General features: G+C 59.5%; 6 protein-coding genes across 10 annotated transcripts in view; 3 read left to right on the top strand and 3 right to left on the bottom strand.

Annotated features, from left to right (window-relative positions):
• Positions 1-21,124, top strand: part of SNED1 (sushi, nidogen and EGF like domains 1) — a 77,777-nt gene extending 56,653 nt beyond the window's left edge. Inside the window, exons 21-31 of the mRNA XM_040232022.1 lie at positions 1-14; positions 1,618-1,801; positions 3,758-3,870; positions 4,639-4,920; positions 5,919-6,063; positions 6,134-6,216; positions 6,986-7,141; positions 10,828-10,944; positions 11,469-11,556; positions 16,353-16,433; positions 19,348-21,124. The exon at positions 1-14 is cut by the window's left edge and continues 283 nt beyond it. Coding sequence (XP_040087956.1) covers positions 1-14; positions 1,618-1,801; positions 3,758-3,870; positions 4,639-4,920; positions 5,919-6,063; positions 6,134-6,216; positions 6,986-7,141; positions 10,828-10,944; positions 11,469-11,556; positions 16,353-16,433; positions 19,348-19,459 — 1,375 coding nt within the window. The 3' untranslated portion in view covers positions 19,460-21,124. The remainder of the gene's footprint in view (positions 15-1,617; positions 1,802-3,757; positions 3,871-4,638; positions 4,921-5,918; positions 6,064-6,133; positions 6,217-6,985; positions 7,142-10,827; positions 10,945-11,468; positions 11,557-16,352; positions 16,434-19,347) is intronic.
• Positions 21,125-22,741: 1,617 nt separating this feature from the next.
• Positions 22,742-28,291, bottom strand: MTERF4 (mitochondrial transcription termination factor 4). Its single transcript, XM_040232023.1, has 4 exons — positions 28,226-28,291; positions 26,648-27,116; positions 24,265-24,449; positions 22,742-23,600 (listed from the first exon to the last, which is right to left on the bottom strand). Exons 1-4 carry the CDS (start codon positions 28,244-28,246, stop codon positions 23,268-23,270), a joined length of 1,008 nt encoding a protein of 335 aa, XP_040087957.1. The 5' UTR covers positions 28,247-28,291; the 3' UTR covers positions 22,742-23,267.
• Positions 28,292-31,018: 2,727 nt separating this feature from the next.
• PASK (PAS domain containing serine/threonine kinase) lies at positions 31,019-57,244 on the bottom strand. The gene is made up of 18 exons (XM_040231965.1): positions 55,995-57,244; positions 55,292-55,524; positions 54,560-54,730; positions 53,760-53,900; positions 53,041-53,175; positions 50,786-51,046; positions 49,606-49,759; positions 47,048-47,156; positions 45,907-46,091; positions 44,105-45,415; positions 42,860-43,017; positions 42,325-42,492; positions 40,319-40,444; positions 40,096-40,230; positions 35,887-36,086; positions 33,765-33,898; positions 32,091-32,237; positions 31,019-31,582 (listed from the first exon to the last, which is right to left on the bottom strand). The coding sequence occupies exons 1-18, from the start codon at positions 56,188-56,190 to the stop codon at positions 31,428-31,430; spliced, it is 4,119 nt and encodes a 1,372-aa protein (XP_040087899.1). The 5' UTR covers positions 56,191-57,244; the 3' UTR covers positions 31,019-31,427.
• Positions 57,245-64,412: 7,168 nt separating this feature from the next.
• Positions 64,413-91,394, top strand: PPP1R7 (protein phosphatase 1 regulatory subunit 7). 2 transcript variants are annotated; one of them, XM_040232025.1, is made up of 12 exons: positions 64,992-65,072; positions 67,534-67,595; positions 68,011-68,139; positions 70,977-71,032; positions 71,577-71,642; positions 72,261-72,391; positions 72,752-72,914; positions 73,980-74,096; positions 74,898-75,002; positions 77,491-77,577; positions 82,200-82,398; positions 91,383-91,394. In XM_040232025.1, exons 3-11 carry the CDS (start codon positions 68,073-68,075, stop codon positions 82,374-82,376), a joined length of 969 nt encoding a protein of 322 aa, XP_040087959.1. In that variant the 5' UTR covers positions 64,992-65,072; positions 67,534-67,595; positions 68,011-68,072; the 3' UTR covers positions 82,377-82,398; positions 91,383-91,394. The 2 variants fall into 2 exon arrangements, with proteins under 2 accessions (XP_040087958.1, XP_040087959.1); XM_040232024.1 differs by lacking the exon at positions 67,534-67,595 and having other exon boundaries at positions 64,413-65,072.
• Positions 91,395-97,403: 6,009 nt separating this feature from the next.
• Positions 97,404-112,224, top strand: ANO7 (anoctamin 7). Its single transcript, XM_040231966.1, is given in 24 exon segments — positions 97,404-97,493; positions 98,105-98,306; positions 99,387-99,549; positions 101,283-101,349; positions 101,352-101,445; positions 102,670-102,760; positions 103,205-103,236; positions 103,239-103,267; positions 104,475-104,615; positions 104,678-104,823; positions 105,396-105,483; positions 105,566-105,672; positions 106,275-106,349; positions 106,351-106,377; positions 106,782-106,836; positions 108,831-108,941; positions 109,902-110,008; positions 111,164-111,357; positions 111,360-111,392; positions 111,446-111,544; positions 111,547-111,589; positions 111,788-111,909; positions 112,107-112,172; positions 112,175-112,224. Coding segments are annotated over 24 exon segments (2,232 nt in total).
• Positions 112,225-114,354: 2,130 nt separating this feature from the next.
• Positions 114,355-136,564, bottom strand: part of LOC120856672 (high density lipoprotein binding protein) — a 59,489-nt gene continuing 37,279 nt past the window's right edge. For 2 of the 4 annotated variants that reach the window (XM_040232026.1, XM_040232027.1), the window contains exons 6-28: positions 132,968-133,174; positions 132,510-132,725; positions 131,884-132,090; positions 131,647-131,754; positions 130,821-130,925; positions 130,469-130,547; positions 129,065-129,204; positions 128,329-128,433; positions 128,094-128,207; positions 127,260-127,346; positions 127,004-127,135; positions 124,756-124,974; positions 121,647-121,868; positions 121,341-121,559; positions 120,884-121,022; positions 119,858-120,012; positions 119,054-119,158; positions 118,754-118,888; positions 117,739-117,882; positions 116,996-117,181; positions 116,586-116,702; positions 116,356-116,484; positions 114,355-116,266 (exon numbers count right to left, since the gene is read on the bottom strand). In XM_040232026.1, the coding sequence (XP_040087960.1) occupies positions 116,180-116,266; positions 116,356-116,484; positions 116,586-116,702; positions 116,996-117,181; positions 117,739-117,882; positions 118,754-118,888; positions 119,054-119,158; positions 119,858-120,012; positions 120,884-121,022; positions 121,341-121,559; positions 121,647-121,868; positions 124,756-124,974; positions 127,004-127,135; positions 127,260-127,346; positions 128,094-128,207; positions 128,329-128,433; positions 129,065-129,204; positions 130,469-130,547; positions 130,821-130,925; positions 131,647-131,754; positions 131,884-132,090; positions 132,510-132,725; positions 132,968-133,174 (3,357 nt within the window). In that variant the 3' untranslated portion in view covers positions 114,355-116,179. Of the gene's footprint in view, positions 116,267-116,355; positions 116,485-116,585; positions 116,703-116,995; positions 117,883-118,753; positions 118,889-119,053; positions 119,159-119,857; positions 120,013-120,883; positions 121,023-121,340; positions 121,560-121,646; positions 121,869-124,755; positions 124,975-127,003; positions 127,136-127,259; positions 127,347-128,093; positions 128,208-128,328; positions 128,434-129,064; positions 129,205-130,468; positions 130,548-130,820; positions 130,926-131,646; positions 131,755-131,883; positions 132,091-132,509; positions 132,726-132,967; positions 133,175-136,564 lie in introns of all 4 variants that reach the window. The other 2 variants (XR_005719459.1, XR_005719460.1) reach the window with 1 other exon arrangement.

The following is a 136,564-nucleotide window of genomic DNA, read 5'->3' on the forward strand; positions in this document are numbered from 1 at the left end:
GCTCACCCGCACGCGTGAGTGACTCGGGCTAACCGCCCGCATGCGTGAGTGACTCTGCCTGCACGCGTGAGTGACTTGGCTGCTCCCCGCACGCGCGAGTGACTCAGGCTAACCACCCGCACGCGTGAGTGACTCTGCCTGCACGCGTGAGTGACCTGGCTGCTCCCTGCACGCGTGAGTGACTTGGCTGCTCCCCGCACGCGTGAGTGACTCGGGCTGCCCGCCCCCCAAGGGCCCCACCACAGCGTGCCTCCAGCAGGGTGGGTGCCAGCCAAGCCACCCCCGGTGCCCGAGCCAGCCGAGGGCCCCTCCTCTGGAGGAGAGGGGCGGTAACAGGGTGAGGGAGGGGGCTGGGGAATGCAGGGGGGCCCCCTGAGAAGGTGCTGGGACTGCCATGGGGTAAGGACAGAGCCTCCCCGCAGGCTGGAGCAGAGGCAGCCGTGGGGCAGCAGGGAGGCCATTTGGGCATCCTGCCCTGAAGGGAGTTGTGCGGAGAGGCGGGGCTCGGCTGGCTTGTCTGCTCCTGGGGCTGTGCGGGAGGGGGATCCCCGTAACACTCCCATGATGGTGAGTTGCTGGGGGCTGGCCCTAGGAATCAAGAGATGGGGAGGGGAGGCTGGAGGATGGAATGAGAGCTGGGCAGTGGCATGACCACTGGGCATGTTGGGAGCCCCTTGAGGGTGGCTGGCAGGGCGGGGCAGGTGGGCACAGGTGGGAACAGGCTGGTGCATAGACACAGGTGGGCATATATGGACAAGTGAGCATGGGCGGGCAGGTGGGCAGGGCCAGTCTTAGGAGCAAGGCAAGCGAGGCAGGCATGGCCTGCCGGCCAGGTGAGCAGGAAGACAAGGGTCCTGGGGGACAGAAGGGAGCGCCTTCTCGGGTCCCTTGGAAGGAATGCGGCAGGCACCCTGCAGCCTGCCGGGATGCCCACAGCCAGGACGGTGACGGCCAAGTGTGAGGAGGGACGAGGCCTCGGGACGGGGTGTCCTGGGGAGGAACAGCACAGGGGGCCAGGAGGGTGGCCCCAGCATGAGACAGAAGAGCCTTGGGGGCTGGGGGCGGGCAGGGCCACCCTGCTTCAGAGCTCAGCTTGAGCGAGAAGCACTTTTGAGGCTGCTCAAGGTGGGCTCTGGAAGGAAGACAGCCTCCCCCATGCCACAGACCAGGGCTCGGCACTCCGGGAGCTGGGACACCCTTCTCAGCTGCCTCGGCCTGGGGTTCGCCCCCTTCCCTGGCGTCAGCGAGGCCTCTCCTGGCTTCTCCCTGGCAGGCCCCAGGAGCCCCCAGATGGTGCAGTCACTGTCACTGCCCCCAGCCAGCCAGGGAGCCACGAAGGTCCCACCCTGCCCCCTGGCAGGCCAAGACCACGCAGGGCAGCGCCTACAGCAGCCCCTCTGCAACGCCCCCGCCTTGAGGCAGGGGTCCGGGGCATGTCCACCCGCCCCCGGTCCCCACTGGACTGAGGAGCGCCTTCAGCAAGCCCAGGCTGGACAGGCGTCTCTGCAGAGGCCACTCTGCAGGTCCCCAGGGCCCCTCCCGAGCCCCCTCTCCAGCCCCGGCCCCGCCCCCCAGGGTGAGGAGGGGCCAAACAGGCTGCTCGCCCACTGTCCCCAGGACCCCGCCCCATCGAGGGCCTTGAGGTTGCCAACGTGACGGCCAGCGCCATTTCCGTGCGGTGGGCTCTGCACAGGATCCGCCACGCCACCGTCAGCAGCGTCCGCCTGTCTATCCGCCACCCTGAGGCCCAGGAGGAGCAGTCCACTGACGTGGACAGGAGTGTGGACAGGTTCACATTCAGGTAAGAGCAAGGGCGCCCTCTCCCCCGACACCACCGGGCTCCTGCCGCCCTCTCCCCCGACACCACCGGGCTCCTGCTGCCCTCTCCCCCCGAGCCCCTGGAGGAGCAGGGCTGTGTGATCAGTTCCGGGCCGCACCGCGGCCTCGCCTCCCGCGGGCGCAGGGACGCTCTGACTCTGCAGATGGCACCCCTGCAGGCAGAAGAAAGAGGCCACCGGAGGCCAGCCCAGAGCCCCTCCAGCCCAAGTCACCGGACTCCTTGGAAAGGGAGAAGGCAACCACCCCTGGGCTGCCTGACATTTTTACTTTGTTCAAATATGTTCAAACCTTAAACTGGTGAAGGACAGGTCAGCCTGGCGTGCTGCAGTCCACGGGGTCACAGAGTCAGATACAACTTGAGCAGTTGAACTGAGCTGAACTGAAATTTTTTATGCGTATTACATATTGTATACCAACAAAACTACAAAATAAAACTCAAATGAACATCAGTCATTCAAAATGACTGATGACTGAAATAAACATTTCAGCAGCACCCCAGGGAAGCCTCAGATCCTCGGCCTAGGCCCCCAGCTCAGGGACACTCCCAGACAGCAGCCCACGATGGACCCATGAGCCACCTTCTGAGCCAGGCAGGGAGGGTGGGCCGTGCTGGAGGGCAGGGTGAGGAGGGAAGGCGGCAGCTGTGACGTTCCCACCAAGTTCCTGAGCCTGGGACCGCAGCTGTGGAGGTGGGCTCGGGCACAGCTCTGCAGCGCCCAGCCTAGAGCAGCCGTGGGCCCCGGCTCTGGAAGGCGGGACGGGCAGGCCACTGCGCCGCTGTACCAGCACACTTCCGGTTTGCAGTCTTCCCTCCACCATGTCTCCTGTGCCCTTCTGTCCAGCCAGATGGCCATCTGTGCTGGATGCCACGACCCCTCCCCTTGCCTGTGGCTCCTTCTGCCCACTCCCTAGGAACAGCGGGGCAGAGACACAAATGGGTTCCCAGGTGGGCACTCCTGTGTTGGGGTCCCCAAGGCCATCCCCACATTCCTGAGGGGGTTCCCCAAGACTTAAGCAATTCAGGACAGAGAAGGGATACAAAGCAACATCAATGAAAGGCCGAGGCGGGCAGGGACAAGTCACAGACCACGTGGGAGCTTCCACAGCCCCTCCCCACACAAGACAAGCTCCCCACCACACCCCCAACATACCCCATCCCTGCCACCAGCCAGCAGGTACTTTCCTGGGGAGCCACGCAGACATACAGCATCCAGGGCTTTTACTGGGCAGGAAGGCGGGGAGAGTCACGGGCACCTGAGGCTGGAGAAGGGTCCAGAACCCCAGAGGAAGGGATGCTCAGCTGGCAGGAGCCTGTCTGTACACAGACATTTAGGGGCAGGGAGACCCTCTCCCCCAGAGGGCACTGGGGACCCTCAGAAGTCCCACCCCAGGGCCAGCCTCGTGGGCAGCCCTCCCCAGGGGGTGGGCGGGCCGGCCGGCCTGTTAACCCTTTTCCTTCAGTCGCCCTGAGCTGGCCTCTGCTGTCTGAGCACCAGCTTCCGGCCACACTGCAGCCACCCCGGGCCTGCATCCTGCCCAGCACTGGACAGACAGGCCACGGAGGAGCTCAGCCCAGCTCTCAGGACACAGTCTGGCCTCTGTGGAGGCTGCCTGGCCACCAGCCCTGGGATGACTCCCACCCAGGTCACACCGGCCAGGGGACGACCCCCACCATCCTCAGGACGCCCCCTGCCCAGGTTACACCGGCCCTGGGACGCCCCCTGCCCGGGTCACACTGGCGCCGGGAAGATGCCTCCCTGGGTCACACTGGCCAGGGGACGACCCCCACCAGCCCCAGAATACCCCCTGCCCGGCTCACGCCGGCCCCAGGACGCCCCCCCACCTGGGTCACACTGGCGGAGCGGTGGTCTGCGAGCAGAGCCATCCTGTTCCTCTCCCTGGCCTCCGTTCCCCACAGGGCCTTGCTGCCAGGAAGGAAATACGCCATCTGGGTGACGGCCCTCAGTGGGCTCGGGGGGCAGGAGCACCCCACGGAGAGCCTGGCCTCGGCCCCGGTGCACGTGTGGACCCGTGAGTAGAGGGGTGAGGGCTCAGCTCCCTTCCAGAAGCTGCCCTAGCCCTGCCCTCGGTCTCTGAGTGGCCACAGCCCCAGAAAGCTGCTCTGGCCACCTGCACATGTGCCCAGAGGTGCCTGGGAAGGCGACCGCAGGGGGCTGGGCAGGGCCCCTGCCAGGATGTCCCCCCTAGGCCGCCCTCACTGTGGGTGCTCCCGGGCCCCCACCAGAGCAGGGTCACTGAACAAGGGCCGGAGGAGAAGACAGCGAGGATGGGCAGGCTGTCCACCCGGGCAAGGACACCCGGCCCTCACCGCCCCCCGCTCCCCAGCACACGGGCTATCCAGGCATAGGAGGGGCAGTGAGCGGGGGTGGGGAGGGCAGGGCCTCACCCAATGGGACAGGCAGACAGCAAGGGGTCAAGTCGTCACTCTGACCCTGGGGGTGGGGTCCCTGGCCCACCCTCTGCCCATCTCGCCCACTCCCCTACCTACATCCCGGGAGAAGGTGTGCGTGGCCAAGCTCAGGGGGAGGGAAAAGGCCATGCGGGAGGGCAACCTGATGGGGTGAGCTTGGGGGGTGCCTCACGGGGTACCTACTGTTGCCGGCCCTGAGCAGCTGCCAATGCCCCTCCACCCGTCCTCAAGGACACAGTGAGGTCTGTGACAACGCGGTCTGGCTTCCAGGGAGGCTTCAGCACTCCGCGTCAGATCTTTAGAGTGTGCCCTGGGCAGAAGACCCCACCAGCCCCCTTCACTGCCCTCCCTGCTCCGTGCTCACCCAGGGCCTCTGCCGCCAGCCAACCTGACCGCTGCCCGAGTCACGGCCACCTCTGCCCACGTGGTCTGGGACGCCCCCAGTCCGAGCACCTCTCTGGAGGCCTACGTCATCAACGTGACCACCAGCCAGAGCACCAAGAGCCGCTACGTCCCCAGCGGGAGGCTGGCGTCCTACACGGTGCGGGACCTGGCACCCGGGCGGCGGTACCAGCTCTCGGTGACAGCCGTGCAGGGCACCGGGGCCGGCCAGGTGCACAGCGAGCCCGCCCGCCTGCACATCATTACCTGTGAGTGCGCCCGCCCCCCTGCCCCCCGGCCCAGCCGCGCTGCTCCAGGCACGGACAGGCCGCCCGAGGATAGGCTGTGCTGGCACGGCGCTGCAAGGCTGAGCTGCGTCAGCTGGCCAGCGCCCCGCCTCCCCTCATGCTGCCCGCCCCGGTGGGCCCCGGACGGTGGGCAGTAAATACAGGCCTCGCCTGAAAACAGGCGCCCACAGGAGGCAGTGGCAAGACCCAGCAGGCTGGCGGCATGGAGGCGGGCCCGGGGAGCCAGCACCCCAGGGAAGAGGGCAGGACAGCGGGGGGGGGGGGGGGGGGCGGGCAGGGGGGCTGGGACAGGCAGGAAGGGAGCGCATGTAGACGGATGGAGGCAGGAGCAGCTGGGGAGAGAGGCCCAGGGCCACAGTGAGGACGCGGGTCTGCTCTCGGGCGCCCGGGAGGCCCGCCTGCCCCACGGGGGTCTGCACAACCCCCTTACCTGTTCCAGCTCACGAAACAGTCTGTCTGGATGGTGAGGAGCTGCAGGGAGGTGGGCAGCAGGCTGGGCTCCCTCGTCTCCCGACCCAGCAGCCCGCCCGCGGGACACGAAACACACTTGCCCTGAGACACTGAGGCCAGCTCAGCCCCGACCCACTGCCAGGCGGACAGGGGGAGGTGGGGCCCTCTGTGAGCTGGTGGGGAAGGGCGTGCAGGCGAGAAGGACAGCAGCCCGGGGTTGCGGCGGGCGGCACCCACCCACAGAGGAGCTGCCCCCTCTCTCGGGGTGTGAGGGCTGTGGGCCTCAGCCCAGGTGAGTCTGGACGGGGCCCCAGGGCCTTGCCTTACCCTCAGGTGAAGAGCCTGGGCCAGGGTGAGGGCTGGAACCAGCGCCCGCACAAAACTCAGGCAGCAACCACAGCTCCTCCATGGGCAGAGGTGGGGCTGGGCTGGGGCACCCCCTCTTCAGCCATGCACAGGGGAGCCCCAGACCAGCCCACACGGCCACCCCTTCCTCTGCCCGCCCGCAGCCCCAAGGGACAACGCCGACAGACGATGGCACCGTGACGGCCTCCCCCAGAGGGCACTGAGAACCCGCCCGGCCCCCGCACGCCTGCCCGAGCTGCGCCTGCTCAATGACCCCGGTGCCCCCACGACGCCGACCCAGGCCCCCAGGTGCCTGCCTCAGCTGCTGCCCCCGAGACCCCGGCCCAGAGCCCCTGCTGACCCGTGCTGACTCTCACAGGTTCTCAGAGCTCGTGGACGGCAGAGGACGAGTGAGGGCCAGGTTCACCAGCTCACCCAGCAAGCGGGTCACTGTGAGATCACGTGAGTGGCCAGGCTGACCCGGGTGGCCTCCTGTCCCCAGCTGGACAAGGGGCGAGGCCCCTAAAAGCTGGGCTTTGAGACCACCCCCAGTGCCCAAAGTGTCCCCAGCAGGGGGACCCAAAGGGGTCAGAAGCCCAGGACTCCAGGGCCTGTGTGAAGAGCCCATGCCGCCTTCAGGCTCCCAGGGAGCCTGCCCAACACAGCTGTCCACGCCGAAGGGACAGGCTGCCCGCAGGACAGGCTGCCCGCAAGAATCCTGTTAGGAGCGCGTCCGCATGAGGACAGCCCCCAAACGAGCACTGTTGCGGGCAAGCAGGGTCCTTCGACCACCGCACCAGCCTCACAGGCTCTAGCAGGGCCGAGCAAGTGGCCTGGCTCGGGGCAGAGAAGATGGGGAGGCGGCGCTGTGGCCCCTGGGGAGCGAGAGGCGCAGGGAGAGGAGAGCAGGACGAGACTGCGAGGGGAGGCGGCGCCTCAGCCCGCGGCTCAGGGTGAGGCAGCACGCTCAGCTCTCTTGGGCCACAAGTGACCCTCACCCAGCAGCGCGTGCTGAGGACTGGCAGGACGGGCTGGGCTCCGCCCGGAGAAAAGCTGATCCTACCCGCGGCGGTGCTGAGAGCCACTCGGACCCGGCCACACCAGGCCCTGCGGACACCCCTGTGCCCTGAGGGAGAGAAGCCCCTTTCCGGAAGGAAGGCAGCCCCCGGACAGGCCTGGCCGCCAGGCAGCGGCCTCGTGGTCAGCACTGTGGTGTCCTGATTTCTCCTAGAGCCCACAGCTCTGGTGCAGCTGGAGAACACAGACGTGGTCCCCACGCCGGCCAGCCTGGCCCTCCAGCTCCCTGAACATGGCGGTGACAAGGACGTGGAGAGCAAGTCAGCAGGAGCGGACTACAGGGCTGACCACCCTCAGGGGCCTGAGGACGGTAGGTGAGGAGGGGGCTGCCCACAGCGAGGAAATGGCCGAGCACCCCACCTGCCAGGGGACCCAACACAACACGCAGGCGGACGGGGCCGGGCCTGGGGACTGCAGCCGCTTGGACGCTGGGTGCTCCCTGCAGAGACGCCCGCTTCCAGCAGAGGTGTGTGTGGGGCAGACGGCAGGAGGCCAGCTGCGGGGCGGGCTCTAGCTGGAGCGTCACCAGGAGGCGGCCTCTACCCACGCTTGGCGAGCAGGGCCCATCCCCCTGGGCATGCCTGCTCATAGGGCACCTCCCCACTGGGCAGCGCCAATAGGCTGCACTGCTTCCTCAAACCCAGAGCCACGCTCCGCCTGTCCTCCGGCCCTGAGCGTCGGGGCTGGGTCCCTCTGAGGACAGCTTGGGGCACAGCCCTTTCTCCTGGCTACAGCACAGGCCCAGAAGGGGCTCGCCCATCGGCCAGCGCTCTGAGAAGGCGGAGCGCCAGGTGCCCAGGGTGCAGCCTCACCTGTGAGCCCCAGGGTACCACGGACACCTGGGCACACCCAGGCACCTGCGCCAGACGGTGTCTGCCAGTGGAGGCTCCCGGCCCCACAGTCCAGCACTCACCCGATGAGGCCTGGGTGAGCCGCTGAGAGGCGGTCTGTGGCTCAGATGCAGAGGGAAGACACTCGTGTGGCTGGTGTTTTGTAAGTGAAAAACATTTTGCCCAAGGGTTTCTGTTGTGTCAGCCCTTTTAAATATTAGATGCTTCATTTCACAAAACTCAGAAAGCAGAGGGGCATGGAGTGGCCTCTCCTGGGTCCCCTGGAGGAGAGATGAGGGGCGCTCCAGGCTGGCCCCAGACGCCGCTGCTGCCTGCAGTGTTTGCTGGTGTGGAGGACGGAGCCTTCAGGGTGTGAGATGCTTCCAGGCGACAACAGCGCAGAAGCTCACCAGTGGCCTCCAGGGGACAGAACTAGTCCCGGTCTCTGGCTCCCCAGTGGCTCAGACAGTGAAGAACCTGCCTGCAATGCAGCAGGCCTGGGGTTGATCCCTGGGTCGGGAAGGTCCCCCTGGAGACGGGCATGGCAACCCCCTCCAGGACTCTTGCCTGGGAAATTCCACGGACAGAGGAGCCTGGGGGGCTGCCGTCCACGGGGTCGCGCAGAGATAGACAGGACTGAGTGACTGGCACTTTGGCTCCCGTCAGGCTCACGATCAGACAAGGCCGGCCCCGTCTCAGTGAGTCTGGTTGGTTAGCTTTTGCTAAAATAACGGCCGTCAGCCCAGGGACCCACCTATGACCCAGAGCCCAAGCAGCGAGCAGCCTCCTGCTGCCGTCCTCCTGGGGACCCGCGAGCCCTGTTCCGTGCCGCTGTCCTCTGCTCTGCTAGAAGCCAGGTGGCAGGGAAGGGTGGGCTCTCTGCCCGCATGGTGCCTGAGCACAGCGGGCTCTCCTCAGCGGTGGCATCTCGCCCGCCTCCCACGTGCGTGCCCTCTCCACCCAGCACCTGGCCCCCAGGAGCTCACTCCAAGGGCTCCAGGCCGGCCTGCTGCTGCCAGCAGCTGCTCTGGGCCCTGCCCATGGCTCCTGCCTTGGGGTGTGGAGGCGCCCACGTGGAGAGCCTGCGTTGTCTTCTGAGGGGGCCACTGGGCTGGCTTCCGTCCAGCAGCGGGCAGCATGCAGGGTTGGCTGGGTTTTGGGATCCTGTCGGCAGGCCGGCTTTGAGTGCACACTGGGCCCTGGTGGGTCTCCCCAGGGCCGGCGCGGTCAGCGGTTCACCGTGGCCCCTCCTGTGTCCCACTGCCTGTCTGCCCTGGGCCTCTTTATAAAAGACTTGCTGTCCCGTGGGGCCGTCTGGGCACTGCCTGTCAGAGCCTGGGCTGTTCCTGGCGCTCTCAGCCTGCCAAGGTCCACGTGGAGTTACTTTATGTGGAACTCTACAAGCTCCCGAGCACTCGGGGCCTGGAACACATATGAAGGCCGGCTTCCCTGGGTGCAGGACTCGGGGCTCACAGTCCCCTCTCGGCTCTTCAGCCATCAGTCCACAGTCGTCTGCGCTGTCCCTGGTATTAGCTGTGCTCTTGCTTCCTTCCAGAATCATCTGCCCGTTCTCTCTGGAAGCTGTCAGACTTCTTTTTCTCAAGGAAAGGATGCCCAAGGGCGCAGCTCAAGCCCATTTGGCATCTGCTCACCAAGCAGATCTCCGGGTCAGGCTCCCTCCTGGAGGAGTCCCAAGATGGCAACCTGGCGTTCTGGGAATGTGGACAGAATGTGGGGCTGGTTGGTCTTCCTGTTTCCCGCTTCTCACCCAGGACAGCTTCTGGACTGTGCGGGTCACATCCCACGGGAGCCACCTCTGTCCCACACACTGGTGGTCTGCGGGCAGGACCCGAGCCTCCCGACTCCTTGATCTGTCCCTGTACAGGAGCCCACTGCCCCACCACAGGGCACAGCCACGTCCTCGTCCCTAGCCTCTGTTCAAAACAGCCTTCACTTTATTTAGTGTGTGAGAGATGAACTCAGGAGTCAGTAGACTGAGGCCACAGAAGGCGGGGCTCTGGTGAAAGCCCCTCTGCTGCACACAAGCCCGGGCCCAGGGTCCCAGGCACGGCACAAGCGTCGGCCAGCCTCTCAGAAGCAGGCAGGTGGCGAATCTGCCACCTGGACTTGAGAGGGAGGAACGGCCGCTGTGATCCTATAGCAGCAGCACTGTGCTTATGCGAGAAGCCGGAGTCTTTCTGCACTAGATGCTTGCTGACGCATTTACAGGCGAAATGGCTTCTGGGAACTGCCTTGAAATTCTCCAACTAAAGGCAGCAGATGGAAAGCGGCAGTAGATGAAGCCAGCCTGGCAGATGCTCCTAGCTGAAACCGAGGAGCAGTCCACAGGGTCCTCCGCGCCCTCAACTGTTAAGCTTTGCCTTTTCCAGGGTAAAAGGCATCTCAAGCCCGTAGCTCCCCTTAGTGCACCAGGAAAGACGAAAGAACGTGGAAAGCTGGAGGGCAGAAAGGGGCGAAGGAAAGTGAAGTAGACCGAGGGGGAAGGGGAAGCAGCCGACAGAACCCAGGAGGCCACGGCGGGGGGAAGTGGGGGTTGGTGGGGTCTGCCTAGGCAGCACCTCACGGGGAGGCTGCCGAGGGGACGGCAGGGGAGCGGCTGGATCGGACGGTAGACGCTGAGGGGGCAAGGCCAGCTCTGCCCCTCCCTGGCAGCACCACTGACCGGCCTGCCTGCAGCTCCCGCCATGCCATGCCGTTAGGAGGCAGACAGCGGCCGCGACACAGAGGCTGCCTGGTCGGGGCTTGGGGACAGGCACTGGAGAATGAGGAGGGCTCTCAAGGGTTGGCCTTTGCATTCCAAGCAGAAGAGTCCCAGGCACGGGGCAAAGTCGGCGGAAACGTGGGGCGCAGGGCACAGACCAGCGGGGGGCAGAAGCCTCTCTGGAAGCGAGCAGAGCCCAGCCGTGATGGGAGCCGCGGGCCCAGGCTCCTCCGCCGTGCGACGGCTCGGCACTGAGGCCAGAGGAACCGCTCCGCCCTGCCTCCTCCGCTCCCCGGGCTAAGGGGCTCAGGGCAGGCTCCCCTCAGCGCTCTGACCGCCCCTTGGGCCCACTGCTGTCGGGGACAGCAGGAGGCAGCAACGGTGGGTGATTCTTCCTGGCCCTCCTGTGGGGCCTGAGGCTAACAGCTCATGACCCATTTGCAGACGCCCCTGGGAACTGCTCAGAAAACCCCTGTCAGAACGGAGGCACCTGCGTGCCCGGTGAGGATGCCCACAGCTGTGACTGCAGCCCAGGGTTCAAAGGCAGACACTGTGAGCTCGGTGAGTTCGGAACCGCTCCCCCTTGCCTGTGGGCCACTAGGGCCTGGCCTTGAGATGCCTGTCACAGTAGGTTCAGACAGAGGCCCGGTCACAGCACCCAGACGTCCAAGTGCACGGGCAGGGAGGCTGGCGGGCAGTGAGCCTCCAGGCCTCCCACTGCCCAGATAGCAGGGGGCTCCAGGGACAGTTACTCTGAGGGGACAGGAGGTAGGGGCGGGGAAGAGGGCCCTGCTGCTGCCCTAAGACTTCCGGGACCAGGACGAGAGGCGGATGGACAGAAGTTCCCACACCAGACACACAGACCTGAGGCCCATCAGGCTGAGACTCTGGCGAGCCCAGAGGGAAAGCAGCCTGCAGGCTCCCAGGACCCCAACCCAGAGCAGCACCTGCAGTTGCTAAGCAGTCGGGACAAGGACCCAGCCCAGGGAGCCACAGGGCAGAAGCCGGGACCACAGTGGCTGCAGGACGAGGGGACGCGGCTTGGGCTCCTGGTGAGCAGCGGCCCTCCTCCTCTGTGCCAGCAGCCTGCACGAAGGTGCCCCAGCCCTGCACACGGCTGTTCTCAGAGACCAAGTCCATGCCGGTCTGGGAAGGAGGCGCCTGTCGCCACGTGTAAGTCCCTGCCCCCCGCCTTCGCCGCGCCTGCAGTGTGCTCCTGGCCCTGGTGCTTCTGCCCAGTCCTCACAGCACCCTGAGCTCTAACACGTTTGACACGCCCCTTGCCGGTCGTATCATTTGTGAATACTTCCCCCTATTCCACAGGCTGTCCTTTGGCTTTGTCGATCGTTCCTTAGCTGTGCAAAAGCTTTTAGGTTTGACTAGGGCCCATCTGTCTGTTTGCTTTTATTTCTTTTGTCCTGGGAGACTAAGAAAATATTGTTTCGATTCATGTCAAAGACTCTTTTGCCTGTGTTCTGTTTTAGGGGTTTTATAGTGTCGTCTCCTACATTCAAGGCTTTCAGCCTGTTTGTTGTTGTATGTGGTGTAAGGAACTGCTCTGTGATTTAAATGAAGCTCTCCAGCTTCACCAACACTGCTGGCTGAAGAGCCCCTTTGCCACCATATGCTCCTGCTTCCTTTTTCATACGTTAACGAACCACAGGTGGTGGTGGTGTTCACTACTTAAGTTGTGTCCGACTCTGTGAGCCCTGTGGACTGCAGCACGCCAGGCTTCCCTGTCCTCCACTATCCCCCCGAGTTTGCTCAAACTCACGTCCATTGAGTCAGTGACGCCATCCAACCATCTCATCCTCTGTCCCCCAGTTCTCCTCCTGCCTTCAATCTTTCCCAGCATCAGGGTCTTTTCCAACGAGTCAGCTCTTCACATCAGGTGACTAAAGTATCAGAGTTCAGCTTCAGCATCAGTCCTTACAATGAATATTCAGAACTGATTTCCTTTAGGATGGACTGGCTGGATCTCCTTGCAGTCCAAGGGACTCTCAAAGAGTCTTCTCCAACACCACAGTTCAAAAGCATTAATTCTTCTGCACTCAGCTTTCTTTATGGTCCAACTCTCACATCCGTACATGACTACTGGAAAAACCATAGCCTTGACTAGATGGACCTTTGCTGTCAAAGTGATGTCTCTGCTTTTTAATACTCTGTGTCTAGGTTTGTCATAGCTTTTCTTCCAAGGAGCGAGCATCTTTGAAGTTTCATGGCTGCAGTCACTATCCACAATGATTTTGGAGCCCAAGAAAATAAAGTATCTCACTGTTTCCACTTTTTCCCCATCTATTTGGTTGAAGTGATGGAACCAGATGCTTGAATGTTGAGTTTTAACCCAGCTTTTTCACTCTCCTCTTTCACCCTCATCGAGAGGCTCTTGAACTCTTCTGTTCCTGCCATTAGGGTGGCGTCATCTGCGTATCTGAGGTTGTTGATATTTCTCCTGGCAATCTTGACTCCAGCCTGTGAGTCATCCAGCTCGGCATTTTACATGATGTACTCTGCACAGAAGTTAAACAAACCGGGTGACAATATGCAGCCTTGACGTACTCCTTTCCCAATCTGAGAACACTCCATTGTTGTTGCTTCTTAACCTGCATACAGGTTTCTCGGGAAGTAGGTAAGGTGGGCCTGGTATTCCCATCTCTCAAAGAATTTTCCAGTTTGTTGTGATCCACAGTCAAAGGCTTTAGCGTAGTCAATGAAGCAGATATTTTTCTGGAACTCTCTTGCTTTTTCTATGATCCAGCAGATGCTGGCAATTTGGTCTCTGGTTCCTCTGGCTTTTCTAAATCCAGCTTGTACATCTGGAAGTTCTTGGTTCATGTACTACTGAAGCCTAGCTTGAAGGATTTGAGCATTACCTTGCTAGCATGTGAAACGAGTACAGCTGTACAGTAGTTTGAGCATTTTTTGGCACTGCCTTTCTTTGAGACTAAAATGAAAACTGACCTTTTCAGTCCTGTGGCCATTGCTGAATTTTCCAAAATTTGCTGGCATATTGAGTACAGCCCTTTCACACCATCTTTTAGGATTTTAAACAGCTCAGCTGAATTCCGTCACCTCCACTAGCTCTGTTTGTAGCGATGCTTCCTAAGGCTCACCTGACTTCGCATTCCAGGCTGTCTGACTCTGGGTGAGTGAGCACACCATCATGGTTATCTGGGTCGTGAAGATCTTTTTTGTACAGTTCTGCTGTGCGTTCTCGTTAGCTTTTCTTAACCTCTCCTGCTTCCGTTAGGGCCACACCGTTTCTGTCCTTTATCAGGCCCATCTTTGCATGAAATATCTCCCTAGGATGCCTGATTTTCTTGAAGAGATCGCTCTCTAGTCTTTCCCATTCTACTGTTTTCCTCTCTCTTGGCATTGTTCCCTCAAGGCGCTCTTCTCTCTCCTTGCTATTCCTGGAACCCTGCGTTCAGCTGGGTTTATCTTCCCCTTTCTTCTTTGCACTACTGTTACCAGCTGTTTGGAAGGCCTCCTCAGACAACCGCGTTGCCTCTTGCATTTCTTTTTCTTGGGGACGGTTCTGGTCACAGCCTTGTGTACAGTCACAAACCGCCGTCCGTAGTTCCTCAGGCGCTCCATCAGGCCTGACCCCTTGCACCTATTCTCGCTCCCACTGTATAAGCAGAAGGGACTTGATTTCGGCCACACCTGAATGGCCTAGCTGTTCTCCCAGCTTCCGTAAGTTCGCAGTGAGTGCGTGTGGGCTTATTTCTAGGTTCTCTATTCCGTTCGACTGATCTGTATGCCTGTTGTTGTGCCAGGGCTACACCGATTTGATCACTGTAGCTTTACAGTATAGGCTGAAGCCTGGGTTATGCTTCCAGCTTTGCTCATCATTCTCGGGATTGCTTGGCGATTCGTGTTTTGTGGTTCTATGTAAAGTTCAGGATTATCTCTTCTAGTACTGTGGAAAATTTCATACATATCTTGAAAAAGATTGCATTAAATCTGTAGATTGTTTGGGGGAGTATAGCCATTTTAACAATATTAATTCTTCCAATCCAAGAGCATGGGATATGTGTCCAATTCTCTGAATCTTTAGTTTCCTCTATCAACATTTTAGTTTTCAGCATATAGGTATTTCATCTCCTCAGCTAAGTTTATTCCTGGGTGGTTGTTGTTTTATGTGATTTTAAGCAGGTTTTTTTTTTTTAACTCTTTCTGATATTACTAGTGTAAAGAAACACAAAAGACATCTGTATATTAATCTTATGTTCTGCTGCCCTGCTGAGCTCATTTACTAGTTCTAATAGCTTTTGTGTGGAGACTTTACCCTACAGAGTGTAATCTCATCTACAGACAGGGGCATTCCCCCTCTCTTCTTCCAGCCTGAACACCTATTTCATTTTCTTGTCTGAGTACTGTGCCCAGCATTTCCAGCACTGCACTGAACAGGAGCGCTTGGAGTGGACCGTCTTTGGCTCCATTATTTGACTTTTGCAAGGCAACTCAGACAAACGCTTTGAGACCTGTTTTACAGTGGCTTTAGCTCAGCTTTATTCTGGGGTTCATCCTGCCTCACTTTTAAAGCAAGGCCTTTCCGGGGTTTCTGCTGCTCTGCAACAGCCTACTGTTAATCCAGACCTCCCCACTCTGGCTCTGGGACTGTCCAGCTCCTCCGTGTTCCCCACTGCCCACCTCTGTCCACCCTGTGCACGCACAGCTTCATCTCCAAGGGGAGCCCTCTCCAGAACTCTGGAGCTCTTCCTCTGCACAGCCCCCTCCTTGCTGGACTCTGACTCATAAATTCTTGCCACCTCTGCTTCCCCAATTCCAATCTCTTGTTTCACCAACTCAGTGTAACCACTGCTTGGATTTCCCCTCAACCCACCACAGCCCAAACAGTGCCTACAGGCGGAGTTCCAGCACAGCCACAGCGCTCGTTTGCTCCCCTTCTCTCCAGGCCGGTCCTGCACCGTTCTCTAACATCTGAGAAGACTTACTTCCTATATCTTGCCCAGTTCTCCAGTTGTTCATATGTGGTTAATTCCAGATCCTGCCACGGCCAGGTGACTGGAAATGGAAGTCTTAGCTAAGGCTTCAGATCCTAAAGGCTCTCCTAGACTGAGCTCATGAGCTGGGGTTTTACCCACTGAATTCCCTGGATCTTTTTCAAACAGCTCCAACATTCCAAAAGCTTTAATGTCTCATTTGTTGTTCTCTATAAACTTGTGACATAGGCAGGATAAGCATCCCGTTTTATCTGAAACAGGCTGAAGTTCCAGAGGCATCTCAGAGTACACTAGTTACTAAGGCAGGGCTGGGGTAAAGTCTCCTGTCCTACATATCACCCACATCTAATGCCTGCATCTCCAAGGTTTCTCCATCAACTTCCCAGAAGAGGACAGTCTTACTGTCTCAAAGCTTTAGGGCCAAGTAGCCGGTCTCATGGAGAAGGAAATGGCAACCCACTCCAGTATTCCTGCCTGGGAAATCCCATGGACAGAGGAGCCTGGAGGGCTATAGCCCATGGGGTCGCAAAGAGTAGAACACAGCTCAGTGACCAAACGCCACCGCCGCCGCCGCCTATCTCAAGAAGACATGCCTCTGGGGCAGCAGGCTCCATTGCTTACATGCCCCTGCCAGCACTCCTCAGGGCGCATGCTTGAAATGGGCACGTCTTATTGTATGAAGAGTACACCTCGATAAAGTGGCTTTATAATTACATAATTGTTATGCTGACATCTCAACACATCTACAGGAGAAAGTTTTATTAGGAATAAACTAACAGCCTTCCTCAGTAACAGCCTTCCTCAGAAACAGCCTTCCTCAGTAACAGCCTTCCTCAGTAACAGCCTTCCTCAGTAACAGCCTTCCTCAGTAACAGCCTTCCTTAGTAACAGCCTTCCTCGGAGGCCTGCCCAGTTCCTGGGGGCTGGTGCAGCCCAGGTGAAGGCGCTGGGCAAAATTCCGCTGAGCCCCCGGCTTCACAGAGCTCTCTGGTGACGCAGGTATAAGAGAGTCTACAAGGTGCATCCGGACACCTGCTTCAAAGAGAGCTGTGAGAGCACCCGCGCCAGGGCCCCAGACAGGTGCGTCCCAGGCAGGGGCCGAGCTGTGCCCACGGCGGTCACTAAGCAACGGGGCCAGGGTGGCCCTGCTGACCGGGGCTGGGGGATGCCACAGGCCATGGCTAAGCCCGGCTGCCAAGGTGTAAAGCCCGGCTATGTGTATAGCAGCACAGAGATGGGTGCCGTGGGCATGGGGCGTGCTGGTGGGTCACAGGGCGGGTGCCGTGGGAGCTTACATGGTGGGTGGGTGGGGTTGGACGATCAGAGGATGATGCTGGGTGGGGGTCACAGGGCGGGTGCCGTGGGAGCTTACATGGTGGGTGGGGGGGGGTGGGGGTCACAGAGCGGGTGCCGTGGGAGCTTACATGGTGGGTGGGGGTGGTGGGGGTCACAGAGCGGGTGCCGTGGGAGCTTACATGGTGGGTTGGGGTTGGGAAGATCACAGGGCGGGTGCTAGAGGGAGGTGCTGGGGGAAGTCACGGGGTGGGTGCTGAGGCATCACTCTGGTTATGGAAGTTCACACAGTATCTGGCACTAGTATTAAGAAGTGTTACTGACAAGCCCAATTATATAAATACGATAAATCTCTATTTACTTTTTATTCACTCTCACCCAGGTCTTTCCCCAAAGGGGTCAAGGTAGCCACAGAATTATTATACAGTGCACTGCCTGAGCACAGACAGCAGAGTCTGAACCTCAGTCACATTCTCCACAGACCAACCAGGCGCCACAGGCCCTGGGTCTCGCGTTCTTGAGTCTAGGCGAAGCCCCGCTGCTGCCTGACCCGAGCGCATCGCCTGCCTCCCAAGACCCCGTCCCCCACACCCCCATTCACTGAGGCCCAGCAGGCACCCGCCTGCCTTCTCTCCATGACACCCATGCCAAGCCAGGTGGGCGCAGAGAGTTAGACGCTAACCTGTGTCCTCGTCTCACTGACCGCACTCCCAAACTGCAAAGCGGGTGAGCTAAAGACAAGACAGTCTCAGGACCGAGAGCCGGGGCTGAGGCGGCTGCCAGGTCACAGGGACACGCTCTTTTTCATAAACCACATTTCTCCAATTATTTCAGGAAACAAAGTAACAGTCCTACACTGAAGAAATCCTAAGGTACGTTCCCTGGGCCCACAGAGCTGCTGGGAAGTCCGAGGCGCGTCCCCAGCACTGGGTCCTCGGGCGGGCTGCCATCTCCCCATGCAGCGATGTGTCAAAGACTCTGAGACCATAAGGTTTCAGAGCTTCGTAAGGGGGCTAAGATGAGTGAGGAAAATGATCCTTAAGGCCTCCCAACAGACATAAATTTAGCCCCAATACACTGAATCCCTCTGTCTCGATCAGCAGACACACGCCTTCCCCAGTCACCAGCAATGGCAACGGAGGGCTGGCTGAGCTCTCAGAGGCTGAGGACCACCTGCCTCAGGGAGGCGGGGCTGGCAGGCCCGCGGGGAGGACCCTGAGGCGCAGCCTGGAGCCAGAGGTGGAGGGGCTCCAGGAGCACCCAGCCCTGCATGGGGGGGCTACTGGGGGGGACCTGACCTCACAATGGGAGCTCTTGCACTGGGAGCCCAGTGCTCGGGACCCTAAGCATTCGGAGAGCCGGAAACGAAAGGGACCTTCTAACGCCACTGCTATTTATGCCAGCATTTCCCAACCTCTTTTGGCAATTCAGCCCCCTGTGACTCCCGCCTCCCCACACGGAAACTCTGAGCAGGTCTTCTCCACAGTCTAGAAGATGCTGGGCTAACCCAGAGACCCACCCAGCGCCTGACACAACTTCTTGTCAACGTGACGCCACTGGGAATGAAGGAGGCATTCTGGCTGGGCCAGGGCAGCTCGGCACTCGAGAAGCCCGTCTTCCCGGTGGTGCAGGAGAGGCGGGAGGCAGCCGGGGCACACACAGCCGCCTGTTACTCAGAGGCCTTTCTAAACACCAGGAGCAGCAGAGCCCTGCAGGCCCAGGCTGACACTAAAGCAGATCTAGGAAGGAGGAGGCTGGGCCCGCGGGCAGGGCAGCCACATGTGAGCGGGAACACGTGACCTCAGGCAGGTGTCCACGACCCCCTCCGCCACAGACTCAGAAGATGCACTCCAAGGCCTGCACGAAGTTCACCGCCCACAGATACAGCTGGAGTGTGAAATATGGATACTGCAATAAGTCACCTGAAAGAGAATATATTGTATTAGAACTCATCCAATGAATCCATTTCTATAAAAACAAATCAGAAATCCTCAACTATTAACTTATCAGATACTAGCTTTTAGAATACCTATTTTTAATAGCTATTCTTAGGGGCTTCCCTATAGCTCAGACGGTAAAGAATCTGCTTGCAGTGCAAGTGACCTTGGTTTGATCCCAGGGCAAAAGGAATGAGAATCCACTCCAGTCTTCTTGCCTGGAGAAGTCCATGGGCAGAGGAGCCTGGTGGGCTGCAGCCCAGGGGTCACAGAGCGTCGGACACGACCCCTGCTGTTCTTAGCACGACAGGCAGCACAGCGAAGCAGGGACGTTTACTCCTCTGTCACAGCCCGCTGGGCTGCAGTCCAGGGGGTCGCAGGGCAGGACATGACTCAGAGACTCAACAACACAACAATTCACACACAACAATTCATCCAAGACCCAAGTGCAAGCACTCATTTCAACAGAGAGACCAGGGACAGCCCATCTTCAGAGGGGATCACGGCATCACCAGATGAAGGGAGAAGCCTGCAGACCTCGGAGCCGAGCTGTCCCGCACACCAGGGCGCAGCTGGTCCTGCACAAGCCTGTCCCACCCCCACCCCCCACCCCACCCCCCGTCAGAGGGGACGAACCCCACAGCTCGAGGCAGGGAGGGGCGAGCTCTTTAGGTCCTCTGGGGGCAACAGCCCAGAGCCTCTGTGTGAAGAGGAATGCTCACAAGTACCTTCCTCCTCACACCCAGTCTGTTTTCTCTTCTAAGGACTCAGGATGTTCCTGCTGCATTCCATCAACCTCACGCATTTCTAAAGCCCAAGAAGATGAGGTCTAAAATCGGATTGAAAACAGCGTCCTGGCTGGAGTCAGTGGCGTGAGCAGCTTCTCTCCTCTGGCCTCTGGAATACAGTGGGCCAGGCCAGGCAGGCATCAGCCACAGGCAGGGAGACCTCCAGGACAGACCCTCACCAGATAGAGCCCAGGCTGCTCTAAGCGAGCACTGCACACACGTCCGCCCCGGGGGAGCAAGGCTGCCCGCCAGGAATGCTTCTGCAACCTTCAGAAACCAGCTTTCAGATTCCAACATCAGAAAAGGATTCTCCCCTTAGGAACCAACCACCAAACTGAGGAGGAACTGCTATCTACAGCTTCCAAAGCAAAGACCACGGTGCTGGGAGGAGGCACACAGGTGAGGCACACTGGAAGCCCTTTGGCCGGCTCTCCCCCGCCAGCAGTCTGTGCTGACCGTTTGCAAGTAGTGACCCACCGTATGGACCAGCTGATTTTGAAAGAGAAAATGATAGCAAACACTAAGGTGGAGTTTAAACACTTTTTCTCTACACCTTTTTCCATTAAAGTCAGACAGTATTTTGGGTCTGCAAACCAGACGGCCACTGCGGCAATGACTCAGCTCTGCAGCTGCAGCACAAAAGCAGCCACAGGCATGTGACTGATGAGGGATGGCCGGGTTCCAATAAAACTTTATTTACAAACACAGGCAGAGCCAAGTTGGCCCACGGGCCATGCTAAGCTCAGCCCTGGTCTTTGAGGCCATAGGCTTCAGCCTATCCCTAGGATGACAAGTCCCACCCAGGCACCAAAGACCTCAAGGGTTTCAGGGAAACCTCAATGTTTCAACCCCACTTGGAAAGCCACAGCGGCATGCCCACCAAGCACAGTGGGGCTCCTCCCACAAGCCAGGCGATGTGGAGAGGCGTGGCTGGGGAGGCTAGACGAGATGCTGAGAAAGGGCCCCCTGAGGCCACAACTCAAGCAATGCTGTTGGGGGCTACCAGGTAGTAGGCACCATGCTCCACGCCCTCCTCCTTCACATGCCGACCACCGCATCACCCTGCCTCCCCGCTCTCCAGCACACTTCTGACCTGCACTCCTCCACCCTGCAGATGAGGTGAAAACCAAAGCTGCAAAGCCCACCTCACATCATGCTAAGCGTTTTAACAGCCAACCCAGACTGGAGCTCAAGCCCCGGGCACCTCCCAGTGACTCGGCTCCGAGGCAGCATTACAGCCCAGAAAGGCCTCCTTCCTTCCAACGTTTATAAAAAGCTTTTCACAGGGCTGTATTTTAGGCTCTTACTCACATTAAAGTTCTGTGTGCACACATCTGCGTATCATGCGTTCTGTCATCGTCAGCAAGGACGGCTCCACTGCACTCCCGAAGGTGCCCCGTCTCCAAGGCCCAGCTGGTGAAGACGGCAGAGAGCAGTCCCAGGGCCCCGGCGCCGGGAGAACCGGGAGGAAAGCGCACACACGCACTGCTGACCTGCTCTGGCGCCGGGCCCTGCCGCTGCGCCCACGGAGGGCGCGGCACCACATGCCAATGGCGAGGTCACTGGCACGTGCATGCAACGCTCCACGACCACGGAACCACCTCAAGCCCCTCAGCCACAAGGCCAGCGTGCCCCTGTTCTGACCTTAGAGGCCTTTGTTCCTACAAGAAACAGTCTACTGAATCCAGAGCGTGGTGCTGTGTTCTTATGATTAACCCATTTTGATGTCTTATGAATTATATCTCTAATAGAAGACTTCCTGATGCTAAAGGAATTATAACTTATCCTTGAAACATTACAAATGAGCCACTGCTCTTTCCCACTTGGCTCCTTCGTCAAACTCTAATGTCATCCTTGGAAATCCTCAGAGTCCACCCGAAGAAATGAGTAAAACGGAATCAGAAACCTGTCAGGGGCACACACAGTTCTGTGTGGACATAAAAGGAGCAGTCATGGGCTGCAAGGCAGTCTTGTGCTCATCAAAATGGGGATCGACTGGCCACACAGTCGAGCTTAAATTTAAGATTCTGTTAGCCCCAAATGGGGAGCACAAGAGCAACACCCCAGGTTCCAGGGACAGTGCCAGCCACCAAAAGGCCATACAGCACAAGAGCACAGGAAACCTCCTTCCCATGGTCAAAGAAGACGGTAAAGATGAAACCTTCCTTTCCTCCTGCACTAGGGCTGACACGCCGCAAACGGGGAGAGCTACGCAGCATCTCGCTGCCCCCACCGGCACCCCAGTAGACAAGGCTCCCACAGCATCAGCCAACCTCCACAACTCTGCTGGGTCAGAACTGCTGCCGCCGATGCTGGACTCCCGTGTGGAGGGACTCGTGAGCCGCAGGCCTTTGCAGAAAGCGTCTCTGTGCAGTCGTGCTCCAGCATGAGCCTGGAGGCACAACCGTCTGCTCCAGGTGCCAGTCTCCAGAGTAAAACATGGCTCCAATCTCCCAACGACACCCCAGCACAGGGCGGAAAGGAACTATCGTAAAAAAAATCTTTTACATAAAAGAGGAACAACACAAGCAGCCCATTTAGAATCTTAAGTTCTCACTTATCAACACAGTTGCGTTTGCTAGAGGCGGCCTCGGAGCAGCACCTGAGCCTTGGCGCTGCTGCCTCTGGGCTGGCTCAGCCTGCTGCGGGCCTGTCCTGAGGCCGCACGCACGCCCTCTGGTCCTAACACCACAACTGACCCCAGATGGTGCCAGGCCCCCCCAGGAGTCAGGATCACCCTGGTGAGGACTGCCGCCCGACAGGACCTACAGTCTCTGCAGGAAAAATGAAGCCAAGTACCATGAGTCTCAGGTTCGGGGCACATCGCCAAAAATGTCTTTTGTAGCATTAATCCTGTGCCAGCCAGCCCGTCCCCGGGGAAGGGCCCCCAGAACATGTAGTGACCCCCCATTAACCCCTCGCCGAGCTTGTGCCCCCAGGGCTGGGCCTCTACCTCAGAGATGAGCCCTGGTGCATACACCCAAGCCCATTCCCCAACCCCAGCTCTTCAAAGTTGCTCCTCAGAACCTCTGGCCTCCCCAAGGGGCCACCTCTGGTGCCATGGAGCTCCCTGCAATGATGCCAAGCCCAGACCCTGGCCCTGGCCCTGGCTCCAGACCCCACCACCCCATGACCCTGGCAGGCGCGCATTCTCCTCTGGCCTCAGAAGCCCCGTCTGCACCATGCTCCGGCATGCTCCAGGCCAGCACTCCATAGCTGCCGGAGACACCAGGACTGGATGTGGCCCCTGGACCGAGCTGGCACAAAAGCAGGTTCCTCCACTGGTCAGAGATGGGCCTGTTATTCAGAAATGCAAAAAGCGCCCCTTCACAGTGCCAGCATCAAGAAACTGTGCAGAACAAACCATATGTCACCAGTCAACTTTCTTTACTCTGCTGTACACTGAACGCGATTACAAAGCAATATTCTTTATTTAAAAACATGAGCATTTTTGTGGAAAATCTGCTACTTGTTGTCATTAAAATAAAAGTGTTGTGATGTACTAAAGCTTCACTGTCTTCTAACTCTTTGTCACTAGAAGGATATAAAATGACTCCTGAACCAGAAGAAACAGCCCCACCCTGTCACAGAATTATCACCAACAGATGACAGAGAAACAGTAAACCCAGACGCTGATGCGCGAGCCCCTGACTTCAGGAGCTCCCAGCCTGTGACTCAGGATGGAGCGGGCCCTCCACACCAAACCCGACCCATCGAGCAAGGCTTCTGCTGCTTAGTTTGGCCTGTCTACCTCTCAGCTGATTGCTAAACATTCTCTCATCAAAAGACCAGTTTAAGAATAAAAGATAACCTGAGAAAAATGAAGTGAAGGTCCCAGGAGCTTTGAGGAAACTGAAACCACCTTCGTCCCTCTGGGCTCCCTTCACTCCAGTCCATCACAGCTCCTCCTCCTCCTCCTCGTCCAGACTCTCCTCGTCAGCTGCGCCGCCCTCAGACTCCTCTTCCTCCCGGGCCAGGAGTTTCTTAAAAACCTCAAACTCCTCAGCAGAAGAAACCGCTGTTCTGGCCAGAAACTCAGCTTCGGAAACTCTGAGGATGTCCTTCAGTAAAGGGTTGGGGACCTGTGTCTGCCCCTTCTTGTCAGGGGTCTGGTACCGGCCCAGTCGCTCCAAGAACATGTGCCTCTGCTTGGTCTTGGCCATGGAGTGCTGCAGCAAGTCTGTCTTCACGATGTCCGCGTGTCTGATCCCCATCCTGAAATAGGCATACTGGAGACACAGACGCAGTCAGCAAGGCAGCTGCCAAAAGCCTGGTAGGCTCCTAAAGCGCAGCCAACTGCAACTGTCCAAAAGCACTCAGAGAAACCTGACTAGTCCACAACGGCAGAGCACTGTGATCCCCAACATCTGCCTGATGGCTGACAGCTTTCAAAGCATTTTCAAATTTATATCGAGAAAAACGCAGCAAAAAATAAAGGGCAGGAAGGAGAAATTAAGTTCCGTTTTTCTTCATGGGGTAAGAAAAACAGGGAGCATGAAAAAAATAGGTAACCACTTCAGAAAACATCTAGGATCTGACCTAAGCCATCAAAATTGTTACCAAAAACTTTAGAACAACCTTCATCCTCACGTTTCTAAGATCAACATGCAAAACAGATCCGAAAGACAGAAAGGCTCTAGCTGATTTTAAATTAGGTATTTCAAGCAGAGGTTTCACATGAACTCTAAGAATGGGCCTGAGTCTTCCATTATTAATGGCAGAAAAGTTGCAAAAGATCTTTTACCTGTAGCAAAGAAGACTCAAAACTGCATTCTCTGGCTGTATGAGCCAAGTGGGTCTAATCTTGACCTTGTCCGCTTGCTCAGGTGAGTCAGCTGACTCTGCCTACACTAGAAACCTGCTGCTACCCATCACACCGCCAGTCAGTCTTACCTGAAATTTGTACTCCAGCTCACCAGGGTCCTCCCGAAGAACATAAGGGCACCTGTGCAAAATCTCAGTGACTTGCTTTACGGTGAAAAGGCACTTCTCCTTAAGGACCCCAACGACGACTTCAATGTCCCGCTGACGCATGGTGAAAATGTCAGGGCAACAGTAAAGCACCCTCTTTAATTTCCCTGAAGATCATTAAAAAGGGCAAGTGCATCATTTTAGGATATTCCAGAAACCCTGGGGGCCAACCACACCTAAATCTAGCCAGAATTTAAAAAACAAACAAGGATCCTCTCCTCCACAGAAGGACTGCCTCCCAGGAGCACTGAGGAAACGGAAGGGGCCAGAATGACTCAACTCCCCAGTGAGGCCCTCTCACTTCTCACTCCCCAGCCCCCTCGAGGAGGCCTCTTTCTGGCCCCAGCTGACAAGCACCTACTTCATATGCTAGGGCCCCTCTTGCTGTCCTCGCCTAGAAAAGACTTTCACAGGGATGCACTGGGAAAGTCAGACAGGAGGGGGAGACAGCAGTTTCTCCCACGCTTTGACATGGGGCTTTGACATGTTTCCTCCTGCAATAAAATAGTCCTTGAAACATTCACAACCAACATCTTTACACCGAGGAGCTGGAACGCAATGAAAAGTGGTTCCACAACAGCGTGATAATAACAGCAAGAATCCTGATGCACAACCACAAAGACTGATCTCCAGGTCAGCAGGGTGATCACAGGTTTTATCCACACTAAGGCACTTCTCAGGGACAGAGGCTCTATTAGTAACTGCATTAGGAAAATCGGAGTAAACTGAGACTATCCCAGGCAAACTAGGGCATGTGACCGTCCTAGAGATAACTGAGTAAAACTCAGTACCTAGAAACTGGAAACCACTTAAATAAACTGTTAAATCTCCCTAACAGTTGAGTCAATGTCTTGAGAAAACATACTCAGGAGTGAATTTCAGGGTTTATCTTTGCAGCTGAAGGCCACGCTGAGCTTGCTAACGTATAATGAAGGCACATAAGGTGTTAGGGTTTCCCAGGTGGTGCTCGGGGTAAAGAACCCACCTGCCAATGCAGGAGACAAGAGATGCGGGTTCGATCCCTGGGTTGGGAAGCTCCCCTGGAGAAGGAAATGGCAGCCCACTCCAGTATTCTTGCTTGGAAAATCCCATGGACAGAGGAGCCTGGGGGGCTACAGTCCCTGAGGTCACAAAGTGTCGGACCTGACTGAAGCAACTGAGCACAGGGACGCTGTTAAGCTGAGCCTTTCAGATTACACTGCAGCAGGTAATGTGAGGAGAAACACACAGCATTGCCTTTTGCTCATCTTCTAGAGAAGACAAGGAGGCCTGTAGAGATCCTCTGAAATCTGGATTCCCAACCTTTTCTCCCCTTTCCCCATCCCCAACAATATTTCACCAACAAGAGACAAGAATGAACGAAACAGTGGAATTCCTCTGATGAAAGTAGGTAGGGGTCCTTGGAGATCCTCATGAGCCCCTACCCTCCTCCTCTAGAAAAGCCCAGAAAGAGACCCAATGGGACTTCCCTGGTGGTGCAATGGATTAAGAATCTGCCTGCCAATGCAGGGGACACAAGTTCAAATTTGGGAAGATTCCACATGCCTCAAAGCTACTAGGCCTGTGCGCCACACCTCCTGAGGCTGTGAGCCGCAGGGACTGCAGCCTGTGCACCCAGAGCAGAGCTTGTGCTCTGAAACAAGAGAAGCTGCTGCAATGAGAGCCTGCGCACTGCAGCCACACAGCAGCCCACGCAGCAACGAAAACCCAGCGCAGCCAAAGGGAAACTCAATCAATTTAGAGAGAGCGAGCGAGCCAGTGAACTTCTAGGATTTGGGGGGAGTGAATCCTGTGGGGGGGGGGCGGATCGTGGCTGGGGAACGGCCACTCCATCTGTGTCCCAAGAATCTGGGAAGATTTCACATTTCCCATTAAATGGAGACACCTGACTGGAATCCAAGCCTTTACGGGGAACTCTAAGTCTCTGGCTTCATATGACAGAGACACAAAGCGCTAAGCCCACCCCGAGTCAATTAAGCATCAAAGGGCACATACACACACATGAGCCAACGCCACACCTTAACGTGTGCTGGGCCCACACCACGCGCCCACCACCGTTCTAGATGCCAGAGCCGCCACAGTGAACGCACCAGACAAGAGTCCAGGCGGGTCACTCAGCTCCCCACTCCCTTCTGCAAGGCCCTCTGCAGAGGTCACTCTGCTGCCTCACCTCTAAGCCAAATCAGACATTCCTCTCAAGGACTTCCCCCCGCCCACAGAAACCTCCTCAGTCCACCTCATCAGGCTATTCGGACTCCAGCTCTGACTCCTCAGCACTACATATAAAATCCCCACCACCTCATACCTTCTCCAAGGCCCAGCTTACGCAGGTAACTGGAGCGCTTCTTCATTTGCATCACAGGCAGTTTCAATAACTGAGGACTTTTCTTCAAGGCCACACACACAGGCTCTGGATTCAAACCCAAAACTATTAATTCTGAAATGATGTCCAGCATCTGTTGAGGGTGCGTACCTGGCTGTATGCTGAGCAGTTCATTAACATGGACATCACTAAAACCCATGTCCAGGAGGGAACTGACAAACTTCTCTTGCAACACAGGAGTTCTCTGCTCAATCAGCCCTGCTCTCTGCTCTGGTTTCTGCGCACATTCTTGGGGTTTGACAAAGGATGACTCCTCAAGGCCCCCTCCATTGGAGACTGTCATTAGTTTACGCAACAAAAAAGCAGTCGTCCTCTTCTGTCCTCCAGGCTGAGGAGTCTGCCTAGTGAGGAGGGCCCAGGTAAGGGGGGTCAGGCGGTGCCAATCAAAGACCTGTAAGACACAAAGGGAATGATTCCTCATCACACTACTGCAACGGGCACCACAGGGTCTCCGGGTCAGGGTCTTTAGCTCCCCGGTCCCATACAAACATAAGTTTTTATAAGCAATCTACAAAGTCGTAACTGAACTTTAAAAACCTGCAGAGAAAGAAGTTCATGTACAGAGAACAGTCTGCAGAAGCACAGATTTGGTTTTGCTGCTCTAACTGAGGGGACAGGGACAAGGAGGGACTAGGAGAAGTCTCAAGGCCACCGGGTAAAGTTTGCCTAGAGGGGTGGGGGGTCCTCCACCTGTTCAGTGCCTTGTGGTGGGGGGTGGGGGGTGGCTACAAATTTAGCTGAGAGATTAACAAGAAAAAAGTTTATTTATATGCGTATGTTGATTCAGCAAAGAGGTAGCTCCGTAAGTGACTACAGCTGGGGGCAAATGGGGGAGGAAGGTTTCTAGGGGAAGAGCAAACGGGAGGGCTCTTCGGGGAAACGAATGGGAGCCCAGAAAGTCTGTGACAGTGTTTATGTCGATACCAGGGGTCGCCCCTCTTTTTTTTCCTGCAAGGCGGTAAACTCCCCAGGAGAAAGGCGTCTACGGCGCCCTCACTCCCGGAAGGCTCTGCTTTTAGTGAGATAAGGGCCGCTCCAAGCAGGCTTCTTTCAGTCTCTCCTGAATCTCAAGCGTCTTTAGTTTAAAATCATTTCTGTGCCAACTCTGGGGTCCGAGTCGGTACCCACACCTGAAAACTCGGTATCTCGTACCAGTCTGCAGATTCACCTAACTGCGTTCATTCCACAAACAATGCCGTTAGCCTGTCAGCAAACTACACAGAACTCCCGTGGACCTCAGAACTCCTCAGGGGTCAGGCCCCAGGCCCCGACGGCCCTCAGGACGCGTCCCCAAGCCCCGCCAGCGCCCTCAGCCAAGCCCGCCCGCTCGCAGCGCCCGCCGCCCCTGCCGCCCTGCCTGCGGCCCAGCGCCGGCGGCCGGCGGGGCGGGGACAATGGGCTAAAACCGCACCCACGCGGCGGAGGCCGGGGTGCCGCCCCAGGTCGGCAGCGCACGCGTGCGCGACCCGCCAGGGGCCCCGGGACGCGGCGGCCGCTCACCTGCCTGCCCAGCGCCGCCATAGCGCGGAAGCGGCGCCCCCCGGAAGCGGCCCCCCGGAAGCGGCGCCCCCCGCGTCCGTGGCGTCCGGCCTCCCCCTGGCAAGCGCGAGCGCGAGGGCGGCAGTTCCGCCCGGGCCTTCTCCGCCTGCGTCCGGCCGGGGGCTCCCGGAGCGCTGCTCCCTGCGCGGTGCCCACTCTGCCTGGATTCCCGCTTCCCGGAGCTCCCGGCTGGCACGCCAAATGAACAGCCCCTTCCCCACACGCTCGCTGTCCATAGAGAAAACGGAAACCTCGGCCCAAACCGGCCGCGCCCCTGGTCCCGCAGTACCCTCCGCGGAGAAAGCAGGCTAACGCAGAGACTGGGCGGTCTGAGCAAAATGGAATCGTCCCAGGCGAAGTCATTCAGATTCGATGTGGAATCTGTATCCAGTAAGAATATTAGTGTCGAGTTGAAACGAGAATGGAGTGGCCACCAGGTTCAAATGGGGTCTGGGGGCCGCGGAGGACCGGGTCTCAGCCCACCTCCGCACTTGTGAGGACTGGGCCAGACCCAGGGCCGCCGCCGCCTTTGCAGAACTGCGCCTGCCAGGACCAGCCTCATGGTCTCTCAGGCGTTCCCCTTACAGCTGCAGCCCGCCTTTGTTGACAAGCACCCTGCCTTCTTGCCAGCTCCAATTATAATTCTTGATAAAAACACACACGTGTTTAAACTGTCCAAAGGAACTCCAGAAGTCTACGGTTTTTCTTTTAAAAAGTTCCTCCCAAGAGAGGTATGGTTTCCTTCCGGGATGAAATTGTTGCAGCCTAATTTGCATTTATTTTTAAATTTTGGATATAGACCTGTAATCGTTCAGGTATAGAAACTGGGCATCTTTCAAAAGGGGACAGTGGTGAAGAAGAACAAAAAGTGTACTTTCTCAGCTGCCTAAATTCCATCAGTTTTAAGTACAAATCTTAATTTGTAAGCATTTCTTGTTTTATCTACTTGTTTCTGAACTGAGGAAAAGGACTTGATTTTTGTATGGATACAGTTTATAGAGTACCTGCTCTGGGCCAGGCACCAGATGGGGTTCTAAAAATATATGTTTTCACAAAAGGGTTATATCAAAGAAGAGCAAGGTTGTGAACCATGTGCAGCTCATGCAATGGTTCTCTTTCTGTTGATCTGCTCTTCTACCCTGATCTTCTCCTTGAAATATGCAGCTGTCAGCACTGCAAAACAAATCATGTTAATGCTTTTACACCCAAAGTCTAAGAACATCCTTGTGTGCTTCTCTGGAGTCACAGAACCTAAATAGGTGTCTAGGTCTAGAAAGAGTAGTGGCTGGCATGCAGAGACCACTCCAGAAGGTTGGCAGCAACGTCACTGCTCTGAGAAAGCCTTGCTCTTTGGAATCTTACCTGTAACATGGGGAGGCAAATTTTTCAGCAGCTGCCTCAAAACTTTTCTGCCTGGATTCTTTCTGCAGAGAACACTCTCAAAGTGTTCAGACATTCCTCTGCCAACAAATCAGGTGAGTTTTAATTATTTTTCTTATACAGAAGTAACAATTCTTGGAGACCTAGAACTTTGCATTTTCAGCCCATTGCACACGTGTCTGAAAAAAGCATCCTGTAACAACTTCTGTATTATAAGCATGATAGAAACGACAAAGGAAAATGTTTGGGGTTTTTTTAACCTTCGAAGAGTTACTTCATCATAAGACTTACTTGATTCTGAAGAGTAAATGTCACTAACTTACTAAAGACTTTAAAAAATACACTTCTAAAAGTCCTGCCTCTACTATCTCTGCTGAACAGAGGAAGGGCCCTCGTCATTCTCTTGAGACGTCAGAGAGACTCAGGCAGCACTTCCTAAAGGGAAGGGATGGTGACATCCTATATCCCAGAAGTTGAGAATAAAATGAACTGTCATCAAGACAGCCGCATACTTCCAACAGAAACACTGGAAAGTGGGCGCAGGATCACACCAGGGGCAGGCTGGCCCTGGGCATCTTCTCGGTCCTCTGGGCAGGAGCCCCGGCCCGGCAGAGAGTGAGGACACGTGGGAAAGGGTGCTGGGGCCTTGCGTTTGGCTTTGTCTTCTTCCTGCTATTTGAGCAGGGGGAAAAATGAAAGGTTTCCTTCTGACCCCAACCACTCCCTCCCCTCCAAAACAGATACAAAATAGAGGCTGAATTTCAGGTTAGGGTGGATTGGAGCCTAGAGGGGAGGAGTTATCTGAGTGAGAGCTGCACTGGGTCCTGATCAGGACTGGGAGAGGGACACTCAGGGCCGGACACCCCTACATAGGCACAGGGGGCTCCCTGGGGCCAGACGCCCCCACATAGTCACGAGTGGGAGGTCCTGGGGCCGGACGCCCCCGCATAGTCACGGGTCGGGGGTCCCCGGGGCCGGACGCCCCCGCATAGTCACGGGTCGGGGGTCCCCGGGGCCGGACGCCCTCGCATAGTCACAGGTCAGGGGTCCCTAGGGCCGGGCACCTCTGCATAGTCATGGGGTGCTGAGGCGCTGGGAGGGGTCGGGGTGGCAGAAGAGCAGAGACAGATGATGGGCCAGCCCTGCTGAGCTCTGCACAGAAGGGGAATGGCTGGCACACCATGCCCTCCAGCCTCCCTAGACTGGCCAAGCTTCAGAGACTTGCTAGGCACACCCACAGGAGGGGCCCCCAAGCTGACCAAGGCGGAACCTCTCTCCAGCTGTGGCACAGGGAGACGCACAGACAGGAAAATAAGGAAATGAAGTGCTTCCCATACCAGCCCTGCAGGAGAATTCACGTGGTCCAAGTCAGGGTGATTGTTTACTAATAAAACTGCTTTAATTTGGAAAACATTCAAGGAAATAAAGAAACAGTTTGGCCATTTGGCGAACAGCTCTCCACACTCCACGCATCAGACCAGCACACGCCAAGTCAGAGGAGACAGAACGCAGGCACGTATACAAAAGTACAGAGAACTGAGAACCTCCCACGTGCCTTTTGCAAATTCACAAGTGAAAAGCCCTTTAATAGTACAAAACTCAAGCACTAGCATGTTTTCTCAAGGCCATGAAAAACAATGAATTCCGTGTCTACTGTGTAACCCTAAAATAGTACAGCATCCCTGGCTTTGGTTCTAACACATGAGTTTTTAGAAAGTGAACCAGGCCTAATTCTTGAGTGCTTACTCTCTGAATGGAAGGGGCCTGAGAATGCCATGCCTCCCTAACCGAGTGCCAGAGAGCAGCAGGGAGCCGGGTCAGCCGGCGCTCTGGGTCCCGCCCTGCTGCACGAGGGCCGGTGGGGCTCCGGGGCCCGAGCCGCGGCTCCAGGGCTCCTGCCGTCCAGCTCCAGACCGACGGTGGGCAGAGCTCTGCTGTCTGAAGGGAGAGAGAGGTAGGCTGCATCACCTGCCCGCGACAGCGTTCTGAAACCCTTGGCTTCCCTGTGGAGGCATTCTGAAGAGCAGAAGGCACCAGAGGAACCCTGCAGAACCCACCCGGCATCATTTGAGGCTTGCTGGACCCCGCCGCTGTGCCGGAGCTGCACGTCCAGAGCCACGGACACGGCCCCTGAGCAGCGGGCCCCAGACACACAGGGCCGCCGCTGCCCCCCGCGGGCCCCAGCTCCCTCGCCCTCTGCTCTCCTCCTCCGCTGCGGCCTGCTCTGGCCATCGGCAGCTGCACTTCACAAGGCCTCTCCCTTGGCCTCCACCTCATCTGTGGGTCTGCCCTTGCCACGGGCACCCACGGGCGTTTGCCCACCTTCTGAGGCCCCGGGGGTGTTCAGGGCCTCTGGAGTCCGGCTCACGGGCAGCAGGCTAGCCCTGGGCCCCACCCCGGTGTCCGGGACCCCCTCGCCCCGCGGTGCACAGGCCGCGCCGCTCACCTGACTTGTTTAGCTGGCACACCTCCTCCCAGGTGTAGTCCGCCAGGTTCACGGGCTGTGTCACCCAGGGGTCTGTCACCAGCTCCTCCAAGGTGGTGCGCTGCTCGGGCACAGGCTGCAGCAACCCAGACATGAGGTTCATGAGGTCTGGGGACAGAAGGGCCTGTGGTCAGAGGGCTGACGGTGGCCCAGGCTGGGGGCGGGTGGCGTGCACTGCGTGAGTGCAGGACCTGGGCCCCCACTTCTGACCAGCACCGCGGGGCTTCTGGAAGGCGGGGTCCCCAGCCATGCTTCCCGAAGTGCTGCGGGAGGTGTGTGTGGCCCCGAAATGAAAGAGCGCTCGAGCTCCCACGCTGCTCACGACACCAGCGGGCGGCAGCCCTAGCGTGGGCTGCCCTCTGGGGCTCTGGAGACACAGAGCCATGGACACAGGCGTCGTGTGGCGGGAGGGGAGGGAGGGGGCCAGCTGCGGAGCCCCGGCCTCTCCCCATGGGAAGCGAGCAGGGGTGCTGAGAAGAGCCCTACACCTGAGTCTGCATCGGGCTCCCACTTTCTTTAACAGTGTGGGTGTCAACGAAACCGGGGCCACCCCAGACCTCAGTGCCCGGGGGAGCGTCCTGAGAGCCCAGGGGGCAGAATTCGGAGCAGCCCACTCCCACCCCGCCACTGGTGGAGCAGGCCCCCAACCCCAGGGTGGACCAGCGCCCCCTAGCCCCAGGGCGGGGCGCCCCGGAAGGTGCAGCAGCAGGCTGCAAGAGCCCTGCTATCACGAGGATCTAGAACATTAGGAAAGCTCTACAATTCTTCAGGCCGCTCTGGACTGCACTGTGCCCCCCCACAGATTCCCTGCATGATGATAACAGGAAGTGGGGCCTTTGGGAGGTGAAGAGGGTCAGATGAGGTTGTGCGCCCCACCACCCCCAGCATCAGTGCCCGTATCAGCAGAGGCACCAGAGGGCCTGCTCTCTCCTGTCTCTGCCCCGTGAGGACACAGGAAGACGCAGCTGTCTACCAGCCGGAATCTGCCAGCACCCTGACCTCGGGAGCTCCGCCTCCAGACTGTGAGAAATAAACGTCGTTGCTGCAGACCCAATGGGAAGGCATGGCAGCCCAAGTGAACTGGGACTTGGGCCTCCAATCTGAGTGAAGAGCCCAGGTTCAGGCCTGACACCTAAGGGCACCCATCACCTCACCACCTGTGACGATGAATGATTACTCTGGGATCACGTGTCGCAACTGGGAGACCTCAGAACCCCATGGTCCGGCTCCCTGGAGCTCCTCCAGGCATGGGTCTGAGGGGCCATCCAGCCCTGCTGGCAGGGGTCGCACTGCAGATACAAGCCGCTCTGGTAGCTCTGCGGGAAGCCAGCTCACAGGAGCTCCAGGAGGGACAGAACCCTGATTCCACACGAGCGGCTGGGGGGCTCAAGTCCATCCTCCCCCTCCCCGCGGCCATGCTCAGAGGCTGCCAGTGTCCCTCAGAAGACAGCCCGTCCAGTCCAAACTTCGCTGAGGACAGTCATGACATCAAAGTCACCTCCAAATCGCCCTTCCATTCAGATCCAAGTCTGAGAGGAATGGAAGAGAGAGTGAGCCGGCTGTGCCTGCGTGGGCGACACCGTGCACTGCTCGGAGACGGGGGCTGGCCCAGGACATCCGCCCGTGTGAGCTCACCTTCCGAGACCAGATACGGGGGGTTTATCGCGGCCTCCACGGTCTCCTCCAGCTCGCAGAAGGGGTTCTCCTCGAAGATCAGTGTGTACAGCGTGACCCCCATGGACCACATCTCCAGCTCCGGCCCCCGGTACCTGTCAGAGGAAGAGGAGGCGCTCGGGGCGCTGGGCCAGCCCCACAAGACAGCTGGGACCCTGCACGTCACCCAAGGGCAACTCCCAGCGAGACGTACCACACTCCTCGGCCACGTCCGCCCTCCGCCAGGCGCCCACCACCCACTGGGGATAAGATGACAAGCAGAGGCCCACTCAGCAGCTGAGACCAAGTCAGCAGGTGGCAAGGGGCCGAGCAGTGTCCCCCGGGGGGCTTCCTGGAGGAGGAGGAGGGGAAAGTTGGGAGTGCGGGCGGTGCCCAGGCCCCCAGGGACCGGGGGGGCCACGGCGGCTTCAGGGCAGGGCGGCCCGCCCTTCAGGGAAGGCCTGCAGGAACCCGAGGTGAGACTGGCCCAGGGGAGCCTCTGTGAGCCCTCAGCAGCGGGAGGGGGGGGTGGTGGGGAGCGGAGCCACAGGCCTCGGGGATGGCGCCCTGGGGCGCTCTTGGCTCTCCTCTGTGCTTACAGATGCCCTCCTCCCAGCTACTGCTCCTGGGCTCTGAGAGGCTGGCGCTCTGCCCGCCGTCTACATGGCTCAACCCTAATGCCCACAGCAGACCAGCAGGGTGAATCCACCTTGGTCCTGCACAGAGGGCCGGGCCCCGTGCTGCCAGCGTGCTTGGTCCCTCAGGTCTGGAGCTGTGGGTGGGGGCGGGGGCAGCCTGGCCCCCAGAGCCCTGGGGAGCAGCTGTGTTCATCAGACAGGAGTGCAGACGCGGCGGCTGAGGGAGCTGGTGAGCAGAGGCCCAGGAAGAGCCCTCTGCCTTCCAGGGGCCACAGAGGGCCGGGGACACCAGGAGGCAGGAGCCAGGGGCAGGGGGGCTGGGAGGCAATCATAATGACAGACCTCAGGGAAGTGAGAGGAGAGAAAATGCCAGAACGAGAGAATCAGACTTCTGTAGAAAGAGATTGCAAGGATTCTGGAGGCCAAGGAGAAACTCCAGTAGAGCAGAGCAGGGGTCAGCACACCTGCTGTAAAGCACCAGTGACTAACGCAGGCTGGGGCCGCGTGGCCTCTGGACACTAACCCTTTCTGCCAGGGCTGCACAAAAGCAGCCACAGACACCCGTGAGCCCACAGGCGTGGCCCTGGGCCAACAGGACTGTCCTTATGACAGCAGTGGGGGCCAGTCTCCCACCCAGGGACGGAAGGGTGTGGAAACAAGAGGGAAGATGCGTGCAGAACCCACGGTGAAAGTCCTGGATGCTCTAACCACGAGCCTGCCTCGGAGACACGTCAGAGCCACGCTTCTCAAGAGGACGTGTTAGAGAGGTACAGTGAAGCACCCGCAGTCAGACCTGCCTGGAGCTCAGCTCACACGGGTAAAGACCAGTTCCATCACATGTGGAAAAGACAGAAATCTACGTATTCGGGGTGCAAACACTGAGCACCGTTCCCATGCTCGGTGTAGCCCTACAACCCCTGAGCTTCGTCTCGTCCTTCCCTCTCCTGAGTTCCCTGAGACCGGGCCCCCAGCACAGAGCTGGACCCGCTTCTCATCTCAGCAAGAGCGGGGGGCGCGCCCCGTGCCCAGCGGGCGCGGAGGCGAGCCGGTGAGCGACAGCGCCGCCCACAGCAGCGGGTGTGCTCCAGCCCAGGCCCCCTGCGTTAGCGCTCCATGCCGCATGCGGCCAGCCCAACCGCACTAAACTGCTAGTGCTGGCATCGAGATAAACAAACCAACTAAAAAATTCTCTTCATTCCTTTGAAGAGTCCCAAATTTGGGGACTCTTATCTTCTCTTAACTTTTGATTATACTGAACTCCAAACACAAAAGGTGAGAAGACAGTCTAATGAACCCCTGGCTTCCCTTTTCCTGAGTTCCTGACTGAGCTTCCTTTTCCTGCCCACTGACCTCCCAAAGCATACTTTGTCACTCAGCACCTTCATCAAAAAGAGCCACAACCTGAAGCCGCTTCCCTCTGCTACCGTGGAAGGTGTGAGCACAGGTTGCCAGCCCGGGACACCTACGGGTTCCCCATGAGGACCTCAGGCGCGCAGTACTCGATCGTCCCGCAGAAGGTGTAGAAGAGCTTGCCCCGCTCCAGGTAGGCGGCCGACCCGAAGTCGATGAGCTTGATGGAGAAGTCCTCGGCAATGACAATGTTCTCGTCCTTGATGTCCCGGTGGAGGATGCCCTTGGAGCGCAGGTACACCACGGCCGACACCAGCTGGAACAGGGGCCACCGTTGGGATAAGGCCACTTAACACGAGGCCTCAGAGAAGGAAACTGAAGCCGACTCCTTGTGACCCCCCAGACTGTAGCCTGCCAGGCTCCTCCATCCCTGGGATTTTCCAAGCAAGGACACTGGAGTGGGTTGCCATGCCCTCCTCCAGGGGATCTTCCCGACCCAGGGGTCAAACCCGGGTCTCCCATGTTGCAGGCACTCTTTACTATCTGAGCCACTAGCCTGCCCCTCGGCAAATCCCCAGGAACGCCAGGCGGCACCGTCAGCCAGAGGGACCGCGTGTATGACAGCTCTGCAGGACCCACTCACCCGTGGCTGTGCCCTTCCAGGGACGCCCCACATAAACACAGCTTCTAAACAGTTTCTAGGTCTCAGCCTGTGTGCCACCAGTGACCTCCCCGGCAGACTTTCACTCACCCCACGACAGGCAGAATGATCGTCTAGGGAGGACAGACAGACGGCAGCAGAAGCCACAGGACGCGTGGTGGACGCCTGAATGAGTGTGGGCTGCGTTGTGTGGGCAGTGGCCCAGGAGAAGGCCCAGAGGGGCAGTGATTTCCCCAGAGCTCATCGGGCAACTCGAGCAGGGCTGGGAGCAGAAGCCCAGCTCCAGGCTGCAACTTCCAGGCTCTGACAGCTTGCTCTGACAGCTTCTCAAACAGCAGTGCAGTGTGGAGCCGTGCTTTCCCCAACACGTGCAGCCTTTCAGCGGTACGGCCTCAAAGGAACTCCCCAGGAAACGGGCCAAGCGCATCAGTGTCCACTGTCTCCACTGCGAGAGGGTAGTTACTAGGATGTGCTGCTGCCTGCCCACACTGCACGTGTGGTGAGGGAGATCAACAGCAGTAGCGTCTCAGTGAAGTCTAAGTAAAATCAGTACGCCTTCTGACGCCACTCATAACGCGGACACCAGCTCTGCCGATCAGCACAGTGATTTCACGGACACAGTCATTCAGATCGTTAGAGACAATTTTACATTTACAAATGAATATCTTTGAGTCAGAAGCAACAATTAATGGCAGACAAACTAAGCTGAATTCAGTTCAGTTCAGTTCAGTTGCTCAGTCGTGTCCGACTCTTTGCGACCCCATGAATCGCAGCACGCCAGGCCTCCCTGTCCATCACCATCTCCCAGAGTTCACTCAGACTCACGTCCATCGAGTCAGTGATGCCATCCAGCCATCTCATCCTCGGTCGTCCCCTTCTCCTCCTGTCCCCAATCCCTCCCAGCATCAGAGTCTTTTCCAATGAGTCAACTCTTCGCATGAGGTGGCCAAAGTACTGGAGATTCAGCTTTAGCATCATTCCTTCCAAAGAAATCCCAGGGCTGATCTCCTTCAGAATGGACTGGTTGGATCTCCTTGCAGTCCAAGGGACTCTCAAGAGTCTTCTCCAACACCACAGTTCAAAAGCATCAATTCTTCAGCGCTCAGCCTTCTTCACAGTCCAACTTTCACATCCATACATGACCACTGGAAAAACCATAGCCTTGACTAGACGGACCTTAGTTGGCAAAGTAATGTCTCTGCTTTTGAATATACTATCTAGGTTGGTCATAACTTTTCTTCCAAGGAGTAACCATCTTTTAATTTCATGGCTGCAGTCACCATCTGCAGTGATTTTGGAGCCCCCCAAAATAAAGTCTGACGCTGTTTCTACTGTTTCCCCTTCTATTTGCCATGAAGTGATGGGACCAGATGCCATGATCTTCGTTTTCTGAATGTTGAGCTTTAAGCCAAGTTTTTCACTCTCCTCTTTCACTTTCATCAAGAGGCTTTTTAGCTCCTGTTCACTTTCTGCGATAATTAGTTAACTTTAAATAAATAAAGAGGGCTTCTCCAATGGCTCACCAGATAAAGAATCTGCCTGCAATGCAGGGGACACAGGAGACACAGGTTCAATCTCTGGGTTGGAAAGATCCCCTGGAGAAGGACATGGCAACCCACTGCAGTATTCCTGCCTTGAAAATCCCAGAGGAGCCTGGTGGGCTACAGTCCAATGGGTCGCGAAGACTCAGCATGAGCAAAAGTAAGAGTTTTATTGGCTTGGCCAGAATAAATGAATGAACGCATGTTTACATACACATACACGCAAACGTGTGCATGCCTGCACATGTGTGTACAGACATGCGTGCATCTGCACGTGCAACACTGCACAGATGTGCGCACGCACACACGGATGTCCATGCTCGTACATTCACATATACACATACACTCACACGTGTATGCACACATATCGACATACACACGTGCACACGCACGTAAGAGGCTCCAGGTGGGAAGCAGAAACCGCACGTTGCACTGAATATGGACGACTTTGAGGGTTATTAACTACAAAGCAGTAACAAGCCCGAATGGGAGGAGAAGCCGCGCACCGCGGAGGAGAGCCGCGCACCAAGGGCGCCGCTCACCACGGAGGAGAGCCGCTCACGGCGGAGGAGAGCCGCGCACCAAGGGCACCGCTCACCACGGAGGAGAGCCGCTCACGGCGGAGGAGAGCCGCGCACCTCGGAGGAGAGCCGCTCACGGCGGAGGAGAGCCGCGCACCAAGGGCACCGCTCACCACGGCGGAGAGCCGCTCACGGCGGAGGAGAGCCGCACACCGCGGAGGAGAGCCGCGCACCAAGGGCGCCGCTCACGGCGGAGGAGAGCCGCGCACCGCGGAGGAGAGCCGCGCACCAAGGGCACCGCTCACCGCGGAGGAAAGCCGCGCACCGAGCAGACGCGACCCGGAGCTGGAGGCGACGCACACGCTTACACGGGACACTGCGGTCCTGTAGAGCCCTGAGTCCGTATTTACACTTGATGCTCACTGTGCACACTGATTTACGAAAGGGCCGTGGAGACTCATTGCAGAAGTTAAACAGTATCGGGCATAGAGTCAGCGGCATCAGCAGCCCTGAACGAAGAGCAGTCGGGCAGCAGCTGTGGGTAAGCAACTCCCCATGTCGCGTCACACGGAAACCTGTTTGCCAAGAAGATTTCAGAAACAAACCTACACCGTCAAGTAAAGGAGATAGATGCCTGTATAACCTTTCAGAGGAGGAAGACGGGGAGAGGTGGCATTCTTTGGGCAGAACTGTGATGACCAAAACTTACAAGCAGGTGCCTCAGAAATTTAATTTCAGAAATCCAGTAATTTCTGGGCATTCATAGCTTTGGGGAAGAAATATCAGTTCATGGAAGCTGTTATTAGGAACCAAGTCAGCTCCAGGAAACCAAGAGCAAACCTGTGGACTGGTCACATCCCTCTACTCCGCACCCCCTGGCATCCCTCCACCTTTTCCAGGGAGCAAGGAACCATCCAGAATGAAACTCCCACATTCCCCAAACCAAAGAACTGTTGTCTCTCCCCGCCCCACCCCAATACCCAATTTCTCTTTCACAGGACACCTTTCTGCGTAGCTGGCTACTCTCCCTTTCCAAAAAATAACAAACAGACTAAGATCACTACACGGATAGACACGAAAGAAACCAAGACAAATACTCAGTGTAAACCGAGATGGCCAGAACCACAATCTCTGCAGGTTAATTAACTGGACAGCTCCATCCACTCAGCACTGCCTGTGCACCTGCCTTGGGCGTGCTGCACAGAGGCCTCTGCACTCTCTGATTTAGTCCCAGCAGTCCTGTGAGACGCTGGCTCGAGTGAGGTCCACATACAAATGAGCAGGGTCTCCCCGTGGTGGACAAGGATTCAGATCAGATGCACACCCTGCAAGCCCAGTCTGAGAGCTGCACTGGTTCCTCTTTGAGGCTGGGTGGGTATCATCTGAATATAAATACACTTTAATCTTCATCCCACATCCTCGGTCACCCCAGGGTGATGTCTGGCCTCACTCTTCCTCCCCAACCCCAACCTCACTCTCTCTACTTCAACAGCAGAATTCTCTTCTCGAAACACATGTCCTACTCAGTAACATCCCCAAACCGGAGGGTCCAGCATCACTGACTCTGGAGTCCTGGGCCCAGGCGGCCAGGCCTGTTCTTACCTGTCGAAAGATGTAGCTTGCCAGGGGCTCGTCGAGGCTGGGATGGCAGTCAATGAATGCAAACAGGTCCAGGCCGGAGCCGTGCTTTTCCATTACCAGCTGAAAGAAGCCTTGGTTCTCAAACACATCCAGCACCTGTTGAGAGAGAGAGATGAGCTGGGTCCGGCCCTGCCGGGACACCTCCAGGGCAGCGTGCTCGGGCACAGACATGAGAGCACCCCACCTTGATGATGTTGGCATGCTCCACCTTGCACAGGATGGCAATCTCTAAAGTGACCTTCCCAAGCTTGGGGTCCTCAATCCAACAGTCCTCCAAAACCTTCTCCTTCTTAATAAACTTCACCACCACCTACGAGAGAGACAAGGGATGTCACTGCAGCCCTTCCCACTGGCCCCCTAGCAGCTGTGGAGCCTTCACCTCCAACCTAACCCCCACCTCCACCCCCACGAGTCCTGGGACGTGAAAGAAGAAACCTAATAACAACCGTCCAACGTGAGGGGGCCAGGAGCAAGTCAGCAGCCAGCCGGAAGTCCCGAGTGGACCTGCACGACCTGCACAGCGGGAGGACGGGGGTAATGGAGGAACCGGGCGGGCTGATGACAAGACCAGCCCCTGCAGGTCCCGGAGCGGGTGTTCCCCAGATACCCCACGTCACCCCTATTTCTCAACCAAGGACTGGATGTCCCGGCCAAGAAAATGGAATAAGAGGCCTGAGAACTGGCAAAAAAATGAACAAAAATGTCAGTCATGTTGGTTTTGAGAACTAACCAGAGAATTCCACAAGATGGGCGGACACAAGACAAATACATGGAGAAAACGGTGTGGTGCAGCCACAGAAAAGAAAAAGGAAGCCCACAGTGCCCACTGGACTGCTGACGAGAATGAGATGACTGCCCTCAGATAAGTGAAGATGGCAACAGAAACTCAACTCGAGTCCGCCAAGAAGCACGCGACACCCAGAGCAGTGTGTTTAAACCTCTAGGAGGGGTGAGCACACTCAGAAAACGCCACACAGCACAGCGCTCAGTATTAAGTCACAGCTTAGAAACACACACTCAATCCAAGAAGCTAGAAAAATAGTAAAGTTTACAGAAAGTACCAGAAAAGCAACATAAAGAAAAGAAACACTTGATGAAAAGCATGAGCAATTCTCTGGCAAGTCCGGCGAAAAGGAGACCGCATGCACACAAGAGTGAGGCGAGCAGAGGCAGCCACTCTGGCCAGGAGCACCTGCAGAAGTGACGCCACGGCACGAGCCGCCACCGGCGTCCCCAGCTCCGCAGGCCCCACAGGACTGCCGTGAACGCACGCATATAAATGAGAAAACCCCAAATAAAAACGTCAGCAAGCCCGGGGGCTCCCCTGGTGTCCTGGGGCTTAGACTCTGCACTCTCAATGCAGGAGGCCCGGGTTTGATCCCTGGTCAGGGAACTAGATACCACAAACTGCGACTAAAAATTGCCCACGCTGCGACTAAGATCCAGAGCCGCCAAACAAACAAATATAAACATTAAAAATATGCATTAGCAAGCCAAGTTCAGGAACGCACTAAAAAAATGTTATAAGGCAGTAAAGGATTGAGTCTACGCATAAAAGTTGACTGTGGTTATTCACATATTAATAAAAGAAACAAAACATGATCATTGCAATAGATGCTGAAAAGTCATTTGGCTTAAGTCAACACTTATTCTTTAAATTTTAAAAAAAGTGAACTGAAAATGAAACAGCCTCAAACAAAAGGTATCCATCAAGAAATGAAAGGAGTCACTGGAGTGGGCAGAGGACCACCAGGAGGCTGGGCGGCATACCTGTTACTCCTCACGGCTCTGCAGGTCCGAGTCAAGGTGACAGCAGGAAGGAAAAGAAGGCGATGAGATGTAAATAAGAGAAAGGGGCACAAGCAGAGGACCAAACAGACCGACTGGAAAATCACTGAAACCAACACGACTTGGACACAGACCCCCCTGCTGTCCAGCCAAGCACGCAGCTGTGACAGATTCCAGCAGTGACGAGAAGCGTGGCGACAGGTCCCACACGGGCTCTCCCAGGAAGCAGCGGGCCAGGCCCGGGGTATCCGGGCAGCCTGGGGCTTTGCAGGGACAGGCAGCATGGTCACCAAACGCCCTGGCAACTACAGGTCTACCCACAGTGGGACTGGGAGGAAGGCTGTGAGGTGCATCAGAGCCACCCCCCAGCGTCCAGAGCCCCACCCCGCAGGAGCCCAGTACCTCCTTATTTGCCTCCTTGTCCACCGCCATCCACACGAAGCCAAAGGCCCCGCTGCCCATCGGGCTGAGCGTGCTGTACTTAAGGGAGTATGGCCCCTCGCAGGCCGCCAGCCCCTCCGGCTCCATGGCCTTGGGGGGCTCCTCAAACCAGGGCTTGGTTCCAAGCACCTGCAACCACAAAGGCAAGTCTGAGGGGCCACATGCCGCACACTGAAGGAGGGACAGCGGAGGCGGCCGTGGCCCCCTGTCCGAGAGCGGCAGCCACTGCCCCGCCCACTCCTCAGGCCCCTGGGGTCCCCAGCCGGAGACTGCTGTCCAGAGGGCACACCCAGGGCCTCGATGTGCCAGTCCAAACTGGCGCTCACCGGCCCCACCGTGCGCATGGAGCACACGCAGAGCTGAAAGCCCACGTGCGGCGCGCGCCTCACCCAGCAGGTCGGGCAGCAGTGTGGGGAGCCACGCAGAGCCTCTGCCGCCCTGGAGGGCACGGGGTGCTGACAGGAGGGGACAGCGGGCAGCATCCGCAGACACCCACCTCCCCCAGGCTGGCCGCAGGCAGCTCGCAGGTGGCGTGGGCAGAGCTAGGCAGGCTGGCCAGCAGCAGGCGGGTGCGCAGCAGGTCCTTCACCAGCCAGCAGCAGAAGAGGGTGGCCGGGCCCTGGAGCTCCACGCGCCGCACCTCGAACTGCACACCTGCGGAGGGCGGCAAGACCGGGCCCCCACTGAGCCCCACAGCCGCGCGGGCAGGGCCCCCTTGCCCACAGAAGGGCATGGCTGAGGCCAGCAGCCACACCTCCCTGGCACAGGGCCCGGGGCCGGCCTGGCCCCCAGGGCAGCCAGAGGCCAAGCGACTCGGGAGACCCGCCCCTAGCCACCAACGCAGATGAGCCTAGAGAAGCTGCCGCAGCACCCTCCACACACACAGCTATGCACACAGGTGCCACCCAGCCCTGTACACTGCGCGCCGCAGCACACCAGCGGGGCACAGGCGCTTGCTGACACAGCCTCCTGGGGACACAGCGAAGTAAGTGGGACTGTTTTCTTCCTGGCAGGGGGTTTCCAGGTCATTTTACTCTCTTCTTTTTAGTCTTTTATTTCTAGTATCTCTACAAATAACATATATTACTCATAAAACTCTTTTAAGGTTAGGAAAAAAGCCCTGTAGTCGACACTAGGAAATTGGCAATGAGGAAAACAACTGGCTGAAATACAGCACCACTGGAAAATTAGGAAAATAAAAAGGGACAAGCTAAAGGGCTGACTGCCAGCCCCAGGTTCCGGGAAGGGCAGCCTCCTGACACACGGAGCACACGCGCACTTGAAATCCCACACCTGGCAAACCTCACCCAGAAAGTCAGAAGACAGTGTGCAGAGCCACACAGAGGCGCTCCCCACCCCGGGGGACACGGCACTGTCGGGAGGGCGGCTCGGTCCTCACCCAGACCTGGCTGCCCCTGAAGCCCAACAGCCTGTGGAGATCCGAGCCCCACCTCCTCGCCCGGCGGGACTGCCGTGGCCAGGGCTCTGGGGCCCCACCCACTGCTGCACCACACAGAGCGGCCGGGACCCCGGGCTCCCCCCAGCACGCGCGCTTGAGGCCCTTTCAGGAGGCAAACTATAACTTCAGGTTCATTTCTTAATATAATTCATCATTTCCACCACACTACTCTGGGGATGAAGCCCTCCAGACACCAGGAGGAGGAGGCCCCCCACCCCCACGGAGCCCACTCTGGGGGCAGCAGGGGAGCAGGCCCGGCCCACCCCGCCCGCCTGCACATACTCAGCTGCGAGCCGTCCCGGTGGTAGCATCTCCCCGCGTAGGTGCCCTCCTGGATCTCCGGCTGCAGGTCGGCTGCCCTGAGGGGTGCAGGGCCGGGGCCCTCGGCTCTCACGGGCGTGGAGGTAACCTGGAGGCTCAGCCCAGGCGCCTCCAGTGGGCACTCATCCTCAGGGCCAGCTGCCAGCACGGGGAGTACACAGCTCGGGCTGTCGCGGCCATTCGCGTCCTGGTGCTCGGAGGACACCAGACAGGTCTGGGACGGCTCTGTCTCCTCCAGGCCCAGGTGGCTCTCACGGAAGCGCCGGCCCCCACGGAGATCAACACAGGTGCCGGTCAGCAGCAGCAGCTCCCGGTTGTCCAGCACGTCTGACCGCTGCCTGTGCACGGCACCCATGTCTGCGTCCGAGCCCACCAGCGAAGGTGAGGGTGTGCCCCCAAGTTCAGACGTGGCGCAGGAACAGTTAGAAGAAGTTCGGTCTGTCCAGTCCCTGAAAACAAGCTCCTTGAGGTTCCAGGAAAACGAATTCTCGCTAGCCTCTGGGACCTCCACAGCCTCCAGGGTGCCGGGCAGGTCAGTGGCCAGGGCGTAGCAGGCCGAGGAGCTGCCCGAGCGGCCGCCCCGTGGCTCTGTGGCTCTCAGGTCCGACAAGGACGCAGGGGCAGAGGGCGGGGGCTGCCCCATCAGGACCACCTTGGCGTAGGAGACGCCCCAAGGCCCCGTGAGGCTCGAGGCGGACAGCTGCTCCTTTATCAGGCATGTATGCAGCTCCTCTCTGTCCTGCCGCGCCTCCAGCCAGGGCTCGTCCAAAGGCGGCGTCGAGAACAAGAGCTGCAGCGTCCCCGGGGGACTGGGGGCCAAGCGCGGGCTTTCTGGCAGCACGCTCTGCTCCCCCTGGGGGCTCTGCCCAGCCAGATGACCCTCGGTGTGGGGCGTGGCCGTGGCAACGTCAGGGCCCCGGTCTGAATCGCTGGCGCTGCCCCGCCCCGCCCGCGCCTCCTGACACGGGCCGTGCGTCTCATCCCCACTACTGTCTGCACCGGGGATGGCAGCTTCTGAGTCTTCCTGGGAAGCAGACAGCTTCGTGTCCCCCAGCTCAGATTGACTCCCCCACTGAAGGCCCCGGCTGAGGTGCTCCGCCGTCGCCGGCTGCTCTTGCTCCGAGACGGAGCGCTGCTGGCCCTCGGGTGACGACGGGCCACTCCAGGCGGATGGGCCTCCCTCGGGCACGTCTTGCGGGCGCTCGGGCAGTGACCGGCTTTCTCCTGGGACGCTGTCCCCCCTGCAGGTTGTGATGCGGGACGACACAGTCACTTAGGAGCCACAGAGATCACATGGATTCCCCCTCCAGCAGAGACCAGCAGAGAGCAATTACCACCACGAACAGGACAGGAGAGAAGGTGAGCTTCTATAACAAAGTGAAGAAACGACACACGAAGGCACCTGTTCTCCAGACAAATTGACTTAGCAGTGGCTCACACAGGCTCAGTCGGAGCGCTAGGGCCCTGTGCGCAAAGCTGCGGTCCCCACGCTCACCGGCCTGAGGGCGGCCAGGCGCCCCGCATGGCGGGAGGCGTGGGGAGAAAGGGGAGGAACCCTGCCAGCCACAAATGCCACCAGCTCCACAGCGCGGAGCGGGAGGGCGAGAGGAGTCGGGGCTGGGAGAGCTGGGCGCGGGGCCCTGGGAGCCAGAGCACAGGGCCCCAGCACACTGGGGACGGGGGACCACAGAGGAAGAGGCCACCGCGGCCCCAGGTGACTGCGGAGCCACGGACAGGGGTCCAGCCCAGCCACTAACACCCACACGGCAGTGCCGGGCGCTGCCCCGGCTCAGCCCAGGCCGGACAGTGGCCCCGAGGGCAACAGAGAGTGGCCGTGCCCGGCATGGCTGGGGTACAGGCATGCAGCGATGGGTAAGCATTGCAGCAGAGGGCCAGGAAGAGGCACCGAGAGGCAGGCCCCGCTCGAGAACCGCCACAGGGGAGGCAGCTGTGAGCGGGATTCCGAGGACCTGCAGGACTCTCCAGGGAAACTGAGGAGCAGGGGCCCTCCCCTCCTAGCCCCGTGCGTGTGAGCGCTCAGCCAGGACTGATGGGGTCACGCTGCTGCAACTGCCGAAGCGGAGCCAGAAGCCAGGGGTGGATGCAAATGGCAGGGGCTGCGTCCGCAAGCTGTGGTGCCACACGAGGGGCAGGCTTGCTCCGGGGATGCACGGTGCCTCCAGCACGTGCACACATGTGGGACGGGCGTGTCCGAGCACACACATCTGTATGGCGAGGGCCCACCCTCAACGGCACGGGGAGGTGGCCTGGCAGGAGCTCGCGGCTGGCAGAGTTGGGGCACTTTTGCTGCTCACCATTATTCTTCGGTACTTAAACACACACATTCTCATAGCACGGCTTTAAAACATCATTTCAAGAAAACCAGAAAACTGTGTGGTGTCCATAAACCCCACACAATGGCTAGCAAAAGAAGCCGGAGACAAGGAAGTGCATCCGGCCGAGCTCAGGACAGGCCCTGCTGCCCCGTGTCCTGACCCCAGGGCAGCGAGGGACGCCAAGCAGAGCGGCAGCAGCCCCTCCCGGGGGAGAGGAGAAAGGCCCGCCAAGGTTGGCGCCTTACTGTACATTCAGTCTCAAAGTGATTTTTCAAAATGAGAAACTGGCTGAAAACACACCAAAATGCTGCACACAACACAAGGGGACTCTCACTTCCACTTTCCTGAGTTTTCCAAACTGAACCCTCCTCCTCTAAATAGAATACTGTGTTATTTAAAAAGGTCAAGTGATTGCTGGGACCAGTTCCCTGGATCCTGCCTAAACACTTCCTTCCCCGGGCAGCAGGCCGGCGGCATGGCCATGCAGGGGCGCCGGTGTCACCTCCGCCGTCGTGTCCAGAGCGCCCTTCCCTCCCACGCGCACCTGCCCCTCCCTCGGAGGGCTTACCTGGGAGCGGGCGGTGCCAGCGGGCAGGCAGGGAGGGAGCCCCTGGGGGCCGTGGGGCACGTGCCCTGGCTCTCCACTGGCTTTGAGGTCTCGGTGTCCACCTTTGAATCTGGCAAAAAAGAGTGTTTCCCACTGGCTTGCGCATGCCACTGAAAACCGCCTCCTGTCCACTGGGCGGGGGCCTGACCTGACCGCAGAAATGCTGCCAGACCCACGCCCACAGTGCAGCCCTGGCTCCCAGCCGGGCCCGGGCCCCTCACTGCTGACAGCCCCCAGGAGCTCCACTCTCTGACTGCGGGGGAGAATCAGAGGCCTGCGGCCTGAGGCTGCTCCTCTCCTCAGGGCCACTGGCCTCCCCGCCATGCCCAGCCTGCTCCCTTGCCCAGGAGGCTGCCCGCTCCTTCCAGCCTGGGGGCCCGAGAAGGCAAGCATCCCCACTCTGCCTCCCTCTGGAGCTCAGGGTCTTCTCCGCCTCATTGCTATACTTGTGCCACCTGGCTCTGCCCAGGCTCCAGAGGCCAGATGGAGTGCCAGCCTACAGCAGGGCCGGGACACCACAGTAACCGGGGCGGCAGGGGCGCGATGTCCGTGCTGCTCAGCGGCCTGCACGGCCGAGGCTCCCAGGAGGAGTCTGGCCCCCGCGGGCAGGAGTGGCGGACGGGCTCCACGAGCAAGCGTGCGATGCCACAGGTCCACTCTAGAGACCATGAGGGCAGAGCTCCTGTGACGCCGCCCACCCATTCCCTACAAAGCACACGAATCACACACACACTGAAAGAACTTAGATGCTGGACAAAGAGAAAAGACTATTAGTGACAGAGAGAAAAAAAACAGAGAAGAAAAAAGGAGTCTTTCCAGCGAGAAAAACCCAGATACAACAAAGGAAATCTCATGTTAAGAAAAGGGGTCACTCAGAGAGAGTCAGTAGCCTGACAAAGCATCTTTTAAAAAACTGAACACCAGGGACATCCCTGCTGTGCAGTGGTGAAGAATCTGCACTTCCAAAGCAGGGGAGGTGGGTTTGATCCCCAGTAAGGGAGCGAGATCCATGTGCCACAAACCAACTAAGGCCACAACCGCAACTACTGAGCTTGCGCACACTGGGGCCGCTGAGGCACGAGAAGGGGGACCGTGCACTACAGAGAGACTGCAGGACACGGGAGACACCCCAACACTGCAGCCAAGGCACGACAAGCACAGCTGACACGGAGAGCTCACGTCCCGCCAGACGCCACCGAGTCGCAGCTGAGGCCGGACACACAGCGTCTGACACGGAGAGCTCACGTCACATCGGACACCACCGAGTCACAGCTGAGGCCGGACACGCAGCGTCTGACAGGGAGACTCACGTCACATCGGACGCCACCGAGTCACAGCTGAGGCCGGACACGCAGCGTCTGACAGGGAGACTCACGTCCCGTCAGACAGCACAGTCACACCTGAGGCCGGACACGCAGCGTCTGACAGGGAGACTCACGTCCCGTCCGACAGCACAGTCATAGTTCCCCTCACTGACTGTATTAAATCCACTGGTGTTTCCTCCAAGTCCAGGTCTTTCCACAGACTTGCCCTCAGGTGACAGCCCCCGTGGGCGCAGACCTGGGAGGCCCCCGAGCCAACACGGGGTTGCCCGGTCAAGCCTCCTGGAGCAGAAGTGAGCTCCCTGGAGGCTGCCGGAGCCTCCGCTGGCCTTTGCTTCCCGGGGCTCCACCTGCAGAGAACAGAGAGGGGTCCACACAGCGGGAGCCCCACACTGCGCCCCAAACACGGTCCTACAGCATCACAGCATGGACTCGAGGCTTTTATCGCGTCATCTTAAATGCTGAGTTAAAAGCACTGCTAGGCCTCCCTCGTGGCCCAGGGTGAGGAATCCGTCTGCCCGTGCCAGAGACGCAGATCCAGTCCCTGATCTGGGGCGAGCCTGCGAGACGAGGGCGGTGAGGCCGGGCGCCACCGCTGCTGAGCCTGTGCTCTAGATCCCATGAGCTGCAGCCAGAGCCACGAGCCTCAGCCACTGGAACCCAGGCACCCAAGAGCCGCTGCTCCCCAACAGAGGCCCCTGCAATGAGAAGCCCTCCACCTTGACTAGAGAGGAGCCTCTGCTCTCCACAGCTAGAGAAAAGACTGCCCGGCAACAAAGACTCTGCACAGCTAAATTAAAAAGAAACACTGGAAATGGACAAAACTAAACAAATCCTACGAGACTGCTGACTCAGGGATGGATCTGACATCAGTCCTGCCTTCAGCTACTTACATAAAGCTACGTCACTTACTCGCACAGAAAGACTGCCAACTAGCCGTGGCGCCAGACGCAGGCACGCGTGACTCACTTGGGCATCTCCCGTCCTGCGCTCTGCACCAACACAGCTGTGAGACCCACACAAGCGTCCCATCCCCTGGGAACGTGGAAGGCCCACAAGAGACACAGAAGACCACCAAATCCACAGAACAGGGTCCCCATGCCACCACCGCGCCCCCATTATGCCCACGCCCACCCCCAGCTCTAGCCTCTCTCCTGTGGATGGGGCGGCCCGGGAGGAGGAGGGGACTGTCCTCACCCTGGGCTGTGCCGGCAGGCTCGTCCCCCATGCTGACCCCAGGCCCACTCTGGCTCCCAGTGTCCAGGCAGCTGGCCAGGTCCCGCAGAGGTAAGGAGCTGTCGTAGGCAAGGTCCATTTGGTGGTAGAAACCGGGAATCAGGAAGGTGATGTTCTAGGAAACAAAGGGTGCTTCAGAACTCGGCGAGGCCCCGCCTGGGCAGAGAGCGCAGAGGACGTGAGCAGGCCTGGACGAGGTCCGGAACAACCCCGGGTCAGGCTCCTCTCAGCAGTTCTGAGCACCCCCGATGCTCATCATGGAAATCGTAACTAGTTCCCCTTTCCCTCAGCAAACCCTAACCAGCCTGCGTTCACATACTCCCTGCAAGGACTTGGTGTCCCCACGTTCCTGCAGGAAGCCCTTGTCCAGAAAATACTCCAACTGTGTGATCGCTGACTTCAATTGAACTATTTCATTTAATTCAAACTGGCATTGCTATTAGAAAACAGGGAAGGATCTCTTTTGAGGCTCTGGTTAAAGTTCTGGCTGGCTGGCATGCAGTGCTGGCCCCAGCGAGGGTGGCGAGAGGGGATGGCTGCCCATAGGCATCGAGGTGCTCAGTGGAAGGTGTGGGGAGCCCAGGCCAGCACCCACCTCAAGAGCCGGGCCAGCCAGGCGTGGGGAAGGGGCAGAGCCAGAGGCTGCTCAGATGTCGAGTGACATGGCACACAGCAGCCTCTCCCTCCAGCGTGAACCACCCCCTCAACCAAGTGGGGGCCCGCGTCCCTCCCCAGAAGCCCTGGAGGACCGCTGAGACCACCAGGGAGGCCCCTCTCAGGTGGCCCGAGAGGCTCGCTTACCCGCCCAGTCCAAGAAGGAGGTTACAGAGGCGCCTCCTCCGAGCCGACCCACAGCTGCCCCCAGATGGTGGGAGGAGGCGTGGAGGCTATGACACCACCCTAAAGGAACTCAGACCAGACCTCGTGTGGGACAGGCTTTCAGGCAGAGCCCCTTCCCTCTCCTGGGGGGCACCTGGCGCACAAGGGCTCTGCCGGAGGTCCAGACAAATGGGCACAGGCGGGGCATGGGACCAAGGCAGAGGTCTCGCTCTCTGGGCCCAAGTCCCCAGGGAAGCCGGCCACTGCAGCAGCAGGCAGGGCGCACAGGCCTGTGGGGGTCACGCCCGGCCCCCCAGCCCACCTTGCCAAGGAGCTCAGCCCTTCCGTAACCAAACAGCATGAGGGCAAAGCTGTGGTTGATGCCGTAGATGGTCCCGTCCGGCAGGAGCGTGATGAGCCCGCTGATGGTAGAGAACACCCAGACGGACGCTGAGTAGCCCCCGCTGGGGGCCGCCTCACCATCTGCAGCCTCCTTGCTGCCGGGCTGGGACTTCAGCTTCAGGCTCACAGGGAAGGTGGCGCCATCCCTGGCTCTTCCGACGGACCTCTGAATCTTGAGGTGCTGGAAGAAAGACATGCCACTGTGCCCACCGCGGCACCTCTGGTAGCCCAAGCTGTGAGGCTTTGCTGCTCGGCGGGCACCCCCGGGACACCTGCCCTCCACCTGCTCTTCCTGCCTCATCTCCGCACCGCCCCCAAACCCTAGGGAAGGCAGAGACCTGAGCAAGAGCCGCGGCTGGGCCGGGACCCAAGCCAGCACGGCCGCTGCCCACTCCAGAACAGCCCAAACATGGTGCACACGGGCTGTCAAGCCATGCTCCAGGATCGGCCTGGCCCCTCTCCCAACCCTGCAGGAAGCGAGTGCCTGCCCGCTCCCCAGCTGGACCACCAGGCCCCTAGCACCTGCCTCTGCAGCCGTGGGGCGGGGGCTCCCCAGACTGCTGGCCTCCGGGTGGCTTGTCCATCTCCACTCTGCCTCCACGGCCCCCATCATCCACACACCAAGTCCTCCATCATGGTTCTCTGCTTTAAATACTCAGAACCTGTCCGCTCTCCCAAGCAAATTGCACAAGTGTCTAACAGGCTTTCCAGGTCAGCTCCTTCCTGCTCTCGAGACGGCCGGTCCCCAGGCCTGTGTCTACCCCTCACCCAGTGCTGCCTGCCTCCTTTTTAAGGGTTCCCCCGCAAGATCTGCAGAGGCCCGAGGCCCGAACATGGGGGAGCTCCCTGCACCAGCCCTGCACCCTGACCGGGGGTGGAATCAAGACCCCAGGCTTCCCCTAGTAAGACCCCGGGCCCCAGTGAGCCCTGAGGAAAGAGGGGCACAGCCTCTTTTGCAGCAGAGATGACAGGTGGATCCAGCATGGAGCTGCTGGGAGTGTGCCTGCACATGCCTTTGGCGCACACACACGTGCGCGTGCGTGTCTCCTGGCACGCACAAACACATGCCTCCTGGCATGCACACCTCCTCTGGATGCGTGCCTGGGGTGGGGCAGAAGTGTGCTTATGTTCAGAGTTAAGCAAGGGCTTCCCAGGCGGCGCTAGTGGTAAAGAACCCACCTGCCAACGCAGGAGCCAGAAGAGACGTGGGTGCGATCCCTGGGTCGGAAAGACCCCCTGGAGGAGGGCATGGCAACCCACTCCAGCACTGCTGCCTGGAGAACCCCATGGACAGAGGAGCCTGGAGGCTACGGTCCACAGAGCGGGGAAAGCAGCACACGCTGAAGCGACTTAGCGTGTCCAAGAGGACTTACGCCAGCACGCCGGGGTTAAGCATAAGAGGCTGCCGAACAGTCCCCTACAGTGGTCGCCCCAGCTGAGCTGCACAGCGTCAGGCTTCAGGAGGTCTGCTGTCTTAGGACAGAGCAAGGGGCATAAAGAGAGGAAGGTGCGAGAGGGGAGGCTTCCCGTCGCCCTAGAGGGACTGAAACCATCACCCCATCGCCCGGGAGGGCCCGGCTCTCAGCCAGAAGCCAGAGGAGAGCCAGGGAGAGCCCACGACGCCCCGGCAGGGTCCATCTCCTGCAGCAGCAGAGCCGACCTCACCCCAGCCTGACCACCCGACTGTCTGACCCTGCAGGCTGCTGATTGCGACACCTGGTAAATCCCGGCAGTGCGATCACTGTGTGAAGCCCATGCGCTAATTGTAAAACAGGGCCCCTGGGAACTGGGGGGTCCGGCTGAGAAGAGAACCACCCCTGCCCGAATCCCCACCACCCTCCAGAGCTGCCGAGCGACCGCCACCACCTGACCCGCAGTCCTGACTTGGGCGAGAGACGACGCCCACCAGTCACTCCTGCTCCTCGAGCCCCCAGACCTCTCAATAAAGAGGCCCCAACAGGAGCTCCAGGAAGGGAACCGGGGGCAGGGGTGGCCAGGTGGGCGCTGCAGAGGCTCTGAGCCTTGGTCACGACTGCAGTGCAGACACCCCTGCTGGCAGGCCATGGAGCTGGGCCTAAGAACTCGACCGACATGAGCCAGAGAGACGCCAGTGGCCACAGGGCTCAGCCTCGGCCAGGCAGCGCCGGTGGCCCGGGCCCGGCCCTGAGGACCTACCGTGGGGACGTGCTCGCCAGGAGGGGGGAGTTGCAGGGAGGGGATGAGGTCTGTGAGGCGCTGCCCGACCACCTCCTCCCCAGACGCGAAGCCGTGCAGGTGCGCGAAGAGCCCGTCGCAGGACGTCACGGTGCCCTGGGAGGAAGAGCCGGTGTCAAGCCTTGTGACCTGCGTTCCCTGCGCTTCAGCTTTAAACCTCACTGAGCCTCCGTGCCTTCCAGCTGAAGGCAAGGCTGTGGGTGCTCCCCCCGCCCCACCCTTGGAAGTGCAGGGGCAAAGGGAGCCACCCTCAGAATGCCGTCTCCCGCCCCCTGCCAGATATTCCCAAACGCGTGTTCCCCCAGGCACCCGCGGAAGCCTGGCTCACGCTGGAGGCTCACGAACCACACATACAAGCGGCACACCTGCGCCGGCCTCGAGTGTGGCCTGCGTGTCAGCCACCACCCAGAGAGCGATGTATGACTTTATCCAAGTGTTAACACCATCCTGTGGGGGGCCGAGCTCATATCCCACATGTATAGGTGAGGGAACAGAGGCCAGGGAGGCCGATGCCCTGCCCAAGTGCAGCTACCAGGAGGGCAGCCGGGCACACCGTCCAGGCCCCAGGCCCTCTTCCTGCCCGAAGGCCCCAGGGGACACCACGTGCTGATGTGCTGCGGGGGGGGGGGGGGGCCTGAGTGTCAAAGTGACATGGAGCTGGACACCCGAATGTGACTCACGTCGCTCCGGAACGCCACCCAGGCTGAGACCCGCTCCACGGGCTCCAGCATGACCACGCAGCAGAGGCTGCGCTCCTGCCTCACCCTCTTCATCCACACGGAGACCGGGATCCTCTCCCCGCTGCGGCTCACAACGTCCACCTGGAGCACAGAGGGGCTCAGAGCGGCCCGAGCCCGGCCCGCGGGCACGCCTGCCCACCGCTCACCCGCCTCCCGGACGGAAATTAATCAAAGTGCAAACAAGGCCTCCGGCGCCTGACCTTACGGTCTCTGAGTGAATGCCCTATCAGAGATACTCCACTCCGCGGTAGTAAAGCGAGGGGAGCGTGCGGCCAGGCTTCAGAGGAAAGTCACCCCACGCGCTGAATGTTTACATTTCCTTCTCGGCGCTCGACCCGTGGACGGGTGATTTTCTGGGTGTACGTGGTCCTACCTAATGTGTTTCAGGGCCTGAGGCTTAGGGCTCAGCATTTAACACCCAGGTCAGCCTGTCAACGTCCAGCCTGGATACACACACACAGGAGAGCCCGAAGCTCCAGGGAGCCATCGTAGCCATGCCAGCCCCACCACCACACACGGGGGCGTGGAGACGGGGATGGGGCGGCAGGACTGCAGCTCCCGGAACCTGGCCTGGGCCCTGCAGGCTTGCCAGCATGTTCCTCCTCAAGGAGCACCAGGAAGGCGCAGCGTCTCCACTCTGACGTGGCCCCCACGCCCACGCCCTTCCCAGCCGTCCCCTATGCCAGGCCGGGGCGGGACGGCCGACCCCGAGCGCCGGCAGCCCCGAGGCCCGCACTCACCACGGTGCCGACCGCGACGGCGGCGTGCCCGTCGGCCTCCACGTGCTCCTCGCTGAGGGCCTGCACCACGTCGGGGTCCGGCTTCAGGAAGAACTGCGCGAGCTTCTGGCCGATGAGGTCGTGGCTGCTGTGGCCCAGGAGCCGGCAGGCCCTGTCGTTGGCCACCAGGATCTGCGGCCACAGAGGGGAGGGCCCTGAGTCACCAGCAGCTCCTCCACCCCCTGGGACAGCCGAGGGGAAGGCGGCGCAGGCCTCGCCCTCTGCCCCGCCGTCGGCAACTCTCAGCAGAGCCACTCCGGCTCCTCCAGAGAAACAGAAACCGCCGCTGGCAGTGCAGCAGGCAGCACGGAGACTGCAGCCAGGCCGGCTTCCCCAGCAAGACGGGCGTGGAGGTGGGGGCCAGCCCCACGCCCACCCACCTGAAAGCCCCAGCTCTGTGCACACAGACACACATCCTGCAAACGCATCTGCTTTAAACCCTGGCTCTCCATGCTCAGCAGATAAGATGACATGACGCACTACCCCCTCTCCCTGAGTCTCCGCATCAATGAGGAGATGTGATCTGTCCCGACAGATTCATGCTGAGGTCTCCTAAGTCATCGCTCTCGCCGCTGCAGAGGCAGACCCGGCCGTTCTCCTAACTGCACTGACACACTCGGGCGCCCGTCTGAGGCTGTAAGCTGAGGCCACAGACCCTAGGCGCGCGGCTGGGTCACACCCCGAAGCACGCACCTCTGTGGTCTTGGCGTCCACGGTGAACACGGCCTTGTTGGGGTTGCACACAGGGGCCGGGAGCAGCGGCGTGGACCACCCCGAGGACAAGGCCCGCAGCAGGGAGCAGCAGGACGTGCTGCCCAGGGACCCCGTGAGGTCTGCCTGCCCGGGCGCGGCCGAGCAGTGCAACTTGCTCGCGCAGATGTTCTGGGCGGCCAGTGACGACAGGCAGTAGGAGCTCCACCTCTCCTCTGGAGAGCAAAGGGACACGTTAGACCCCACCCGGCCCCCGCCTCGAGCTCCCACAAGAGGGCCAAGGACGAGGTGACTACGGCGTTGACGAGCACTTGGACATGCATCCCAGCACCCCGGGGGTCCGCCAAGACCCCCACACAGCAGCAGGAACGCTGAGCTCCCCGCTGTCCCACTGCCCTCCCAGGCCCCCCGGCCACAGGGTCGTTCACCGTCACTCCGGAAAGTCCACTCCGGCAGCGGGACGTTCTCACCCAGCCCCTCCAGGTCCTCCTCTGCTTTCCACACCTCCCGCCCCCCCACCTAGCCCGCTCCTCCAGCTCCAGCCAACTCCCACCTGCCGACCCCCAGGAAGACCCTCCCACAGGCCTTCCCCGCTTCCCGTCAGAGCAGAGTCGCCAAGCGAGGAGGCCAGCGTGGCCCCCGTCCTGCACAGGCGCCACCCGGCTGGCGGAGAGAGGCTGCTTACCCGACAGCACCACGCGGCTCCGGCACAGCTTCGACAGCCCGGTCCTCCTGCTCACGTGCCTGTGGGCCGAGGACCCGGACTTGCCGGGCTCCAAGGCAGCGGGCGCGGTGGGGCCCTCCGGGGGCACTGGCAGGGAGGGGCTCCCGCCCGGGCCCTGGTGGTCCTCCACGGAGGCCGTCGAGCCCCCGTCCTCCATGAGGAGCTAGCGAGCCAGCAGGACCACTGTCCACCGGAACACCAAGGACACTGATCAGCGTCTGCCAGGCAAGAAGAGAGGCAGCTCAGCCAGCGCATTCCTCAGCCCAGTCCCAAACAGCCGTCTGGGGTCAGAACCTACGATGCGAGGGCCGTCGGAGCAAAGAGGAAGGGGTGGGAAAGAGAGAAGGGAAGAGGGGAAACCCGAGCGGAGCGGGAAGGACCCAGGAAGGGTGCTGCAGTACAGACCCATGGGCAAGGGCCCAGCCAGGGGCCCCCAGCGCCAGGGCGCCGTGCCCCTAGGGCCTGCACCCCACTTCTGCATTACCGCCTGGGCGTGCAGAACCAAGAGCTGGCAGCCAGGGTTACAGGAAACAGCCTCTGCTCCCAGAGGCTGTGCAGAGGCTGTGCACAGACTCTCACACACTCTGAACTCCAGCACAGAGGGGCCTTGGCCGGACCATCTGTGGGTCCCCGAGAGGCTCCCAGAGAAGCAGGCAGTAGCGGGGCTTCCCTTGGGAACTGGGATGCTGGCTGCAGTCATTTCTGTGACCTCGATCCCGGGGCTGACACCAGGGCTGATGGGTACAATCCTGGAACCCTCCCTCTAGTCCAGTAGCACCAGGGGTTCTGCCCAGCCCACCAGTGTGCCCACAACAACGCCACGAGGCAAGGCCTCCCAGGCAGCTGGGCTGGGTCCAGTCCTACACACCAGCACACCCACAGCAGCTGGCCCCAGAGCGACAGAAAGGTGCACGTCACCCACACAGGAAACAGCCCTGAAGCCTCGGGTCCTGCTGCCAGGGCAGAGGGTGCTGTTGGGCCCCACAGGACCCCACAGGACATTGTTCACACAAGGCCACTTCTGCAAGGCTAGGAGACATAACCAACCTACCTAGTCTGAAGAAATAAAGGTTAGCAAGATGAAGAGATGGAAGAATATGTTCCGGATGAAAGAACAACGGAAAACCTCAGAGAAAGAGCGTAACAGAACGGAGATGAATAATCCACCCAGCTGGCTCAGTGGTAAAGAATCCACCTGCAAATGCAGGAGGCCCGGGTTCGATCCCCGGATCAGAAAGATGCCCTGGAGAAGGAAGTGGCAATCTGCTCCAGTATTCCTGCCTGGAGAATCCCACGGACAGAGGAGACTAGTGGACTACAGTCCATGGGGTCGCCAAGAGTCAGGCGTGAGTAACCAAACACACACACAACCCATCTGATGAAAGGGTCCAAAGTGTGAGTCACTCAGTCGTATCCAACTCTTTGTGACCCCAGGGACTGTAGCCCCAGACTCCTCTGTGCATGGGATTCTCCAGGCAAGAAAACTAGAGCGAGTTGCCATTCCCTTCTCCAGGGGATCTTCCTGATCCGAATATTGAACCTGGGTCTCCTGCATTACAGGCCGATTCTTTACCAGCTGAGCCCCCAGGGAAGCCCAAGAGTCCAAGATCATGACCATAAAGACGCTCACAGGATTCCGGAGGGCAGAGGGATGGGCACAGTGAGAACATCCACTAGGAGAGAAAAGGATGCAAAAGAACCAATCAGAACCAGAGGAGACAACGGAGGAAAGCACGCACCAGAAGGAGTCCAGCCGATCAGACAACAGGGGGACAGAGCAGAGATCGGGAAGGACGAGGAGCAGAGCAGGAACCGCCCAAGCCGGACAGCAAGAATCAACCGGAGTCAGGGAGAGCGAGAACAGCTTCAGGGACGTCCGAGGCAACATCGCGCACGGCAACATTCAAGTCAGAGAGGCTGCAGCGAGAGTAGAGAGGGAGAGAGAGCAGAGGACTGACTTGAGAAAACAACAGCAGAAAGGGGCACACCGCTAGGCCCAGGAAGCACGTGGCAACACAGGAACAATGTTGTGAGGTGACAGGCGGTTACTAGACTCACTGCGGAGACGGTTTCCTAAAGTGCATAAATGCACACTGAAACCAAGACTGTAAGGCAACTATGTTTCAACTTTAAAAAAGGAGTAAGAAAAACAGGCAAAAGACAGGGAAAAAAATTTCACAAGAGGATATCCTGTAAACCCATGACAAGAAGCTGAATCGTGACATTTGCATAACCATGACAACTTTACACCTACTAAATCAGCAAACATAGAAAACTCAGCAGTGGCCACAGGACTGGAAAAGGGCAGTTTTCATTCCAATCCAAAAGAAAGGCAATGCAAAAGAACGCTCAAACTACCGCACAATTGCACTCATCTCACACGCTAGGAAAGTGATGCTCAAAATTCTCCAAGCCAGGCTTCAACAGTATGTGAACTGTGAACTAAAGATTCAAGCTAAATTTACAAGAGGCAGAGGAACCAGAGATCAAATTGCCAACATCCATTGGATCATCAAAAGAGTGAGAGAGTTCCAGAAAAACATCTACTTCTGCTTTATTGACTCTGCCAAAGCCTTTAACTTTGTGGATCATAACAAACTGTGGAAAATTCTTCAAGGGATGGGAATACCAGACCACCTCACCTGCCTTCTGAGAAATCTGTATGCAGGTCAGGAAGTAACAGTTAGAACTGGACATGGAACAACAGAATGGTTCAAAATTGGGAAAGGAGTATGTCAAGGCTGTATACTGTCACCTTGCTTATTTAACTTCTATGCAGTGTACATCATGAGAAATGCTGGACTAGATGAAGCAGAAGCTGGAATCAAGATTCCTGGGAGAAATATCAATAACCTCAGATATGCAGATGACACCACCCTTATGGCAGAAAGTGAAGAGAAACTAGAGCCTCTTGATGAAAGTGAAAGAGGAGAGTGAAAGAGTTGACTTAAAGCTCAACATTCAGAAAACGAAGACCATGGCATCTGGTCCCATCACTTCATGGCAAACAGATGGGGAGACAATGGAAACAGTGACAGACTATTTTGGGGGGTTCCAAAATCACTGCAGATGGTGATTGCAGCCATGAAATTAAAAGACACTTGCTCCTTGGAAGAAAAGTTATGACCAACCTAGACAACATATTAAAAAGCAGTGACATTACTTTGCCAACAAAGGTCTGTCTAGTCAAAGCTATGGTTTTTCCAGTAGTCATGTATGGATGTGAGAGTTGGACTGTAAAGAAAGCTGAGTGCTGAAGAATTGATGCTTTTGGACTGTAGGGTTGGAGAAGACTCTTGAGAGTCCCCTGGACTGCAAGGAGGTCCAACCAGTCCATCCTAAAGGAAATCAGTCCTGAATATTCATTGGAAACACTGATGCTGAGGCTGAAACTCCAATACTTTGGCCACCTGATGCAAAGAACTGACTCACTGGAAAAGACCATGATGCTGGGAAAGATTGAAGGCAGGAGAAGGAGATGACAGAGGATGAGATGTTGGATGGCATCATCAACTCAATGGACGTGGGTTTGAGTAAACTCCAGGAGTTGGTGATGGACAGGGAGGCCTGGCGTGCTGCGATTCATGGGGTTGCAAGTCGGACGTTACTGAATGACTGAACTGAACTGAACTGGGGAAGTAAAAAGTGTCGAAAGTTGATAAACCAAGAAGCGGCCTCAGAAAAAACAGCCCTTTCTCCATTCGCACCTTTTGTCCTGAGCACAGTCTGTGGGGCCAGCTCAGCCTCACACAGCACATGGGGCCACAGCCCCAGGGTGGCCCCTGAGGGCACAGAGCCCAGCCTCACACGTCCTTAGATCACTTCCTTTCTCACCTGTTCAAGTTTGACTCAAACTCTAATCAGAAATGCCTGCAAATCCAGGCCAAGGTTTTCGGAATAGGTGGGGTGGTTTTTAAAGGGGGAGGGGGGTGTATGATTGTTCTGTTTTGTATCCCCTCTGAGCAGAAGCCACGGGAAGCTGGACACAGACAGCACCTGATGGTGCCTCAAAGTAAGCCTGCTCCTGGTGCTGGTCTTGATTCCAGAAGGTGTGACGCTCGCCACCCCCAATCAAACAGCAGGAGAGGTTTGTGGGGAGCTTCTGGAAAAGCACTGCTCGCTCTCACAGGTGAACGTCTGGAAGCGAGTGGCTTCCTCTCAGGAGAACAAACGCTAGGAGACAGCTGGATCCACCTGCTCCCGCCACTGCTATAGGAGGAGAGCGGCACAGCACGAGGCTAGCAGGCTGGCGGGCGGAGCTGAAAGTGGCAAGGTGCCATCTTCAGCCACAGGAGACCCCACCCTAACACCTGCCTCCCTCTGGACATCAGGTGTGGGGCCCATCCTGAGGTGCTCTACTTCTCGCGTCCAGGCCCCCTCCAGTGTATCAAGGGTGACGCTGCTGTGATGGAGGGCATGAGCCAAGGGCGCCTCTCAGACCAGAGAGGCCAGCACAGGCATCCAGGAGGCACCAGCAGAGGTGAGCCAGCAAAGCAGAGTGAGGAAGCCTTTCCGGCAGAGCTCCAGGGAGTCCCACAGGGCCCCTGGGGAGGGGGCCACCCATAAAGACGGGTCTGGAGAAGCTGGGCTGACTCCCAGGGCCTCCTGTTGCCACAGGCAGTATGCCTCTTATCCCAAAGACTGACTTTCAAGGCCTGCTTGGAAGTACTGACCAAAAGGGGGGAAGGACGGAATCACAGTCATTCACGCAAGAAATTATAAGGTCTTAAGGCAACAGTCAAACAAGAGATGACAAGGGTGAACGTCGACATTCTAGGAATCAGCGAACTAAAATGGACTGGAATGGGTGAATTTAACTCAGAAGACCATTACATCTATTATTGAGGGCAGGAATCCCTCAGAAGAAATGGAGTCGCCATCATGGTCAACAAAAGAGTCCGAAATGCAGTACTTGGATGCAATCTCAAAAACGACAGAATGATCTCTGTTCGTCTCCAAGGCAAACCATTCAATATCACAGTTATCCAAGTCTACGCCCCAACCAGTAATGCTGAAGAAACTGAAGTTGAACGGTTTTATGAAGACCTACAAGATCTTTTAGAACTAACACCGCAAAAAGATGTCCTTTTCATTATGGGGACTGGAATGCAAAAGTAGAAAGTCAAGAAACACCTGGAGTAACAGGCAAATTTGGCCTTGGAATGCGGAATGAAGCAGGGCAAAGACTAATACAGTTTTGCCAAGAAAATGCACTGGTCATAGCAAACACCCTCTTCCAACAACACAAGAGAAGACTCTACACATGGACATCACCAGATGGTCAACACCGAAATCAGATTGATTATATTCTTTGCAGCCAAAGATGGAGAAGCTCAATACAGTCAACAAAAACAAGACCGGGAGCTGACTGTGGCTCAGATCATGAACTCCTTATTGCCAAATTCAGACTCAAATTGAAGAAAGTAGGGAAAACCGCTAGACCATTCAGGTATGACCTAAATCAAATCCCTTATGATTATACAGTGGAAGTGAGAAATAGATTTAAGGGCCTAGATCTGATAGATAGAGTGCCTGATGAACTATGGAATGAGGTTTGTGACATTGTACAGGAGAGAGGGATGAAGACCATCCCTGTGGAAAAGAAATGCAAAAAAGCAAAATGGCTGTCTGGGGAGGCCTTACAAATAGCTGTGAAAAGAAGAGAGGCGAAAAGCAAAGGACAAAAGGAAAGATATAAGCATCTGAATGCAGAGTTCCAAAGAATAGCAAGAAGAGATAAGAAAGCCTTCTTCAGCAATCAATGCAAAGAAATAGAGGAAAAGAACAGAATGGAAAAGACTAGAGATCTCTTCAAGAAAATTAGAGATACCAAGGGAACATTTCATGCAAAGATGGGCTCGATAAAGGACAGAAATGGTATGGACCTAACAGAAGCAGAAGATATTAAGAAGAGGTGGCAAGAATACACGGAAGAACTGTACAAAAAAGATCTTCACGACCCAGATAATCATGATGATGTGATCACTAATCTAGAGCCAGACATCTTGGAATGTGAAGTCAAGTGGGCCTTAGAAAGCATCACTACAAACACAGCTAGTGGAGGTGATGGAATTCCAGTGGAGCTGTTTCAAATCCTGAAAGATGATGCTGTGAAAGTGCTGCACTCAATATGCCAGCAAATTTGGAAAACTCAGCAGTGGCCACAGGACTGGAAAAGGTCAGTTTTCATTCCAATCCCAAAGAAAGGCAATGCCAAAGAATGCTCAAACTACCACACAATTGCACTCATCTCACATGCTAGTAAAGTAATGCTCAAAATTCTCCAAGCCAGGCTTCAGCAATACGTGAACCGTGAACTCCCTGATGTTCAAGCTGGTTTTAGAAAAGGCAGAGGAACCAGAGAGCAACTTGCCAACATCCACTGGATCATGGAAAAAGCAAGAGAGTTCCAGAAAAACATCTATTTCTGCTTTATTGACTATGCCAAAGCCTTTGACTGTGTGGATCACAATAAACTGTGGAACATTCTGAAAGAGATGGGAATACCAGACCACCTGACCTGCCTCTTGAGAAATCTGTATGCAGGTCAGGAAGCAACAGTTAGAACTGGACATGGAACAACAGACTGGTTCCAAATAGGAAAAGGAGTACGTCAAGGCTGTATATATTGTCACCCTGCTTATTTAACTTATATGCAGAGTACATCATGAGAAATGCTGGGCTGGAAGAAACACAAACTGGAATCAAGATTGCTGGGAGAAATATCAATAACCTCAGATATGCAGATGACACCACCCTTATGGCATAAAGTGAAGAGGAGCTAAAAAGCCTCTTGATGAAAGTGAAAGAGGAGAGTGAAAAAGTTGGCTTAAAGCTCAACATTCAGAAAATGAAGATCATGGCATCTGGTCCCATCACTTCACAGGAAATAGATGGGGAAACAGTAGAAACAGTGTCAGACTTTATTTTGGGGGGCTCCAAAATCACTGCAGATGGTGACTGCAGCCATGAAATTAAAAGACGCTTGCTCCTTGGAAGAAAAGTTATGACCAACCTAGATAGCATATTCAAAAGCAGAGACATTACTTTGCTGACTAAGGTCCATCTAGTCAAGGCTATGGTTTTTCCTGTGGTCATGTATGGATGTGAAAGTTGGACTGTGAAGAAGGCTGAGCGCTGAAGAATTGATGCGTTTGAACTGTGGGGTTGGAGAAGACTCTTGAGAGTTCCTTGGACTGCAAGGAGATCCAACCAGTCCATTCTGAAGGAGATCAGCCCTGGGATTTCTTTGGAAGGAATGATGATGCTAAAGCTGAAGCTCCAGTACCGTGGCCACCTCATGCGAAGAGTTGACTCATTGGAAAAGACTCTGATGCTGGGAGGGATTGGGGGCAGGAGGAGAAGGGGACGACCGAGGATGAGATGGCTGGATGGCATCACTGACTCGATGGATGTGAGTCTGAGTGAACTCCGGGAGATGGTGATGGACAGGGAGGCCGGGCGTGCTGCGATTCATGGGGTCGCGAAGAGTCGGACACGACTGAGCGATTGAACTGAACTGAACTGAAAGCAACAGCAGGAAGATACAGAGGGGAACCCGCAAGAGAAAGTAAGACACAGAATCGACATAGGTTTACTTTGCCAGATGTAGAAGGTAAGGGAACAGAAGGCATCAGACCGCACCGCAAGGCCACAGTCCCTGTCTAAGAAAAGAAACGCTTGCGAGGAGGTTAAAGACAAAGCCCAGGTGTGCAGTGGGGACGTCGGGCAGCATGGATGAGCTGCTACAGCTCACGGCTCTCCGCACACACGTCCACTGAGGGGCTCCCGGGTGTCAAGCTCCTCCTCCTGGCCCCTTCCAGTGGTGGGACAGGCACAGTCCCTGTGCGGGCAAGGACCGAGCGCCGGGTGGGGCCAAGCCCAGGCCGAGACCCTGAGCGGCAATGAGGGGCGGGACCGGCCAGGCGCGAACAGCCACAGGGCGGCAAGCGGGCCGCCACCGACCGAGCGGCGCGGGGCGGGCAGTGGGACAACGTGGGGCGCGGAGCGGTGCTCACACGCGGGTGGCTCACCTGAGGTCGCCCAGTCACCCGCCTAGCTCTCAACGCGCCGGGAGGGCGCCAATCCGCGCCGCTAGCGCCACCAGCCAATGGCAGAGCGACGGGCGCCGATCGACAGGTCCCAGGGGCCAACCGCCGGCGCCTGTGGGCGGGGACCCAGGGAGCCCGCGAGGAGACGCCCGCGCTAACGGTTGCTAGGGACGCGTCGGAGTCCGTCTACGGCGACTCGGAGGAAGCAAAAGAGACGGCGCCTCCGCCAGCGCGGTCCCCGGACGCCGTTTCCTCCGGTCTCAGGATCGAGAAGAGTGAGGACCGCGGACCTCGCCTCTCGGAGGCCTCGACCTGAAGACGCGGAGCAGAGGGCGGCTCCCTCACGGCCCATGATGCCCGCGGGGCCGGGGCCCGTTTCGGGCTGCGGCTCCCGCAGTAGCTAGATAGGCATCCAGGTCCGACCAGCTCTCCCGGACCCGTTAGCGGACAGGCTCCGGAAAAGAGAGCGGGCGCCCCGCGCTGAGCGTTCACTGGAAGCGGCCCCTTTGTACGGGCTCAGTCCACACCGCGACAATGTCTGCCCAGTTCTGCAGACGCCGCCGCCGAGGCTCGGAGGGACTGGGGAGCCGCCCCGCCGTGTCCCGCCACCAGTCCACGAGCGCAGAGCGACCCCAGGCTCCTCTCCGCTCGCCTGCGGGCTCGGCTCCGTGCTTGCGGCCCCGATCATCCCTGCCCTCATCCCGCTTCCCGCCTCCTGAGCCTCCAGTTCGCCCATTTACCTGCCTGGCGGGCGGGGAGACTGGCGGCGCGGAGGCGGAGGCCCGCGCGGCCTCGCGGGTGAACTACAACTCCCATGAGGCTTTCGAGCCGCGCAGGAGCGCAGGGCCCCATTGGCTCGGAAACTTCTGAGCTGGGAGCCCTGATTGGCTGAGGGGCCTGAGGCGACAGATTCCGGAAAGGGAAAGAGCAGCCAACATGGCGGCGGAGCGCGGCGCGGGCCAGCAACAGTCGCAGGAGATGATGGAGGGTGAGCGGCCCCGCGGGGCGGCGACCGAAGGGCCCGGCGGGCGGGGGCGGGGGCGGGGGCGGCGGCCCGTGCCAGTCATGCCCGGGAGAAACGGGGCGGCCCGGGCCCAGCCCCGCGCGCCCCGTGACATCTGCCAGCCGGCAGGGCGGGGGTGGCCCCGGACAGCCGGACGCGGACCCCGGTACTGAGGCGGCAGTGGCCGGGAGGGCGCGGGCGGCCGGGGCGAGCGGCGGGAGCGCCGGGCTTGTGGGTGAGGACTGAGGGCGCGGCGGTCCCGCAGCCCCCTGCGCCCGCCCCAGCTGCTGGGAGCCTCGCACCGAATCCCTCAGCTTGACCCGCGAGACAGGTCCCCAGGCAGCTGACCGGGAGACGAGGCGCGGGCTCGCTGGGACCCGCCCGGGGCAGCTCATTGGTGGACGCGGCGGGGGTGGAGAAGGGTCCTCTGGAAAGCGAACCGGGTGAGGGGAACGGCTGAGCCCAGGCGAGAGTTGAATGATAGAATCGACAGGTTCCTGTTTCCGAAGCTATAAAGACTAATGTCAACTCTCTGGCTTTGTTGAAACCCGTCTGCATGCGTGTTGTGCGTGTATATGATCACATGCACACCCAGCCCCAGTGGAGAGCCGGCCGTGTCTTTGAGCGCTCTCTGTACTTCTGGCTCTGCTTGTTTCCTGAGCGCTCCCGAAGAGAAGCCGGGGTCTCCAGCGTCACGTGCTAGGGAAGCGGTGGAAGAGGCGGCAGCACGTTTGGGAGTGATGGCTGCGGCAGCCAGAACCAGCTCCCGGCTGCACCTCGAAGGGTATACCAGTCAGCCGGGCTGGAGACCAGGGTGGGGGGGCCGGTGCAGGAAAGAGCAAAGGCCGCCTCTGGTGAAGGAAAGCACACACAGGCATAGGGGTGTGATGGAGTTTGACCTGTCAGAGTGGCCAAGGGCGACAGTGGTCCTGGAGGGGAGTGTGGCGGGTGAGGCAGGCAGGGCACGTGGTGGAGGGCCTGGGTGGAGGGGAGGCGCTCGGGAAGGTCTTGGATCTGGAGACCTTTGGGTCTTTCTAAGCAGGGAAGCACCTCTTCTTATCCGCCTTCTCCCCGCCCTCCCACCTCTCCCACTTCCTCTTCAGCTGTCTCCCTGTCTTGGTAAATGGCAAATGGGAGGAAGCCTAGGCAATTCCTTCTCTCTGGCTGCCGCCCATTCGACAGATCAGCAAGCTCTGCTGCCCCCGCTTCCCTAGTATCTCCCAGTATTTGCTGCCTCTCCTGTTCCCCCTGCCAATACCTTGAGCCAGGCCGCTGCCCCCAGTGCCCCACCGTCACCTGGTCTGCTGATCTGCTACCCCACATTTCCCTTCGGCTGCCCTGCATGAGCTAAGCCCCTCCTACCCTGGGCTCAGCTGCACCAGACCATGGCCCGGTAGACTTGCTGTCCCTTAGCCTGGACCGCAGAGAGGCTGTGCCTAGCGACGGCTAAGTTATTACATGTCTTCACGCACGGCATGCCATGCTTTTGTGCCTGACAGCGACTCTGATATGTGGGCACTGTACTGGCTCCTTCTGCTCATGAGGAGACTGAGGCTTCGAAAAGGAAGCAACAGGCCAAAGCTGTGTCTGTCGGGGTAAGGTGCAAACTCAGGAAGAGTCACGGGCCTTCTAGACATTTGGGGAGTCAAAGATCAGATTTGGATTCTGGGATCAGATCAGAGTCTCTGGAGAACAGACTGACAAGCCACTGAGAGGCCAGTTAGGAGGGCAGGCAGGAGCACAGACCACAGGCAGCGAGTGGCTGATCCAAGACAGTTGCCAGGAAGTTCCAGGAAGAAGGAATGGGTGTGGTGGTGTTAGAGGTGAATTATCAGGACTTGGCCAACAGCCTTTCCTTGGTGCTGCTTTACTAATCCCAGTGGAAGACTCGGAGTTGAAGCAGCGTCCCTCCCCACAGAACGCACACCCCTCTGTAGGTGAGCTGTGGTCAGAGAAGAGAGAATCCTTGATGACGCCACGCAGCCTGCGAGTGCTCTAGCTCTTCCAGACAGGCTTCCACAGAGGTTGCAGAAAAATTAAGAAAAAGGAAAATTATCTGACAGTCTTGCCAAAAGATTTTTACCAGTCAGCTATATTCAGGTGGGCTCCCTAGGCGATGCTAGAGGTAAAGAACCCTGCCTGCCAGTGTAGGAGACGTGAGAGACGCGGGTTTGATGCCTGGGTTGGGAAGATCCCCTGGAGGAGGGCATGGCCCCTGACTCCAGTATTCTTGCCTGGAGAGTCCCATGGACAGAGGAGCCTGGCGGGCTGCGGTCTGACGACTGAGGCGACTCGGCACTCAGGACAGGACTGCGCTGGGCTAACAGTGCCCTGGTGTCTAGGACCGTGACTCGTGTGGGGCGTAGAGCACTGCTGGCTGTCTTCTCCTTTTCTAGAGCGCCCCACTGCCCACAGTCTGATTTGAGTTAGTCTTGATTTCTTTCAGAACGTGGGCCTGTGAACTGGGCTGGTTTTCTTGGCCAAATGGATAGTGGAGCCTGGATGAAGGTATGTGGCGGGAGGGTCACACGGTCCCCTCTGTGTGGATATCCAGGCAAGAGGGCGCGGACAGGAGGTGCTTCTCTGCGTGTTACCGTCAGCACGTTCAGCCACGAGCCACCCAGGCCTTCCAGATACCTGGCGTTTCACAAGTTCCTTGAGAGCAGGAATAGTGTGCCCCTCACCTTTGTAGCCCGGGGCCTCCCTGGTCTACCCTCTTGCCAAAGCCCAGTCCCCCTCCTCTGGGCGCCTCACGTGGTGCCCAGGACACACCTGGAAAATACTCAAATGTTGGTTGACCTGAATTCAACAAAAGTTCTTGAATGAAGTCTTTTTGACTTCGAGCTGGATGTCAGTCTGTTATATGTTCCTCACAGAGTCCCCTAACGTGAATATGCATTCTTATTGGTGTGTGTGGGTTCAGTTGACAGGCGGGTTGAATCAGAAGAGTCAGGTGACGACGAAGGGAAGGCACAGAACAGCGGGATGGTGGCGGACCTCAGCGCGCACAGCCTGAAGGACGGAGAGGAGCGGGGGCAGGAGGACCCAGAAGGTACCGGGCCGAGGGGAGAGCCCGAGACCCGCTCAGCGGCAGGCTGCGGGCTCTGTCGCCTGGGCCCAGCCTGGGGGATGGGGGACGGATGCCACCCGGCACGTGCCCAGCCCACTCTGGAGGCCCACAGGGCCTGGTGGGCGAGGGCTCGGAGCAGGGCCCCCTCTGAGGTGCTCGCTGAGTCAGCTCCACACTTAGGGCACTCGCAGGCTGGACGGATGGTTTCCTAATTTCACGGAAGGCAAGTATAGCCACTAGTGATGCTAGCACAGATGTGTCCTCTGGAACAGAACCAGGAAATCGTTGATTCCCACATGTTCAGAAAGTGAGGCTGAAGTACAGTGAACGTTGTGTGCCTTTCTTTCCTACCTCGGTCACATAGACTCACTGTATCTTAGAGAAGCCGTTCCCGAGTCCTGCTCCACCATACTTGTAAGCCTGAGGATCAGCTTCTAAATTGTCTCCTTAGTGATTAAAAACAGCAAAATGAAGTTAGAGGTGAAAAAGTGTTCTCCGCCTGTAATGGTGGTTTTTCACCCCCTGAACCATGATCTAAACCCTTTTTCTTTGTTTGCGTAGAAATCAGTTTACATTGAAAGAAGTGAGAGAAACCATACACTCAGAAGGATGCCCAAAATACATTCGGTGGTTCTTACAAACGACGTGCATGTTAGAACCCTACCTCTGTTTTTTAAATATTGATAATAGCATGTAGTTTTATCTACTTGAGAGAGAAAACACATCCAGTGATTGGGGCGGGGGATCTCTAAGCAGCAGGTTTGAGAGGGTCTTGTGTATTCTGTATTTTCTGGGTTTATCTCCATTGTGTGGGTTTTTAAGGCATCAGTACTCGTGCATTCCCCTTACGGTAATGAAAGCAAAACTAATCTTTTAAAGTAACATCGTGCTCTGTGCCAGCACAGATGCTTGGTAACTATGGCAACCTAATTGCAAGGCAAAAGGCGACCACCACAAAAGTACCAATCACATTATTTAGGAACTTCAGAGGCAACATTCTCGAAGCCATGTGGGTGGAGAGGCACATGGGAGGGATGGGTGACAGCCCGCCCTGCGGCTGAGTCACAGGAAGGCCGGGGGGAGTGCCACCTGCCGTCACATCCTGCCGCCTGGCGTGCCGACCGTGCTGGCGTGGGCGCTCCCCGGCTCGGGAGCGGGGCTTCCGCCCGGGCTCCTGCCTCCAGGAACCTGGCTAGCAGTCCTCCAGGAAGGCGCGCCTGTGTAAGTCCTTAGAGGCCCGGGGCCTTCTCCTTCCTGTGCTTGTCTAGGTCTTTAGGTTCCAGTAAACAAATTCATACCTGTCAGCTGTTCCTTTCACTTGTTTTCTGTAAGTTACTGTTTTAACACTTGAAACGTATGTGAGAGGTTCAGGAAGATGGCTGGTAGCTTCTGTCACACAGGTTAAGCGGGCGTGTGCTGAGTGGATTACAGGCAGAGCCCTTAGCCGTGTGGCCACATATCTGGGTTTGGACCCCAGCTGGCCTGGCCACCCTGCCTTTGTGGTGGTGTGTGTTCCTTTCCAGCTTTGAGTTCCTGGTGTTGGCTGTGCTGCCTTTTGAAGACGGATCATTTGGGGCAGTCTCTTGGTTTTGCCCAACTCCTTTTATTTAATTCTTGGATTTGTTGACATTCCATAAAGCTGTGGCTGATCTAGAGTAAATGATGTGTTTTGTTTTATTTTTTAAGTAGCCATTGTTGACAGTGATGGAAAAGGTGGTACAATGAATTTAGCCAGTGTAGGGCCAGGAAGTCTCTCAGGCTGCTCCCGAGTTGGGCGCGCCTCTCCGGGGCCTCCAGTCCAGCCTGTGAGCTGCCTGTGCTGGGGAGGCGCTGGGGGTATGAGGCCAGGATGTGGGCAGTGTTGCTGAAAGGAAGACACAGAGGCAGGAGGCCGCTGATCGGTGATGGTAGCCATCGTCCCCGGGGCACAGGCCAGACAGCAGGTGCACCCACCAAGGACCAGGCGCTCTGTGCACAGGCGGCCCAGTTTCTTCAGTAGCAGCTGTGAGAGCAGAGGCAGACTCCACAGAAATGCTCTCCGGTCCTGTGCGTGGCCTCCTGCAGGCCCTGATGCCCCTGGCAGGCTGGGAGAGCGGCTCGCCCTCCTAGTCAGATGTGCTGGTCCGGACCTGCCCTCCTCGGCCCTGCCTGGGCCCTGGAGACTCGCTCTCCAGGGCGGGCTGGCTCCCAGCCTCCCCGGCTTCTCAGCAGGCGCTCTGTTTCACTTATTTGGCAAGGCTCTTTGATCCTGTCGGTTGAACTGAGCCTCATTTTGTTTTGCTCTATGCAGAGAGACGTGTCTGTAGATGCAGGGCCATTTTCCAAAGCAATGAAAGGCACGTCCTAGAACATCTGATGTGCCTGGCGTGACCCACATTCAAGTGGCCTGATTCATTGCCACAGACCAGAAGGGAAAGCCTGGGGGCAGGCTGCCCCCAGGTGCCGCTGCAGGCCGTGCCGGAAGGTGGCGGTGGGCGGCTTCCGTGCTGCTGGCTGCGGTCACCTGAAGCTTGCTCGCCCCCCGCCCTTCTGCCAACAGCTTCAGACCACATTTCCTTTCTTGGGAAGCTGTAGGACGTAGGTGGAGTCTTGGAGACCTTTGCCAGTAGCTGAATTCAGGGCCCAGAGCCTTGAGAGGTGCCACTTGTCAGGTGTCGGCCCCACCGCTTGGTCACTGCCCTTGGGTGTCGCCTGCAGGTTCCTCCTCTGTTGAGCTGGCCGCACGCTTCAGGGAGCCTGCCCTAGCTAGCCCCCAGCGGCCGGGCACCCGCTCCTGGAGACCAGAGCTCTGAATGGGCTTTTTCTTCTTCCTTTTCCAGAAGGACAAGAGCTGCCTGTGGATATGGAAACCATTAGCCTGGACAGAGACGCAGAGGTAACGCTGCCTGCTTGGCCATCCCAGGGGCCTGGTGGCAGAGAGCCCTGCCATCAGGGCGTCTTTTATGAAGGTGCTAGATTAGTAGGCGATTTCCCTAGAAGGAACGGTAGTCGGGGCCTCCCTTGGCTGGTCAGAGTCCTTGTGTTCTTACTGTTTTTAACGGCAGTACTTGGTCTCGGGGTTGGGCTGTACACACCGAGAATTGTGTGGCAGAGGCAGCGCCTCAACCGCCGCACATGCGTCAGATGACTGCACCGTCCTGGTGCGACGAGGAGCTGCAGGCAAGGGCGGGGCAGCCCCTAGGGGTGATGAGGGGCGCGTGCAGGCGAGAGCAGGCTTCTCGCACCGCTAGTTCAGAGGCCAGTCTCACATCAGGCCGCTGCCTGTCACAGCACAGCTGTGCCCGTGCCAGCTGTCCCCATGACTCCGGGCGGCACTGCCGCCCGAGCCCCGCCGCCTCCCGGCCTCCTCGCCGCTCCAGGCCCGGGAAGCGCATCTCCAGCTGCTTGTCTGCAGCTGAGCCAGGTTTTGTCTGTTTCAGGATGTTGATTTGAATCATTATCGCATTGGAAAAATTGAAGGATTTGAGGTGCTGAAGAAAGTGAAGGTGAGAGGAGCTCGTCCTTGCATGGGTGGGGCCCGTGTGACCCTGCAGAGTGCATCCCCCCACCGGATGTGGATAAACCGGAACAGATCAGTTCTGCTCGGTGACCGTGCTCGGGAAGGTGCCACGCTGCAATGGGAGCGTCCCTCGGGCGCCTTTGATCCTGAGCCCTGCATGGTGATAGGCCGGACGCTCGGCTGGCTGGCTCTCCCCAGGTTCACGCAGCGGCTCAGATCGGTGGTGCCTCCATCGGAGCCTGCCTGCAGCCACGTGCAGCCCAGACTGTATGTGCTTAGCTCACTACAGTTCAGTCTGGTTTTCAAAACTGAGCCGCCCTGAGTTCCCTCTGCTGGAAAACAGCACCCCTCCCCTTGCCCAGAGCCTCCCACACACAGTAAGAACGCTCATCAGGGCCTCCCTCCATCCCCAGAACGCTCATCAGGGCCTCCCTCCATCCCCACGGGTATCTGCCCGTCCTCTCCAGGTCAGCACCTTACTAGAAAACAGGAGGAAAACCACATCCCCACCCAGGCCCCATGTGTGGAGGCGAGTCTGGGACAGTGGGCACTTCCTGCGGACCTCCCCATCGCCTGTGTCAGCTGCCCTTTTTCTGTCCCCCAGACGCTCTGCCTCCGGCAGAATTTGATCAAGTGCATTGAGAACCTAGAGGGGCTGCAGAGCCTCCGAGAGCTGGACCTTTACGACAACCAGATCCGGAGGATTGAGAACCTGGATGCGCTCACAGAGCTGGAGTGAGTTGTGAGGCTGCAGGGGGCCTGGCAGCCGCCCCGAAACCAGCCCTGCAGCCCGAACTCGGGCCTAGGGAGCCCCCGCCCACGGTTGGGCCTGTGCCTGGCTCCGCGGGGGCACCAGCTTGCCCACAGTCCCAGCGTGCACGTGAAGCCTTTGACTGGAGATGTCAGGCTGAGCTCCTTGGGGAGAAGACGGTTTCTGTCCTCAGCCTCGTGCTGGGAGCCAGGGCAGCAGGCTTTGAGGGCCCTATGGGCTGCCTGCCCCGCCACGTTCCCCGGGCGGGCTGCTGCCTCTAAGTCAGCTACGTCCTGAGCTCGGCGTGACCTGTGCTCGTTAATAAATGCTTTGCCTGTTCCCAGGGTTTTAGATATTTCTTTTAATCTACTGAGAAACATTGAAGGAATTGATAAGTTGACACGACTGAAGAAGCTCTTCTTGGTCAACAACAAGATCAACAAAATTGAGAACATAAGCAGCTTGCACCAACTGCAGATGCTGGAGCTGGGGTCCAACCGGATACGGGTGGGTGTGGGCACGGGGCGCGGCCTGGAGGTGCGCAGGGTGTGTAGCTGTGTCTCGAGAGACCGAGTGCTCACTGGGGGTCGGTGTTAGTGAAAGCGTGGCCCTTGCTTCCACACACAGCATTCTCTTGCTCCTCATTCGAGTCACAATGCCCGACAGCAGCCCCAGCGCTTTGCTTTTGAACATGCCGCTGGGTGTGGCTTGAGACGCACCTCTTGGCGCAGGAGGGGCCCCCACTCCGGCAATAGGGGGGTGGGCACAGTCTGGTGCGTAGTTGGCCCATCCGCCCCTGCTGAGTGGCTGAGGGCAGGGTTTCTGAGCCCTTCCTCCACCTGCCTGCCAGAAATACCCCTCCAACTTTTGGAAGCTTCTAGCACACTGGTCAGCTCAGGTTGGCCCTTGTGAGCTAGACAGGACGCAAGCCAAGGAGAGTATTTGCGGCAAAGGGCTTCTTGTGACCATTGGTGGTGGTGGTGTGGTCGAAAGTAGCAAAGCAGCACGTGTGAAACTCGGAGTGGTCCAGGCATCAGCGTGTTCTGCAGCATCCCTGTGGGAGAGAAGGGCTGCGTCACAGCTGACGCAGGTGACGGCAGGCGGGGCTGCCCTGCCTCTGAGTCCTCTTTCTCCCGGACCAGCCCCGGCCCATCCTGCTGTGAGGACTGAACAAGAGGCTCTCTCTGCCCTTGGAGGCCCTGCTACGGCCCCTGCCGGAAAAGCTCAGTTAGCCTTTTTGTGGGAGAGTGGTGTACCCGGGAGGCGGGGACCTGAGGCCTGCCAGGGGCGCTCACTAGCGCAGCTGCCCATAGGGCCCTGGGGAGCACAGGGCAGAGCAGGGAGGAGCAGAGCACCCCCAGGAGCCTGCAGGCATCCCAGGCCCGGGGCTCCCGCAGCTGTCACCCGCAGGACACCACCAGCGTCTATTCTCAGGTTGTGCTCTGGAGTGAGGTTGTCTGGGGGATGCCAGAGTGGGCAGTACCTGCCTGACACCCAGGCAGCTCCGTCTGCTCGCCCAGGGAGCGGGCCCTTTCTCCTCCCGTGACTGCTGCCTTGTCCTGATTTTCACAGGTGATTGAAAATATCGACACGTTAACCAACCTGGAGAGTTTGTTTTTGGGGAAAAACAAGATCACTAAGCTTCAGAATCTGGATGCACTCACCAACCTGACCGTCCTCAGCATGCAGGTACAGACTGCCCAGCCTCCCGCCCCGCGGGCCCCCAGGGCAGGGCTTTGCTTCTCCACTGTCTCCATGCTGGGCAGCGCTTGGCTTCACTGTCAGTGAGGAGTGGAAACATCACACTGCAGAGATCTGCAGCGCACGTGACCCACGCGGGCCTGAGGTTTCCTTCCGTAGCACGCCACGTGTCTTCTAATGAACGTCCAGGCGTTGTTTAGCCAGGGCAGCTCGTCTCTCCACAGCTCACGCCGTGCTGGGCTCCTGGTGGAGTGACCCCCCCCCCCCGGCCTGTCCCATCTGTGCCCGGGAGTGTGCCACCTGGGCATGGTTGGGCAGCACCCACGTGGGGTGGGCAGTGCCCGCGTGGCCGCGGCCCGGCTCCTTTCATCAGGAGCAGACGCGCAGTGGTGGGCCCGGGGGCATTGGTGGCAGGCCGTGGGGACAGGAACCCCAAGACCACCCATGCCTCTCGGAAAGCAGGTATCGTGCAGATCTGTGTGAGAAGCAAGCGCTGTGCTCTAACTCGAGTTACGACAGATGCCAAAAGAAATGAGAACTAAGTGATTTTAAATATTCCAATTTGACATTTTTGAGTTAATTAAATTATTTGAGGTAGACCTTTCTCAAGTAGATTTTGAAAAGTGAGTTTCGTGCATCAAAGCCTTTGGCTGTGTGCACGAGTTTGGCCCGGGACAGCAGACGCAGGGCCCTGGTCTGCCCCCCTCTGGGCCAGGCCCCTGCAGCTGCTGTGGGCGGCGCCCTGCTCCCAGAAGCCCCCAGTCTCACGCGTTCTGACTCTCCCTGCAGAGCAACCGGCTGACCAAGATCGAGGGCCTGCAGAGCCTGGTGAACCTGCGGGAGCTGTATCTCAGCCACAACGGCATCGAGGCCATCGAGGGCCTGGACAACAATGTAAGAGCCCGCCGGCTGTGGGGCGGGGGCACAGGGGCTGCGGCCTGCTCACAGCTGCGCTGGGCGGAGCCGGGCTGGGTGTCGCGGGGCGATTCAGCGCACGGCCTGCGGGCCTGGGGAAGATTTCTAAAAAGGAAACCCTAGGGACTTCCCTGTTGGTCCAGTGGTTAAGCCTTCGAGCTCCCAATGCAGGGGACGCAGGTTCTGTCCCTGGTGAGGGAACTAAGAAAGACCCTGCATGCAGCGTGGCATGGCCAACAATAATTAAAATCTTTAAAACGGAAACCCCAGCTGCTCCTGTGTGTCCCTGTACCGTGGATGACTCAGTTATCAGCTGCTGCCCTCTCTTCCTGCCCCTGGCCACCGACTTCTGGCCCCACCCCCAGCTGAGGGCCCAGATCCTGCATCGTCCTCGCTCCCCCCACCTCCCCGCCTTCCCCCACTCCCTCTCCCTCCTCCCTCCCCACCGGCCCTGCCCACCCAGCACAGGACAGCCTTAGGAGCACTGGCCAGGGGGCAGCCCTGGCCCTGAGCCTGCAGGAGGCCCCTGCCCTCCTCAGCTTCCGCAGGCCAGCCTGCTCTTCCTCAGCGCAGTAATCGAGACAAATAGAGTGCTTGAGCTCTCTCAGCTTCCCTGGGCGTTTCTCCTGTTTTAACTGCCAGCAGGTGTGGCCCGGCCGGCCGCCTGGGGAGCTGCGCTTCAGTCCTGGCGAGGGCTTCTTTGGCCCTGGGCCTCATCAACATCAGTGAGGTTTCAGGGGAAACCCACTTTATGGATTTTGTTTCACCACCATTTACAGAATTTTGGAAAAGCTGGTGGAATTTACGTCCAGTGGGTGTGGTCACCTTCCCCTGCCTTTCAGTCGAACTGTTTGCAGAGCTGGTGTGTAGCCTGGGTGCACGCCTGGGTGGTGCAGAAAGGGAGGTTGAGGCCAGGCTCTGAGAGTTGGGGCTGGGCAGGGCCCCCTCCCCACACCAGTCCCCATGGACAGCTGGAGGGTCTGTGCAGGAGAGGGCGTGGCCCCCGGGAGCAGCAGCACGCCAGGCCGGCAGTACAGGGCGGGATCCTGGGAGTTGTCCCGGGAGGTGTGCTGCAGTCGCCCGGCCCAGCCCAGTACTGGACCCCGTGTGGGCCTCTGCAGCTAAACAGAACAAAAGAGTTGTGGCTTTAAAGTAATTATATTTTTGTAAGGTCCTCCTAATCAAAGGAAACAGGCTTTATTCAACTAGAGAGCAAATGTTCTCCTGTATTTTCCTCTGAGCTGCATCTCTTAACTTCCCTGGAGTTTACTCTTGTGGTACGAGGCCAGGCAGTCAGTGATTTTTCGCCCAAACGGAGAACGACTGCTCCCCCAGCGCCCTGGGGCCGCCCTGCTCAGGGCTTCTCCAGGCGTCAGGCCTTCCCGCAGGTGTGCCGGGGGAGACTGTGGTTGCGTACACCGCAGTGTCTGCGGAGCTTGCTCTCCCCACCCCACCTTACCCCCATCCCCCTCCTTACCTTATTTTAAGTAATTAGTACTGGTTTGCTTTTGAATGAGGTTTCAAAACACTGTCCAGCTCCCCAGAAAATCTCAAGGTAGCGTCAGGCACGTGACGGGGTCCTTGTGCGGAGGTTCGGGGCCGTTCTGGCCGCTGGGCGCCCCTGCGCTGGTCTCCGCATGGGGCTGCCACAGGGACACAGCCTACACATGCCGTAAGCACTGTAGCCCGGCCAGCTCCTGCACCTGTGCTCCCCACGCCACCCAGCCTCTGAAGCGGGCACAGCGGGCCTGTCCGGGCACCCCCCGCCGTCCCCAAGCCTCCTTCTGCGCGGTTCTCCCGAGTCCTTTTCTGCCCAAAGCCCCCGCACCCCGCGGGCAGGTGCCTGCTGCAGTCAGCAGCCATCTGAGCAGCAATCAGCAGAAGCAGCCCCTGCCCATGTCAGAACCCAGATGGGCTGCTCGGGCACTCCTCTCTGTGCTGGAAGCAGGGCCCCTTCCAGAAGGGATGGTGTGGGGTCTGGCCCTTCCCCACCCTCGCTGCCTTAAGTGAAGAGGGACTGTTTCAGAATCATTTGGGTTTGGATGTCTCCTTGGGACAGGCACTAGATAAATGGTGCTACACCTGTTGCCCTGCAGGGCCCACCCACCCCAGGGGCCCGGGCAGCCTCCCAGCGCCCAGGCCTCTTCTGCTTTGGCAGGTGTTACCTGCCCATTGGGGTCCTTTGGACCAGGATGTGGGAGTCTGGGTCATGGAGTCTGATGGCACTAGTTTCAGACCCAGTGACGAGCTCAGTGAGGCAGCGGAGAGGATTCGGTGTAAATTAGGCAGGGGGCTGCAGGAGGGGGCACGGGCATGCCCCCCGCCCCTACCCGCCAACACCCCCTTTCCTGTGAGGGCAGAGGGCAGCTCGCCTCGCACTGTAAGCCCAGCACCGAGCGTGGTGTGTGTAGCCACACAGTCACAGCAGAACCAAAGTAATGCAGGAAACTTTATCTCCTTGTTCTAGAACAAACTTACAATGTTGGACATTGCGTCAAATAGAATCAAAAAGATTGAGAATGTCAGTCACCTAACAGAGCTGCAGGAATTCTGGGTAAGTGCAACGCTTGTGCGCTTGCTGGCGCTCAGCTGAGTGGGTCCCAGTTCCTGGAGTGGGTCCACTGTGGCTCTGGGGGCCGGACCGAGGGCTCGGGGGGGCTGCAGACACAGTCCCCACGCTGCGTGTGGCCTTTTAGCACCAGCGTCACCAGGGAGCTGGGCAAAGTCATGACTGGCAGGCCCTGCCCCAGCCCAGAGGCAGAGCGGTCAATGGCCAGGCGCGTGAGAACATGAGAAGCCCTGATCCATGTGGGTTCATCCCAGGATTGCCGTGTGGCTGGAGGGCTTCCAGACGCAGCCCTGGGGCCATGCTTCCAGCTCAAATGGCTAGAACCACGGGAGGAGGTATGGGTGGGCCTCTGCGGTTGGTCACCTGGAACGCGCCTGTGTTGGTCTCATGGCGATGGGTGTGGTTCCTGGAGCCCACAGATGAGAAACGAGGCACGGGAGGCAGGGGTTGCGGGTCGACCCCCAGCTGAGATCCGCAGTGTCAAGGTTCCACACGCGTGTCCCCAGCGCTACTCCTGCAGGGAGTGCCGTGTGCAAAGTGTGCGTCGTCAGAGATCTGTGCTGTGTCCACGGCCTGCCCCTTGCTTGGCCGGCCGTTCTGCCAACCCTCTGACATCCTGTGTGTTCTCTGCTCCCCGTCTCAGAAATGACCCAGGCTTCCCTGACGCACAGCGGCCTGCTGTGAGGACACCGCTGCCCCTTAGTGATGGCGCTGGTCTTGGGTGCCATCAGGGCGTGACGCCAGGACCGGCCACTGAAGGCTGGGGTGCTAAGCGAGCCGCGGGAGCTGTGGTTTGGCGTGCAGCCCAGCCCTGCAGGAGGGTGTGGCCGGGGGTCGGCAGAGGATCGGAGCAGAGGGGCTCGGTCTGAAGAGGCAGGGAGCTGCACAGCCAGAGCAGGAGCCCAGAGCCAGGGTCCTGACCGGGCTCGCCCCAGCCCGGCTGGGTGCCGGCCCTCGTGCCCCAGCAACCCTCCCGGGAGCCTGTGCTGGCCTGAGTGACGGAAGCTGTGAGGAGGCAGGATGCCTCTATGACGGGGTTGTGAGCAGGCTGGCTGTGTCTGGGGGGCTTGCGCGCTCTCAGACCTCCAGCCTTTTTTTTAGGACCTCCAGCTTTCTGTGAAGTAACAGACTCCTAGTCTGATGCCAACAGCTTACAAGTGATTTTGTTACGTAAGAAAAATAGCTTGAGGATTCTCCCAAACCTTGGTTTTGTTTCAAGTGTTGCTGAATTTGAGGGGAAGTGAATGTGAATTTTGAATGTAAATGTCAACCAGCAGAAACTACTGGAATAGACTCCGGAGACTGTGTGCCTGGAGCGCCCTCCCGGCTGCGTCTGCAGCAGGACCCCCGCATGGGTTCAGGCAGAACGCTCACATGCGAGCCCAAGATCACCTGCCATGAGTTGGCAGAGTCGTCAGGGTCACCAGTGTGCCCACGTGATCAAACGTGCCCAGGAGAGAGACGGCCACAGGCTGCTGTCCCCATGCGCTCCGTCTGCAAGGGGTGCTGGTCAGGACATTAGGGGGACCTCCCGCTGTGTCCACGTAACGCCATGGTTGAGAGTGGAGTGGCTGGAGAACAAGCTCGCGGCCACAGGGAACAGCCTGCTGCATCCAGAATGTGGGCCCTTCTGCACGACCAGCAGCCAGCTTGCTTTAAAGGTCACTTCATTTGACAGGAAAAACTGAGAAGGAGGCAGGAGACAGTCTAGATCGGAAGGAACTAAAATGGTGTTTCCAGGAGGTTCTTTAAGAAGATGAGAGCACCGGGAGCTCACTCCCCACACCTTGCTCCTTCACGCCTCAGCTGGGAAGAGCTCAGAAGAGAGACATACAGACAGCCCCCCATCCCCACCCACCATGTGACCCTTCCCTTCCAGATACTCTAGAGGTTTTGTGGAAATGATACAGGCGAATGGTTTTGAGTTTCATTTTCAAAAAGTACAAAGATGCGTCTGGGAGTTACCTTGTCTAAGCCATCCTTTACAACGCACTGTTGGTGCTGAGCAAAATCCCTAGGTCCACTTTACTAAATCCTAGAGAAAACCACCTGGAGGCTGGCCGTGCTATGGAACACCTGAACTGATAAGACATGGGGCTTATGAACATAGTAACTGCTGGGACAGCGGTGTCGGCAGAGCTCTGATGTGGGAAGCCTGTGGGGTGTACGTCTGGCTCGAATGACTGGAGGGGCGAGGAGGCACGGGTGAGTCATGGACACCACCACCAGCGACATGGGAAAGGGGTCAAAGTAGATCCTGCTGCCAAGACGTCTCTCCCCTCCGAACGGGGGACAGGGCTCGGTTTGTTCAGTGAAGGTGTCTTTTCACTTCTGTGAACGTTATTGACACTCACGTGTCAGACCCTGCGCTTAAGAACACACCTTGCAGCGCTCCCCAGTTACTGCCGTATTTTGTAGCAGAAACACAGAAGCCATGCTTTTTAAGGAAGAAAATACAAAAAATGCTTATAAATAGACTCTGTTTTGCCCAAAAAAAGGTAGAGAGTTGCCGGTGTCCAGCCCTGGTGGATCCAGGGTAATTCGAAGCAGGGACGGAGTCGGCAAGGAAAAATTTATTTAGAAATATAAAGAGAGATTAGGAAAGAATAGTGTAGTAGGAAAATTAGTGGAGAAAAGAGGCTGAATAACTTGGTTTATGTGGAAAACCAATGAAGTTCCAAGACAAGGAGTTTGCACCAGCTACGTTAGGCCACAGGCGCCCGCTTGAATGGCGGAGGGTGCCCCGCCTTGGGCTCCCTCTCTCATGGGTCTTAGAAGCCCGGGCAAATAAGTAGACATGGAGAGCCTCTGCGTTCCAAGGGATCAGCCTGAAAAAGAGAGGGAGGGAGAAAGAGAGAGTCAACTCAGGGGAGGCCAAGCTTGTGCAAAAACCCCATAACTTTATTTTTAAAAGGTGTTTATATACCCTGCTAAGTCACTTAAGTCGTGTCCGACTCTGTGAGACCCCATAGATGGCAGCCCACCAGGCTCCCCCGTCCCTGGGATTCTCCAGGCAAGAGCACTGGAGTGGGTGCCATCGCCTAAGTTTTACATAATGGGAGATACAGAGTCAAGCAGGGGCAGCAGTCCTGACCCTTTCTGCCTATCTTTCGGTTTACCAAAGGTCTCAGGTGATTTACATTGTCTTCTGGCCAAGAGGCCTGTTAACACTTTATGGCTCTCTTCCTTAATGAATGTTAATCTTATTTCCCCTGAAGTGTTTTTCTTTAATCTGCATCACCCTTAAAGCACTAAATAAAGTTACATCCCTATAGAACAAAGGTGCAGTGGGTTATAACAAAGAAAGATCTATGTTGCTACTTGTTTTTTTTTCTATATACCAACTATATCAACAAATAAAAGATATGAAAATTTGGCAGCAAGTATTGGCTCAACAAATGAAACCCTTAATCAGTCCTATTCTAATGATTTTGACTCCTCGGAAGCCCCTACATTCCTAGGATGTTTTAAGCTTCCTGTGCCTCTCACAATCCGGAGGCCGCAAACAGTCACATGCGCAGCTGTAAGAGTCCTGTAGGCAGGCTAGAAATCCATCAGAGGGGTTTTTGGATTGAAATACTCTTATTATGCCCAGGAGACTTATTATCTAAAAGCTCTAAATTAACTTTTTCCAGAAAAAGGTGGTGGCGGGACAGCCCCCTGTTAATGTCAGAGGAGTTGGTGAAAGGCATAATATAGTAAGGCAGGCAGACTCTGGTTTGGGGGGTAGATGCTTGAGAATTTCCAGGGGGACCCCTGAGGCTCGATCCCACCTTTGCGTATGCCGAGCCTCCTTCCATGACCTTTGCCACGGGCGGGGTTCCTCACGCTGGCTCCCGGCAGAAAGTGCTGCTTAAAAAAAACAGACACTAAAGACCGTTTGGAGAACAGAGCCTTCTTTCTGTCCAGCCTGGAAGGTGTGTGGCACATAAGGCTGTGGGTCCAGGGCCCCCCCAGACCACAGTGGGAGCCGGAGCAGAAGGGTGGAGACAGCCAGGGCTAGCGTGCTTTCCAAGGGGCACGTGTTGAAGGCGTGCACCCTGTGCCCACGCAGCTCCGCTGTGGCAGCTCCTGTTGGCTGGCCATGGCCGCCTCCTGCCATGACTGCACCTGGCTTTGGTGCCTGGAGGGCGCTGATGGACGGCGCTGATGGACGCGTGGGTGGGGCCTGATGGACGGGCGGGGCCTGGAGGGCGCTGGTCACAGCTCCTCCCAGACAGGCCCTTGTCCCTTTGCGGTAGAGGCGTCAGGCCCCCCTGGGAGCAGGCCTCGGGGCCTCCACAGCCTCCCAAGTTCTGGAAATCTGGGTGTCCCAGGGCGGCTGGCACACAAGGCCCACAGGGAGGTCCGTGAACACGGGCTTCCTTAAGCAGGCGAGTCTGAGAAAGCCTGCCTGCCTGCCCGGGGTGGGGGCGGGCGCTGTGTGTTGGCTCCTTTGTCCCTCTGCGGACCCGGACATGGACTTAGCGGCGTCCGCCAGGTTCATCCCACGGGATGCGGCCCGGCCAGCACGCGCCCGGGTGGACGGCCGGCCCCTCTTCTGCATGGGGCGGGGTGGGGGCCTTGGGGTCCTGAGGCTTCTCTTGACGTGCGCCTGTCCCCCCCAGATGAACGACAACCTCCTGGACTGCTGGAGCGACCTGGATGAGCTCAAGGGCGCCAGGAACCTGGAGACGGTGTACCTGGAGCGGAACCCCCTGCAGCGGGACCCGCAGTACCGGCGGAAGATCATGCTGGCCCTGCCCAGCGTGCGGCAGATCGACGCCACCTTCGTCAGGTTCTGAGGCCCGCTCCTGCAGAGCCACTGTATCAGCAGCCACAAACCCACAGGCAATAAAAAGGCGCTGAGTGAAGCTGCGTGTGCAGGGCCGTCCCCGCCGGCCGGCTGTGGCCCCCCTCCGTGCTCCGTGGCCCTGGGCCCTGCCCCTGGCCCGTCTCCATGGCCTCCCCTCAGAGGGGGCTCAGAGTCCCCTGGAGGGTGAAACAGTGAGTCTGGGAGGGTGTCCAGGGCCCTTGGGCCTTTCTGCCCACAACTCTGCAGTCTCTTGGGCCGGTAGATGCCCATTTGTAAACTGTATGTATTAGCAATAAATTGCAGGCAGAGGGCACCTCAGCCCCCAGTGCCCTTGGAGGGCAGGGGCCCCCATCGGTCCCCACAGCCCTCAGGCCAGAGGAGCAGCCTCCACACGCACAGCATGGGCCCTCTGCCGGGTCCGAGCCCACCGAGTCTCCACGGGACTGTGTCCAGAGAGCTGCCCTCGTTGCCACGCTTACATTGCCCCTTCTTACCCTATCAGTATGCTTTTCTGTATAAAACTCACACCCACAGTCACGCTGGGTGTGACAAGGACCTTGTCACCTTGTGGGGCCTCAGACTTGCCCTTCTGTAGCCTGAGAACCAAACCATGCAGTCTCCGGGGCGCCTCCTGCTTCTGAGGCTCAAGCTGAGTGGCCAGTGTGGGCCCCTCCTGCCTTGTGTGTCTGCGTCGGTTCAAGGTTAAGTTTCTTAAAATGGAATTAAAACTGCATGTCCTCGGCTGCTCCGTAGCCACATTTCACGGGGGCAGCCAGTCCTCCTGGTCACAGGGAGTCCTGCAGGCATGCTGCCCGGAGCTTCTCACAGAGCCGGGCATCCACGTGGGGGTTGGGAGCTCAGAGGTGACCCCTGCTCAGTGGGTTGAGGCTGAGGTCACATCCAAGTCCTCACTCAAATCTGGGCCAGAATGGGCCGTGTGGCCTGGATGGCCGAGCAGGCTCAGGTGTAGCCTGAGCCCAGAAAGCCTGCATACTGTGCTGTGAGCCTGGAACTCCGCCCTCAACCAGGCACGGTCTGAGGACAAAAGAGAGGTGTTTTAGACACACACAGGTTCAGGGTCTGAGTGCCCTTGCTGGGAAATGTGGAGGAGCCCATCCAAGCTAAAAATGAATCCAAATGAAGAATCTGCAGCAGCACCAAAACCAGAAAACTTTGTTTAACAGCGAGTCCCTGGCTGGTTGCAGGTCGTGCAAACACTAGGACACAGTTCCCGACAAGACATAGAACTTGTGCCCAAACAACCATGAGTGGCCTGAACCACGGCTTCAGTTCAGTCGCTCAGTTGTGTCCGACTGTTTGCAACCCCATGAATCACAGCACGCCCGGCCTCCCTGTCCATCACCAGCTCCCGGAGTTCACCCAGACTCATTGTCCATCAAGTCGGTGATGCCATCCAGCCATCTCATCCTCTGTGGTCCCCTTCTCCTGCCCGCAATCCCTCCCAGCATCAGAGTCTTTTCCCATAAGTCAACTCTTCACATGAGGTGGCCAAAGTATTGGAGTTTCAACTTTAGCATCAGTCCTCCAAAGAACACCCAGTCCTTTAGAATGGACTGGTTGGATCTCCTTGCAGTCCAAGGGACCCTCGTGAGTCTTCTCCCAACACCACAGTTCAAAAGCATCACTTCTTCGGTGCTCAGCCTTCTTCACAGTCCAACTCTCACATCCATACAAAACCATAGCCTTGACTAGATGGACCTTTGTTGGCAAAGTAATGTCTCTGCTTTTGTATATGCTATCTAGGTTGGTCGTAACTTTTCTTCCAAGGAGCAAGCGTCTTTTAATTTCATGGCTGCAATCACCATCTGCAGTGATTTTGGAGCCCAAAAAAATAAAGTCTGACACTGTTTCCACTGTTTCCCCATCTATTTCCTATGGAGTGATGGGACCGGATGCCATGATCTTCGTTTTCTGAATGTTGAGCTTTAAGCCAACTTTTTCACTCTCCTCTTTCACTTTCATGAAGAGGCTTTTTAGTTCCTCTTCACTTTCTGCTGTAAGGATGGTGTCATCTGCATATCTGAGGTTATTGATATTTCTCCCGGCAATCTTGATTCCAGCTTGTGTTTCTTCCAGCCCAGCATTTCTCATGATGTACTCTGCATAGAAGTTAAATAAGCAGAGTGACAATATACAGCCTTGACGTACTCCTTTTCCTATTTGGAACCAGTCTGTTGTTCCATGTCCAGTTCTAACTGTTGCTTCCTGACCTGCATACAGATTTCTCAAGAGGCAGGTCAGGTGGTCTGGTATTCCCATCTCTTTCAGAATGTTCCACAGTTTATTGTGATCCACACAGTCAAAGGCTTTGGCATAGTCAAAGCAGAAATAGATGTTTTTCTAGAACTCTCTTGCTTTTTCCATGATCCAGCGGATGTTGGCAGTTTGCTCTCTGGTTCCTCTGCCTTTTCTAAAACCAGCTTGAACATCAGGGAGTTCACAATTCACATACTGCTGAAGCCTGGCTTGGAGAATTTTGAGCATTTACTAGCATGTGAGATGAGTGCAATTGTGCGGTAGTTTGAGCATTCTTTGGCATTGCCTTTCTTTGGGATTGGAATGAAAACTGACCTTTTCCAGTCCTGTGGCCACTGCTGAGTTTTCCAAATTTGCTGGCATATTGAGTGCAACACTGTGACAGCATCATCTTCCAGGATTTGAAATAGCTCAACTGGAATTCCATCACCTCCACTAGCTGTGTTTGTAGTGATGCTGTCTAAGTTCCACTTGACTTCACATTCCAGGATGTCTGGCTCTAGGTGAGTGATCACACCATCATGATTATCTGGATCATGAAGATCTTTTTTGTTCAGTTCTTCTGTGTATTCTTGCCACCTCTTCTTAATATCTTCTGCTTCTGTTAGGTCCAGACCATTTCTGTCCTTTCTCGAGCCCATCTTTGCATGAAATGAACCATAGCTTACTGTTTTCTTAAAGCTGGAGGTGAGATCAGGGCACAGGCAGAGACCGTGCAGGTTTTCACTTCGGTGTAAAAGGGGAGCGAGAACCTGCAAGTGAAGTCGGGGAAAATAGAGGCAGCTGCTCACGCGCCGCTCGGCCGCTCGGCCGTGTCCGACTGTGGCCCCGCGGACTGCAGCCCTAGGCTCTAGTCCTTAGTACTGGTCGCTCAGTCGTGTCCACCTCTTTCTGACCCCATGGACTGTGGCCACCAGGCTCCTCTGTGGATAGGATTCTCCAGGCCAGAATACTGGAGTGAGTTGCCATTTCCTTCTCCAGGGGATCTTCCCAACCCAGGGCTCAAACCCAGGTCTCTGCATTGCAGGCGGATTCTTTACCATCGAGCCTCCCGGGAAACCCATAGAACAGATAAATAATCAAACATCCAACTCACAAGTAGGAAAAAACAAGCTTCAAGCAAAGAGGGCATGATAGAGGAGCACACAGAGGTCCAGGCAGACATGCGGACAGGGTCAGAGCTCGCCTGCCACGGCCCCTCAGAGGGCCGCCAATCCTGGCCAGCACCCATCTTTTAATAGAAACTTTCAAAGTTATACAAAAAACAGTAGAAGGGATGGGAAAGCTGTGCCAAACCCAGCGCAATCCTAATAAAAATGCTATCTGATTTTTTTTTTAAGAACCTCCTTAAACTCTAAGATTTATGTGGAAGAGAAAAGGTCCACATTGAACCTCGAAACTTTAAGTTTAGTCAACTTTGAAAACTAGTCAGGAGACATGATTCCCTTCCAGGTTCTAAAGGCTACCACCCCCCCTTAGGAAGTGTAGGGGCCAGCCGGCCGTCCCAACCCCTGGACAAGAGACCTGTGTCCTGGGCGGGGCTGGCAGGGGCCACGGCAGTCGGGAGAGGCCACCCAGAGACCGAGTCTCCGTGTGAAAGCAGAATGAAGGCTGCTGGGGGCACGTTCGCCAGCTGCCACGGCAGGAGAGCTGCTCCCCCCAGAGTACAGCCAGCCACGCTTACAGAGAGGAGAAGCCCGGGCGGACACAGAGCAGATCGGGAGATTCCTACCGAGCTGAGAGCCGCGAGGGCCCGACGCTGAGCAGCAGGACGTTGCCAGTCAGAGGGAAGGAGCACAGGCCCAGGACAAGCCGCTCAGAAGCCTGGGCCAGCCCAGGGGGCTGTGGTCAGAGGGGTGCGGTCAGGCCAGGGGGCCAGTTAGCTCACGAAGCCCCTGCTCCACAAAAAGGGAAGCAATGAGAAGCCCGCACACCACAATGAATGCCCCTGCTTGCTGCAACTGGAGAAAGCCCTGGCAAAACAGCAAACACCCACCACAGCCAAAAGCATAAATCTTGAAAGAATTATTAAACAGTAATCTTAGTAAGACAGTTATATAGTTGGAAGGTGATCGGTGCTTTGGAAGAATGCAGAGCATTTTGGAGAGACTCACTGAGGAGTCATTTAGCAGCAGGTGTGGGGTGACCCTGAAGGGGGCCCAGAATTCAGACCAGCACTCTGGGGTGGGGGCAAACCTGAGAAGGGGCAGCCAGGGGTGGGGAGCAGAGAGAAGCTGTGGGCGCAGCAACCTGAAAGGGTGGGGAGAAGGCAAAGGAGGCCTGGAAACCCCCAGTTCTCAGCCCGCGGCAAGGAAGGTGGAAGGACCAGGGGGCAGGGAAGGTGGGGGTCCCGGGTGGGCCCGAGAGGAGGTAGGGGACACAGGGGCAGAGGGACAGGTACCTGGACACACTGGATCCTGGGCTGAGGCTGGGGGACATGGGCGGAAGTGCCCTGTGCAGGCAGAGACCAGCAGGCCCGGTGGCTTCCTGGAGGAGGGTCCTCACTTTGGGCAGGGAGAAGGTTTGGAGGAGTCAGAGCAGGGTTCTGGGGGGCAGGGAGCAGGCTGTGCGAGTGGAGCCTCTCGTCAGGGCGTGGGAAGGCGTGGACATCTGTGGCCCACCTCTCAGGCTGTGTGCAGAGCAGGCAAGTGTCAGGAAGGCAGTCCTCCCCAGCCAGCACTCACTACAGCAGCCACTCGCCTCAGCCGTTTTGCTCAGATCAGCAATGGGTCCACACCCAGGGATGAGGAGCACTTGTTCCAAGCCAAGTTGATGGAGCTGGATCTCTTGACAGACTGTCTCATGGCCAGGAGTGGCCTGAGACTCATGCTGAGCTGATGACACCTGCTTTCCCAAGAAAAAGGGCATGTGCAGCCAGCATAATACCTTGAATGTGGACTTGATGGCTGGACCTGCTGCAGCCATCCTGCAACCATGAGGCAAAGACCTGGCCCTGACACCCACCCCTGAGCCACTGAACCAAGCTAGGTGCCAGCTCCTCCCTACTTCTTACGAGGTGAGGAAGAAGACCTTCTGTGTTAAGCCACAGCAATTGGAGGCTTTTCTTTTCCTCCTTCCCCTGAAGGTATTTCTGAACAGTATATAAACATGCCTTAAAAGTTATGGTCAAATAAAGCTCGTATAGCGGCAGACGCCTAGCACCTGGGACCCTGTGACACACCTGTGCTAGTTTCAGCTTCCTGCTTAGTTTTTTTAAACTGCAAAAGTAATCCAACTTGAAAAACTTTCAAACCGTATAAAGTGAAAATTAAAAATTACACCCAGGAGCGTGCACGCCTTTATGCACACATGTCTCCTGCCGAGGCCTCGAGCCATGCTGTTCACCAGCCTCCGGCAGCCTGCCCCCACGGCTCTGCCTGGGCATACTCGCTGGGGCCCCCAGAGCTGCTGTGCCCCGAGAGTGGGGAGCCCGGGGCCCTGCGGATTGGCCGCTTCCCAGACGGTCCTTCTCAGCAGCTGCCAGAGCAGTGTCCAGCTTCCCCAGGCCAGGGCACTCAGCCGCGCCTTCTTCTTACAGGCCCTACGGGGTCAGGCCGAGGCCAGCCTCTCCACGGACTCCTCCCGGCCCACCGGCCTCACACTCCTGTCCTTTGTCGGTCCCAGAGCTAGCAGCCCATGCCAGGACCCCAGACCGTCCTCTGAACAGACGCGTTCAGGCCTGCCCCACCATCCAGGGTTCCCTGGGAGGCGTGTGGGGACTGGGGGCTCCAGCCAAGACAGGGGTCTGAGTGGGGTGGGACCCCCTTCACAGTGAGATGCGCCCAAGGTCACCCCGGGAGGTGGCGGAGCCGGTTCTCAGCCTGGCCCCCGTCTGCAGCCCCACCTGCACCAGGCGTGGACGACCCCCTGCTGCCCTCCACAGAGGCATCGCCTCCCCTGAGGCCCCAAGCAAACACAGGATGTGGCGGGAGGGGGGGCCGAGGAGGTGGAAGCAGAGCCAGCCTCGCCAGACAGCACGTGCCGAGGGTGTGTGACAGCTGCAGGGAAATGGCCGCCTCTGCAGACAGACCCGCGCCCCCTTCTCTGACAAGGGCAGGCCCTATGCGCAGAGGCCCTATGCTTGCCCTGGCTGTGTCCAGGATGCACGGGGCTCTCGCTGCCTGGGCAGGGCTGTGAGGACAGGGTCCCCCAGCTCTCTGCCCTCAAGGCTGACCCAGGGCCAGACCAGGCTGCTGCTTGGGGTGGGGGGGGCAGTGGCCGTGACCCTGGAGTCCTCTTCCGGAAGCCTCTGTGCCAGGTGAGAACCCATTCTGTGACGCGGGAGCCCCGGGAGGAAGTGGGGAGAGGAGTTCTGGGAGGCTGGCAGCACCCAGCCCGTGAAGGCTCCGCACCCTGGGGCCTGGCACAGCGTCTCACTGTGGCTTCCCGCAGCGCACCCAGCCTGGGCACCTGGGCTCTCACCAGCCCGCCGGACGCACCGCAGAGTGGCTCCCTCTGTGGCGCCTTCGCAGCTGGGGTGTCCATCTGCCAGCTCCTACCCCTGCTTCAGGGGGCACTGGGGAAGGACCCCCGCCCGCCCCAGCTCCGTGCCACAGCGAGGGCTGCCACCCTCCCAGAGCCCTTGGGGCCCCAGGCGACCTGGGCGGGGCGGGTGGCCCCCCCCATCTGTGGTCCCTCCCGGCCCCCAGCAGCCCCCGCTCAGGTCCCCCACCCCTCCCGGCTACGGGCCCCCCACGAGGAGAGGGACGCAGGGTCTTCAGGCCAGGCCGTCTTCCCGTCCCGCCCAGGACCCTCAGGAGAAGCCTTTCTGTTAAAAGCCAGTCTGTCCTCCTGCAGGCGAGCAGAAAGAGGAGGCCTGTGCTTTAAGCCCACCCTCAGGGTCCTCCAGGCCCTGCACCCTGCCCAGGCAGGGTGGGGCAGGGCGAGGCGGGCACTTTCTGCACAGGGGGACAGACAGACAGACAGCTGCAGGCCAGTCTCCCATGTTCTCCCTCCCTCACCTGGTCGGGAGCCAGGGCCCGATCTGGGGGGCTCCCCGAGACCCTGCTGCCAGCCGCATGCTCCCCTCAGAAGCGGGCTCTCTGCGAGCTGTGCAGGGAGGCAGGGGCCAGCCCTCACGGGACCCTCTCTGCTCGCACTGCCCCGACGGCCCGGCGCTGGGGCTGCAGGAGCCGCCCACTGCCGGCCACCGCCCGGAGCAGAGTAGGGGCCGGCTCCGCAAGGTCAACTCCTGCCTCTCCCGTGACCCCAGACCTCGCCTGTCCGGGCGCAGGGGAGAGGGGGCGTCTTTCTCCCCTGACGGAGGGCAGAAACCCCTAGGACAGGGTAGGCGAGGCCAGGCGGGGTCCCCACCAAGGGGGGAGGAAAGGAGACACAACTCCTGAAAGTGGACACGTGAACACCGCAGAGGTGCCCAGTGCCGGGCCTGCTTCTCGGCTCATGTCCGCTTCTATTTGCTGGTCTGTCAGAACCCAGAGGGAGCGGGCACCCCTCACCCCAGAGGAGGGAGCCCGGCTTTAGAATCGAGCTCAAGGGTCAGCTGTGTGTACGTTCCGGTTGGGTGAGGTGAGGGTCAGAGCTCTGCACGGCTGAGGTTGTTGATTACAGTCAAGACCAGTGACAGGGTGGCGGTTACGGTGGTACAGAGGCCTGTTACAAGGTGCCAGGGTGGGACCCCCGGTCCCAGCTTGGCTCTGCTTCCGGCCAAGCCCAGGGCCCGGGTCAGCTGCTCTGAGGGCCGCAGCCCCACCTCAGGCTCAGATCCCCGGGGTCAAAGCCAGAGAAGGAAGCACCGCCCAGGGCCTGCAGGGAGCTCCCGCCGCACACACCGCTGAGGGCCCCTTTGCCCAAGCCCATCCCTGGGGCTCCCTCCCCTCCCCTCACAGACACCCTGGGTGAGGCTGTGCGGAGCTTCCCGCCCCACAGCCTGAGGGTGGACAGGTGCCGCCCTCCCTGCCCGCTCACCTGGAGCTCCGGGACCGCCTCCCGCCTGCCCACAGGCCACAGCACGCTGAGGGCCTCGGGTCCTGCCCCCTCTGCCTGTAACCCTGACTGTGGCCCAGGCACGCAGAGTCTGTGCAGGCCCCCGGGGGGCTGTCCTGGCCCCAGACACACCTGTGCCCTGAGGCCCTGGGCCCACGGGGTCAGATCCTGCTCCAGCGGGATGCCGGGCAGTGCCAGCAGCAGGGAGGGCCCCCCAAGCCCTGGACCCGTGAGCCCCTGCCCGCGTCTGCCAGCCCATGTCAGTCCCAGGGTTGGGGACCCAGACAGGTGCCCGGGAGTGGCCGGGGGAGCTGGGCCCCCCGCCAAGCAGCACCAGCTCCTAAGCCGGCCTGGGCCAGCCGTGTGCTGGAGGGGAGATGGCAGGGAGGGGCCACCGCTGGCTGGGGCACCGCTGGCCAGGGCCCCAGGGCAGGGCACCCCTTCCCACCTGCTCTGACTCTGCCTTCAAAGTGGATCGGACCCCCTTCCTGCACTACTGTCCCTGCGGCTCCGGCTGCCCTGAGCCCCGGGATCCCGCCAGAGCTCTGACCTGTGCGCACCACGCTTCCAGGTCCGCCTATGACCCCGCTCTGCACCCAGCGCCAGGATGACAGAGCTAAAACCGGCAGGTGCCTTGCCCTCACACCCGTCAGAGCGGCTCCTGCTTCAAGAACAAAAAGGAGGACGTGGGGAGACCAGAGCGCGAAACGGTGCGGCTGCGAGGGGGCAGCACGGCGGTCCCGCAGGAAGGCGGACAGAGCCGCCGTGCGGTCAGCAGCCACGGTTTGAGGCCTGAGCCCCAAAGAAGTGATGAGGAGCGCTTGTGCGGTTTCCATTTCCAGGGGATTGCGGCTCGTGCAGCAGTGAAGTCATGTGTTAAAAGAAGCGCTCGTTCGCGGGGAGGGGCGACATGGGCCACTGAGTGGAGTTCCCACGTCATACAGCCACTCCACTTTCAACACCCTGAGGCCCCACTGCTGCTTTCCGAAGTGGCTGAGCCCGGGGTCCCCGGTGTCCAGGGACCAGTGTGGTGCTCACTGCTGGAGCCCCGGGTTCAGTGCCTGCTCGGCAAGCTAAACCCCGTAAGACACAAGGTGCAGCAAAAGAATTTTTTTAACTTTTAAAAATTGAAAAAAAAAACAAAGTGAGCCTATTTTATTTTCTTTCACTTTGCTGTTACTGTTGCCGTTCAGGTGCTCAGTCGTGTCCGACTCTTTGTGATCCCATGAACCACAGCACGCCAGGCCTCCCTGTCCATCACCAATGCCTGGAGTCTACCCAAACCCATGTCCATGGAGTTGGTGATGCCATCCAAGCACCTCATCCTCTGTCCTCCCCTTCTCCTCCTGCCCTCAGGCTTTCCCAGCATCAGGGTTTTTTCAAATGAGTCAGCTCTTCGCATCGGGTGGCTGAAGTATTGGAGTTTCAGCTTCAGCATCAGTGCTTCCAATGAATATTCAGGACTGATTTCTTTCAGTTCAGTTCAGTTCACTCAGTCGTGTGCGACTCTTTGTGACCCCATGAGCTGTAGCACGCCAGGCCTCCCTGTCCGTCAGCAACTCCAGGAGTTCACTTAGACTCACGTCCATCGAGTCAGTGATGCCATCCAGCCATCTCATCCTTGGTCGTCCCCTTCTCCTCCTGCCCCCAATCCCTCCCAGCATCAGAGTCTTTTCCAATGAGTCAACTCTTCGCATGAGGTGGCCAAAGTACTGGAGTTTCAGCTTCAGCATCATTCCTTCCAAAGAAATCCCCAGGGCTGATCTCCCTCAGATTTCCTTTAGGGTGGACTAATTTGGCCTCCTTGCAGTCCAGTCTTTCACTTCACTTTATTTTATTTTAACCATGCTACGTGCCTTGCAGGATCTTATATCCTCCAGGGACTGAACCCGGGTCACAGCTGTGAAAGCACCAAGTCCTAAGCACTGGAGGCCGAGGAACTCCCGAGACTGTGCTATTTTAGAAAACAGCAACAAAAGACGAGAGCTCCGGTCTCCCCAGATCTGATCCAACACTTCCTTCTTGTCTGTCTCGGCATGAGTTGTCCTGGTGGGTACGGAGTGGCCACGCCCATTATGGTTCTGACTTGCATTTCCCTAAAGATGGCTAATATCGAGCACGTTTTCCTGAGCTTGTTGACAATCTGTACATCTTCTTAAAGAAAAATCTATTCAGAGTCTTGCCTATTTCAAAATTGTGCTCTTTGTCTTCTTCTCCCTGAGTTATACATTTTCTTTATGCTCTGGATGCAAGTCCTGTATCAGCCACATGGTTTGCACGTAGTTTTCCTCCCGCTCTGTGGGTTGCTTCTCCACGTCCCTGACGACGTGCTTTGACGCAGGTGGGTCTTTAACGCTGATGAAGTTCATGTTACCAATCTTTTATTGCCGTGCCTTTGGTGTCATGTCTAAGAAATCACTGCCTAAACCAAGTCATTAAGACTTACAACTATGTTCTCTCCTAAAAAGTTTGATCATTTCAGCTCTTATACCTAGGTCTGTGATCTTTTTTATTATCTTCACGCCACTTTAATTTTTATATATGGTGTGAGGTAGGCGGTTCAGATTTATTCTTTTGTAAGTGGAAATTCACCTGTCCCAGCATCATATACTGAAATCAATATTCTTTTCCCAATGAATTGTATTGGCCTCTCTTTTTAAAAAAATTATGTAAAATCCAAGCTTTTTTCTGAAATCTCGGGGATATTCCATTGTTCTGCACGCCTCTCAAGTCAGCGCTACTCTGGCTTGATTATTCTCTCTGTAGCAAGTCTTGAAGTGAACAATATGTGTCCTGAAACTCTGTTCTTTTTCAATGATGTTTTGGCTATTCTGGGTCTCATGTATCTCCATGTGAATTTTGAACTTGTCAATTTCCAGAAAAAAAACAAAGCCAGCTAGAAGTTTGGTGAGGGTCGTGCTGAGCCCGTCAGTCAGCGGGGCTGCCGCCGGCTTCACCGTGTTGTCTCTGCATCTGTGCGCATGGAAAGCTTCTGCCTTTATCTGGAGCTCTTCAGCTATTCCGACAACATTTGGCACTTTTCAGTGTATAAGTCTTGCACTTTTTTTTGTTAAATTTATTTTAGTTTCATTTTGGCACTGCTGTAAGTGGGATTATTTTTCTGTTTTATTTTCAGCTGGCTTCCTGCTAGTGTATAGAGACACAGTTGTTTTGTATGTTGACCTTCCAATCCTGCCAAAACAGACATTAGTTCTAATAGCTTTTGTAGTGACTTCTTTTGGATGCTCCATATACAGATGACACTGCCTGCAGATAGAGACAGCGTCCTGTTTGTGTTTGGCTATTTGTCTCGCCTCCTGGGCTGCCTGATCGCTTGCTCCTCTGCGCTTCCACCTGAGAGGGTCTCCCTCAGCCCGGAGAGCTGCGTGCAGCATCTCCTGTGGGACATGTGCGTGGGACTGACTCTCCGATTTCGATTCTTTCCGTCTCATTTCTGAAGAACACTTCCGCTGGGTAAAGAATTCTCGTTTGTTACTCACCCCTTTTGTCCACCCTTCACTCCTCTTGGTCTTTGAGCTCAGCAGCTGCCACTGTCTCACAGTTCTCTGCTAGCTCCACTGTGTGGTTCGTCTCTGGGTCCGTCTCTGGCTCTGTTGCCTTGTACAGCGGTGAGTTCATTTGGGCAGGAGGTGCCCTGGACCTGCTGAGCGCAGTCTCGGGTGTCAGCTCAGGCCCACTGCGGTTCTGCGCTACTCAGCAAGGGGCGCTTCTCACCCTCGCGGTGAGGCCCTTACTCCCACGGTGTCGCCCAGCGGCCTCAGCTGGCAAGCCAGGAGGCCCACCAACCACCCCCTCCCTGGAGGAGCTGCCGCGCCGAGCTCCTCCTGAGGTTCTGTCGGCCCTGGGCCTCTGGCAGCTGCCTCTGGGCATGGCCAGCTCAGGAGCTCCGAGCACCCAGGGGTCCCCTCAAGCGCGAGGCCCCTCAGCAACCCTGAAGTCTGACCTCCGTTCCCCACCCAGCAAGGCTTCCGCTCCCTTGGGGCTCTGCTGCCCTGCCCCGCACTTTGGAAAGCGCCCTTTGGGAGAGAGCAGAAGTGAACACAGGGCTCACCTCACAAGGGTCCCTCCTCTCGAAGGCCTGGGCTCCCCAGACAGGGATTGAACCCAGGCCCCCCCGGAAGTGGACAAGCAGAGTGCTAACCATGGGGTTGCTTTGTCCAGCCTTTCCAGTTTCCAGGGAGGGAGCTAAGGCTGGGATGACTCACACACAGAGGAGACTCCAGAGGAGCGGGGACTTCGCCTGCGGGGGTGGGAGCCTCCCTGTCCCCCTTGGCCACTGCGGGGCTGTCCCAGAAGCTCCCCTGGAGCCCTCCCACCCCGAGTGGAGGCTGGGAAGGAGACTGAGGAGGAGCCCAGCGCTCAGGAGCCGGGGAGGACTCCTCCCTGGGCTGGCGGCCCCAGACGGCCCATCCCCGCCTCCGAGCTTGTCAGTTCCAGCAGACTCTGTCCTTGTTTGGAAGGAGGACCCGAAGCAGGGTCGGCCGCTGGACGCCACCCACAGCAAGACCAGCACACGCGGGGCCTGGAGGGACAGACAGCTTCCTGGGCAGACTTCGTGCAGCTGGACTGCACCTGGACCCAGTGCTCGGGGGGGATAGCTGTGGAGCCCAGGCTCAGCCTTCATTCCGTGACCTCCGACCTCACCCCACAGGCCTGTGGGCACGGTGCCCAGAGCCGCGGGTCAGATCAAGCCCCAGCGCCTCACTGGGGGCCCGGCCTTCAGTGAGCCCTGGTGGCTGCAGAACCACTGACCACAGGCCAGTGTAATCAGGCCCTGCTTGTTGCAGGAGGCCAAGTTCCTCAGGGAAGCCAGAGCCCATGGTCCCTGGAAACTCAGGAGCAACCCTGCGTTCACCCACCCCACCTCCGGTATTAAGACGTGACACGTCACCCTGACTCTCTGTTCACAGACACTCGTTCCCAAGCAGTCTGTCAACTCTAACACTCAGTGTCACTTAGATGCTCCAGCCAGGTGGAGGCAGCCAGGTCCAACTGCAGTGCCCTCCCCTCACCCCCTCTCCCCCCACCGCCTGGGTCGCCCCCCGGCCCTCCGCCCTCCTTTCCAACCACCGGTCTCTGGTCCCCAGGGCAGGCTCTGCCGTCAGAGTCACCGGCCCTGAGGTCAGTCACATCCCTCTGTTTCTTGGGTGTCTGCACACATTTCACGCCACCAAAAACCACAGCTGGCTTTGTCTATTTGAACCTGATGGAAGCACTTGGTGCCACGCCTCCTGACACGGTGGCTGCGAGGCCCACGCGCGTCGCTGGTGTGGCTGCGTTCACCCGCGGTGCTGGGTGAAGCGGCTCCGTCTCCCTCTGTCCTCGTGTGCACAGGCGTCTGACCTCCTCCCGCCGGGGCCTGCTGTGAGAGCTCACGTGTGCGCATGCCCGCGGGGCTGGCTCTGGAGGGTGGGCTGGGCCACACCAGTGCCCCGCTGCGCTCCGCTGTCAACAGGAACCCCTGTGGGTAGTTGGTGGCATCAGTCCCCAGTCTGCCAAGGGAACGGAGGTGCAGCCCACATCCGCGTCACCCCGATCCCTAAAGACATGCGCGTTTCTCCACACGCGCGGGCTCTGCGTGTCCCCAGGTGTGTGAACAGCCTTCTTGTCTCATCTGCACCTTTGCTGCTGGGCCACCCACCTTGTCATCAACGCTGGACATTGGTGTCCTGGGCACCAGCATCGCAGGGTCCTGGCTGATGGACCACATGGCGTCCCCTCCACCTCATGTTCTGTTTCCCACCCTCTGGAACAGGAAGGGTGCCCCCACTGCCCGCCGCCCGCCGCCACTGGCTGGCCATGCTCCCTTCCAGAGCCGCGTAGAAGCCAGCAGACACGCATGGGGTAGGACTGGGGCTGAGACGCCCCCTGGTGATGGGGACCCACTCGACAGCCCGATGAAGAGGGCATGAAAAGCCGCCCTGTGTCATGGAAATAGATGGCACACAGGTGTGACCTTCCCGGACCACCCTCCAGACCTGTCGCCCCAAGCAGGCGCGGGGGACCCCACGGGGGCAGCATGGGCAGCTTCCACCACCTGCTGCCCAGTGCCCTCAGCCCTCAGAGCAGACGGGGCCTCGGCCTTGACACACGTCTCAGCCAGCGGGGACCCGTGGCCCACCTCAGGGCACCTGGCCCGGGCGGGGCCTCGGCCTCGGGGGAGCCCTGAGGGCTATGGCGGGAGCCACGGCTGAGGCTCACTGGGCGGCTGTGTGGGGCAGCCGGGGTGCTCAGCAGGGGTGCGGGGCCCTGGGGTGGGAGGCCCCCAGCTCAGGGCTGCAGGAGCGTCTGGGACTCCTCTGCACGCGGCCGCTGCCACACCCTTCCCTCCACACATACCCCTGTGCACGTTTCTTTTGTGCTTGCGTGATGTCAACAGATGCCCTGCGGCTTATCGCAGGCAGAGGCGTGCGGCCATTACCTGCGGAAGCTGGTTTTTGCCCAAGAGATCAGGAGCGCTGGTGGCCCCAGGCCTTGCAGGGACTGTCATCGCTCGGCAGCTTCCAGAGGCAGGTCCACGGGCCACGCTGCTATTTATTATGCAGGTTTAAAATGGCGCCGGTGAGTTTTTACCACAGCTACAGAAACACCTCTTTGCTCAGTGTGAATGGACACACACATACACTCATGCACACCCACAGCGCACCCACACAACAGGCATGCACACGTGTGCACTCACACGTGCAAAGATGCCCGCACGTGCCACGGGCACACAAGCCTGTGCACACACGTGTGCACCCCAGGCTCTCACGGAGCCCGTGGTCCCCGCCACGTGATGTCCAGGACGAGGCTGCACGGTGCACCACTTCCTCCTCCGCACCCCCGGGCCGTGCTCTGCTACCCCGCGGAGGACCTGCCTCTGCGGGTACGGGACGCCCATGACTGCGCCCCACGCTGCTGTTCACAAGCCTGGGGGCTCCTGCTCCGTGTCCTTGAGGGTGCCTGTGACCCCCCCGCTCCACAGTGCTCCCAGAAGCCCTGCTGCCAAGTCGGGTGAGGGGTGGCGCCCCCCGAGGCAGGACTGGCGCCCCCCGAGGCAGGACTGGGGAGGGGCGGGCAGTGTGTGCAGCGGCCAGGGCCGCCTGGACCCCCAGCCTGGAGCCCCCAGGCCTCTCGCTGAGGGCTGGCCCGGCCAGCGGGGCTCGGGGAGGGGCGCGGCTCCCGGCCAGCCTCAGGAGGGCAGGCCTGGGGCTGCTCTGTGGCCCAGGCTGTGGGCGGCCCTGGACCGTCGTGATGTGGGGGTCCACAAGGGGAAGCCACCGCTCTCTTGCCCCTTCATGCCGAGACAGCTCTGGGCCTCACCTGGTCTACACAGGGTCCACGGCCGGGCCAGGGTGGGCGGGAGCAAGCCCACACACCCCCACAGCGCCCAGAGAGGGAGAGGCTCTCCTGGTCTACACAGGGTCCACAGCCGGGCCACGGCGGGCGGGAGCAAACCCACACACCCCCACAGCGCTGGCGTCCATGTTCCCTCAGGATGGGGGGCAGCTGACCGTCCCTTCTAGGAGACTCCAACCGGGCCTCCACTGGCTGGCCAGCTTGCTGCAGTGGCTGGGGGTCCAACAGCCTGCTGATGCTGTGCCCGACGTGTCCCAGAGTCACACTCCTGCCGGTTCAGTGAGCCAGCTGTACAGTAAGGGGGCTCCGCCAGCCACCGACAGCCTCAGGCGGGCCCCGGGTGAGTGAGAGAATCACCAAGCGGGTAAACAAAACCTGCCGCTCTCCCCGAACTCTCCCCTCAGACCGAGGGCGAGTCTGGGGCGGGTGGGCTTCCACCCACGTCATCTGCATCAGTCAGACAGGGAGACTGTGCTGAGGGCTCATCCCCGACCCCAGGCCCTGGACGTTAGGCCCACCCCCACCCAGCTCTGAGTCAGCAATGGGCGGGCAGGCGCCGTAGGGCTTCCTCTCACACAGAAAATGCAAGAGGCCGGTCCACACTGTTCTTGGAGTCCTTCCCTTGGCACGTGACTCCCCGAAGCCGGTCACAGCCTCACCCAGCATGCAGGTTACAGGGGCACCCAGGCCTGGGGGGAACCCCCGCACTGAGGATGTTATGCCCAGAGTCCGAGTCCCCAAAACTGAGAGAATAAGACGTCCACAGCAATACAAAAGCATGAAGGGGTTTTATTTCTAGCTCAAGCTAGGGCTCCCGCCACATCCAACGCAGTGGAGTGGAGCAAGAGCCCCGAGCCCAGATTTACAGCAGTATTTATAGGTTTAGAACAAAGACAGAGAGTTGGCAAGGGCTGATTGGCTGCAGGAGTTTCCTAGTATTTACTAATTGGCTAATCTTTATTGGCTGCAGGGGTTTCCTGGTATTTACTAATTGGCTCTTGGCTGCAGGGGAATGTCTTTTACGTCCTGATAAACTCAAACCAGGTTACGGGGAGTATGCTGATTAGACAAGTCCTGGCATCCGCGGGGATGACCTCCCTGGGCAGTGACTCAGCTTTTCCCGTGAGTCCTACCTTAGTCCCTGGAGCCTATCATGGCGTTTGTTAGGTCCCAACAGAGGACACCTCCCTTCTGGGCTGGGGGGCAGACTCGTGCCCCCTCCCCAGGGCTTCCTGAGATTCTGGGTCCAGGGCAGGCCCTGCGGTCAGCCACCGGCCAGACACCGCCCAGAGAGAGAGGCCTTGGGCGCCACACTCAGAGCTCCCAGGCACACAGACTGCCATGGGCTCATCTGCCCAAGCACCGCCACTGCCCTGCCCCGGGGGTGTCCGTACCACCCAAGCACCTGCCGTGACCTCAGGAGAGGAAGAGCCCCACGCAGAAGCCACCTGTGTGGCCGGGGGCAAGGCCGCTCTGCGGGCCCAGCAGAGGCCCAGGCAGCTGGGCCCCGACTCTTCACACCACAGGTCCCTAGCAGGGACAGCCAGGCCCCTTTCTTCCCCAGCGCCCATGGGCACCAGACGGTGAGTGGGGGGTCCCAACCCGGCTCAGAGCCTGTGGCCCAGACCCAGGGCCCCCAGCAGGCAGCAGAGGCCTCTGTGGACACGGGAAGGCTGGCCTGTGCTGTCCAGGGCTGGGAGGCCCTGCGGCGGGGAGCCTGTCCCCACCTCGCTGCTCCAGGCCCGCAGGCCCGCAGGGCCCCAGTGGACGTCACTTTCAAGGACTGGAGGGACTTGCCAAGGCCGTGGGGCCAGGGCAGGTGTGGGTCCGGTGGGTCAGTGAAGAAGGAGGCCAAAGGGGCGGCAGGCCCGCGGCAGCAGCATCCCTGAGAACCGCGGGCAGGGCTGGCTGGTGGCCGGGGAGGGCTGGGCTGGGTCTGCCCAGGAGAACTGGCCCCTGCAGACCCAAGGGCAGGGCCACGTGGGCTGCCCAGCAGGGGCTGGGCCCCCCTCCCGACACAGGCCTTTCGGGGGAACAGCTGCCCAGAGCGAGGGGCCAGCGCAGGCTGTGCTTGGCAGGGGTGTGAGGGCAATCCCAGGCCAAACGCCATGAGCCCAGCCTCCCAGCCAAGGCCCAGGCCTGCCAAGAGTGAGAACACCCGCTCTGGGGCTGGTGCCCGGGGAGGTGGCCGGTGCCCGAGGAGGCCAGGGGGGCCGGTGCCTGGGGAGCCAAGGCGGGCACGTCCTCACCTCTCTCACCGGGGCCCCAGGAGGCTGTCGTGACCCGCGAGTCCTGCTGCACCGTCATACCACCCTTGACAGGCCTCCCACTCGACCTCCAGCTGCGCGAGACCCTGGCCAAGGCCTCTCAGGGCCACTAGAGGAAAAGCCTGTTTGGGATCTATCAGCTGCAGGGGTGGGGGTCTTGAGCTCAGCCTCCCCTGAACGACGTGAGTCCTGGGGGCTGGAGGCAGGGTCGGGGGGCGGGTGCCAAAGGGGGAGCTTCCAGGCGAGGAGGACCCCAGGTCCTGCCCTGGGGACGTGCAGCAGTGGTGACACCCCTGTGATGGGACAGGCCGGCTCCGTGGGCAGCTCCCCCTTCGGGAGGTCACCCAGGCACTGCCGGGTCGGGGACGCTCACCGCACCACTCAGCCACCTTATCACCACCCCTGACAGAGTCCACTGTCTGGTCAGGAGGTGGGTGGGGGTCTGCCCCCCGCCGTGTGACCTGGGGGTCTGCCTGCCCTCCGCCGTGTGACCTGGGGGGGTCTGCCCCCTGCCGTGTGACCTGGGGGGGGTCTGCCCCCTGCCGTGTGACCTGGGGGGGGTCTGCCTCCTGCCGTGTGACCTGGGGGGGTCTGCCCACCGCTGTGTGACCTGGAGAAGGGTCTGCCTGCCCTCCGCCGTGTGACCTGGGGGTTTGCCCACTGTGCTGGGGAGCACCTCTCCCGCTTCTGGCCAGTCTGCACACTCGGGCGGCAGGACCCCCGCCCAGAGACAGGGAGCCTGCTCAAACCGCAGTCACTGGCTCCCCAGGGCCTCCACTCCAGGTGCCTCCTCCACCCATCACTGGACCCTGGGAGCCCCAGGACAGAGGCCCTCCTCAGAGAGGCCGTGCTGGACCGCTCACCCCGAAGGGCCCTCTGCCCTGGGGCAGCGACCCTGCTCCCTTCAGTGTCCGCCCTCTGTCCACCAGGGCAGGGGCCCTGTGGGGCTCGCCCAGCCCTGAAGCGCCCACACCTAGACCCCTGCCTGGTGCAGCAAGGGTGCCTCCACCCACCTGCAGTTTCCCCACCTGACAGCCCCTCGTCCCCAGCCCCCTGGTGACACCCCCGCAGGGCCCACAGGCCCCGGGCCTCAGCCAGCGGCAGGTCCTGCTCTGGACGGGGCCCGCTGAGGTGAGCGGGGCAAGCACCAGCCTGTGGGCCGCATACGCAGGGGTTCTGGCGAGAAGGTGGCCTTGCGCTTCGCCTGGCTCAGTGAGTCCCGTGCCCATGCCCTCAGGGCCTCCTGGACCCAACTTGGCCTTCAGGGCAGCATCTGCTAATCAGTGCCCCCAGGGGCGAGCCATGCTGGGGGGCTCAGCCTGCGGCCAAGCTGACCCCTCCAAGGCCAGTGCGCCCTGGCCGAGCTCCGCCCCGCCCAGCCGCTTCCCTGCACCATAAACCCTGCACAGGTAAACCCTCACCATGGCTAAACCCTCACCATGGCTGTTCTGGGAGACCCCCTTTCGACTCCCAATGCCCCAGCCCACCAGGCATGTCCCGAGAAGCCTGGGGCCACCCCAGGAACTCCCGCCCCAGAGGAGGTCACCCCTGCCCGGGGCCCGGGGAGAACAGCCCCCTTGCCTCCTGCAGACAGGCTGACACCCTGGGGTTGGCCGTTTGCCCCAGGTACCCGGGCTCCTTGCTCTGCTCACAAGTCTACCCCGCCCTGCACAGCCATGATCCCACCGTCCCAGCTGCTGAAGCCCTTTCTTGCCCCAAGGATAGCAAGCGTGCAAGCCATGCTGGGGAGCTGTGCATGCCCTGTACACTGACCAGGGGACACAGAGGAGAGGCCACCCACGGCCACGGTGGACTCGGGCAGGGGACAGGGCCCCAGGAGGGCAAGGGCCCTGGGGCACAATGGGTAGGGCCTCCTTTGGGTTCTCGACAGACTTGCATCTCAGAGGTCACTCTGGCCAATGCAGGGGAAGCCAGATGCCAGGCCGGGGCGGGCCTGGGGGTGACCCGTGGGAGGCAGACGGGGCGCTCATGAAGGACCTGGCCGTGGCAGGCTGGGTGCAGAGCCGGAGGCGTCAAGAACGAGCCCAGCTTCCAGGACTGGAGTCCGCTGAGCAGGGTGCCTCTCCAGGAGGGGCCTTATCCCTGGCGTGGTGATGTGAAGTGACTGAGGCTCAGGAAAGGGGGTTCTGGGAGGTGCGGGAGCCCGGGGGTCAGCTGCCGAGGTCAGCAGGGGGAGAGGTCCAGAGTCAGGGGTGAGGGCAGGGGGATGGAGCCCCCCAGAGCTGCCAGGAGCGCTGCCTGGGGGCCATCGCCTCGCAGCCTCCTCCCGGAAGGCCCTGCACCCCCGCCCCCACCCCGCCCCTGTGGGGCTCCCTGCCAGTCATGCAGCTGTGCAGATCTCTCTGGGGCTCAGCCCAGCCCTGGAGACCAGACCCACCCAGATCACCCAGAGGCAAGCCCAGTGTCTCCCCTGAGGGTTCTACGCAGGTTGGCTCCTGCCAGCAGAGGCGGTGGGCACGCGGGTGTTCCTGGTGGGCTGCCTCATGGTGTCCTCAGACAAACCCACGTAAGCGTCCTCTGCCCTCTGCTCGCAGGCTGGCCCTGTGTCTCCTGAGGTGGGTGTGCGGTCGGAGGGGCTCCCAGGTGCCAGGCCCAGGGCAGAGCTGGGGGTAGAGGTGAGCACGGAGCCCCCCCACCCCCGGGGGTCACGGAGGGCCCTGGGACTTGGCTGGAAGACTGACAGGTAGACCAGTGTGCTCCCAGGCCAACACAAGTGGGCAGGTGTGTCCTTAGGTTAGTGGTATTGGCACGTGCCCTTGTTTCTTACAAGAGTGTCAACGCTTCTTATCATAAGCAAATGACAGAGCTTGGCTTTTAAGCTAAAATTTCAAAAAGTTATCTCAAGAATTATTGCATACATTTTTTCAAAGAAATGCTGGGCCTGGCAAAGCCAGTGGGGAGACAGAGGGCAGGGCTGAGGTGAAGGCAGGCGCGTGCGTGGTGGAGACAGCTTGGAGCTGTGCCCCCTCTGCCCAGTCTGCCCCTCTGGCTGCTCTCCTGCGCCTGCGTCCTGGTCCAGGGACGAGGGCGGGCTGGCGACGGTGGAGGGCAACCCCCTGCTCCCCGGTCCGGCCACATCCCTCCGGGGAGCCCCGCTTGGCACCATCCAAGGTTGAGCGCCCTGTGCGTTACTCACCCAGGAGGCAGCGTCCCCACCGGCTGAGGCCGGCTGGCCCCCAGCCTGCAGTGCTCAGCAGAGCAGCTGGACAGTGGACGCCGTGGGAGCTCTTCCTGTTACTCCTGCTATTAGGTATGGTGGCCAAGAAGGTCAAGTGCAGGACCCCGAGCACACAGACCTTGCCGCCCTCAGGCAGAGTCCTCAGGCTGCGGGTTTCGTCAGCCTGCGCACTTCCAGGATGGGTCTAGCTTTTCCCTGAGCGTGGCCGAGAGGCCTGCACCTACACCCCCTGGGCCGGAGCTTTGGGGCCCAGAACGGACCCACAGACAGACACGCCTTCCACACCCTGCTGGGAACCTGTCTGTGCCAGTGGCCTAGGTCTGCCCTAACAAAGGACCACAAATGGGGGTTAAAACAACAAACTGATTTCCTCATGGTTCTGAAGACAGAGTCCAGCACTGCTGGTGTGGCAGCTGATTCCTTCTGGAGAAGGTGCGGGGTGCCCGCCCCGGGTCCGGTGGCTCTGGGAACTCTGGCGTTCGCCGGCTTGTGGCCGCGCCGCTCCCATCCCTCCTGCCTTCACGTGGCCTCTCCCTTTGTGCAGGCCGTGTCTGTCTCCCTCCTCCTACCAGGGCTCGTCGCTGGTTCCAGGTCCCCCTAATCCGGGTGCTCTCATTGGGGGCTCCTTATCCTAATTACACATGCAAAGGCCTTTATTCCAAGGAAGGCTGTATTCTGATCGCCTTCCTATCAGAACGTATGTCCAGGAGGACGTATCTTTTCAGGAGCACAGTTCAAGCCACTACAGTCCACCCTCTGGCCCCCATGAGCAAAATACAGTCACCCCCCAACCCAGTGCCCCAAAGTGTCACCCACTGCAGCGTCAACCCCGAGTCCCCAGGCTCATCTCATCCTGAGTCGGGGGTGGGGGAGGTTCTGGGGCGACATCGCTGCCCCCTGCGCACTAGACGGTCACCGCCTCCAGGGTACAAGGGTGGGCAGGCGACGGATGGGCTTGGGGTGGGGGGCATTCCTCGAGGGCCGGGCAGGAGGGAGAAAGGTCCCGGTCCCAAGCACGCGGAAACCCCGCTGCCCCACCCAGGCCAGCCGGCTCCCTGACCGCGGAGGCACAGTCTTCTTGAATCTGTTCACGGTGCTGAGGGCCCTGCTGCTCCTGGAAGCGAGTGAGCGCCCACTGGCCTACCGCTGAGGCTGCTGGCACGCCGGGACCTTGAGGTGGGCGGTCCCCCGACGAGGCCGCGCCCCCAGCACACACCCTGCTGAGTACCCCTCCTCCCCCGCCAGGAGAGGCCGCGGCCCCAGTTTTCCGCCTCAGCTCCCACAACACTGAACCCCATCACCGCTGAGGATGAGCCCGCCTTCCCTGAGAGGAGCCCCCCGCGCCAGGTGCTGGCCAGCTCTGTGGCGGTGCTGACAATGGTGAGGCTCCCTGCTGCTGGGCGCTGCCCATCAGGCTGCTGTCCTCAGTGAGCAGTAGCGCCCCCGCCCTGCCCCGGGGCAGGGCGGGAAATTGTCTCTGGGACCCAGGAGGCCCTTGCGGTCCTCGGAAAGGCCACGGTGTTCCTGGGCACCAGGGAGGAGCTGAGCTAGGGATCTGGGCCACAAGAGGCAGGCATGTGGGGGCAGGGGCCTGGGGCATCCTTCAAGCACAGGTCCCCTCAGCCTGTCTTGCCCTCTAGTCAGAGGAGCTTCCTAACTGACCCCCCTCGGAGATCTCAAGAATTCCCAGTTTCAGCTAGTGAGATGGGGGTCGGCTGACAACAAGGCACAGAGGCCCCTGTGCCGCCCAGAGGTCGCTGAGTTACCTACCTCTAACTCTAAAGAACTGCCCTCCCCTCCTCTCCCTGCCGGCCACCGCCTGCTGCCCAGCAACCTGCCAGGAGAGGCCGGGCGCACAGCCTGGTCTGGGAGTGGGACAGCATGTGGCTGTGGCCTGAGGGTGCCGGGGTGCCAGGCTGCAACCGCAAGGCTCACGCACCCGCTGCCCCGCAGGTGGCCGGGGTGCTCTGTGCCTGGCGCCCATCACTGTGTACCGGGCCATCACGGCCATCCTGGTGTCCCGGTCGGACAACAGCATCCTCGCAGCCTGGGTGAGCTTCCATCCCTGCTCCTGCTGGCTGGCTGGGTGGTGGGCTCTGGTCCCCTCCTCCATCACCCTGTCGTCCCCCATAGGCTTCGCGCATCGCCAGCCTCACAGGGTCCCTGATGCACCTCGTCTTCATCCTCATGCTCTCCAAGATCTACGTGGCCCGGGCTCACGTCCTGACGAGATGGGGTGAGTGCTGAGAGCGCTGGGCACCGGCCAGTCACTTTTCTCATCTGAGCGAGGCGCCGCTGGGACATGTCCCGTCCTCCCCGAGAAGCCCCTTAAACAGCAGTGGGCGGAGCCTCGGCGGGGGTGGGGCGCCCCCCTTCTGTGACCTCCTTCCGTTTCCGAAGGACAAATACATCCGTCCACGAGCTGCACGAATTGCAGCCCCGGTCCCGGGACGAGACAGAGCCCGGCGCACCCCGGGGAGACGGAGGCAGAGTGCAGGGGAGACGGCGTGCGGGAGGCCAGGGACAGCGCCCTGGGGAACCGCCCACAGTGTCCCTGCAACGGCGGGGCCTGGGAGTGTCCTCCAGCCGGCCTCGTGGGGCCCGCCTCCGTCTCAGTGCCTCCTTACCAGGCACCTCCGGCGCCCAGCGCCCCAGACCCGTGCCCAGCCCGTTTTCCGGAGCCACATCGTATTAATTCTTACCGGCACTTGCCCGGCTCCTCCTCTACCCGCAGAGCGCTTCTAGAAGGTCCTGAAGTCAGAGCTTCGGAAACGCGCCCTCCGTTCTTCCCGCTCCCTGCGCCGGGGAGGTGTCTGACGCAGGCACCCGCTGTGCCCTAGAGGGGCGCCCAGGTCGAGTCCGAGGGCGCTTTCACCCGCAGGGTGTCCATCTTCCAGTTCGTCAGCTTCTACTCGCCGCTTCTACACCGCTTTCTTCAAGAGCAGGTTAGCGCCTGCACTGGCCACACCTTCCCGCCCCGCCCACACCACGCCCATCTGGGTCCGCCACGCCCACGTCCCCGCCCACACCACGCCCAGTTAGCCCCGCCCATTCATCTCACCACCCCCACTGGGCCCGCCCTGGCCACGCCCCCGTCCCTCCTTAGCCCGCCCCGCCCATGCCCCGCCCATGCCCTCCTGGGCCCGCCTCGGCCTCACCCTGATCCACCTCAGCCCGCCCCTTCCCCGCCCACTCTCAACTGTCCCCGCCCCTCCTTAGCCCTGGCCCCGCCCTCGCACCGCCCGCTGTGGCCCTGACACCGCCCAGACGCTCGGGAGAGGTGGGCTGGCACAGGGGTCGCTCCCCATGCCCGCCGTGCCCGTTAGAACGGAGGCTTGGCTCACCCCAGGTTCGGCAGCTACCCCGGCAACTGCTACACCTTGCTCGGGGTCCCCAACGAGGAGGTGAGCACGGAGAGCCGGCGGTGCCCCTCACCAGGCCCCACTCAGACAGCCGTCCACAGAAGCTCACAATCCGCCTATCCCCGTTGGCACCTGATTCGCAGCCGAACTCAGCCGCAGTCACTGGCAAGGGCCATGAGCCGCCGTCGCTGCCGCAAGCTCGGTCAGCAAGCTGGAGGTGCAGAGGCTGACGGCCCCCCACGGGGCTTCTCCCCAAGGTGCCCCTGCCGCCTGTCAGGACAAGCAGGCTCTCCTGCAGCTTTGAGAGACAGGGAAGCTGTTTTCTGGATAGTGGAAGCTGGTTTCCTGCAGGATGAAGCCTCGCTGTTGTGCGGGGTCCCCAAGAGCAAGACCCCAGGGAGAGGCCCGGGATCAGTTCACGGGTGCGGATGCCACCCTGGGAAGCATGCAGAGGGCAGGGGCTGTGCAGAAGGAGGTGCTCCTAGAGCACTCCAGTTGGGGGGGGGGTCACCGCTGGGGGCTTGTGAGCTCAACCCTGCCCCAACCCGCCTGAGACCTTGTAGACATCTGGTCCCTTCCTGGCTGAGGGCCAGGCAGGCACAGGTAGGGGTCCAGGAGTTGCCGTGGAACACCTCCCCTGAAAGCCCCTCTGCTCCCATTTTTGGAGGAGGAGGGAGAACAGCAACTTTCCATGGGTCAGAGCTGTGACCCAGTCTGACAGCTCCCTGCAAAGGGGCTGTCCCTAAGGAACCCTCTCCAGGTTCACATGTTGGGGAGACAGGGCAGATGGGCTGAAACTCAGGGCAGGACTGCTCATGGCACACAGCAGGCAGGCAGCCTGCAGTTATCAACAGGAAAAGTTCCCAACTCAAAATGGTTCCAGCAAAAAATGCAGTTTCGTGGGCTCCTCTATTGAAAATACAGGAGACTGTGAGTTCAGGGATGGCTGGAACCAGGCACTTGAACAATTTTGCACTGCTTTTCCTAGCACTGGCTGTGTTTTCAGGCAGATTCTTCAGGCAGATTCTCCTCTCCTGGTAGGGAAGACATCTTGCAGTGTGGGCTGATGTCCCAAGAGCTCAGGACAACACCCTCTAGCTTAACCCCAGAGCAAGGCATGTCGTCCCACAGGTTCCCCACTAAGAGCCCCGGGACCCGCCTCTCACTGGAGTCATCAGGCCCCTGCTTAGTGAGGCCTGCCTGCATCCTGGGTCTGCCCCGGATCCACAGGCTAGGGTCAACCCCACGTGACTCCACATGGTTCCCCAAAGAGCCCAGGGTGCCACACGGCCATGCCTCTGATGTCCCATAGCATCTGCCCGCTGGACCTGGGGAAGACTGCGGGGGCTTGAGTGAGGTCAGGATGGGGAAGTGTCACGCCAGTGTATGTTCCTCGATTCTTTGTCTCGTCACAACAAAGATTTGGAGTGACGGACATTAAAGCCCCCTCGGCGTGTCACAGCTCTCGGGTCTTGGATAGACTGTGTTATAGCTCTCAGGTCTCGAATGGACCGTGTTATAGTTCTTAGACAAATCAGTGTTACAGCTCTATTTTATTTAGAAGATAGCAGGAAAATCCATCTTCGAGGCATGAGGGCACGCCGATCTAAAGACACGAGAAGAGCACCCCAGCGCGCGGCGGGGCGGGGGCGGGGGGAGAGAGAGAGAGAGAGAGCTGGCTCTGGCTCCTCTATTTATATGTTTCTCTCTCCCTGGGCCTGTCCTATGTAAATTGGGCCAGCCAGGAGTGTTGTTTTACCTGAGGTCCTCACTTGGGTCGTCAGACCTTCTTTTGTTCCATTTTCGTGGGCTTTTCCCTTCCTTGTCTGTAGCCACTGCCATTTTGGACTCCTTTTCCCTGTTCTACCTGCCTGACAGAAGGAAGGGAAGGAAGGTCTCTGCAGGCCTCAAGGTGCCCCTGGCCCGTCTGAAAGGAATGTGAGGGCGTGGCAGGGGCCACTTTGGAGGCCTGGAAAAGGACAGGGGCCTTGAGCCTGGTCCCTCCCACCAGCTAACCTGAAGGGGGGGTGCCGCAGTGTGCCGCTGGGGGCTGCCTCGCCGAGCTGGCCCAGGAGCTCCTGGTCATCATGGTGGGCAAGCAGGTCATCAACACCGTGCAGGAGATTCCTGTCCCTACACTCCCCAGGGTGAGTCTCCCACCCCACCCCACCTGCCCGGAAAGCATCCAGGGACCGTGGGACCCAGGAGTGGCTGGGGTAGCCAGCCCCGCTGGGAGGAGAGGTTGTGGGGAAGGCAGGTCCAGCCCACCAGGACCCCAGCGACCCGGGCACATGCAGGGGCGGCTCCACCCGGCTACCGGCCCACAGGCTCTCGGCGCCCCCAGCCTGTGGCGCTGCCACAGGCGCGCCCTGGGGTCTCTTGCCCTGGGGCTGCCTCTGGAGGGCAGGCGGCCTGGGTTCCTGGGCGCTGCCCCAACCACCGGTCCATCCTGTCTGTAGCCCCCTGGGGCTGGGCCAGGTATTCTTCGGGGAGGGAGGAGCAAGGGCAGGCCCCAGGCTTCTGGTGCCCTTAATGGGGACACTGGGGTCCCATCCCCTGGTTCCAGCCACTGGCACCACTGTGCCTGCAATCAAGGCAACTGAGGCCAACCCCCACCCCCACCCCCCGCCCAGGCCAGAGCCCTTGCACTGACCCACCCAGGGGTGGCCTCACGCCCAGCCCAAGGCTGGACCCAGGCTGGACCCTCACCAGCCCCTGCACACCTCATCTCCCTGGAGACTCCTGGGCGCCACAAACCACGGCTGTCAGACGTTAGCCCGGCCACATGCCCTCTGTGGTGTGGCCCTGACTGTCAGAGCAGGAGGGGCTGGGAAGCTGAATTCAAGATTACAGCAGACAGGGTGTAGCCAGACGAGTGCAAGTGTGGGCAGCGAAGTGCCCACACATTCATGTCTTGGGGTCCTCATCTGCTCCCTCCCTGACGTAGCTCCTGCCGTCTCCTCTGAGCAGCGCTGACTTGCCTCAGGGAGCTTAGGAGGCTGGCACGCTGCCCCACCAGGGGGACGCGGGTGCAGAAGGCTCTGCCCACCCTGGGCCCCAGGGGCGGGCTCAGGACAGGGCCGTCTTCCTGGTGTTTCTGTCTCTAGGAAGCCAAAGGCTGCTGGCAAGGCTTCCAGCTCCACTCCCAGAAGAGGAAGGCAGGAGTTTCCCTGGAGGCCGGCCAGGGGCCCTGGGAGGTGGACTACCAGCTTTTGACAGGTATCTCAAGATAGGAAGGGGCCACGGTAGGGGCCATGACCCCCAGCGCCGTGGGGAAGGGTAACTGCACCACCAAGGGGCCTTCCAGACTCAGCATCCCTGTCTGCAGCTGCCTCGAAACACAGTGTAAGGATAGGTGTGACAGGGGGTCCCTGATGGAGCCAGGCCTGGAGAGACCAGGAAACGAACGGCGGGGGCCACAGCGGGGAGCACTCAAGAAGGGCTGGCTGAGGGCGGGAGGGGCAGCACGCCAGGCCCAGGGACTCAGAGGGGACCTGGGGCACCTCGCTTGGAGTGGCCTTCATCTCTTCCCACCCCCGAATGCCGGGGCCAGAGCCCCGTGCAGGGCGTGAGGAGAGCAGTGAGGGTGCTCAGGCCGGGGTGAGGCTGCACGGAGGCGGCACTGGGGAGCTGGGCTTCTCCGGACAGCTTTGCGATGCCCACACTCCGCTGGGCCCTCCAGTGCCCTTGCCAGGAGGGGGCCCGTGTTTGGGGCTTGTCCCCCGCATGGAGGGGGTGGCTGCGCTTTTTGAGGCCAGGGTCTGCGTCTCATGCGGCCCTTCTGTTGATGACAGAAGGGAGAACCGCAGCACAGTCAAGGCATTGCTCTGAGCCCCCGGCGGCCAGAGCAGCAGGGGTGATGCCAGTGGCTTCGTTCTGCGGATGAAGAGGGCAGAAGGCACACAGGGAGGAACGTGCTTCTTCATGATAACGTGAGTGGGTGACCACTGGACGAAAGGCCGCCAGGCCCCAGGCTCTCCTTAGGAATCTTACATAAGAGCAAGGAGCCCCTCTCAAGGAGCCCCTTCCTAGAATCTTGCCACGAGTCCACAGGGCGGGCGCGGCGCTGGGAAGGACAGTTACAAGTTCCAGACCACAGGCTGCAGGGGGAGGCCCGGGACCGGCCAGAAACGCACCCAGCTCTGTGAGAGCATGCTGGGGAGGCTTCCTGGAGAAGGGGGCCATGCCTTGGAGCCTGTGGGATGAGTAGAAGCAGGGACTGTGGGCGCAGCAGGGGTGGCCCCCCTGCCTCCCCGAAGGGCGCGGGGAAGGGTTTGCGGTGGGCAGTGTCTGGCCACTGGCCGCAGGTGCGCGTGGTCCTTATCGCCGGATGAAACCGGGCGCGCGGAAGTCAGGGTCGCGCGCCGTGGCCACCGGAGGGCCTGGCGGTGACCCTTATCCCCGCAGTCCTGCAGTTCGGCTTCGTTGCCACCTTCGGGGCCGCCTGCCCGCTCGCGCCGCTCTTCGCGCTGCTCAGCAGTTGGGTGGAGATCCACCTGGACGCGCGCCAGTTCATCCGCCTGATGGCCGAGCGCGCGCTGGGCATGGGCATCTGGTTCCGCATGCAGGAGGCATCCCGCACCTGGCAGGCATCAGCCGGGAGAGCGGGCCGGCCGGGGCGCGCGGCCCCGCGCTCACTCGCCGGCGGCCTGGGCGTTCCTGCTGGCCTTCTCAGCCTACTTCCTGCCGCGCGCCCACTACCAGTGGAGCCCGGCCAGCGACCTGCGCCGCTTCGCCGGCTTCACGCTGGCGCCACCCCGCCCGCCTTCAGCGCCGTGAGCAGCCGCCGGTGCCGGTGAGGTCGCCGGGGGCGGGGCTCCCACGGGAGGGGAGGGGCGGAGCGGCATCCGAAGAGGCCAGGCTGGGAGGGCCTGGCGCCCCTCACTGCCGCCTCCGGAGCTGCAATGCTGAGCCCGGCGGCGGGGAGCGGGTGGCAGGCTGAGAAGGGCGTTGGCACCTCAGCCTTACCCCCACCACCGCTTGCCTCCCGCAGGTACCAGGCCTTCCGGGAGGATGATGGACATTATTCCTGGCGCCCCTGCTCTACCTCCACGGGCAGACGGTGGCCCTCTGCGTCTTCGCCTCCCGGCCTGGCCTCTGTCCAGCGGGCCCTGGGCACTGCAGGGTCCGTGGAAGCTGGGGTGGTCTGCCTTGTGGCCTCTGACTCTTCCGGAGTTTCCTTTCCTGCGCTGATGCTTGCTGTCCGGCTCAGCTCATGCCTGCGGAGCCCTTGCCCACCTCTGGCCCCACTCTGGCACTTGTGCCAAGGGGTGGGGGTGCGTGGCCCCCCCGGCACCCCTGCTCCCACCCAGCACATGGTGCCCTGCACTGGTGGCTCCTCGACCTCGTGGAAACCGACATCCCTGAATCTGTGGCGATCAGGTGAAGCGGGAGTACTACCACGCCGAGGGGACGCTAGCTGAGAACTAGGTGAGCCCCCACCCCCAGCCCTGCCCGCACTCTGCCATGGTCAGAGCCTAATCACGATCCTCCTCCTCTGATCTTTCCTGAAAACAGGCTCTTCTTGGAACAACTGTAGCGAAAGAGAACCAAGCCTTGGGCTCAGAGACAAGTCCGGGCCCAGAGCCTAGGTTGCCAGGAGCTGGAGTCACAGCTCGCCCACAGGAGGGGCTGAGGGCCCTGGAGGAGGGGTAGGGGGTGATGCTGTCAAAGGCTTCCCACCTCAGAGGCCACTGCCCCCCTCCCGGCCCCTCTGCCTCCCAGGCCCTGGCATGGGTTGGCCCCATGGCCCGCTGTCTCCAGCCGGGGCACCTGGAAGATGGGCACGTGGTGCCCAGGGGCAGCTTTCCCTGCCATGTCCCGCCCAGCCCAGCCTCACCTCCCCCCTCACCTGGGCAGGATGGCTCCATAGCTGAGGTGCTGCCTCCCCTCACGTCATGCCCCCGCCCTTCACTGGCCTCCCCCGCCTTCGCCTGCCCCCCTCCCCCCTCCCTGGCCTCGCAGGCACAGAAGGTGGCCTCCACAGGCTTCACACGTCCGCCCCCATCAGCCCTGGATGGGGCTCATCTCCCCTCAAGCTGGTGGACTTGGGGTCCTCCATATGGCCCTCCCTGTCCCCCCTTGCAGCCAGCCCGGCTGCTTCTTACTCAGTCCAGGCGGGGTCTGGTCTGCCCTTCACATACCCCAGTTGGCAGCCCCAAACCAGACTGTTCTGAGCCACAGCTGAGTCTGCTCACCCCGCCCCGGGGCCCCTGCAGTCCCCTCCTCTGACAAGGCCTGCAGTTCCGTCCCCTCACTGCTCGGGCGCCTTTTCCTTCCAGCCTGTCCACAGCCTCTGAGCAGCCCTTTCAGTGCTTCCCGTGGCAGCACCTGGCTCCCGCAAGCCTGGGGCCAGCAGCAGCCTCACGGTGGCGAGTGCCTCAATGGGGAAGGTTTGGAGGGAGACTGAACTTTACTCCTTGAAGCAATTGGAGGAAAGGACATTCACTCCCGTGACGCTTGGTGGCTCTCCTTCTCCGAGCCTTCCCGTCTGTCTGCATGGGGCCATCTTCAGGGCGGGGAGCTCCACGGTGCCTGCAGGTGGACGTCACCCACCGCCCGTCTTTGTGAGCGCCCTGTGTCTGCCTCCTCTGAGCTCCGACCACACAGCACCCCCAGCCTCGCCGGCTGCTCCCTGTCCTCTGCTCTGTGGCTGCAAGCCCCGCGGCATAGACGCCAGGAGACAGTGCCCACTTTTGACTCCCTCAGGGGAGCACTCCCTGAGGTGCACAGCACTGGCAAAAAGAACACATGGGTTTTAAACTGCTTGGATGCACTGCAGTCCGCCAAGCCTCTCCCCAGAACTGCCAGTCGATGCCTTTATAAAACCCACAGATCCGGGCCTCAGGCAGCACCAAGTATTTCTTGACCAGGAGGGGTTGAGACCGAGGGGCAGCTGCCTGCTCACCCACCGTCCAGAAAATGAGCCGTCCTTCTGCTTGTGGGCAGTGGGGCTGTGTGCACCGTGTCCTTGTTACAAGATCCACAGGTGTTTCCTCCCAGATGGTTGACATTGTTGTTTCAAACTTTTAAAAGTAAACTTATGGAGACATAAGAAATCTTGGGCTTGCACGAAGTGAGCACACCAGCGTGACCAGCGTTCATACAAAGATACAGCCCTGGTCACTGGGGTGTGGTGCCTGGCAGGGCCTGCCCGCGCTGCCTTCCTTTCCCGCCTGGAGTGGTCACACCCTGGCCTCAGGGGCGGGACCCCCAGGCGTGGCCTCTTCCATGGGGCACACCACGAGCCTTCCCGGCAGCACTGTGCTGTGATGCCCCGAATGAAGACCACTGGGCCATCCTGCCTGGCTGCCATCAAACTCTCATCCCCGCCCCCTGGTGCCCTGGAAAGTTTCAGGTCACCGTCTGCCCCCAACAGTGACGCCTCCCAGCGCCCTGGCTCCTGTGAGGCTGTGGATTCAGGGCTGAGAACCCTGTGCCAGCTGGGGGGCCGCACCAAGCATCTGTGGGTGCCCAGTGACCCTTCAGAGCACGCCACACACGCCTGGTTCTGAGACTGAGCTCGGCAGGGTGTGATAAGACGAGTCTCAGCACACTGTATCCAGTTTGGATTTTATTTTAGAATTTATAAAATTCCAGTGTCATCCATATTCACGAGCCTTCACATATGTTTGCATATAATCTCCAGATTTCAAAGTTAAGGCCAAGGGATGGATGGTAGCTACGGACACATGTGACACGAAACACATCCGAAGAGGAGACAGACATGCCCCGGGCCGTCAGGTGCTCGCAGCCCCGGAGGCCGCAGGGCACAGGCCAGGGCACTCACCGCATGACCTTCAACCACCACCAGCACAGACACAGTGAAGGCCGGGGTTTGCAATGAGCGCACATGTGCGAAGTCTCTCATGGGAATTTAAAAAGGTCCCTTTGGGGAGGGCAAGGTGGAGGCGGCAGAGGACCTTGCAGGAAGGACGCAGGGAGCTGTGGGCAGACTCCCCAGGAGTCAGAGCGGCAGCGGGCAGGAGCTGACCAGGCAGAGGCTTCGAGACCCTACAGACAGTGGAGGGGCTCCCGGGGACAGGGCCCCTGGGGAGGCAGGAGGGCACCCTTCTGTCCTCCCCGGCCATCGGCTCCACCTCATCTGGGGCTGCACGCATGCCCCGTCGGCCCCGCCTACGGACAGACATGTTCAAGGCCGCATGGGCCAGCGGGGACTTGCAGTGGGGAGACTACTCTTGGTCTGTTCAGGAATCGCAGTCAAGACGACTGAGCCTGAGTTAATAAACTGAGAGAAAAACCTCCTGTGGGGTGGGGGTGGGGGAGGAGGTGGGCTAAGCAGTGGTGACTCTCTCAAGGACACGGTCAGCTTCTCCAGGAGGTCAGGGACCAGGGACCAGACAACTCAGAGTGGCCCATCACCTCCAGGGGACAGACAGCCCAGGGCCCCACGTTCCCCTTCACCAAGCACCCTGCCCTGCGGAGACCTGGGGCCACCACCCAGACCACCCCACCAGACTCCTGAGAAGGATCCAGTTCTCCGCTGGCTGGGACAGCCTCTGCACCCCCGGGCCAACTGCTTACCTCTTGTACATGCATCTGAGGATGCCTGGGGGGTGGCCTGTGCGCCCCCCACTCTGGACTGCAGGGGTTGGGGAGGGTGCGGCCCCGAGGCCACAGTGAACAGCAGAACCCAGTGGACTGGGGGGCCGGGGGCAGGGAGGAGGGGCGGAGCGGGGGGCTGGTGGGCGCGGGGGAGCTGAAGGTGGTGCAGAAGAACAAGCAGGCCTGCTGCGGGGAGGGGGGGGTCCTCAATGGAGAAGTGGGGCACCCAGCTCCCTCACCCCCACCTGCGTTCCTCAGAGCCCTGCCCAGCGGCCTCGGCTCAACCTGCGGGGCTGGGCGGTCTGGGGTGGAGGCCCGACGCGGAGGCCAGGCCGTCTGAGAGCTACCCCCACCACCGGCCTTCTGGTCCTCGGGCGGCCCTGGGCTCTCACTTGGGCCAGTGAGCATGCAGGGCCTCCCCCCGACCCCGGGGTCTGGGTCAGTGGACTTTCCAGCAGCTGAAGAAGCGGGTTGTCCTCCAGGAGGACGTCTGCGCCAGGCAGGGAGAGGGAGGTGGGAAAGGACGAGGGCAAACGTTTGGCTTTTATAAAGTCAAGGAAATTTATTTCCTGAGGTCATGACAGGAAGCAGGCGCGGCCGCAGCTGCGGGCTCTCCCGGCGGGCGGGGGCTTGGCCGGCGGGCAGGGTGGCTCCGAACCACGGCCTCCTTAGTGTTCGCGAGGTGCCGAGCACAGGGCCGGGCCGGGGCCGCCGGCTTCACTGTAAGACCTCAGGGCGGCGGGGTCGACACGTGCGCAGGGTCCGGCCGCCGGGTCAGCGTGAGACGGACCCTCGTGGGGCGGGTGCTGCTCCTCGGTCATTATCGCTTGGGGCCCCACGGGAGGGTCTTGGGGGCCACCTGAGCCCCGAAGCTGGGGAACTCCTCGGAGCTGCTCATGTCGGGAGCCTGTGGGGGAGCACACGGCTTCAGGGACAGCCGCCCCACAGCAGCGCCCGGGGCAGCACGAGCGCGGGACGCCGGGGGCAAGGCCTCACCTTCTCGCTGCTGCTGGAGGTCCAGGGGGCGTCGCGAACGACAAAGCCCTTGGACGGCGCCTTGGACTCCTCGTGGGCGGGGGGCTTCATGTGCAGCTGCAGCGCCTCGCTGTCCACCACGTCGGCCAGCTGTGGGCACAGGCGGCGTCAGTCTGTGGCAGGGGAGCCCGCCCCGGCCTGGGGGCCCATCACCCTGGCCTGTCGGGGCCAGCCAGCCCTGCAGGACTCACGTATTCCTCCTCCAGGTTGAGGATGTGGTCGATGGCTTCCTCCACGTTCTCCGGGAGCCCCGTCACGGTCACGCAGTTGGGGTCGGGCGCCCCACTCTGCGGGAAGCGGATGTCCACCTGGAAGGAGTCCACACAGAGCCAGGGTGGGCCAGGGCCCCGCTGTGCGTGTGCCAACGGCCCCCTTCTAGTGGGGGTCCCCTCGCCCCGTGCGCGCCTGGCGTTCAGAGCTCACGCTCCTCCGGATGCAGAGCCGCCCGCCGCTCACTGCCCAGCAGTGTCAGCCATCCCCGCTGTGAGCCCACAGCACCTCACCACCTGAGCCTCGGGTCTCCGATGGTTTGGGGTGTGCAGCCCATCCCCCCGCCTGCTCTGAGGGCAAGCCGCACTCCAGGCTCAGCTTGGGGACTCACCTTGAACTCATCCATGATTTTGCGGATGGCTTTGCCACGGGCACCGATGATGCGGGCGTGAACGCGGTGGTCTAGCGGGACGTCCTCAGAAACCATCTGTTCAAGCTCACCCACGATCTTCAGGATGGCGTCCCGGGCAGCCTCTGTGTTCTTCTCATAGCCTGTGATGGTGATTTGGTCCTGGGGCTGAGAGAGGATCCAGTCAGAAGAGGGCACCCTAGGGACATCTGACCGCGAGCACCAGGGGCATGCGCCACGAGGAGCAGCTGCTCATGGCAGGCTGAGGGCCAAGCGCGGACACTGCGCCTGACGGGGAGACCGGCAGCCCGGCAGGCCGGCAGCATCCCCACCTCCCCGAGGACAGTCGCCACCACGGGCTGAGGGCATGGGCACAGACGAGCAGACGCCGGACGGCCAGGGCGCGGGGAAGGCCCTCCCGCTGGAGACTGAGGCCTGGGGAGAAGGCGCAGATGCCGCAGCTGGCACCCCAGCCTCAGCAAACGCTGAGACGCCAGACCTAAGACACCAGCAGAGGAAGGGGGCACTCCAAGCAGAAAAGAGGAGACAAGAAGCTGCAACGCGAGGCCCTGCCCCTCAGAGCAGGAGAAAACACCACAACCCGGAGGACTCGCCGCAACGCCAGGACCTGAGCACGACGACGAACACCCGGGTGCTAGACAGGAGCAGGGACTGAGAGCTGCCCAGGAGAGAGCCCACAGCAAGGCAGGCCCCTGGCCCCCTACCTGGCTCCCGTCGTCCTTATCAGGAAACTGGATGTTCACGTCGTGCTCCAGGCGGATCTGGGTGATCACCGCCCCCTTCCTCCCGATGATCTTGGGGTGGTATTTGGGGTCCACGGTGACACTCAGCTTAAAGCTCCGTAAAGCCTGCCAATGAGACGAGGCGGAGTGAGGCAGGAGCTCTTCCAACCCGGCTCTCACCATCGCCGCCGCACCCCTCCATCCTCTGCCCGCGGGCATCGTGTCACTCTGCACCAAGAACGAGGCTCGGCTTTGCAGCTGAGCTCTGCGGCCTGCCCCCCAGCAACCGAACCAAGGGCCCAAGGACGCCGCTACCGCGAGCACAGGCCTTCAGGGGGACCAGGCACAGCGCCTGCCTGGCTCCACCTCCTAAGCTTGAGACGCAGATGGACGAGCGAGTGTGCAGAGCGAGCAGGCCAAATCCCCAAACCAAACAAGAACAGCATACCCACAAGAGGGAACAAAAGTGTGAAAGGACGTCCACAGCCAGAGGCTCAGGCTGGGCCCTGGGCAGAGAGGGGACCCCAAGGCCGGCACTGTGTTCGAGGCCGACCTGAGGTGCGTGAGCTCCCGTCACCCCCATACTATCTGCAAGGGGCTTCGGGTTGCACAGTACCCGCCCTGCATCACGACAGCTCCAGAGGCACGGCGGCTTCTCGTGTCCCTGTCAGCAAGGAGAGAGCACCCAGGGTGCTGGCGGGGCCTGCCCGGGACCACGGGCACACGCTGGGGGTCTCTCCTGGCACTGGCCCCCGGGCCTTCCCAGCTGAACCCTCCCTGGAAGGCTGGCAAACGTCTTCATGTTTATTTAAGACACAGATACTGACACAAAGTCCAACTGTTCCTGTCTTCGTAAAAGAGGGCCCGGCCCTCGACACCGCCCCCAAGAGGCGCTCCCGGCTCGCGGGACCCTGGGCTGCGACGCAGGGTCAGCCGGCACCGCCTCTGCCGCCTGACGCCCTGGCTGAGGGGCCCGGCCCAGGACCCCGGCGCTCACCCGGTCCTCCTGCTCGGCCTGTAGCTCCTTCACCCGCTCCAGCAGCCCCGCCCTGGCCCGGTCCAGGTGCGCAGCCAGGCCCGTGATGGCAATGATGTCAGACTGCAGCTCAGGCGCCGGGACGTGGATGTTCACCTGCGTGGAGACAAGGCAGGCCTGCTGCAGAGGGCGCCCACGGGGACACAGCTCGGCCTCGGGATGGGGGGGTGGGGCAGGGCTCAGCTCACGGAGCAGGCAGGAGCACGGTGCTCCCTCCCAGCACCTGGCCTCCGGGGGAGACGACCTGCAGAACGGCTTTACCTCAAACTCGTCCATCATCTTGCGTATCCCACTTCCCTTCTGGCCGATGATGTAGCGGTGAAGGTCAAAGGGCACCTCCACTTCAATGGTGACGGGAACCAGTGCCTGCAGGACAGGGCTGGGGTCAGGCCTGAGGGTGGGGGTACGGAGCTCGCGGGCTCAGCGATGGGCCTTCCAGGGGCACAGGGGAAGACCCCGTGGGGATGGCGTGCTCTCTAGAACCTTCCATGCTGCCCAGCTTCCAGGGACACAGGGGAAGAGCCCATGGGGATAAGGTGCCCTCTAGAGCCTTCCATGCTGCCCCAGCTGGGCAGAGCGCCACTCTCCACGTGAGGGGACCCGGGAAAGCCCCTAGGAGAAGAGCTGTGCAAGCCCAGGGCCTTGGGGTCTGGGGGCCCACAGAGGGGCTGGGGCCACGCAGACGCGTACCCGGGTCCTGGCCTCAGAGACCCTAGAGAAGGTCAGAGCGACGGGACTCCGCCCAGGACCATGGGCCCCTCCTGGGGCAGCGCTGACAGCCCCTGTCGTCTCTGCAGCCTGCTCGCCTTGGGGACCTGTCTGTCTCCCGCTTGCTCCCGCATCACAATAGGACCCCCATCCTGCCCGCTGTGGTGGGGCTGAGTGCTGCACACTGGGGACCGGGGGGCGGGGGGGCAGGGTGGTGCCCGAGCCCCACCAGCTCTGCCTGTCTGTGGCCCCAGGTTGGCAGCTCTGCCCCTATTGCGAGCCCCAGTGCTCAGCCTCAGTTCCGCACCCGCTCTCTGCTGAGGGCTGGGGGCGGGGCTGGGTGGGGTCCAAGCCCACCTCCAGGGCTTCCTTGGCCGCCTCGCACTTCTCCTTCCGGCCGGAAATGAGGATGATGTCGCACCTCCTAGGGGAGCCGGGCTCGGCCTCCTTGCCCTCTCTCCCCTCCATGGCATCCTCGCCGTTCTCGTGGACAGCAGGCTCCACGCTGTGCCCTAGGGACACAGAGGGGCGGCTCAGTCCTCGCGCACCCAGGGCCCAGAACCCCGGAGGCGCCTCAGGAGGACGGGGGAGGGGGGCCCGGGCCTCCACACCTGCCTCAGGGGCTGCAGGGGGGGCGGGGCAGGACCCGCCGTGCCGAGAAGGGAGGAGACCACGGCCGGGTGGAGGCGGCTTGAGAACAGGGTACAGCAAGCAAAGAGGAAGCACGCTGGGGCTGAAAGCGGCTGGTGTGGTCCAGTCAGGCCACATGAGAACCAGGGGGAAGGATACTCATGGAGCAAGGCAGCGTCCAGGAGAGAGAACACAGATGCACCACCCCCGGCAGCAGCGACCGGGCGGGGCTGGGGCGGGCCCGCGAGAGGACACGGGGGCACAAGGGCCGCACGAGCCAGGCACCCTGACGCCCCTGAAAGGCCTCGTCCTCTCGAGGGAGCCGCGTGGGTTAGGCGTGGGCCTGAAGCGGACGCTCAAATGACTCAGAAAGAACAAGCGTGCCACGTGTAAGCCAGGCGGTGAACGCAGACGCATCTCTACGCCATCCTGTCCAATTCTTCTTTAATGTGAAGTTGTTTGAAAATTGGAGAGTAAACATTCGAGTGTGAAAGATAAATGCAACAGATATGGTTGAACTTGTAGCCCAAGCTCTTCTCAGGAAGACAGGAGATTCACTTCCTCATGGGAGGCTACCGGCACTCAGCTCTCCCCGGGCCAGGTCACTAGCCGCTGGGAACCCTGAGGACATCCGTAGGGCCCTTCATCTCCCTGCAACCACGACACAGCCTGCTCCGACAGACCAGAGCGACCCTGAGCCTCTGGAAGCCCCCGGACAGCTGACAGCCCCCACCTCCCCCAGCCAGGACCCACCTGGGTTCTCTTCTCGGTCTGGGAATTTAACTTGGACATTATAGTCCCGGGTGATCTGCTGGATCTTGGAGCCTTTAGGGCCCATGACCGACCGATGGAACTTCTGGGGTATGGTGCACTCCATGGTTACCTGGGCTTCCTGGGAGGGACAGAGCAGAAAAGACAAGTGAAGCCAAGGTCAGCCGCTCAGCCCAGCTCACGTCTGCACCACTTCTGCCTACGTCCCCCAAGGCCACTGGTCGCAGTGCCCCCGCCCCGCCGCACAGCCAGGGACCCTCAGAGGCTGCGCTCTGTCTGCCCTGCCGCGCCTTTTCCCTGGGTCTGGCTTCCCACTGGGGAGGGGGCAGGCAGGGGCTGGGCCTGCGAAGCCCCTGCTGCTGTCGGGAGGGAGGCCCCCGCCGGCAGGTATGCAGGGAGCCGCCCCGTCGGGGCCCAGGCCCGCCGTCTGGGGGCCCACCAGGTCCTCGATGATCTCTTGGATGCGCTTCTTGGCCGCCTCCACACAGTCCTTGGCGCCCTTGAGGGTGACCTTGTCGCTCTGCGTGCCGGAGCGCGGGAAGCTGACCATCACCCCGCCGTACTCCTCGGCGATCTCCCGCAGCACCTGGCCTCTCCGGATGACGAAGTGGCGGTGGTGCCTGGGGTCCACCAGCATGCAGTCTTCGACCACGTTGTCCTGGGGGGTTGAGAAGGGCTCAGCCTGAGCCCCTGCTCGCCCGCCTCCCGCAGCCCAGGGCCAGCCCCCGCCCCCCGCCCAGCTCACCAGGTTCTGGATGAGCGCCTCCAGCTCCCGCTGGGCCTCCCTGACGGCGTCCTCCTTCCCGATGATGGTGATCAGGTCCTGCTCGCGGTCCTCGGCCGCCGGGAAGACGATGCGTGCCCCGGTGCTGTCCCGCACCTTGCGGATCTTGCCGCCCCCCTTGCCGATGAGGAACTTGTGATACTCAGGCTTGGCGCGGATGTCCACTGTGAAGCTCTTGGTTTGCTGCAGAAACCGATCCAGCTTCGTTGGCCTGGCACCACCCATGCGGCCCCCGGGACAGCGGGATGGAGGAGTTCTCCTCATACTGCCACCAACGACCTTCCAAACGGGGCTGCTCGGACCTCACCATGGACACCCAGACCAGGCAGCACGTGCATTCCCTTCCCGCCACGAACGAGAACCCCAGTCCTGCCCCCAACAGCAGCCTGCGCCTCTGTGAGCTGTTCCCACCTCTCCAGGCCTGGGCACCCCCACGCCGCCTGGTCCCGGAGACAGCGCCTTGCCCAGTGCTCACTCCCAGGGCTCCAGGTGACCCATGCCCCTAGCTCAGAGACCGCCAAGCCAACCAAGGCTGTATCTGACCGTGAAACCGGAGCCCAGCAGAGGTCCTAGCCCAGTGACCTCACTGAGCGATCCTCTGGCAGGGGGTCTGTAGAACTCAAGGGGACACACCCCCAGGCAGACAAGCCCACACTGGGCACTCTCTCCGTTTTCTTGTTGTGAAACCAGCCCCCAAGCTGAACATCAAGTAACTGAATTGTTATCTGTAAGTGCTGGTTTCACAAACACCACTGAAAATCTTCAACTTTTCAGACACTCAAATAGCAGCATTTAAAAAAACTAATAAACTTGAAAATTCTGAGAGAGATGGGAATACCAGACCCCCTGACCTACCTCTTGAGAAACCTATATGCAGGTCAGGAAGCAACAGTTAGAACTGGACATGGAACAACAGACTGGTTCCAAATAGGAAAAGGAGTCCGTCAAGGCTGTATATTGTCATCCTGCTTATTTAACTTCTATGCAGAGTACATCATGAGAAATGCTGGGCTGGAAGAAACACAAGCTGGAATCAAGGTTGCCGGGAGAAATATCAGTAACCTCAGATATGCAGATGACACCACCCTTATGGCAGAAAGTGAGGAGGAGCTAAAAAGCCTCTTGATGAAAAGTAAAAGAGGAGAGTGAAAAAGTTGGCTTAAAGCTCAACATTCAGAAAATGAAGATCATGGCATCTGGTCCCATCACTTCATGGGAAATAGATGGGGAAACAGTGGAAACAGTGTCAAACTTTATTTTTCTGGGCTCCAAAATCACTGCAGATGGTAGTTGCAGCCATGAAATTAAAAGATGCTTAACTCCTTGGAAGAAAAGTTATGACCAACCTAGATTGTATATTCAAAAGCAGAGACATTACTTTGCCGACTAAGGTCTGTCTAGTCAAGGCTATGGTTTTTCCAGTAGTCATGTGTGGATGTAAGAATTGGACTGTGAAGAAGGCTGAGCACAGAAGAATTGATGCTTTTGAACTGTGGTGTTGGAGAAGACTCTTGAGAGTCCCTTGGACTGCAAGGAGATCCAACCAGTCCATTCTGAAGGAGATCAGCCCTGGGATTTCTTTGGAAGGACTGATGCTAAAGCTGAAGGTCCAGTACTTTGGCCACCTCATGCGAAGAGTTAACTCATTGGAAAAGACTCTGATGCTGGGAGGGATTGGGGGCAGGAGGAGAAGGGGACGACCAAAGATGAGATGGCTGGATGGCATCACGGACTCGATGGACACGAGTCTGAGTGAACTCTGGGAGTTGGTGATGGACAGGGAGGCCTGGCGTGCTGCGATTCATGGGGTCGCAAAGAGTCGGACACGACTGAGCGACTGGTCTGAACTGAACTGAACGAGTCAGGGAGCCCATCCCTGCAATGTGATAAAAGGATACATCATTACCAAGTGGGCCCACCCCAGAAACTTCAAGGGTGGTCAAACACTAAATCAACCTTGCATTTATACTAGAGAAAGAAAAACCAGGCAAGCATCTCAACAGATCCCACACCTATTCCTGATAAAAACTCTGCAAACCCAGCACAGAGGGAACTTCCTCAGCTGGAAGAGCTGCCAAAGACCCAGGCCGCCCCACGCCACAGCCGGCCAGGCTGTCTACTCGTCGCGCTGCCCAGCAGCACACAGGAAGTGCGAGCGGCCCCATGAAAGAAGACGCGCAGGCGACGTGCCAGCGAGAAAGAGCTGCAGCTGCCCATTCACAGACGGTGCGCGTCATACAGAAAGCTCGCCGGAGTCCACAGGAAAGGTGCTGCTGCTAATGAGCAGGCCGTAGATCAGAAGCACGGCCTGAACGCAAGACTTTCGTTTGCTCCTATATGCGCGATAAATGGAGACGAGTAAAACAGTGCCATTCATAATCTCAATAAAAATGAAAAAGACATGAGCCAAACTTGACCAACAAGATGTTCACGCTAAGAATGACAAAGCACCAGTGAAAACCAAGCGGTGTAAACCCTGGAGGGCTCCAAACTGTCGGGGTGGCAGTCCTCCGGCATCTCATCTTCAGACTCAACACAGCTCCAGCTGGGATCCAAGACAGACTTTCCCCAAGAGACTGACAGGCTGGTTCCAATGCACATGGGAAGGCAGAGAGCCTGGGGGAGCCAGAGCAGTTTCAACAAGCACAATGCTGAGGGCCCTGAGCTGTCTCGTGGCAGTCACCCCCTGCCGCGCTGCTGAGACAGCGGAGGCCAGAAACAGCCGCAGGGGCGCTGTGACAAGGGGGCAGAGCGACTGGATCAGTGGAGGCCCATGGGAAGCGACGCCTGTCAAAAGACGTTTCTCAGTGGGGGTCCCATGAATGTAGGCCTGTTAACCCAGAACTACACATGGAGACTTCGTATATGCAAATCATCCTTAGGAGGGAATAAGCCCCAAATAGCGAGCCCAACAGCGAACTGATTTTCTCCCCTGAACGTGCAGGTACCCGGCCTGGAGGGGCCCTTCAGCAGACACATGCCCGGGCACAGATGTGCTCCAGCCTGCTCAGAGACGGGCTGTGCGGGCCTCCAGCGGGGCGCGAGCGCAGGCCGCCCTGACGGCGCTCACCTTCTCCTCCGCCAGGTGCAGCAGCTGCTTCCGGGCCTTCTCCACGTCCGAGGACGGGCCCCTGATGACCACGGCGTCACTGCCCGAGCCCTCCACAGGGAAGTGGATGTGGACCCCGCCGCACTCCTCCATGATGGAGCGGATGAGGCGGCCCTTGGTGCCAATGAGCGAGTTGTGCAGTCGTGCGGGGATGGACACCTCCACCTCGGCGATGTTGGCCTGGAATCAAACGCAACACGAGGGAGAAGGCCTGTGTGGCCAGAAGCGCAGGCCCGCCGCAGAGCCCCGGGGCCAGCCTGCCCAAGCGCCCTGGAAGCCAGGACCCCGCCCTGAGGCAAGGCAGGACTGCACCCTCCTCCACCGGGCACAGTGGCGAGATGCTGGGGGCGGAGCCAGCAGGCTGCACCTGGCCCCGCTCCCGGCCAAGTCCCACACCAAGGACGCAGCGCCGGCCGTCCAGGGAGCACCGCAGGCTCATGGCGGGACGCGCAGGGAGCCTGGCTGCGCTGCAGAGGCCACTGGCTCTCGACTCAGCACTGCGACCCCACCTGACAAGTCTAAACAGCAAGGCCAAAAGGAGCAAAGTGCTGTGAAATAACAAAGCTTGAAGATCCATTATAGGAATGCAGAAAATACCTATTATACACCAAAGTAAACTTCATAACATTTGGCATCCGATAAAAACAAACAGAACAAGCAGAAAAACTGGGCATGCAAAGAAATGAGAAAACACGCGCCATCATGGGAACGAACGATGGGAAACAGCCCGGAACGAGGCAGATGTGAGAGCCAGCGGCCCAGGACCCTGAAGCAAGTGTTTCCACTACACTGCACACGGTCCAGAAGCCAAAGGCAAGGCTGACTGTGTCAAGCATAACAACAAAGGGCTGCGACTGAACTTAAGGGGTGAGGACAACATATCGAAAGGCATAAACACTATGAGCTGTTTGTTTCTTTGGCTGGATTTTCTTTTTCGGCCATCCTGTTCGGCATGTGGGAGCTTATCAACAGTGACCCCCCCCGACCAAGGACCGGCCCTCCCCGCTCTCTGCTTGACGTGCGGTCTTAGCGCCGCCAGGGAAGTCCCCAGATCTTTCCACATTTCAGGACAACTCTAAACTCACATATCTAAGAAGTCTGAGGAACTCCAAGCAAAGAAACATGAGTATGACACTAAGACACATCAGAACTTGCTAAAAGACTGGCGTCATCATCAGACAAGCCAGAAGGGCAAAACTGGCAGGGTGACACCAGCTGTCTCATGAACCACACGGGAGACATGCAGGCAAAGCACAGAGTGAAGCCCAGCAGCCCGAGGCGTGGAGGCTGCTGGGGACGCGAGGTGGTGCAGCCGCTGTGGAGGACGCTCCTTACAGAAACAGGCCCTCCTCACACCACACAACCCATCTCATCACCAAGTGAGAAAGGACCACACGCTACTCCAGCTACATGACAGTCTGCAAAGGCCAACCGTGGGGCCAGCGAAGGGTCAGGGGCTGCATGGGCTGGAGAAGGGAGGCATGGACGGCTGGCGCAGAAGGTATGTTCACGTGCTAAGTACGTGCGGCCTGACTTTTTCTTATTGTTTGAACTTTCTAAAAGATAACTGGACATTAAAACACAAAGGTTAAGGAAGCATGTGGGGCTTGCAATGTGTGGACAGCACAGCGGCTGCGGGCCCACCCTGCACTCCAAGAAGCACCGAGCCAGCCAGATGCCCCAACCCCTGGAGCAGCCCCTGACATCAAACAGGGAAACAGACAGGCCCAAAGTGGGAAACGGAGCCACGAAACACGGGTCAGAGGCCCAAAGCGGGAAACGGAGCCATGAAACACGGGTCAGAGGCCCAAAGCCGGGGTGAAGCCACGAAACCCCAGTCACAGGCCCAAAGTGTGAAACGGAGCCACGAAACCCTGGTCAAAAGAGGGCCAAAGAAAATGAGACAGATGGCACAGAGACGAGAGACAGGCAGCAGCCCCCAGCACGCTGCAGGGCATCGCCCAAAGAACGGGGCGCGGGGGGCAAGGGTGTGTGGAGGACAGCGCGTGCACTGGACCCACAAGGGTGCCGTGGCGGGGACCCCTGAGGAGCAGTCACACGTTACAACGCAAACTGCACTCTCTACACTAGCAGTTTCTTGCCTTTTACTCTCTCAAAAAACCTCCCAAAGAGAAACAAAAGTGGAGGTTTCTGGGTGCCAGGGACAGGCGGCAGGCTGCTGGCCCACCCGCCCTGCCCCGCCCCTTACCAGGTCCTTCTGGATGGACAGGATGCGGCTGCGGGCGGCCTCGCAGTTGGCCCGCTTGCCAGTGATGACGATGGTCTCCGAGTTGCTGTTCTCTGCCGGAAGGTCAATTTTGGTGTTGCTTTCTTCCCGAATCTGCAAGGAGAGAGGTCTGTGAGGAGCTGACGCCAACCCCCCCGCCCCCGCGCCTGCATTAAAGCTAGGCCAGCTCGGGGCAGGGCGGGCAGAGGTGAGGTGAGGGAGGCATGCCAGCGGCCACCTTCTTAATGTTTGCGCCTCCCTTCCCGATGATGTTCTTGTGGAACTGCTTGAAGATCGGCACAGAAATCGAATAGCTGTTTTCCACCTTAAAAACCAAGGATGGCACAATGAGTCGAGTGAGAAGACCCTCCCAGGCCCAAAGGCCAGACCAGAGGACGGGCTCCTATGACGCAGACAGGCCGGGGCCCACTCCCCTCCCCGTCTGACCCCAAAGTCTGCCAGGAGCCCGGAGGCAACTGAGCCCACAGCCGACTGAATAACTAACCAGTGTGCCTGTCTGGCTGCCGCAGGGCCCGGTCAGAGGCCCCCATCCCCCGGGAAGGCGCCCTCACACCTGTGGCTCACAGCCTGGACATGCCCAGAGGCCGCAACTCCAGCCTGGGTGTGAGCGCAGCACACACCGAGGAGGGTCGCAGGACTTTGCACCACCCGGCAGTGCCTCCCGAGGGGGTGAGGCCACGTCCCAGAAAACCGCCGGGAAGCCCCCGGGCACTGGCCGCCCGCCGCCTCACCATTTTCCAAACCACTTCTTCACGTTCCAAGTTTCGAGAAAACTGACCAATCAGTAAATGATGCCTCATGCAACTCAGCAGACCCCTCTGCTTACTGGGTGGGAAAGTTTCTCTCACCAGGTATCTGAGGACCCCCCAGGAAACAAAGCAACCTGCACGGCAAGGTGGTCCCCCACTGGACACGGAGGTCACAGCCCTTTCTGCCGGTCTGAACGCCGAGGGCGGGCCGCCCCAGTGCCCGAGAGCGCTGCCTGAAGCGGGTTCGGGGGCCCCCAGCCCACATCCCCTCGCGCTGCTCCAGCAGAGGGCGGCGCCCTCACCAGGTCGGCCACCACCCTCTGCATGTACTTCGTGCATTTCTCCACCTCGTTCTTGGGCCCTCTGAGCTGGACAATGTCGCTTTTTTGTGCTGGGTCTGGGAAGTTGATGATGACCTAGAACAAATAATCGGGACATCAAGTTCAATAATCAACAAGGACTGGACCCCACAATGCTGAACCCCTTTTCTAACTGCTGATTAGATGGCAGTGAAGGGCGCCGCTGGGGACGCTTTACCTCTGGGAATTTGTCCCGAATTTCACGGATCCGTTCACCCTTCTGCCCGATGATCGTGCGATGAAATCTCTGCTCAATGATTAGATCCTTGGTACGCTCGTTTTCCTAAAAACACGACAGAGCACACTGAGGGGGGCCAGGTGCAGTCCCGGGCAGAGCGCCCCTACAGAGCGCACGTGGTCTCTACCAGCGGCCACGCTGCACACTCCTGTGGGAGCAAAGCATGACGCGAAGCTGAGCGGGGCCCTTGACCCGGCGGTGCCCACAGCGCTCATCCAGCGCGTCTGCCTGTGGTCGGGAGCCGGGCCTCCTGCAGAGAGTGGCTCAGACGCTCCCCTGCATGGACGACCACGGGAGGCTGCAAGCCCCGTGGCCCACAGCCTCCTCGCGAGGCCGGCTCCCCTGTCAGGGGAAATGCTGCAAAGAGCAGCGAGCAGAGCTGGGACACGGGGACACGCAAGCAGCCAGGCAGCCCTGTCCACAACGCCAGGGGCTCCAGATCAGACATGCAGAGCAGGGAGACACCTATCTGTTCCCGCGTGGAGGCCGCCGCTTAGTCTCGGGGACGGGAGAGACGTGCCCCCCTGCCCGCTGTGCAGACAACACAGGCCGTGAGCCTCAACCGCAGCTGCACGTGGGAACCACTGGGGTGCCAGCACACCCCTGCCGTTGGGCGCTACGTCGGGGAAGGCCGCGGGCCCGCTGCAGCGGCGCAGTGCAGGCCGGCCGGACTCACCATGCGGGAGGCGAGCTCCAGCAGCTCCCGCTTGGCCTGCCGCACGCCCTGCGGGTCGCCCTCGATGCGGATCAGGCTGCTCTTCTCGCTGTCGGGCGGGATGCGCACGGACACCTTCCACTGGTCCTTGATTCTGTTTACTGGGGATACGGCAGACGCCGCTGGGCGCAGAGCCACCCTGGCCCCGACCCAAGCCACCACCCACAGGCAGGGCGAGAGGCCTTCCCGCGCCCCACGAGGAGCCCCGGCTGGCCACCGCCCAGAGGGACCGCATGCTGGTGCCTCCCTGAGAGCTCTCCCCGCCCAGGGCGAGGGCCGCCCAGCACCCGGGACACGGCTGGGCTGGGCGTGGCTGGGGCGGTGCTAATGTGGACCGAGACCACTGTGGCGGCTCATGCTCCAGCTTAGAAAAAATCACTCTCAAACAGACACAGTAAAAAACAAGCCCGGTAACCCAGAGGAGTCCACAGTACCTGAAGATAAGACACCCCCATGGAGCCCCATGGGGCCACGCTGTCTAGACAGACTTCACCCTCACTGTCTGCAAAACCAGTGGATTGCTCAGCTCTCCTGTCACCCCGTCAACAGAGGCCCAGGCTCGCCCACCAGGAAACGGGGTCAGTGTTCTGCACACGGGGTAGTCAAGGGGAACCAAGCTCCTCAGAGGGGTGCCAAGGAGGGGCTGTGCACACGCAGACACAGCCGGGAGCTGCCTGCCCGGGGTGGTCTCTGTGGGGTGGGGCTGCTCTAGGCTGGTCCTCGCAGGACAAGAACCAAGGACACAGCAGACAAGCAGCAGAGTTTACATGAAACAAAATCAAGGCGAGCAAGTGAACCAGGAGAAAGCACAGCAGACACCACAGTGGCCTGTCCTTCTGGGAACAGAACCCAGGAGTCAGCGTCAGGACCTGCCCCCACCTTCTGTGAAGGTGAGCGCGAGGCCCGGGCAGCCACAACTCACCCCTGCGGACTCTGAGCAAGCAAGGACCGCACAGGGCGGAGCTCAGGAGGGCAGGCTCACGGGGTGCCCCCCTTCACCTGCAGCAGGGGTCACGGCCAGGGGCAGGCTGCTCAGGGCTGGAGAGCACCGTGGGGCCGCGCAGTCACGCTGAGGGGAGGCCTGGATTTTGAACCACGCCCGACACCTGTGGACGCGGGCAGAGCGCTCTCTCGGCGGCTCCCCGCTGGCCCACTCAGGGCTCGGTCCTCAGCTGAGGCCGCTCGCCCAGCAGGCGTGTGGTGAAGTGGCGCCTGCGAGGGCTCTGGCAGGGAGAGCCCAGCCCAGCAGGTCTGGCTCAACGCGAGGAAATGGCCCGCCCGGGCACCTTCAGCACCAGCCTTGGAAGGCGCTGTCCAAGGTTCTGCAGGGAACCCCCCAGCGACCTGGAGCGCCCCCTCACTCACTGTTGGCTCCACTCTTCCCGATGAGGTGTCTGTGGAACTTGTGGTCGATGTTGATCTCCACGTAATCCATCCGGTTAATCTGTGGGGGGTGCACAGAGCAGGCTGTGGAGACTGGAGTCCACGACATGCACCCAGATCTCCCCACAGACAGGCAGGCCGCCTTGACCGAAGTCTGGAGGCCAGCAGCTGCCACTGCCCTGCTCCGTCAGCTGCAGGCCCCCCCAAAGACCCTCCTTCCGGGTGCGGGCCCTCTCCCTGGGCCATTCTGAACTCCGGGCCCTCCCCGGCCCCCCAAGGCCTTGATGGCTGTGCTGCTCGGCCGGCACTCGGGGTGCGGCTGGGAACCTCTTACCAGGTCCTTGACCATGGCCTCGATCTGCTCCTGGGCCACGCTGACATCCTCGGTGGGGCCTTCCAGTGTGATCCTGTCCTCGCCCTCCGTGAACTCGATGTGGACCTGCCGCACCAACACGCGTCCAGCCGTGAGGACAGCACGGCACAGAAGCCCCTCCGGAGCCCAGGCTGCCCTCGGGGGCCGCAGCCCACCCACAGGCTCCAGAACAGGTGAGGGGGACATGGAGACTACCATGGCTTTGGCAGGAACCACCGTGTGCCAACAGCGAGGGCCCCTGCATGTCACCAGAACCATTGAGAAGCACCCCAAACCGCACTGCTCACAGCCCCTGCCCCATGGGAACCAGGACTCTGAGCAGAACAGGAACAAGACACCATGCACACGGTTCCTGCCAGGGTTGCTCGATCTACTGCAGCCCCCAGAGCACTGGGCACTGGGCGAGGGAGGGGCTGCCCCGGGCACTGGGGGAGGAGGGGCCTCTCTGGGCACTGAGCACTGGGCGCTGGGGGAGGGAGGGGTCTCCCCCGCCCCCTCCACGGCCCAAGCACTGGCTCTGCACCGCAGGCTTCTCGGATGTAACTGCTCACAAATCACAACAGTGTGGCAGCTAAATGAGATGCTTCTTGAGACACTCTCCCAAAGGAACATGGATATTTGAAAAAAAAACGTGTTCTGCTCTCCCTGGTGACCATGGGCCAGCTGACAATCACACAACAGCTCATGTCTACAACCTGCCAGCGGTCTTCAGGGGCAGCCGCAGGACAGAACGAGTGCCGGAGAGGGGAGGGACCGTCCACCGGCACAGCAGAGCCCAGCCCCTCACCTTTGGCATCTGTTGAGTGATTTTGGCCAGGTTCTGCCCTTTCTTGCCGATGATGAAGCGGTGGAGCCAGGAGGGAGCAGAGACCGCAGAGACGGTGAAGCTGTTGGCCTAGGGAACCAGGAAACGAGGGATGGCTCTGTGGAGTCTGCTCCCGTGCCCACCAGGCTGGGGGCGTGCCAGGGAGAGCGCCCCATGCCCTCCCCCACCCCCCGGGTCCTCTGACCCCCAGGAGGTCACCTTGGCATAGACTTCAGTCAGCGCCTGCCCCAGCTTCTCGGGCTCGCCACGCAGTATCACCGTCTCGGAGGCACTGTCCGAGGGCGGGATCTCCACTGAGACGCCTGTTCTCTCCAGGATCTCCTGCAGGGAGTTGCCCTTGGGGCCGATGACGTACTTGTGCTGGGACTTCTTCACCTCCACCGCGATGGTCGTGGTCTTCTTTTTCTGAGGAGGAGCGCCATGCACAAGGGTGTCGAGGGCAGGGACAGGACACAGGCCGCAAGTGCAGTGGCTGAGCCCCGCGTGAGGGTGACGCCCAGCCCACCCCCAGGAACTCGGCTCGTCACCGCCCGGGGCCTCGCCTCGGGAGGCTGGCGGCAGAGTTTACGCCAAGCTGACTAACCACAGCAACCGGGCGGAAACCAACAGGCCACGTCCTGTCTCCAAAGAAAGGAGCCAGTTTCAGACCCCAGAGCCCACCGTCTCAGGCTCCCCGCTCCCTCGGAGGCCTGGTCAGCTGGGGACAGGGTGCCCGCTGCACGCAGGGCAGGGAGCAGAGGCGGGGCTCGGCCCTGGGAACCGGGGCATCACTAAAAGGCCACGGCCAGGGCAGCGCTGGTCCCCCTCCCTCCCCGGCCGGCTACCTTCTCCTCGTAAATCTTCTTGACGCGAGCCACGGCCTGGGCCAACTGCTCCTTCTCGCCCGTGAAGACGATCTCGGTGCGGCTGACACTGGGCGGCGGGATGTTGATGCGCGTCCCCGTCTCCTGCATGATCTCGCTCACCAGCCGGTTGTAAGGCCCCGCGATGAAGGGGTGGAAGGCCTTCTCCACCTCGAGCCGCTCCACAGCACGCTTGTCCTGGGTGGGAGGGGCAGACATGAGGGCCCGCCTGGGAGTAGACGGGGTGGGGTCTCTCTCTAATGCACACAGGCGGGAAGGGCAGGCGTGAGCACCCAGGAGGGGTCGGTGGGATCACACCCACACCGTGATACACGCACACGCACATAGGCAGGAAGGGCAGGCGTGAGCACCCGGGAGGGGTTGGCGGGATCACACCCACACCGTGATACACGCACACCGCACACACAGGCCGGCCTCACCTGCTCCGCAGAGATAAGCAGCACCTCGTGGCGTGCCTTCTCGATGCCCTCCTTAGTGCCCGTGATTCTGATCTGATTGCTGGCGTCATCAGGGCGCGGGATCTGGATCTTGGTTGCAGTTTTTAGCTCCAGGTCTTGCAGTTTCTCTCCATTTTTGCCAATTACAAAGCGATGGTGCTCTTTGGGAATGGCGACCGTTGCTGAAGCCTACGGCAGGAAAACAACCAAAGGAAACGAAGCCACTTGGAGGCTCCGGAAAAGCCGCTCTCCACAACGCTCGCCCGTGCAGGGATGCCCGTCCCACCGCCTCCCGCCTCCCCGGCCCCAGGCCCTGCTTGAGAGCAGGCTCAGCTGAAGTGTCACCTCTGGGCAGCGGGCCCCAGGGAGTGTGAACACAACCGGCCTCTCAGCTTCAGCTGTCGATTTTCTACCCGGGCCAGCCCCAAGCCTGTTCCCGTCTCAGTGGTGCCACACAATAGGCAGAACGCAGCCAGAGAGCAGGCACGTGCTGACTAGCCAGGCTGGATTCTGTTTCTGCAGCAGGACGCTCTGTCAGACATGAGCCCTGTGTGCAGTTATGCAGGGCTCTTCCTCCCTCTCTCTCACAACCGGTTAAAACAGACAACTCATGTGGGGAAAGAAAATGAAAATAATCGAAATCCTCGAACTGCCAGAAGTTCAGCAGCTTTCTGAGGTCACAGGGGAACTCGGAGGAGACAGAGGTGGCCACTCTTTCCCAACCTATACTGAAACCAGTCATCAATCAAGAGGACGTGAAAAAGAAAAAAGGAAAAGCACGGCATAGGGTTCCCAACCCCAGAGCAGCAGGAAACCCCAGAGCAGCCAGCCTTCCGCCACTCCAGGGGCTGCCTCTCAGAGCAGAGTGAGCAACACTCCAAAAGGAACGTCAGGTTCTATCACAGGCAATAACAAGATCCTCACTTCGCAAATGGCACAGAGAGTGGTGGGCAAATGAGGTTTATTCTAAAAATGGCTCAATATTAGGAAATCCATTTATATAATTCATCGTGTTTCTAGATCTAAGAAAAGAAAAATCAAACAATCAACTCTATAAAATTTAAATCCTTTCGTGACAAAAATTTGCATGAAAACAGAAACCAAAGAATATCTATTTTTAACACAAAGCACACGTGCACGCTCAACCCTAAAGCTGTGCTTGGGGGAGACACGTGTGTCAAGGCCCTGCACGCCCACCCTCTGCCCAGAGTGTTTCCCTCGAGAGGAGACATGAGAAAGCGGAGCAGATGCAGGCTGGACAGGAAGAGGCGCAAGACTGCACACAAGGGAAGGCGGAAGAAACCACGACTTCACCCAACTCTTACTGACTGGAACAGGAAGAAAAATTAGCTCTAACTCATACTGACGACATGTGGTTCAAAGACGCGACAGGAAGACCACTCGTCTCAGTGGCTGGACATAGAACCGAGGTGGCGGGACATGTGCCCCCCAGGTCAGGGCACAGCCCTGGGGAGTCTAGCGCCGCTCGGAGCAGAGAGCTGATGAGCACGCTCACAGGGCAGAACAGAAGAGGACAGAAAGGACAGGACAGCCTGGAGGCGCACAGTAGCTGCACCCGATGCTGCAGTCTAAAGCCACCGCCACTAACACAAAGAACGTCAGCACACGGAGAGACAGGCTAGCTCGGAGTCCAGGAACAGGCCAAAGGCAGCACGAAGATGCAGGGCGTGATGAGACCTGCCACCGCGGGGAAACTGTTAGCCCACATCAATTCCCAACAGATCAGGAAGGGAAACATAGCAACGTCGTCATAAGCATCTGAAAAATAAGAATAAACTTCCTTACAACCCAAAGGAAAAGGAAACCTTCCTAGCAGCAACGAAAAAAAACTTAATGAACTTGACTACATAAGAATGAAACTCATACAGCAAAACACACCAAGATCAAAACACAGATGGCAAACGGGCACACACTACTGGTAACATGCATTCCTGAGGAAGGGCTCTCGCCAGCACGTCGAGCCACACAGACAGCTTGAACTTGACAGCAGAGGGAAGGGAACAGAGCGTGCACACAGAAAATGTGGATTGAGAGTATTAGCAGCCTCCTTTCAGAGTCCGAAGCCTGGGCATTTGACGGCCCTGGCAAGGCTGCGAGGAAGCCAACAGGAGGACACACACACAGCGCCGAGGGGAGGGGTGTGTGGCTGCTTCAGCACAACTCCACCTGCAGGTACCCTCTGAACCAGCCTCTTGCTGCTCGGAAAGCTCCCCCAAGACGCACTGGGCAAAACAGCAGACTGCACGTGCACGCAGCGCTTGATGGGACACAGCCCCACACGCCCGCGCCCACCCCAGCACACCCGGGCCCGGCAGCAGTCTGGGGGTGGGAGCCACGGCCCGCCGCTGTGCGCGCCACAGGACCCGCTGCGCCAGGAGGCAGCCTCCCGCCTCAGTGGCAGGACACGTCCGCAAAAACCAAGCATGGCCCCCCAGCGGGGAGAGCAGGGCCAGGAGGGCCTTATATGGGGCTCACTTGGCAACCACAGGGTTAAGTACTTTAAAAAAACAGAAAGCTTCCCAGGTGGCTCAAGGGGTAAATAAAAAAAAAGTCTGCCCGTCAATGCAGAAGACCCAGGAGGCATGAATGCAGTCCTTGGGTGGGGCGACCCCTGAAGCAGGAGGCAGCGGCCAGCTCCAGCATGCTTGCCTGGAGAATCCCATGGACACAGGAGCCTGGCTGGCTACGGTCCATGAGGTCACAGAGTCAGGCACGACTGAGCATGCACGCTTAGAAAATGAAATTAAACTAAAAGCAAATGAACCTAACTATGTACCAACATAAAGCACAATCTATGTATCAAGATGACAGCATGACCTCGACAGAGGATTACTCGAGTGATCTCAAGGCCCAAACGTCTTTCATCCTAAAAGACGCTTGAGCTTGAATCCCTGAAACTTCCCACTATGAGCCTCCAGGGCTCTGGGATATTCAGGCCCGTGGACGCGGCAGTGAAGATCAGGTCACACATTTCTCTGGGTTAGAAATCAGGAAGTGGTTCAGATGAATGGATATATCAGAAAGCGGCACGGTGCCCACTTGAGGAGTTCCCACAGGTCAGAGACGAGGCAAGTTCTGCAGAAAACACAGCTAATCAGCGCGCCGGAAGTTCCCGATGACACTGAAAGGATGCACAGACCTGCAGTGAAGGCGCCAGAGCGCCAGTGAAGACGCCAGAGCGCCAGTGAAGGTGCCAGAGTGCCAGTGTGGTCTGAAAAACCAAGGGGAAGAGGACCAACAACAGACCATGCCTGTCCCGACGATTCGGGAGCCAAGGTCTCTGAGCCGCGTGAACCTGGGCAACAGTGAGCAAGGCTGGCAGAACGACTAGGCAAGAGCACACCAGGCCACCTGCGGATTGGCAGCAGGCACAGAAGCGCCACCCACATGCTCTCTCACTGCACAGGATGAACGCGGAAGCAGCCAAGCCCCCAGATCTGCCCCCAGTGCTCAGGAAAAATTGGGGGCAGTGGAACCACCAAACATCTGTGTGTCCCCCAAAACCAACCAGCAGCATGAAGAAGAGGTGAGGACGGCCCTGCTGGGGTATGAGCAAGC

Source organism: Oryx dammah, unplaced genomic scaffold (assembly GCF_014754425.2).
Source record: "Oryx dammah isolate SB20612 unplaced genomic scaffold, SCBI_Odam_1.1 HiC_scaffold_28, whole genome shotgun sequence".
In the NCBI taxonomy this organism is placed as follows: Eukaryota; Metazoa; Chordata; class Mammalia; order Artiodactyla; family Bovidae; genus Oryx; species Oryx dammah.

Coding starts and splice junctions, on each gene's coding strand:
- MTERF4 (XM_040232023.1), bottom strand. CDS start 28,246: ATGGCGGCGCTGGGCAGGCAG. Junction 24,450..26,647: donor TAAGCTGGGCCTTGGAGAAG/GTATGAGGTGGT, acceptor AATGATCTTCAG/GGAAATTAAAGAGGGTGCTT. Junction 23,601..24,264: donor AGCTGGAGTACAAATTTCAG/GTAAGACTGACT, acceptor CTGTGTCTCCAG/TATGCCTATTTCAGGATGGG.
- PASK (XM_040231965.1), bottom strand. CDS start 56,190: ATGGAGGACGGGGGCTCGACGGCCTCCGTGGAGGACCACCAGGGCCCG. Junction 45,416..45,906: donor GCAGCGCCCGGCACTGCCGT/GTGGGTGTTAGT, acceptor GTGGCTCCTAAG/TGACTGTGTCGTCCCGCATC. Junction 40,231..40,318: donor AGCATGCCAACATCATCAAG/GTGGGGTGCTCT, acceptor CTCTCTCAACAG/GTGCTGGATGTGTTTGAGAA.
- PPP1R7 (XM_040232024.1), top strand. CDS start 65,021: ATGGCGGCGGAGCGCGGCGCGGGCCAGCAACAGTCGCAGGAGATGATG. Junction 72,392..72,751: donor GATGCGCTCACAGAGCTGGA/GTGAGTTGTGAG, acceptor GCCTGTTCCCAG/GGTTTTAGATATTTCTTTTA. Junction 77,578..82,199: donor CAGAGCTGCAGGAATTCTGG/GTAAGTGCAACG, acceptor TGTCCCCCCCAG/ATGAACGACAACCTCCTGGA.